Source organism: Hippichthys cyanospilos, chromosome 12, assembly GCF_059441005.1.
Source record: "Hippichthys cyanospilos isolate Australia breed blue-spotted pipefish chromosome 12, RoL_Hcya_1.0, whole genome shotgun sequence".
Lineage (NCBI taxonomy): Eukaryota > Metazoa > Chordata > Actinopteri > Syngnathiformes > Syngnathidae > Hippichthys > Hippichthys cyanospilos.
Window position 1 is genome coordinate 13561117 of NC_142380.1, and position 104397 is coordinate 13665513.

The 104397-nt window shown below is 39.0% G+C and overlaps 1 protein-coding gene and 1 long non-coding RNA gene across 4 annotated transcripts; both read right to left on the minus strand.

Annotated features, from left to right (window-relative positions):
• Positions 1–39633: 39633 nt before the first annotated feature.
• On the minus strand, positions 39634–52068 carry LOC148414974 (uncharacterized). Its single transcript, XR_015867489.1, has 2 exons — positions 51936–52068; positions 39634–39879 (listed from the first exon to the last, which is right to left on the minus strand). It is a non-coding gene; the product is annotated as an uncharacterized LOC148414974 (long non-coding RNA).
• A 7262-nt stretch (positions 52069–59330) lies between these two features.
• Positions 59331–103969, minus strand: tnk2b (tyrosine kinase, non-receptor, 2b). 3 transcript variants are annotated; one of them, XM_088429852.1, is made up of 19 exons: positions 103746–103969; positions 97967–98142; positions 78004–78181; positions 77689–77759; positions 76048–76308; positions 75822–75974; positions 75224–75387; positions 74245–74364; positions 73980–74106; positions 73688–73834; positions 73044–73138; positions 72434–72628; positions 71425–71516; positions 70165–70287; positions 69525–69952; positions 67215–68369; positions 66910–67005; positions 65363–65493; positions 59331–62671 (listed from the first exon to the last, which is right to left on the minus strand). In XM_088429852.1, the coding sequence occupies exons 3-19, from the start codon at positions 78164–78166 to the stop codon at positions 62665–62667; spliced, it is 3528 nt and encodes a 1175-aa protein (XP_088285978.1). In that variant the 5' UTR covers positions 78167–78181; positions 97967–98142; positions 103746–103969; the 3' UTR covers positions 59331–62664. The 3 variants fall into 3 exon arrangements, with proteins under 3 accessions (XP_088285978.1, XP_088285977.1, XP_088285979.1); XM_088429851.1 differs by lacking the exons at positions 97967–98142; positions 103746–103969 and adding an exon at positions 88177–88859 and having other exon boundaries at positions 70243–70287; XM_088429853.1 differs by lacking the exons at positions 70165–70287; positions 97967–98142; positions 103746–103969 and adding an exon at positions 88177–88859.
• Between the last annotated feature and the right edge of the window lie 428 nt (positions 103970–104397).

Here is a 104397-nt window from a genome sequence, read left to right on the forward strand (position 1 = left end):
CGATCAAAAGCTGGCATTTGGTGTTGAAGTGGCCTTCTAAATTATGCACAGCTTTGTCCTGTGCAACACATGTATATTCATGCCAAGGGAAAGTAAGAGTCAAATGGGAAAGATACTTTCCTCTCCAAGGTCTGTACTAATCCCTGCCCACCAAAAAGCACCCCTGATGCACTGGAACAAGGTAATTACCCGAGAAAAATGTTCCGCGACATTTACTCTGACAACATTTTCTCCATATTCTGTCCTAATTGGGTTGAATTAAGACACTCAGGTTCAGTGGCGATCAAACGTATTTAATCATCTCCGCGGGACTGGGCAGTTGGTGTTTTGTTACATTTCGAGGTCAACTAGGTGTTTACATCAAGGACGACATCTAGGTGCAGCAAAGGATAATGTCTTTTATGTCATGTAAAGTAGAGGAGTGGCGCAAGCGAAATGCTCAGTTAACTGACATCACTGTTAACATTTTATTTGTGCCTAAAAGGTCTACCAATGTTTTTTTTTTACCGTGAATTAACGTAATCACAGCAATAAAAAATTGAAAAAAAAAAACATTACAGGTAAACTCCTCTACAAAAAAAAACCTGTATGTGTAAAAATACCCGCAGTGTGAAAAAAAAATGAATGAACGTCTGTCTTCGGCAAGTGCCTCCGCATTTTCTGCATGTGTTTCATGATGTAATGCCTTGGAAAAATTACATGAATTGAGCACCACCAGAAGTGGGTTTACATCCGTCTATTGGGGTCAGTACAGATGGTCTTTCTTAGTCTTTGTAGTTTAACGAGGCCTCACATCATAAAGCAGTCACAGAAAACGAAAAAGTGGAATCTGTCAGTGACAGGTCGATATGGCAACTTAATGTCCACCCAGCACTGCCAGGGCAGTCCTTTCTAATGCCCGCCCCTAATATTGCTGGGTAAGTGATTCAAACAGAGACTGAGGCCAAACGGCCAGGAAGTCTAATTATGATACTAATTCAACCTTTTAGTCTCAACAGTTAATGGTGTGGGTAAAAATGTAAAAATTATATGGGAAGCATTTCTGATTGCATTATTTAAATGTGAAAAATATCTCCACATATAAAGGGTCAGAAGGTGTCATAGTCTGTCTTCCCTTTGCTTTTTTCACTAAAAATGTAGCATTTTCATGTAAATGTATGATTTTATTTCCAACTTAGGAATCTATCTAATAAACCTGAGCTGGTGTGTCGGTCTCACCTCTACACACAGTATAGGCTCTGGAGTTGCCAGCAGTGAGAGGCACAGAGCAGGTATCCGTATACTTATTGCCTGTCATCCGATCACTACCCGATGGTGTGTTGGCTCCAGAGGTGGGGGAGGATGCTGGTCGGACCTGGCAGACCCAAATGTTTTGTAAGGGTCTGGGAACAAATGCCAGAGTCCCCTCTGAAGGAGTTTCAACAGAATTTCTCCCACATCCCTGTGGAGGTGGGGCACGTTGAGTCCAAGTGGACCACGTTCCGTGCCTCAATTGTTGAGGCAGCTAATTGGGGTTGTGGCTGTATGATGATCGGTGACTTTCATGGAGGCAATCCGCGAACCCGCTGGTGAACACCAGGGATGAGGGATGCCTTCAGCTGAAGAAGGAGTTCTATTGGGCTTTTTTGGCCTGTGTGTGGGAGGAGTTCGGTGAGGCCATAGAAAAGGACGTTCGGACGGCTTCGAGGAAATTCTGGTCTGACGTGACACCTCAAGAAGGGGAAGCAATACATCATTAACACTGAGTAGAGTGTGGTGCGCTGCTGACCTCAATTTGGGACTTTTTGGGCCGGTGAGCAGAATAGTTTGAAGACCTCATTATTTCCACCAACACACCTTCTGTTGAGGACGCAAAGTCTGGAGACTCTGAGGTGGGCTCTCCTATCTCTGGGGCTGAGGTCTCCGCAATGGTCAAACAACTTCTTGGGGGCACAAGTGGAGTGGACAATAATTGGAGTTCCTAAAGGCTTTGGATGTTGTAGGGCTGTCCGGGTTCAAATATCTCTACAATATCACATGGACAATTGGGACAATGCCTTTGATTTGGCAGACTGCGGTGGTGGTCCCCCTTTCTTAAGAAGGAGGACCAGAAGGTGTGTTCCAACTAAAGAGGGATCACACTCCTCAGCCTTCCCGGTAAAGTTTATTTGGGGGTGCTGGAGAGGAGGGTTCATCAGGAAGTCAAACGTCCAATTCAGGAGGAGCAGTGTGGTTTTCATCCCGGCTGTGGAAAAGTGGACCAGCTCCCCACCTCGGTAGGATCCTCAAGGGTGCACGAGTGGTCATCCAACCAGTGTATATGTGAGTTGTGGACTTGGGGAAGGGATTTGAGGATTTCCTGTCCCTGTACGACCGATATCAGAGTTTGGTCAGCATTGCCAGCAGTAAGTCGAATTATTTTCCGGTGAGGGTTGGACCTCACCAAGGCTGTCTTTTGTCTCCTGTTTTGTTCATTACCTTTATTGACCGCTGCTCCAGTACATTGAGAGGAGCCAGTTGAGGTGGTTTGGGCATCTGGACGCCTCCCTAGCAAGGTATTCCGGGCATGACCCACGGGGAGGAGGCCCTGAGAACGACCCAGGACACACTGGAGGAACTATGTCTCTCAGCTGGCCTGGGAACATCTGGGGATCCTCCCAGAGGAGCTGGACAAAGTGGTCGAGAAGAGGGAAGTCTGGGCTTCCCTGCTCAAGCTTCTCCTCCGGTGACCCGACACAGGAATACAGTAGTAGAAAATGGATAAAACATTGCTGATATTTAATTTACTTTTGACTTTACACTCTTTGTCATGCCTGGCCTATATCCTCTGTTTTGTGCCTGTGCTCAGTGGTTTTCCTCCTCACTGATGCATTTTTAACCTGATTTTATGGAAAGTCTATTGTCCTCCTAAACATTTTTTTTAGTTCTTTGTAGTACTTTGTATTTCAGAATAGTGATTAACATTGTTAGCTGCCACTCCTTTGTCTTTGGTGGAGGCGCTACTTGTCAGTATAATAGATTATTTGTCACAACAGAGGAGAGGATCCACTTCACTTAACTTGTTTGCTCCTGCTGTGGTGTAAATTGAGTCTGTTCTGTGGCGCAGTAAGTTAGTTTAGCGCTGAGCATAGACATATGCCAAAGGTATGACTTCTGAGTTTGTAGGCAACAAAGTGACATAAACATGATGCATTTTTGTTTTCCTCCACCACCAGAGCTGTTTCATGTCCATTGTAGCGTGTTGCTGATAGGTGAGCTTGGGGGATAAAAGCCCTTTAAAAAACTTAGGCCATCCTGAAATCATGTCACGTGAGATTTTGGTCTCCAAATGATACATCGTTCTGGGACAATGACATGATCTTCAATGACATGTTTTTTTTTTTTTCATATGTCAGTTTCTCTGCAGTTCATGTTTTTATGTCATATAGGGTTGATGTCAAAATTATTCCAAAATAATTAGGCTCCAGGTGTTCAGTGGCGCGTTGTCAGAACCTGAAGTCAAGATCTTCATCTTCATCATATGGTATTCCTAGTTCTTTCCAAGTCAAGTTTCAAAGTCAGTTTTATGAGTCCAGTTTCTGAGTCTTAGTTCCATGTCTAATTGCAGTTTCTGGTATTTTTTTACAAGTCATATCTGAGTCTAGTATTCTAAATCTTGTTGTGGTTACATTGGACTTTCGTGCATAAAGACGTTCTACTTATACCTTTTCATGTATTCTCTGTTTCTGGGTTTAAATCCTCCCCTCACATGAAAATCATGTATTTACAGCACAGAGGGTAAAACAAAGTCAGAAAATACAATATTACCAAAGCATATTTTAATTCAAAGTACAATATTGTATATTGATCTGTAACCAAGTGATCTCTCAGCCCCAGCTATAATGGCTTATATTACATTTTCTCTCTTTATCGTGTTATTTTTTCATAAAATGCTCAAAAATCCAAATATGAAATTAAGATCAACATTTGAGATTAACTCATTCAATGCCAGATGTTTCTGGATATTATATCCCAGGTACTTAAGTATTGAATCAATGATTAAGTACAATAAGACATTAATTTCCAGATACTTAATTATTAATTTAAGTATTAATTTGATTCTTAAGTATCTGGGATTGACTGTCTGGACTTTTTAAAAAACATGAAACGACATCTCTGGCCACAGACTTCACTATTACTACGATTCAACAGTAATACTGAAGTCTGTGCTCTGGCATCGAATGAGTAAATTAACCCGAAAGTGCAGTTTTGTTTTGTTTTTTTCCAGTGGATTAGCAGGATTCTATTTATCTATCTCCCATTGTGATTATGCAGGAGGTTCAACTGTCAGTTACTAAGATTTACTAATGGTTTAAATCTAACAAGTCGGAATGCTTGGCAAGTTTTTAAAGGAATGGCCATGGTTGGGAAAGGAAATTGTCACTTGAAAGACACTGGCCCAAATTTGTGTCTTACCTTTCCTGACTGTGTTACTTTTTAGTGATGAATGACGTAAGATGTTGCAGTTGTTTAGTCTTTAATCTTTGAGCCACAAATCATGCATCACCTGACCTCTTTTTGCAAACTTCATCAACAGCATAATCTGTGAAATCAAATGTAATCATCCTCAAGTCTTCTTTGGGCGCACTAGCAAGTCAATGCAACGCGGCCTGGGTTTTGGCCTGGCAGGAATGAAACAGAACCCCCTAGTCTGATTTTTTTTTTTTTTCTTTTCCCTCTAAAGAGGCAAACTGTGTTAAAATATTTTTTCCAACCGGCCGACTTTTCAAGTCATGTTGTTCAAGTCTAAGTCAAGTCGTGTCAGTTCGGTACCGAGTCCTGAGTGGTAGCCAAAATATTTTCAGTGAGACGGTCAGGGGTGGTCAAGGGTGGTGCCCACTCCCCGGTAATGAAAATATGCCTATTTTACATATGGAGTGGCTTATATAATTTGGGGTTTCAGTACATACCAAAGACAGTTATGATTATGCCATTACTTTAGAGAAAGTTTACACTTGGTTTTGGTTTGTTTGTATTGCATTCATTAGATTTTTGTAATCTTTGCAAAATTAAGGTATTATTATTTTGAACACTTCCTGTCTCCCTGCATTTGTGTCTACACCCCCATGTGACAGTTCTAAATGATTTACTAATAATTAAGTGACAGGTATAAAACAAATTGTAAACTTGGGGACTGAACCAGTGACCATGAAAGGGGAACCATGTGTCATGCTCTGTTTGGATTTGGTGTTGTGGGCTATCGGGGTTTTCTGGTTTCTCTTTTTGTTCATGTTTCTTAGTTCATGTTTCTGATCTCCTTGACAGTCTCTCGTCGGTTTCGTTGTGTCCACCTGTCCTTGTCAATCTGACCCCTGTATGTTGACCAGCTCCCACGGCCAATTGTTTCCTGTTCCGCTGTTTTGTGTTGTCTCATTAGTTGTGTGTGTATTTAGTCTCCGGTTTCATTTCAGTTGGTGTCCGGTTATTGTCCTACAGCCAGTTAAAGTTTCGCTATTATCCGATAGTTTTGTTCTAGCTTTCTCCTGAGTCTGTTGATTCTAGCTTATTTTTGCAGTAGGCTATTTCTGGGTTTTTATTTGTTACCTTGTAAGCTGCTGCCCATCCTGTTTTCATTCTCCATATTAAAGTTTTTGTGAGTGCAAGCTGACTCCCTGCCTCCCTGCATCTGGGTCCACACCTTCCACCATCTCTACCACTATGTCGGATGGCGACACCTTGACTTGAAACAACAAGGAACCGAGACAAGAAACCAGGAAACTAAATACAAAGAAAAAAGTGACAAGACGAGGCGCTCTTCGACAAGACAAGTGGCTGGAGGAACCTAATTTGTGGACACACAGGGTTGATGAGAACCAGTGGAAAGAAAGACCTAACCCGTTGACAAGCCATGAGCAAGAGACCCTGGAAAACAAGACATACAGTAACGTAAAACAAAATCTAATCAAAACAATGCAATGGTCATTAAAAGTACATGACAAAATGTTCCCCACACATCAAGGAGTTTACTGATTTGTGCAAGCGATCAAAATTATTCCACCATATCCTGCTCCCCACATCTCACAAATCTCACCCTTCGACTTTATTCGTGCCCCTTCACTCAACCCAGCCTTCCCTTCAACTTGTGCTTTTCCTCCATCACCATTGCCCTCTTTCCTCTGGCAGTCACCTTGGGAGAGTGGCCACTGCAGCTCCGCAACTTAATATGCCCAAGGCATTAAGCAAGGCTCAGATGAAGTGTGACACCATGGATCATATAGATTTATTGTCCACAGGTCCGAAATGAAGGTCTGCCACATCCCCTACTTTATCTGGCCACGTGTGTCACTTGAGCTCCATGTTTTAAATGCTTGACTCACAGCCTGTCTTGGCATGATACACGAGCGGAAAATATATCAAGGAGGATGCTTGATGAGTGCTGCTGAGGAAGTGGCTGTGAGCACGTAGTGAGAAGCCTGCCGGTCCATTCATGATACAGCACAACACCTTGTTCCAGACTGACAGCTGCTCTAAAATACAGATCTACTTCATCTCATTATTATTAAGAATAAAACAATGAAGTCTGTCTTGAATTATTGTAAAAATTGGTAACTACCATATTTTTGGACTTCTAGAAAAGAAGGTGTACCACCACATAATATATTCTTTTGGTGGCATTTTCCTTCCATTGGATATTTTGTATGTTTGTAGAGAGTTATTGTCACATGTGTAGCACAAAACCACACAGTGAAATTCTTACTCTGTTCACCTCAGAAAACAGAAGACGGTAGCCTCGGTGGGCGCCATCATGCTGATTGAACGTTGTCATTTATGCATGCCATTTTAGCTTTAGCAGTTGTCACAAATGGAACATATATGACACTTTTTTCTAAAATCACCAAATTCTATGGGATCTATAGTTCCAACGGTATTTTCAAGTACAGTACATTAATAATATGCTACTATAGACCTAATATATGGAAGTGGAAATGTTTTAACTAATTTACCAAGTATCCTAGACTTATGAACAAGTAATATATATTGGCTCATTGTAGTTAGTTAGTTCGTTAGTTAGTTAGTTAGTTAGTTAGTTAGTTAGTTAATCTGCATATCTGCATACAGGAGCATGTCTTTCAGTTTCCTTCTCAAGAGAACAATGTCCCTTCTGACAATAGTCATTTGACAGCCATTACTCTTTGTCATGGACCATCTGAACGGAGAGGCCAAGTGAGGGAAAGAATAAACACGCTTGTGTGGGCTCCTTCGGTTTGTGCCAGCAGACATCAACATCAACAGCAGTTTTCAAAGTGACAAGCTGAGGAAGCAGAAATCATGTATCAATGCGCCATGCAGTTATTCATCATTTACCCTCAGGGAGTTTCTTTGTCACTCCATAAACATGACAGTTATTGGAGAGCGCGAAATAACAGAAGGGACTGCTCTGTTCCTTGGCAGGGAGAAATTGAAAGGATTTGTCAAGGGACGTGTGACTCTAACTGGGCACTGAATTTCGCAGTCCGATGATAAGACGAGACAGTAGAACCCAGCCATGTTGTTGTTGAAGGCCATAAACACAATCTGTCAAAGGGGGCGTTCTAATTAACCAACATTATGCACCTAGTCCCAAATCAAGGCTCAGTTTCTCCATTCACATACAAATCGCCACATGTTGTCATTCAAGACTTGACTGAAAAGCTATTCAATCTTTACAAAAGTCCATTTTTTTCCCAAAATGGCCTCACTACGCTTTATCTTTGTTTCAACTCCTTATGAAAGCTCAACATTTTTAAAGCCTTTCTGTGTATACAAAAAACTGCTTCAAACCACATGTGGTCATTTGAAAAAATATCTGATTGTACATGCTCTTTTTTTCTTTAAATGACTTTTTATGGCCGTCCTACACATGTTTTTTAAGAAAGCCACCATAGTGAGGTGTAATAAAAAGCATGCTATCAAAGCATGTATAGTAAGGCAATTTAAAACATTGACACGTAACTTGGTTTTTTTAAAAGAATGGATATTATATCCAACAAAAATACAAAAACAGAAAAAAAGACACTTCTGGAGGCAACAGGCTAGCTTGTACTATGAGAGATAACAATTTATTTCAAAACACTTTCAATGCTTAACAGGACGTTAGAATGATAATGAACTGACGATGCATGCTCGAGATCGGTACAGATTTTTGACAGTAGTCACATTTCCCTTGATGTAAAAAATATATTTTTCTTTCTCTTTGAGCTTGACTGTACAAAGGGCACAATTTATTCTTTCAAGATCTGACATTGAGTTATTATGCTATTGAGAGTTTAGAGTTATAATTTGAGTTATTATCGTTATTACTTTGAGTATTACTATATTGCGATTGAAAAAGTTTTAAAATACGTCATTAATTGGGGGTGCGCTTTATGATCCAGTGCATTTTATATATGGAAACGTTCTAAAATATGTCATTAATTGAGGGTGCGCCTTATAATCTGGTGCACCTTATAGTGCCAAAAATATGTGTGTGTGTGTGTATGTATATATATATATATATATATATATATATATATATATACCGTTTGATATATATATATATATATATATATATATATATATATATATATATATATATATATATATATATATATATATATATATATATATATATATATATATATAATTTTAATTGTAAATTCTTTTTTAAATTGATTCAAATGTATTACCAATATATTGATCAAACCTTGTGCAACTTACTGGTAGAGTCATAGAATTTATTCTACACTCTTTCCTTGTCTTAACACAAGAATTCATTTATCATCACTGGTCCCTAGCTACATTTTCTTCACCGTCTTCTGTCACCCTCCCATTTCTCTCCTGTTCTGTCTTTGCTCCGCCCATCAGCCCTCTTGCTTGCTCTTCACTCTCATCCATCTTTCTTTCCTCCTTATGTTCATCTCACCTATTGCATTGCTGAGACCCAGTCAGCTCTGCAGAGTAATTTGGTAGCTAGTGAGTCTTGGGCCAAATCTGTCACCATGGACATAGTAGCAAGGAACACAAGTGATTTCCCACAGGGAGAAAAGACACTTCTAATCACATCCTCGGGGACACGAGAAGACATAGATATGGTGAAGAATAACGGACATGTGGCGTAGTGGTAGAACAGAGGAGACCATTAGAGGACCAGGTAGGGAGGGACACAAGCCTTAATACATTTGGATGTTCCACGAACTGAATTAAGAATGGGGAAACTTGATTTTCGCTTTCAATTGAAAGTTGATCTGAGTTGATGTTTGATTGATCAAAATGCTTGCTTGCTCATTTTATTGAGACCAGGCAGAGCACAAGGGAGCACCTATTTTCCTACACAGGTGCCTGAGCTATCAGCATAAAAATGGGTGCAACGCTATTTCCTATGACAGAAACAAAGATGGCCATTTCATCAGACACGTTGGTACACCCCGGGCACACCTGACAATTTGGTGAAAGAAAGTAGAGTGCCCTCTATCTGTGCTAGTCACAGGATATAGGGTGTGGTGTCTCTATTTAACAAATCTGTAGCTAACTAGGGCAGTAGTCTCATTACTTTACCAAACCATTGTACAAGGTCCATGGGGGGTAGTTTGAGTTGCAGTGAGGGAATGCATGATGTTTGCATCCTGAATACATCAGAGGGAATAAAGATTTCTTGGTGAATTCCACTGGGACTTCTAAAACCATAGTCCCTATTTGATGGGTTGTTAGGGGGGAAAGAGTCGAGAGCTCCAGCTGCGCGATAGCTCATTCGGCATGTATTAAGAACTACATGAGCTCATCTTTAATTATATCGCTCAATCGGTGCTGCCATGACAGATGACTTGAATTAGAAGTTTCATTTCTGCTCTCTCCATTCATGCACATTACATAAATCTAGGCTCTTGTGGAGAAATGCAGGGGATTGAACGTGTTTTCTTTCAAGTGTATATGGTGAGTGTGTCATATTGCTTTTCTTGAAGGGAAATTCAACCTCCCCGCTCAAAAAGTAGTTTTCGGATAAGACGTCCAGTTTAAACCTGCGCAGAGTCCTATCTGACTCTGACCAATGGAAATATTATTAATTCAAGCAACCACTGTACCAGGCATTCTAATGTTGTAAATTCAAATTAGACAGGAAGACAAGTTAAGACTTTTTTCCCCAAGTACTTTATAAGGGAAAGTCTAATAATATTTGTGCATGCGCCAAAGGAGTACATGTTAATGATGCGCCAAGATTATTATCATCAGTCTACACCAATGCAGACACAGCGGGGCATAACAAGGTCAAAACGCAGGTGTGGACTATCAACCTTGTTCGTCTGCGTGGTAGTATTGCATTCTGATTGTATTGTGTTCTGAGTGAGCAAGCTGTCTGGAATCTAATCTCTATCATGTGTAAATTCATCAATGATTGTATATTCCAGATTTACATGACAATGCTGCCAGACTATGAAAAGACACAAGCTCTGGCAATCAATCCAGGTCATGAAATGGATCAAACAGATGCAGGGAGACAATAAATCCAAATATTGCTTGTCTCATTCAGATGATTACTTTGTATCAGAGACTTGGTGCTCATGCAGAAAAAATCATGCGCAAAGTAGAGTTTTGTTCGAGTGGGTTAGTTGTGTGCTTCTGCATAAGTGCTAGTACCCCAAAACAAAATTGCAGGTAGTGACAATTTTAAGTGGCTAGTAACTCTAGAATACCACCAGCCAGTAGCTAATGCACACATTAGTTATCAATCCCTTGGTTAATTGAAAAGTTTAAATTGTCAATAGGTATGAAAGACTTGACTATACTGAAGGAGACTTTTTTTAAGTATTTCTCAATTTTTATTAGGTAGTACTAGCTCATTAACAAAACAACCACATGGTGTGATAGTAAACGAAAAATTTAGGCACGTCTGTCAAAATATTTCAAAATTAAACCAGTCTGTGTTTTAAATAAAAGGTTGGAGATTACTTAATCTGGACAAGTTTTTTTTTTTTTTATTATGCTCCAAACACATATTCAATGACACAATGTATTATGTTTAAGAAAAAAAAAAACTTTTATTGGCTCTCTCGACTAAAAAATAATTTCAAAAAGTGCTCCCTCTCAAATAGTCAGCTGGCCTGAGCAATGACATACCAGCTACCCGAGTTACTTTCAAATTATGAGGGTTTTTTTTCTTTCACAAATTTATATTAGATTCACAAGTCTGAGCAACAATCTATGTCCCCATGATTTAAAGCCAGCCTCAGCTGTCAGCGAATCACACCTGTTTGGTGTTTCCACACTCATTTCTAGTTCACATAAGGTAGTGCTCATGTCAATGCATGGGTCCAGAGACCTGGGAGCTTGAGTGTTCTGCGCAGCATCTTAGCTGTTCCCAGTATTGCAGTCTTCTGCACGGAGACGTCAGATGTTGTTCCTGATATCTGCTGGAGCCTGAGGGTAACCGGCCCCAGCACCTCACTTCCCATACCACTGTCTTTTCCCTAAATCTTCCTTCAGCCGTTGGTATTCATCTAGCTTTTTGTGTTTCCTTTTCCGGATGTTGCTCTCACTCAAGATTGCTAGATCTGTCACAGGTACTGTCTTCAGATATTTCGCCACTACTACTAAATCAGTCTAGTTGGATCTCACCAGTTTGTCAGACTGGATCAGTAAGTCACACAGGATCTTGGCTTGGAAGTTCTCCACCATCTGTGGAGGTGTCTTCCTCCAGTCCTATTTGGTACAGATCTTCCAGTACACTATTCCTGCTACCTGGTTGTGCTGCTCCAGATGTGACTTGCTCACCCTATTGCTTACACCCTATTGTGCTGTCTCTGGGGCTTCTTTGTCCAGCCTACACCTGCTGCGCCTGCCACTTGGTCTCCCACTTGTGGTCATGTTCTCTCTTGTTGCAGAGTTCCTGCTTGTTACCTGGGAGGGTGGAGTCTCCTGCTGCACACCTGTAGACCGTCTCCAATTAGCTGAGTATTTAAGTGCAGAGGGAGCCGAACACAACAAGGATTATTCTTTGATGCCACTTTTGAGTTTGCGCCGCTGATAAAAGGTGTCTTGTCTTCCTATTTGTAGTTTATTCTGGAGTGAGTACTTCATTTTTAGAAAAATTGGTACTGGGTGTTTTAAAAATGTGTACCTGTTTTCTTTGTTATTTTGTGAAGTCCATCTAGCGTTGTTTCTCTTGTGACCCTGTCCTCCCTTCTTGTGGGTTCCTGCATTTTGTTTGTTGCTTTATATCCATGGACACTTTGCTATGGCGCTTCTTGTTGTACTTTGATCTCCTGTAGTGGTTCACCATCACTTTTTGTTTGTACTTTGTATTACCGTTTGATATTCCTTACACATTTTCATGCTTTTTTTTGTTATTGATACATTATTATTTACATCTGTGCATTCAGTCTGTTTTGGGACTCTTCATTTTATAGTCGCATTTATTCAAACAACTGAATAATCCAACCATATTATTATGAATTCAACACACAAAGAAAATTTACGCTCCACCCCTACAATCCAAGGACATCATGTAAGCCAAGATAACCAGTCCTTGTGTCACCTAATAGAAGCCATGGCTGCAGTGACCACTAATAATGAAGCCTTAACTGTTAGTGGGGACAAGGAACATGAGCAGATCCGAGAACTCAAACATCCGTGACTGCTGCTACAGGCCACGATTGCTCCTCGTTTCCTTTTCTTAATGTGTTAGGGGTGCATGAACCAGCAATACAACACCCATATACGGGAGAACTTTGACTATGCAGACAGTTTTTTCATCAATGCACTCTGAGGTTTGACAAAAAGCCAGACACTTATGCTACGACAGGTCCAGAGTTGCCTTCATCTTGAGCTTCACTGGTAAGGTTTTGGCTTGGACCATGCCAGTTAGCAGTGCTAATCCTGCTTTATACATACCCTGATTAAGGAACCACTCTTTCTTTCTCTTCTTTAGCTGCTGATTCCATGGAGATAGTCGTCTGACCTGAGCCGAGCGAGACAGATGGCTCAAACTGTGACTTTGCTTCTAATCTGCCCTCGCTGGTCACAGGGTTTCTGAGTGTCAGAAGTGTGAGAGAAATCTGAGCGTCAGCAAGAACTTTTCAAGGACTTCACGGCAGTCATCGAGCCGGACCTCTACGCCCAACGGTACTGGACTAGTGAAGGGTGGCATCCTATGTTCTAAATATCTGGTTGAATTGTCAGCACTCAGGCTCGGGGGCAGATGACCATTTTATTGACTCTTCTGTGGTTGAAAGGCTGAAATGTATGCTGAGTGAGATAACCACAAGAATGTCTGTGACTTGTGCAAGCCTTTGGTTTTTGCAGCATGGTGGGAATCAAAATTGAGGTTTTACTTCATTTGTGGGGACCATTTAGCAGAGTTAGGCAATCTGTTGTGGTGGTTAAGGTTAGAATTAGGGGCTAGGAAATGCATTACGTCAATGAGAAGTCTCCACTATGACTGAAAAACCCTTGCCTGTGTGATGTGTTGTTGGTTGTACGTGCACATCACAAGAATTACTGCAATGGGGAGGGATCAAAACATGACATTATTTATTTCATTAAAATGCAATATTAGAGTACATGATTACTCAAAAGGCATTTCAAGACTTCCACCTTTAAAAAAAAAAAAAAAAAAAAAAAAGTAGTAAAAAACAAAGTGAGCTTAATGGTGGGAGTGTCAATTCCTCCGCAGATGTGGAAAACTCAATCCTTTGTGAAAGGAGCTAACAGCCCGTGTTAAACATTTAACATGGGAAACATTTAACGATGTGAAACCATTTTGCATGCAAACCAGATGTTGTGTCATAAAATGAGATGACATAAACACAACATTTTGCTCATTAACTACAATATTTATCCATCCCGTCTAAAAATAGAAGCATATATATTTAAAAAATATCTTTATGAGTGCTCATTACCAATCGGTTTTAGGTGCATGTCCGTTTGCTCTCCCTGCAGAGCACTCCCCACAGCATGACAATTTTGATGCACCCCCCCATTTTTTTTTTTTTTTTCATGGCTACCGCAATTATCTACTTGCAGGGAATGTACAGAACATGTCAGAAGGCTGAATGAGAGAATCCACATAGAGGAATAGTGCATACATCCACGTACATTCAACAAGTTACCTTTAGATCTCTTCATTAGTTCTGTGTTTAATCAATAAGTCTTGAGTTAGTACAGAGTTGTGGACTGCATCTGTAATTTGGACTCGTTGAGTCCCCACAAGGTCAGACCGGTAACTAGCGAGACCTCATTACTGTGGTGCGGTGTACGATCCTGAAATTACCTCACATACAGAGTCTTTGAATGTGATGTCGAAACAAAGAATAAAAAATACAATCAATGACTTAGGGCTCACTTAATGAGTCCTTAAGTGTCCGCTTATAATACTGAGCTGCAAAGAAACGTCATTATAGGATATCAATTATTGAAATGAATGCATCCTAATGCATATGTTGCTGAAATTTGCATGCTGAAATTTCCTGCCTTTGACTTGCAGGATATTTTCAAGATTGCTTGAAGTTTCATATTTTCAAAGTGCTTATACTTAAGACAGGGTTTGAGTTGTGCTCTCTTTCTTTCTTGCTTTCTCTTTCTCTCACATGCATACCCGCACGCGCTCGCATTCACACATACACACGCACACACACACACCACTAACGTAATCCTGAGTCGACAGGTCTGCGCTGACCTGCCAGAGGTGCATGGCCTCTACCCAGCTCAGGAACACTAACTTGGTCTTGGATTATAGATGACTTGTCAAAGTGCGGCATTGTTGGGCATCTGCAGGGCACGGCAGACAGCAATTGTGAGAGCAGCTGCTAATCATCGATTCACCGCACTGAACGTGAGTAATTAGGTTGATTAGGAAAAACACTAAAGGCTGTTACCCTACTGTGAAGTCATTTCTTATTTCAACAGATACATTCAATTCGAATCATCATGTTGCTTTGCATATTTGGCGGCCTCGTATTATTTCACATGCCTGTGAAATTGAGTGTAATAGAGTAATTAAGGGTATTAACTGTAGTCACATGATCAGTCACATCGTGCATAATAAACACATAAATTCACATGAAACTACCTCGTTAGTGTTTTGTTTGATTTACTCTCCTCGTGTAGCTGACTTTGGTACACGTAAAATACACGCCACCAAATATAAGTGTTCATGAGTTGAACACTATAAGAAAAAGATGAAGTTTCCAAACGATAGCCCATGAGTGTGATCATGGTCATTGGTCTCAACATTGTGGGTTGCATTCATTTTTAAACAGGGTTATGTTAAATCGATTGCTTTCTTGTTCTTTTCCCTGTGTTTATCTATGTTGTTTGGTATCATTGATTGCTTGTTGATTGGGCTTTCTGGGTACTATACATTCAGTTCACCAAAGGCGAAATAACAATTTTACATACAAGTGAAAGTGGCTCAATGACGAAAGGAACGATGTGAATTTGACTCACGGGAGCGGTATCACAGTCATCCCTGAGTTTTGATTTTTTTTTTTTTTTTTTTCCAAGGCCATGTTGGTCCCTGAGCAACAACGCAGCACACAAAAGAAGAATAATTTCCCAGTTTCCCAGCTACTGTTTGACCTCGGGTTTTAATGAGCTGCCAGTGAGCCGTCAACAAGGAACAAAGTGGCGATGGGATCACATCAGCTTCAATGCCAGTCAACACGTTGACCCACGAATTGTTATTATTCCTGTACAGGGTCATAGATTATTTGATACCTTCTGCCTTTAGCTGCAGATTTTAAGACTCACTGCATTCATTATTTACTTACAATGCTGCCAATGTGTATTCAGATATTTGGCGTACATTTGGAATGATACAGAGTCTTATCAAAATCCTACAGGGAACAAATTAGGTAAGCGATAGGAAACGTAATTAGATGACAGTGCGGTATTCATTTGCTTTTGGCAGTTTGCAAGTTCTTTTACTTATGTGAAAAAGTATCGCACAAATGTGAGTATCAGTGTGAAAAATGAAAATGTACCGGTAACTCAATGTTAGTGTAATCTTTATCAGTATTTTGAATAGCAAATGATGTTCTAAAAGCAAAACCAATGCCATTTATATTTTTGCAAAATAATAATCCAAATTGTTGGAGCGGGACGCTGCCTTCAACCAGGCCTGGCCTGGACTGAAAAATAGGTCTATTTTAGGAATTCTAACTTTATCTGGGACATCATTCATTTTGCCGTTTCTTTTCTACCACCCAATTCTTTGTTTGCCTTTATTAAGCATGACTGGCTGACCGATGAAGCATGAAGCAGCATGAAGGTAAGAAAAACTGCATTGAATGTAGCAAAATTGCATTGAATTCCATTGGTAAAATCCATCACCATTGGGTCAGCAATTGCTCTCCAGCATGAGACAGACCATTTAGGAAATAATCCAGCCGTTCAGAAAAATCCATACTTTTTCCCAAAATAGCCAATGGTCAAAATTACTTTTTTGTTTTGGGGCAATTAATGGTTCTGTGAAACGATGGTTTATTCACCTAATTTTTTGACAAAATGTTCATCAAAAAGCTTCGTTGGTCTGTCAAGCTTTTGTCATACATGACTGCTTTGTATAGTTGTATGTTCATATGTATTTGTGTTGCTGGCCTCGTCTTCCCTTTTCTACCAGTTTAGCATCATGAAATATGAAATATGAAATGTTTATGTCACACCCCTGTGTGTATCTCCTGATGGCATTCTAATTAAATTTGCGGCATGTGCCAAGCGTGCATAAATGTTTATTGGTGTGAATATTTAAACAGCTCAAATATATCGCACGTTGCAACAGAAAAAAATCACATCAGTGTTTAAAACATTTTACTTTTAATTGAATGAATTCGAGATTTCTGAAGCCTAGTCGATGTACAGTATTCATTATTAATGAATTACTGTGCCACAGCACAGTGGTTGAAAAACACTGCTGTGAATTCAATTTCAATGCTGATTTCAAAATCAAAAAAAAAAAAATTGAAAACCTGGACAGTGCGAGGATAACTCGAACAACAGTTTTGGCTAACTGGCCGCATGTTAATCAGGTAAAGGATATTTTTGCCACTTTCACAATGGCACTAGCAAACGCAGATGGAGTTTGTCTATAAATGTATTAACAGCAGGTGAGTACGATGTGTGTAATTTAAAACTGTATATTCTTATGACGCTTTTAGATCAAACGATTGTGAACAGTTATTCTGTTGTGCTTTGGAGTTAAGCATTATAATGGAGTCAAAAAGAGTGTAGTGATTTTTTTTAGTGCACACACTGTGGGTTCAGCTCTCACACAAGTCAGTGATGTGAAAGTGAGTGGTAATCGGCCCATCTCAAAGTACCCGCCGCTGACTGACAAGCGCACAGTGTAGTCTGCCTTTTTTTTTTTTTTAACATAAAGAGTCAAGTACATTCACTGGGTGCAACGCTCATTGAAGGCATGGCCCAAAAGTCATAGCCCACCGCTTGTGCCTTAGAATGTAAAAAGTACAAATGATGATATCTTTCATCGTACGGCCAGCTTTGGAGTACAAACAATTGATTTAGAAAGGCACTAAACACTGTAACACTCAGGCCAAGTGTGCGGTGTGCAACAAAAATAAACAGCAAAAAGAAAAACTGATTCTTCACTTGAGAGATAAAAAAATAATGAAACAATAAATTAAAGCTACTGTATCACAGTAATAAAAACAGAGTTGTTGTGTAAGCAGATCTGAAGAAAAAAAAATCCACTTTAAATGTATTGAACCTATTTTAACCAGATCTTGTTTGCTGCATTTCTTTTAAACTTCACTTTTAACTCTTTTTGAAAGCCTGACTTGTTCACTCCGCATGCATTCACATAGTACATACATACTTAACATAATTAGTCGGTGCTCCAGTCAAATTTGTACATGGAATCGAACTGGCAAAGTGTGTGCTATTAGAACTTCATCCAAATTTAGTTAGTTGGTGTGTTTGCCTTTTTTGTTTGTTTGTTTCCAGAAATGCAGCAAAACTTTATTTGAATTTGACTTTTACATAACATGGTAGTGACAAATGCATCAGTTTGCAGTCAAGACATTAAATATGGGCAATGATTGTTTGAGAGTCATAACAGAGACTGTCCTATATCAAAGTGACAAGGCTGAAGTGGTGGCAGTAATTGTTGATTGTTTCTTTCGCCTTTTGTGGAAGAAATTTTAATTTTATTTCCTGACTAATATGTCATAAAGTCATAATTTTTTAGGCAGGGCTTCAAAACAAAATATTTGCGTCACTTTTTTCCTCATTAATTTCATGCCTGTTTAATGGACTTGTTTCATATCATACCTCCATATACTCTATACCATCGTTATGATTTCAAATGTGCCCACCAGATGAATCATTTGGTGAACTGGTGCAAAAGTAACATTCATTGCAAAGAAATAACAATATTTGCATTAACGACACCTCGAAGTTGGTGGTGGGATTCAGGACAAACAGTCATTAAATCTGAGCTCCAGGCTTTTTCTATGGATTTTGCCTGTCTCACCAGCCTGTTTGACCACATTCCATTCAATCACCCGCAAGTGCAACAAATTACCTGCGCAGTAAACCCGCCTCTTAGTTACAGTCCACAGCAAATGGTCTCGCTCCACATGCCAAGCCCTCTCACGTTCACGCCTATTCGCCTGCCTGTGTTCTGACCCTGCCTGCCTCTGACTCCCGTTACGTCTGCTGTCTCTGTAGAAGAAAGCGCTCTGTCTGCCTGACCACGTTTCTGCCTGCCCAAAATTGGCCAACCTGCCTTTGTCTACACTGTTGCTGTCTGACCAAGCTTCCCTTGTCATTAAATAAACCAGTTGTTCATCATTCTTACTTGTCTCCTGTGTGCACTCGGGTCCACCTCTTTGATTGTGATAGGCTATCCATGGATGGTGGGTGTTCTACCACTTACCACAAAATCACACTGTCTATACAGTATATTTAGTGACTTTTCTAGTTGTCTGCCATGACTAACCAACCATCATGTCAAGGACCGTACCCTTCATTTTAAAGGGAACAAAAAGAGTTGATCTGATGGTGAATCAAGTCAGCTGTGTTCACATCCGCACAGGCTCAAACCACCTGTGTCTAATTTTGGCAAGCTGGGTGGTTCTGCGAAAATACCAACACTTGTGTGTTACCCGCTCCTTTGCACATTTTGGCCAGGCTTTGAGCCAGAATTGCACTGAATATGAAGTTCGTTGAGTGCAAACAAACTATAGAAGTGTGTGTGGGGCAAATATTTGCTGCTGGTGACTTCTTGGCAACAAGTATTTTATTTACACTTTGTGAGTACTGTAGAGCTTGAAATTAATGATGTCTGAAATTACTGATATGTTTTTGATGAATATGGTCATTATCAATATTATTTTGTGGCCAATTTTCCCACAGCTAACTTTCTCTATGACCTGTATATCATTCTGTTTCCCTTGATACTCTTAATTCATTCTTTGTGTGTGAGTTAAGGCAAAATGAAATGAAATATCCAAGACAGCCATTATCAAATGCATTTTTGGGGATGTTACAAAAGGTTACATTTGTTTATCTGTCCTAGAAAGTAAACCCATGAACATATCTCTTTCACATCAGACAAAGGTGTGTATTTGTTCAGTAAATTTTGCTTGCAGTTTTATTATACGCTTTATGGTGCATTACAAAATCTAAGGGTCAGTACTGAATAAATGTTGCTTCATAAAACATTTAGCTAGGTGCAAACAAATCTTTTGTTAATGCTTGTAGAATTATACTCACTGTACTTAGACAACAATGACACGAGACGTTCTTTGAATAATCAAACCAGTTCTTTTGAAAAGTGATTCAAAGACACTGGGGCCCATCCCTTTCCAGGCAAGGTCAGGTTGTAGCAAGCAAATACATCTTTAATCAAGGATAACCATTCACCATGACAAGCATGTGGCCCAGACGACCCGCATTACAGAAAGGAGATTGATAGGGAAAGTAGGGACAAAAGTACAGACGATCACTTTCCTTTCACCTATATGCGTTACTGAGGGCAGAGCCAGGAGAACGGCTCGATTGTTAAAATATGAATACATGACATTCCTCAGACAGATTCACAGTGGCATCACTGTGTGCCAACAAGTGACACATTCACTAGATTGGATGATGATGACATTCAGCGTAGGGGAAGAAACTCTTCCTGTGCACACTTGCTGTCAGTTTGAATGAGAGGCTGGCTTCTTGTCACTTCAACTCTCTCTCTCTCTCTCTCTCTCTCTCTCTCCCTCTCTCTCTCCCTCTCTCTCTCCCTCTCTCTCCCTCTCTCAATCTCATGACAATGATACGCTGCCTCCCATCACCCCTGAAATGCAGCAACAAATAAAGCTTTTGACGTGCGTTGAGGTGTGTGTGCCAGTGCAGTAGACTGCATTTGAGTGTGTTTGATGCTGTGTAGAATTTGACAAGTGACATGACTGCTCTTGATGAAACACATTTGTATGGGGGCCTTTGATTGATTACATGAACGTGTACTTGATGCTTCCATCAAGTTTCAGATGTTTTAGGTTTTATGAATATTTAAATGCATTTTAAAGTGTGTTTTAGAATCTTGTGATCATTGCTGTAATTTGCATTTACTCCAATGAGTGTGTAATTTTCTGAAGAAAGTCAGATCACCAAAGTCTAATGATGATTGAACATCATCAAACTAATTCCTTCGCAGAGGTGTGAATAATCTTTCTTCATGACATTATTACCTCATTTAAAATTTACCTTGAGGGGGTCAGTATCGGTCAAAACAACCTCCATTTATTTAGAAATTAGTACCACTGAAATGTTTTATTTAGGACTGTTAGATCGTTTTGTTAACAGGCAGTGTAAAATAAAATACACTGATTGCGTTAAACTTGTCATCTTAATTGAATTTCATTGAGTATGCTTTTAGTCTCGTCCTGTTGTGAATTTTGACCAGAGTTTTATGGACTGCTCATTACAGCACACTACATTTTTTGAGTTTGCATTATTGTAATGGTGTTGATGAGGAAACTCGGTAGCATTATGAAAAATAAATGGCAGGTTATTAGCATTAGTATGTTTGAACATTGTGTATTTCCACGGAAGGAGGAGGAAGAGTGAGCAGAATGAGAAATAGGCGGGGCTGAGAAATAAAACATGGTGGGAGAGGAGGTCGAGGCGGAGGAGAAAAAAGGTAAAGGCAGAAGGAGAATACTTGTAAGAAGAAGAATTGGGGTACTTATTAGAGTATATATTTCTGTTATTTGACAAAAACCTATTACCTCAAACTGACATAACCTGCCTCATTGTGTAGTTAGTGGATTGTGTGCATCCAATTAAGACACTTTATTGTTTCATAAAAGAAATAAATACATTTTTACAATGATTCGAAGAGTTAAGGAGAAGTTTGATGTTTTACAATTTTGGCTAATGGTTTCCGTATATGTGTGAAAGGTTTTGTAACCATAACCAATAGTTACAAAAATCTGCTTAGGCAACCAGAAAAATATGTTAAGTCACACAAATGAAAACCTGAGTGAGTGATGCAGCAAGGGACCATTGTATATCTTTTGTGCCACCAGCCTTGAAAATTTTCTGACACACCTTGTAAATGTTAAGTCAGATACAAATTGGGCATTACATTGTCATAAATGTAAAATGTCATGAAAGGTTAATATCTCACCTATACATCTCATTGCAAGTAGTGCAGTACATGCGTTTTTAGTAGGATACATTTAATATCTTTGTATTGTATAAAACTAAATGTACTTTTAAACTACTGTAATTAAAAATGTAAATGAAAAAATGATGTTATGAAGCTGTTGACAAAGGTCAGTAGGCCAAATGGGCCCCTTGATGAATTCATACCCAGTGTTAAAGGAGTTAGACATTTTTAATGGCTACATTTAGAGACGCTGGTGTCTCTTTACAGCACGGCGCAGCTCGGCTCCCCCGCAACTCCTGACCTGCACATTGCGCGGGACGGAGAAGATTTCTGAGCTGACACGTCCTGGTCAAAGTCCCCTCACACACTGCATGCAGAGAGCTCCAACCCTAATGTAATGCATTTGCCACTCTCAAGTCCCAACCCACTCCCCAAACACACAGCATCAAACAGCGGAGCATTGGTCAACACGCTCATAAAACATCCTCTGCACTTGTTTGGCAGCTGGTCAACAACCCAAGACGCTGACTTTTCCTGTATGGGGCTTTAGATATCCTGCCATTCACACGTGTGCTCTGATCAGCACAAAGTCCTCCTCACAAAAACAGTGACAGTAAAGAGGGCTTCAGATATTCATGGAGGACCACAAAGTGTTCTCTCTTTTAAGCTGTGTCATAGTTTTGCCAGTGTTTGTTGTTTTCTGCCTGTTTGTTTATAATGGCTGTTGGCATCCAAACGGCCAAAGGTAACTTGGCATTGTGCAAAGCTGCTTATTTTTGTCATCTATAAATAGCTTCTTGTCCAAAAATTAGAATAATGCAAAATACCCTCTTGGTATATTAAATGGACTAAATTAACTTTATTTTTCATTTATACTCGATGGTACGATACGATACGATACGATACGATACGATACGGTACGATATTGCTGGGCATTCAATCATTGCCAATGGAAGGGCCATGACTGACAATGTCATTTGTTGGCGAATGATGGACCGATGAAATTCACAGACATTCACACCACTGCTGTTATTTTGTATCTTGTAAACAGTTCTTTACTGATGACCCTAAAACAGGTGTGATGCAATGTTATTTAGCAAAGATGAAAATGTGGTTAAAATAACAATGGTAGAGAGACAAACTGACGATTGACGAAATGGGCTGGATTGAAATAATGGCAGACTGACTGTTATTGAACAGCTTTCCAGGTCACTGGCAATTAAAGCTTCTATACCACTGAGGGGCGGACGTTGACGAGTGTAGCAGCTATTTTAATCTCGTCAGGCTTCGTTCAACATTGCAATAGTTCTTATGATGTTCTAAAGATATTCTGAAACTGTCTCAACCGTTCCGAATGTCTCAATTGTTTTTCATTTGAACACCTTCAAAATTGGGACACAAAAAACAAGACTGTATCAGAAAGTTTTAAGACCATCTTATGAACAATTGCCACTTTAAACGAACCTGTCATCACTCGCAAATGTTCGCCTTTCACTGGTATATGAGGCTAAACTAAAGACAGTGGTGAAATGCACTCACCTCTGGTAATTTCAATATAATTTCAATGAGCCATTTATGATTAAGAGCCTTGCATTACACACCTTCTGGACTAGAGTTGCTTTACCCACACCTGGCAGTCCAGTTTAGAAAATGTGCTTGTTTTGTAGTTTGCCTGAGCACTGATATTCCAGTACAAAAACATTTGCTGTGTATTTGATAATTCCCCTACTACCTGAATTAAGTAACTATGTTTTATTTTATTTTTTTTGTATATTGTAGATGCCTTAATTAGTCATCCATTTAACAATTGCCTGGTCATCTGTCGTCCCAAATGACCTCTGGGCTCACACTGGTCAACCCACTCAGAAGATTCCGGCCCTGCTCGTAGGTATATAGATCCCCCTATTTACCAAAATTTAGTTTTACTGCAAAATGAACTAGGCTCTGACCAGCAAATGATATGCAGAGGTGAGTGGAGCTCATTACTCACTGTCACAGGATGAATGACAGGAACACGAGCTGTGAAAACACACACTGAGGACTATTTATAAATAACATTTTAAGGAGCCATAGGTTGACATCCCATTTCATGTCTTTCCCACCTTGCCGTCCCAATACAAGTATGTGCCTTTCCTTAAACAGATGGCACAAATGCAGCAAAAAGATCCCGGGAGTGCACATACAAAAATATTACCTCTACCTAATGGCTTTCATGGATGAAAATAGAGCATATATTTATGGAAGTATTGTACCTGTCAGTAGGCTGGTGTACATGCTCCTCCCTAGAAGCTACACATTTCAGATTTCCTTTAATTGGTGGCAATTTTCCCCAGGGTGGGAGCTGTGTGGAACAGCAGACAGTAATGGTTTGCCTTGGGAGCTGTGCATTAAGCTCAACATGGTCACCCTACAACATCTCATAAAGTACTGTCCCTTATTGATACCCACTATAGAGGTGCCACCAAGGAATTACGTAACACCCTCAAACTGATGAATATAATTAACTGCATTGAGCTATTATTGATGTTCGAGAGAATTTCAACATCAACCGAGATAACATTTACTCTTGATAGTCGGAGGCTACAGTGATTGCTTGGTAACGAACTTGGTTCATTACCTCTATCTAATGTCAGAAAAATCAGTGGGGAAAAAAGTCAATATGAAAAGTGCTGCCCTTGACCATCATTCCACTCCCACAATCACATTCGCCACCAGAACCTTTGCTCCAAAAGCATGGCGCTGAGAAGAAATTTGATTGGCTCATGTAGTTATTTGGCATTGCCGTTGCTAACTGAGATGAAATGTTACGCACGGTGTAAAGATCATGTTTCTGTACGTCGATTTACAAAATAAGCAAATACAGTACAATGTTGATATCCATATGATTTTGTAGGGAACCACAAAGTGATTATTAGTGTCCATCGCCTTGAACATTTCAAATAATAAATAGCTTTTCGGTATAAGGAACTTTTTGTTAACTTTTAATTTTTTTTTTTTTTTTGTTAACTTAATTTAATATGCACACACATACAGTACATGCTGCCAAATGTGCTGAGAAGACTGTCCAACTTTAAAATAAACCTTACCATACCAAATAATGTACGGAAACAAATACCTTGCTAAATTTTTATTTTTTTAGTTGCTCCTGGAAGGATTTTTCCAACGACTGGCTGGACTTTCAACAATAGAAACTGCTGCTCCCCTAGTGAGTCATGACTTCTGATATAAATAACACAATCATATGAAATAATGTTCAATTGCCAATCTGAGGTGCTAAAACTGATTTAATTACACTGACATTTTACTGTTTCCAATGTTTAGCGCAGCATCTAGAATAAATTAGTGGCCAGCTAGTAGCACTCGAGAGCGCCATGCAGAGAGCAGTCAGATTACTTTTCAAAGGCGGTTTCATATGGCGTTATATTTGTGCCACAATTACGCACGCGCGGGAAAAAAAAATGAGCGGAGAAAATCAAACTGAGCGAGCGAAAACAGATTTTGAGAGCAAGAAAAAAACTATTGAGCGCGTAATGATAAGAGTTTGAGCGCGCGCCGATGGAGTTTGAACACAGAAAAAGAAATTGCTCGCTCAAAATTCCTTTTTGCTCGCTCGCAATAGCATTCTCGCTCTCAACATCTCGCTCTCGCTCGCGATACTCCTCCCTCCCTCGCTCAACATCGCGTTTGCTCAACATCGAGCTCTCGCTCGCTCGAGTCGTCCTCTGCGCTCGCTCAGTTCTGTTCACGCGTTACGTTTGTGCCACAAAACCAGCCAATCAGAGCTTGTTAAAGCACATTGATTGACAGCTTGGTATCCAATGAGATTGCTTATTGTGTTCACCCGGAACGAGCAAACGAGAGTGCGTCACATCGACGTTATTATTAAAGTACAAAAACTAACAAGGTATTTCTGTCAAATGATACAATACAGTAATAATAATAATATTAAAAGTAATTCTCCAGCCCAAGTCCGTGTTGACGCACTCTCGTTTGCCCTTTTTGGGTGAACACAGGGCAAACGAGAGTGTGTCAACGGATAGCGTACAAGCAATCTCATTGGATACTAAGCTGTGTCAATCAAAGTGCTTTTACAAGCTCTGATTGGCTGGTTTTGTGGCACAAACGTAACGCGTGAACAGAACTGAGCGAGCGCAGAGGACGAGTCGAGCGAGCGAGAGCTCAATGTTGAGCAAACGCGATGTTGAGCGAGGGAGAGAGGAGTATCGCGAGCGAGAGCGAGATGTTGAGCGAGAGAGGGCTATCCCGAGCGAGCAAAGAGGAATTTTGAGCGAGCAATTTCTTTTTCTGTGTTCAAACTCCATCGGCGCGCGCTCAAACTCTTATCATTACGCGCTCAATAGTTTTTTTCTTGCTCTCAAAATCTGTTTTCGCTCGCTCAGTTTGATTTTCTCCGCTCAATTTTTTTTTCCGCGCGTGCGTAATTGTGGCACAAATATAACGCCATAGTTTCATAGACGTAACTAATTGTGCACTTTGGTGTGGACAGCCTGACAATGTTGCATTTCCTATTGTCTACTTTTCAACAAACTAGGCTGACTTGTATGTGTGTTATACGGTTCTGAGCATTTCATAACATTGACCAAAAATTACGTGACGAGAGTTGTTTAAAATTACATTATAAAAAAGATATAAGTTGATCATTCATAAATAAGCAGAAATTAGTTATTTGGTCTTCTGTGCTTATATTTGTTTTTCACCAATCACCAAAATTTATCCGCTTTAGCTTTAGTGCTAAAAGACTGTTGAATGTTTTGATTGTTGTAAGTGGCCTGTGGAGATATATTGGTCTTCTTGTTGAAGATGGTAAAATATTGGGAGTTAAGACAAAGATGACAAATATTACTCAATACACTGCAACTAATACAAGTTGTATGAATGTTGTTAAACTATCCAGTAAGATCTCAGCTGCAGCTGAAAAATTTGCTTTTTTCCCCCCTTTTGACACAAATCGGGGTTTTAGCTGTGTTGGTTCAACGTAAACACATCATCGTTGCCATCACTGTCACGCGAATACTGTGCAGAGCAGTGAAATATTCTTCCAACTTTGACAGTGTCATGATTTGATCATAAAAATGTTTTTTTAAAGGTAGAATCAATCAGAGGGAATTTGTGTTTCTTGTTTGAACTGTGCAATTCAGGGACAATTCTGTTGTGAACTAACAACATCTAGTTTTTCTGCTTCAATTCATTCAGAGGTTTGACTTAATTAATTTACAACAAAAGTTAAACGAATCTATTTTATGTGCTTTAATTCTTTCAAAGGTTTGACTTAATTAATTTTGCAACAAAAGTCAAATGATAGGTAGAATGCACATACATCATTTGGTTGTGACAAGGTTATCACTAGGCTAAAAAAAAGTATGCGTCTTTAAGCAGGAGAAAATAAATCATGCTACACTCCTTGCTCGGTAAGATATGTAATTCCCTCCTTTTTGTTTATTTTTTTTAACCTTGAATAACCGTAACATTCCTTAAAAAACATATTTATAAGAATTATGAAAAATTCTTGCAGGCAACCCGGTGCTATGGTGGATAGCGCTTCTCCCTCACAGTTGTGGTTTTAGGTAAGTAATTCTGGGTGCCTGCCTTCTTTTGTGTCATTTGTGTTTTTTTTCCTCTGACTGTGTGGGTTTTTTCCAGGTACTCAGGCTTTCTGACACTTTGCAAAAATATGCATATTAATTGGAGCCTAAATTATCCTAAGGTGTGAATGAGCATGTAAACGGTTTCTCTACAGTACAGTATATGTGCCGTGATTGGCAGCCAGTCCAGTAAGCCTCTGAGTCAGATGAGATGAGTCCTGCCAAGGACCCTAATAAGGATAAGAGCTATAAAAAAAAATGATGGATGGAATGTCACTCATAAATACCAACGGAAACTATGAATTGTATTAGTTGCTCATACAATATCGCTTCCAGAATATGTCATTTTGTCTGGGTCATTATACTGTACATAATAAGAACAGACTTAATCATTATAGACCTGTCGAAGGGTGGAATTAGTTTTCAAAGGCACAGTATGGATTACAAACAAATATGTTAACATGTTTAAAATGTAAATCCAGCATCACTGACTTGGGTGATTAAAATAACCTCTGAAATTGGATTGTAGTTTGAGCATCGGTTCAGCAGTAAGCAATAATAACAGAGAAAAAGTAAGAGTGGAGGATGTTATGTTAATACGGATATAATATTCGGTGGCCAGAATAAAAGTCAATGAAATGTTGCATCTCATTGTTAAAGGACATCTATTCATACATCCGTACATTCATCAATTGATGTTCTTTTGTGTACAGACCTTAATGTTTTTGTCTTCCATTGAACTAAACTCCATATAGGAACGGTATTTCCAGCTTAATAATGCAAGCGTCTTTACGTCTTTAAATTATCACTAATACAGGCGACATAAATGTGCTGAAAGCATGGCTTTTCATGATCATCATCATGCTTCATGGTCGAAGATGGGAAAAAAAAAAGTTCCCTTTATTACGTTTGTGTTCCATAATGCACAGTTGCACCCTTTGGTAGTCAAAACGGTGCTTGTTAGGTCCTTAATCATTTTGTTTGATAAGAATTATTATATTATTGGCTAACCATGCATGTACCGACCAGGGGTGGAAAATTCCACACCTCTGAGTTGACAAAAAGCAACACATTAGGTCTTTAAATAGTAAATTTAAAGGAATTATGTTAATTATCGTAATTAGTTTGATTGCTGTTTACTTGAAATGCTGGCATTGTTCATATGTACTATGTTAGGCTAAACGTGTTTGCAAATTGCCAAAACAAGTGTTCCCACACACAATGGATCATTGCCATGTAAATTTATAGTACAGTATATGAAAGATAATGTGAAATGTTGTTTCTGGCATCAAAGCTACATTAGAATGTAATCGCTGTTTCCAAGTATCACATATAACCAGATCATGTAAAGTAGATATTCAAAAGCGCTTAACTTGCCTTTCTCATATTCCATTAACACAGAGCATGTCCCTGAATGTGAAGTACCTGGCAGAATCCATACCAAACCCTTTATTTTCCATCCTTTTATTTCCACTCATCCCATGTAGCATTGAAGACAAACAAGTAAATAAATGATAGCTCGGCTGCTCTTCAAACTGGCTTTAATTATCCTGAGGCAGCTTAATAGGAGAGAGGGATGTTTTTTTCTGAGGGGTGACAACCTCTGTGCTTTAAACCTTGCACACACATACACGCACGCACACCCACACGCACATCGACAAGCACAGCAAGAACACGGCCATTCATCATGGTGTCATTGAGGAGTTGGCTAAGAGGAGAAAATCAAATCCCCAGGTTAAGTGTTAGTGCTAGCAAGCGCATGTGTGTGTGTAGGTGTGTTTGTATGTGTGATGGAGAGTATATTCTTTGCGATGGTGTGCAACCTTTAGGATTCTGTTTTAAACCAGTGTTGAGTCAATGCTTAAACAATTAACCCAGTGCTTGTTGGTGAATAGCTTTCAGTGGCCAAGTATGCTCAAACACACAAAGAAACACACCAATTATGAATAAACCTTTACTGACATTTAATGGCGAGAAGAAATGGAAAGAAGTTTTGAGAATGTTTTCTGGATTTATTTTGCATTGTGCGAGGTTGGTATTGCTAATGAGATGATGATGGATGATCAGTACTTAAACAGATAAATATAATGGTTTGATCGTCTTCACCAGAGGGAAGGAGATGAAAGAGATGGTGTCTTGGGTGTCATGAATACAAGAGATTTTTTTTTCAGCATGCAAGTTCTCAAAAGTGGGTTACAAAGTGATTTTATCTTTCAATGAAGCAGCACCAAACCAGACTGTGATGGATGAACACAAAAATAATTGAATGACCGCTGAACAGGGACGTACTGGGACCGAAATTCGACTCGGAAATGTTCTGCAGGTGGCTATCAGAAACAGTTGAGAGGGGTGGAGTGTGTGTGTGTGTGTGTGTGTGTGTGTGTGTGTGTGTGTATGTGGTGTTAGTGGGGGGTTAACTGTGTGTGTCATGCGGCAAAAACTATTCATCGATGATTGGGGGTGCTGTGGTAATAGATGGGCCATTCTCGCAGTGAGTAGAACAGCTGACAGTTCATAAAAGTGTCTCCAAATTTGGGCTGCAGTTTTCGATGGGCAATAAGGCATCCATACAGACACCAAAATTCATAAACACATGGTCTTATTCCTTGGCCTTTTATTTTTTCTGAAAAGCTCTATGGCAGGGGTGTCAAACATGTAACCCAAGGGCTGAATCCAGCTTAATTTGACCTGCAAGGGGTCCCCATCTGGGCCATTATCAAACATTCAACCTTGGTCCCTGTTGTATTTATTTAACAATCAGTCTTGTATTTACTTTTAAATTTACTTTCAGTACCTAAGGTGTAAAAACGCTATATATGTCAGGTTAAGGCAACCCAAAACATTCAAAACAACACACAAGGAAAGAAGACAAGAGGATTTAGATTCTTTTTGCTCGCAAGGAGAACGGACAGAGACGTGTTTGAAGTCACAGATCTTCTACCGCTCTGATCACACCTCGTCAAGTTCTTTTATTGATTAGAGTAGTCCTCAATTACAAACGTTGTCGCCCTGAAGGTTTCGGGGAGTACATGGCAGTAACGTGACAACCATCACACGATAGTGGTGTGTTGGTGTGCGTGTGTTTGTGTATCAGTTCTCACTTCATACAAGTGCTGCTTTCTTCTTTTTCATAATGGCCATCCAAACACGGTATGTCCTGTAGTTAGGTCATGGTGCCTCCCATCATTGTGAAGCTCCATGAGTCATGTGCCTTCTCGTGATTTCTTCTTTCACAGACAACTCTTCTTTCATGATCCAAACAAATTTATTTTGCTGAAAAAATGCTTTGCAATACAACAAGAGTAATGGGATGATTTATGTATATTTATTCAAACAATATAAGTGTAAGTCCCTTTACCTTTTTTTTACCCCTCAGTTGTTAGCACATACCGCAAATGTTCTGTATTTTACATGATGTCATGACTTCCTCTTCATGAGTTTTTAATGTATATCATTAGGTAGGTCACACCCAGTGTCCAGAATGAGACACTACAGCACCATTTATTTTGTTCAAGTATTTGCAGTTCACTGCACCCCTTGCAAAGTTTTACACCCACAGATTTTGATCGGGTTCTTTTGCTTCCTCTGGATATATTTTTTTGTTTATTTATTATATACAAAATATGTTGGGTTTTTTTTTTTTTTCAAATGGAAAAAGATAACAGGAAAGTGTCATTTGTTTCATGAAACTTAAGAGAAAATGCTATATTGTCATACATAGGGGACCTGGAAGTAAGTTGTTGGTATTTTAAATGCATATTTTCTTTATTTATTTATTTTAAATGTAGAGTAATATTTACAGTTGACCACCACTCTTTTCAATTACGTCTTATATAATAAAATACAGAACAAAGCATGAACTATTTAAATGTTAGATACGGAAATGTGATCTCATCATTCTAGTTTCAAAGAGTTATTCTATCTTCATTGTCTCAGAAAACTAGGTCTGTTCCAGGTGTCGCTCACAAAGTGTTTTATAAAGTCATCTGAAAAATATGGATAACGATCCATAATTTAGATTTTACCTGCAGTACTGAATCAGTTCTATCATTAATGTCATGGATATGTGAGTTGCTAACTTTTCTTCTTTCTTTTTGCAGAGAGAAGCTTTCTCCCAACTGCTAATTTACTTTCATACAGTTGTTGCTGTTCTATCATTTTTACAATACACTTGTTTTATAGCCTATAAACTCGCATACAGTAGTTTCAGCATCTTAGAATCTACTGGAGAATGTTAGGAGGAGAAGGCCTTCTGGTGACATTTTTTTTAACCACATGAGAGTACATCATCGAGAAAAATTAAAGTAAGTAAATATATGTTTTTATTCAGATCATTGGAGCATGAGTTTGTGCATCTGCTTCACAATTTTGTGGTTAGAGGCTTTGAATTTGGCTTCATCCGTCTTGTGGGGAGTTTGCATTTTATTCCAGAGCTTGTAGGGTATTGGAGGATACTTATTATTGTCCAACACCCATACTATGACTTTATCTCTTCTTCCAAATCTTAGAATCGTTGAATACTTTAAATCAGGGGTAGGGCTGCCTGTTTGTGATCCCAAACTGTTTAGGCCCCTGCCAATATCATATGTGGTCACGCATTCTCATTGTAGTATGGCCACAAGTGTAGTGTGCAGTCTACCAGCCCATTCGCTATGCATGTGAGACTTTCAGATATGAGGTAATCACCAGTCGTGGGGAAAGCGCAATTTCTCACTTTTTTGGAAGTAACATTTCTAGCCAAAAAGTTGCTAATGGCTCTCATTGGTCAATGTCACTGCGGAAGCCTATCACGTGTCTTGTAGAAGTGCCCATGAGCTGATTGATTGATTGTCTTGCCAGTCTTGTCCAAGCTGTTGTCATACCTCAAGCAGCAGAGTGAAACTCACCGTGAGTGAGGATGTGTAGCGTGAGCTATACAGTGAGGACAAAAAATAGAGCTGTTGTAATAAATTGGAATTTCAAGTGTAAACGTTGCTTCTTTGTTAACATGTTAGGTCAACTACGCACTCCACTATAGTTGACATCAGAGGAAAGTCTGTTGCATATGCTAGAGGCCCCCAACCGCTGGTCCGTGGCCCGATACTGGTCCGTGGATCAACTAATACTGTGCCACACGGACCGCAAGCGCAATAACAAACTTTTTCCGTTTAATGTATTATCCGAGTCTAAAAGCTATTTTATTTTGAAAGGTCGGATTCTCTTGGATTTGTTTTGTCCCTTGAGAGCCAAATTTTCACACACATTAAATGAGATTAAATGAGAAACTGAAGCCTTTGGTTAAGGGGAAAAGTCCAGTCAAGAGACAGGTGAAGGGCCTCCAAATTTGAAAACAAAGAAAGATTTTAACAGGCAATACCAGGAGTCATATTTGAAACAATTACTTCTCACGGTAATGAATTCAAGTGCTACTTTGTCCAAAAAAGAATCACAAACTGACAAGGATTGGATTCTCTACTTTTTTGTTACTGGGCCAGTTGAGATTGCAAATGGCAGCAGCCTCAAAAGTATTTTCGAGGCTCCTGATGTCCCATCTGTGTGAAGAGAGAAACAATCTGAGGGCGCCTGTTATTTTGGCGTAAATGGTGAGTTCATGTTTTCATGTTCACTTTATATTTGTCCTTCGACCACCGTCCATGATAAAAAGCGTTGATCTTGCCTGATGCGCAAATTCTTAGCCTCACAGGCATGTGTGGTGGACATCACTGCATTTCATTTATACACGTAACAACAGTGAGCATCAAATCCTTTGATTGATCGTAGAAATAAATACAGTATTACGCAATGTATTGCAATCAGATTGTTTTTTCTAAATTACTCTGCCCCACTGATCAAAGATCCCCTCCAAAGCCTTATTCACAAAAGGCTGTCAATTAGGTCATAAATTATAACTCACAGCAGTGCATCAATCCTGTTCTGTCATTGTATCATTGATGTCATCATTCAATCTTTGAATGCTGTCTGAATTCCAGTTGAACACAGGATCACTTTGCCCAGTTAAAAAGTAGAACTAAAGCTAATGTTAAACTCTCACTGCTCAAGAGAATACATCCACCAGGAGAAGATATTTGTCTTCCACTTCATCTGTCCCCTTTTTTCTTTCACTACGTGGTTGCTTTTTATATTTTTCTGTCTTCCCCACAGACCCGATTGCTTCAGCATAATCCCACCTCTCTGTCACAAGGACAAATGCACTGGAGCTCCCTGTGTGGTTCAGCACATGCACAGCTTCATACGGGCACACCATCTCAAACAAGCTCTCCATGCAGGTGCACAAATAGAAAGAGCATCAGTGTATGCAAATGTGCATTCTTTTTAAAAAATTCTCCAGCGTTATCAAATTCTACATTTGTGCATAATTGAACGTGACTTTTATCAGTTGAAAAAACAGTACATTTTGATTACTAGAGTTACTACTGATATGGAAGTGTGAAGTGAATACATAGAAAATATGGACCAGTTCAGGGTGTTTGTAACCTATAAACTTGAGCTTGTCTTGACAGCCAAAGGTCAGTTTTTTCTGAAAGAACCATTGCTATGGTGACATTTCACAGTTTCCCGTTGGAGCGATCCACGTTTAAAAAGGCCAGCGCAGGGAAGTCAATAATTTAAAGGCTGTACAGTTGTAAAAATTGTTTTTATCTGGGTCAGATAATTAGAGGACAACATCATGCATTTTGGAGGGCTGTGAAAGTACATTGGAACATCACAAGCCACAACGGGGGAAGCAAACCAAGCAATTGTTGAGGGTTCCTCTTGAATCAGTAGATATTGACCCATATCAACACCAAAACTATGCCACTTTGTTATGGCGTTGCAAACAAAGCTTTTCATGAATCCCATGCATAGGAGAGTTGCTGAATGCTGGCAAGTATGGGGCCCCTTGGAGAATGCTGATAATGGACTATATCAGTTTACTGAGTCCCAGTAGCTGTTTTTTTCAGTTTGTCGGCATGAATGTATTATACGGCCTATATAACCCTAACAGGCGTAGCAGAATGCACAACCAAAAACAAAGGAGGACATTCAAACCCCTCATTGACTCATTGAAAGCAGCCTTGTCGCAATTTTTCAAACTCATGTGACATACGATCACCACAAATGTACAGTAAATTCAACGTTTCACTCCGCTGCTAACGAATGGAGTTTGACCATCATGGATCTAGTCATTTTGTAAGCATTAAAACGTTTTCTTATCATGGATCCCAATCATGTGAAGCCGTTATAAATATTTCTCCCGCCATCCTACGAAACAGATATTCAACAGCAGTAGTAGCGCTCGGTCATGTAATCATTCTTCCTATTTCTCCCCTCACAGGTAAATATCTTCGCTCTCTTTCGCACAAACATGAATTACATGAGCTAAATACGAACAAATATTCAAAGAGAGCAAAAAACAAATGGTCCGTAATCAAAACCACTAAAATGAAGCATGTCCTCAAAACAAAAGAAAACAAGGTGATCTACAAAACAATGTATGCAAACTCCAAATTAATTCTCAAAGACATATTACTCACATACATGTAAATGACTAAAAAATACTGTACTAAAAATATTTAAGAATGAATAGGACCTAACTGAAACCCAGAGTTGAAATGCACGGCCTGCCACTGGGAGCACCCATATATTAAACATTTCAACTCGAAGAAAAATGTATAAAACGATGAGTTGATTTTCTTTTTCTAAATCACATTAATAGACAGACAACCAAACGTTGTTGACAGCGATTTAAAAAGTTAATAACTCCGGCACAGACTTTGACAAGGCACCACCTGGTGCTGTAGATGTGTAAATACACTTCACATGGAAAAGACTGTTCCCTGGGGTCAGCGGCCCGCCCCAGTATTTGGAAGGATTGCTTTAGTGCAAACAGAGTTCAGTTTGCTCCTGCGCGTCAACTCATTACTTCATAGATTGTTGTCAAAGGTGCTTCCTACACTCCCCTTTGATGGGAAAGGTTAGCTGCCTGCACTGCATATTGAGTCGTCTATGAAAAATAAGTAAGCTATTTCTATCAAATAGCTGATCTTTCATGGGTGAAATGAAAGTCTTTCATGTGGCAAGGATGCAAAAGGTCCAACAAGGACCGTAGACCTGTCAGACTTCATTCCCAGACAAGCTTTTTTTTAATGAGTTCCCTTTTCCATCTCTTTATCCTAGCTTAAAAGTCAGTGAGACATAAAAATGACATTTGCATTTGAATCAGTATCAGTTAAAAAATGCAAAGGTGCAAAAGTTGTACTGGGTGGTCCACACATCAAACACCGCTTATTAACATATGCACATGTGCACACACTGAGGTGTTAATAATACGCTCTATGATCTCTCTGACTCAAAAGGAATTGGACGCTTCTGCAGCAAAATCAATATGCAAGAGGAGCACATCATAATCATAAAGGCTGTGCAATTATGAGGTGGCCAACACCAAGTAACTAGACCAATGGAATGTCTACAAAGATATATTAGTGAATAAAAATGGTCACATATGCATGTTTGCGATCTAATGTCCAAACTGAGGGTGGAAAACTTGGCCTCCCCCAGGAAAACGAGTCGAGCGCGGACCGCAGTTTGCACTCCTTTAAGAAATCACGACCTACCCCCCTAGAGAGGGAAACAGAAACCAACATTGCCCACTGCAATGCAGTTAGTTTAAGGTGAAGTGACCATCAGGCCCTAAATCTTTATCACAATATGGTAGAGGTTTATAAACACTTAGCCTGATTCAGCAGATGGTATTTACTAGCACAGGCAAACACACCTGTTCAAGCATGATTACAAAATATCTTTACCAGACGGAATATTAGGTACGCCCACCCATGAGATTCCATGTAAAAGCGGTGTCAAATGTGCCCATCATACAGAGATAATCTTCACTTTTACAAGAAGAATAGTTATGTCACATCATGAATTACAATACTTATTTTTGCCTATGTATGTCCGTCACTCAATTAATATTATTCACCTTCTACTATTTGATCTCTCTGGATTATGCATGTTTACTGGAAAAAAAACCCCATCTAATAATTCATGACAGTCGTGTATGTAAAATTAAAAAGCAACCATTTAATGAAACAATGTCATCAAATGATATTGTAAAATGTCTCAATGCATGCGACGTGTGTGTGAGCACAATTTGAAGAGTTGCAATCGCCACAAGCAGCTGTTTGAATCACACCAATCGGATAGGATTTCAGTCATCTGTGTTGACTGATCCGGTCTATAAGCTCTTTTGGCCTAGCTCTATTAAACATCATGTCCACAAGACTTTGGGCAAATAAAGCCCGTTGATATGAGTTCGTCAAGTGATGTGTCTATACCAGAATTGGTCAATTTTACTGGAGCCAGCGAATTGATTACATCTTTTTGGTTTTGGAAAACTTACTTGTTTCCTTCTACATTATATTTTTTTTTAATTTCTCTTAATATACGGTTTTAAACAACCAATTCACACACCACACATGCAAGAGGAGGTGACATGCATACTTAATGGTAATGTGTCCCTGGTTGGGTTGGTGCCCTGCTCAAGGGCAATTAATGTAATAAAGAGTGTGTTGTATTTTTATGCAAATCTCTAATTTAGTGTGAAAGAGAAAAGTAGTTCTCACATTGCACATTCTACTTTTGCTTTTGGGTTTCATCTTCTTATGAGTCAGTAAAGAGTCAAGAGTTTGTGTCTAAGAACCTAACTTTGGGTCAAATTGGATCGTGAGCACTGCTAAGGTATTCTTGAGATAGGAATGAAAACCAAAACCTTCTCAGGGGTGCAATGATGTTGCATGATGTTGCAATGATATATGAATAACCCTGTATTTTACTCAATTTGACTTTTACTTTTCTTAGTAAAGTACAGTACTTGAATATTTTTACAAGAAATAAAGAAAATGTTTCCAAAAAACTTAGGCAAAAGAAAGGAATGTGTCTCAGGTTTTGGAAAGATGACTCCAGCTTTCTGCTCATTTCTTACACATGCATGTAACTATCCTTTCTCTTTTATGGTTGTTCTCTCTCTGTCGCTTTAACACAGGACGGCAACACAGTTTTATCATGATGTACCTTATGTTAAGTCTCTAAGTGAGATGTATATAATACATAAAAGGAATAGTTGAAAAGAAAAACAGAATAGATGAAAAGAAACAAGCAAAAAAAGGGATTTTCTCCAATGCACATCTGTGAAGGTCAGCAAAAAAGTCATCCTACAATAACTCACATAATAAATTTTATCCTCCTATGCAGTTGGCTAGATTACAACCAAAAAAACAACATGGCGTTGTGCTGCTGCATAATAGAACTTCCCATCACAAATCAACAAATCAGGGCAGGCTTTTTAACTGTGACATCAACAGCGAGGGGCAACGCACTAAATCAAAGGGATCACTCAGTCTTATGTGTTTCCGATATGCGCGCAATGCGAGGCAGCGTTTGTGGGGGGCCGGGGAACGGGTGTGGTTACAATAACCTATCACAGCTAAGTTTGCGCGAGAGGTGGAGTACTTTCTGGTCTGTTTCTCAGTCCATCACACATGGCCAAACAATAATACAACATGCATATTTTGGGAATTTTGAATGACACAGGTGTATCTAAAGAAAAGCCATGCAAGAACAGAGAAAAAATGCTAACCCCATACAGCACGATCAGGTGATGCAGATGTATTCTCCAAACAATCATTTTTCTTTTTCTCAGATGGGTAATTGTAGGACTGCATGATAGGTAATGATCAAAATGACTCAGCAAGATGCCTTTGATTTTTCCTCATGAATGGATGAAAATCACAATTAGAGTGCAAGTGTTATGACAGGAACAATTGCAGTAAATTACTGCCCAATGAGATGCAGTTTTTCTGTTTTTCTTTACAAATCGTACCAATTTTACCCATGCATCCATTTTCCAATGTGCTTACCATAACAAAATCTACTTTAAGTTCACTATGAGTATACCTTTTCATATTCTAAAACAGAAGCGGTATATTTTGAGATTGTTTAAATTGAAATACTACGATACAATTTCATATGAGCCTACTTTAGTATATAAATCTGTCTGACTGTGCTCCTCGATCAAATCTACCAAAATTTCCAACTCTACAGGCCATCACAATTTTTTTTAAGAATTGGGCAGTCCGTTCCTTGTTACCAAAATGTCAAATGCGTTGCGGAGCGGCCTCACTGTGTGCCGGGACATCCAGAAATGTCCAGTTCAGTTCCAAATACGGAAAGCTAGATTTGTGCCAACACAAAAATGAAGTTACGACGGGTTTTTACACAGAGCACACATGTGCCAGCCTATCGACTTAGAGCCCAATACACTCCAATACAGTAAAAGTGTATTGCAATGTGTATTGTGATATATTTGGCAATGTTTGGAAAGAAATAAAATAAAATCTTTATTGGCATATTTAAAATTCAAGATTTAGGAGTTTTATTGTCGTATGCATAGTTACACTACAATTAAATTCTTGTTCTGATCGCTTCCCTGAGAACACTTACGTTCAACAAAATAGAGTGAATAATAAAGTAGGCAATAAAAGACAGTGATAGGGCAATAAGGGCAGTGATAATGAAGCACTGATGACTGAAATAACAGAAAACATTTTACTTGAGTAGATACATTCTATTTGTTATTGTTTTCAAGAGCAGCACATCATTGACTTCTATGAGCATACATACATTGAACATCATTTTTTTTAAAAAAAAACAAAAACGCACATCATTACAGCATGAAATGTGAATGTAAATAATAATAGAAATTAAGGAATGGAGTTTTGTTTACCTTGTTGATCAGCTCCTGGTTTTTGCTCCTGGACTTGCTATCATACTTCATGGAATGATTTGAAAATGAGTTTATTATGGATGGTTGACTTCTGCCATCTTGAATAGCACTTCTTTCATTTCCATATTAAAGTCTTCTTTCATTTCCATATTAAAGTCTGTCTTGCTGGACATGCTTGAGGCTGGATGATGATGTCATACGGAGGTTTGTCAAATTCGTCACTCCACCGCTTGAACACGTTTGTGGGCAATGAAAACATCCACTATATTGTTGTCAGACCTTCTTCTTTTCAAGCTAAAATATTTCCAAATGGACATTTTTTACCTCTTATTACGAATAATTTCATACTCGACTTCGTTTTGGTCAGCCATTTTGCTGGTAAAGCATATTGAAACATCCCAGATCTGTGATGCCACTTGCATTGATGAGATTGAGAAGGGCAACGAAAACCAAAAAGAAATGTACAGTTGTAACTTATAGTTGTTGTAATAAATATTATATATATTACAATATAAGGTGTCTCAAAAATGATATGCAATATGTTGAAACCTGAATGTCATATTGTGTGCCTTCATTTCGCAATACATAGATTTATCGATCTTATCGCCCAGCCCTAGTCAACGGTCAACCAGAGTGGACTAAATCAATTGAAAGAATGAATTGTACAAGAGAATCTAAAATCACATGCAAGTTTCCAGATCCCCCGTGAACATTTATTCTCTTGACGCAGCAGGCTTTTGTTTGTCGTGATTCATTTGCTTGAAACGCCAAAGATTACCACAAAAAGAAGATTTGGCTTGACTCCTTTTATGCTTCTCATCATTCTGCTAAATTTCTGGTCCTGCTCCCCACAACCTTTCTGCTGTCGGCTGGTGTTCAGCATTTTGCCCAGCAGCCCCTGGCATTGCTGACAGCTGTTCGCGAGACTAATGGGGCAGAGAGAGAGAGAGAGAGAGAGAGAGCGAGAGAGAGCTGCATTAAAAGAAAAGACATGAGGTGTGAAGGTATCATGTTTGGAATTCAGGCACTGATCAATAGCAGACCCCCATGGGCATGCTGAGGACAGAGCAGGCGGTATGTGTTAGAACTTCTTCCTGAGAGTATTTCAAGCTCTTTGATTGACCTGCTAGTTCTAGTAGCATTCAGCATGACCACATTGGAACATTTAATTTCACGCATTGATCTGATCGAAGACAGTTGGAAGAAGCTTCATGGCTGAGGCATGGTGGTGGAGCTTTTCGCTTATCTCAAGACTGGCACTTTAATCCCTGCCATTGCCCTATACACTATGTCAAAGTTTACTTCTGCCTGACAGTGGAGTCCGGAGTGACTCTCAGTGAGCCTTTGGTTTGACTCAGAATAAAAGGCAAATTTCCATCTTAGTCCTGTTAAGATAGATAAGATACTGAGATGGATAGAGTGGACCCGAGTAATATGAAATTAATTCCTTCAGGGGTTGAGATCGTAAGGCGAAATCGTCGTATGGCAGGCAATAGAAACCTATGGTAATTAGCTAATGCGTATAAAACCCTTGATAAAAACATAAAAAATTATAATTACATATTAAATATTGGTAACAAAATGGTAAAGTAAGTGCTACGTATCTATAATATACATGTATGCAATTAAATAACATCGTAAGAGGACAAAAAACATTGCAGTCTACGTTGAAAAGTGAAAAAACGTAAAGCAGGGACGTCGTAAATAAGGGTCCACTGTAGTACATTTTCGTTGAATGTTTATTTCATAATGTAGTGTGGGTTAAGAGGGTTGTTTTTTCTCTCTCCAATCTGCTTGATGATGGGTTAGGCTGTTAAACTTGATGTAATTTATGTTGACAGATCCATTGGGATATGAAATGAAATGAGAACCAATTAGAGAAACCACCAGAAGCGTGTGGTGTTTCTGAACATGCAGTATAAATAAACACATTTTATTAGTGTATTCACCACAATAAAATAACAAGAAGAGTTTGAAACTGCTGTTTAGTTACCTGATAATTTGGCCTAGCTATTTATTCAACTACAGTGTTCCCTCACCACTTTGGTCCAAGTTTTTTTTTGTTTTTTTTTCCCCAAAGGACCATCACTTCACAGCAGCGCACGATGCATTGCAGCACTCATGCGCTCAGTCCCAAAGTGGAGTTTGAAGCTGTCTATCAGCTGTAATACACTGTCTTGTTCAATTGAAGCCACTTTTGCTTAGAACTAAACCACTGCTCTTTTTCATCTGGCACTATGTAAAGGAATTTTGGCAAGAACTTAATATGACTCTCAGGCTGTACGCTTATGACTGTGACGAACCGTGTGGAGATTTAAGCGAGAGAAATGGAGGTGTGGGGGCAGATTGAACAGAGTGACAACCCAGACTGAGGCTGGCCCTTTAAGAACAGTTGCAACGCAATGTGACAATGGGCGGGAGAAGGGGTAGCAGTAGCGCTAAATAACGCGGCCGGAGTTCAGCATTAGTGAGTCACTCACTGATGCACTCTGCTACGTGCTGAAAAAGAAAATGTGTGCCCAAAGAAAGACTACTTCCATAGTACGGTTAGATAACTTAGCATGGGAACGAATGGTAAGGAGGATTTTTACTAAACGCATTTTATAAACTTTATTTCTGTGCGTACAATGTCCAAGGGGTGGGGTGGGGGGGGTCAATGCTACTTTGCAGAATTCATTTTTTAAAGGGTTTTTCCGTTCCCCATTAACCGTGAAAAACATACTTACAAAATATATTTACAAGCATATCTAAGAAATGTTTAAACGTACCTGCAAACATTTGAACTTACTTGTGGGTTAATTGGTCAAAACTGCATTTCTTCCCAAATTCTATCCATCCATCTTTTTTCTGTACTGCTGTTCTGCTTACTTCGGGCGGTAGGTGGGGGGACACCCTTAAGTGGTTGCCAGTCAAATGCAGGACCGAAATGAACAACCATTCACGCACCCAATCACAACTAAGGACAATTTAGTATGTCCAATACACCCGCCGTGCATGTTTTTGGAGTGTGGAAGGAAGCCATAATGCCTGGAAAGAACCCACGCAGGCTCGGGGAGAACATGCAAACTCCACACAGGAAGGCCGGAGCCAGCTGTATACAAACTCAGGTACCTGAACTGTGAGGCGGATGTGCTAATCACTGCACCATCAAGCTACATTGCTGTAGACCACAGGTGTCAAACTCAAGGCCCGGGGGCCAGAACCGGCCCGCCACATCATATTATGTGGCCCGCCAAATGCTGATTTGATCTGAAGTTTCTAGCTAAACTTGCAGATTGTCTTCAAAAATAACCATTTTCTGTTCCCGATCTATCTTATCAACAGTTTTTATCGGCCTGTTGTCAAAACTAGGTAAAGATGTAAACCAGCAATAAATGGCATTGATTAGACACGTTTTTCAACTTTTAAGTCCTAAATTTTCAGGATTTTAGAGAAATTAAAGGGGTACGTTCAAATTGAAGCTTTTTTAGACTATTTTTAGATTCATTCCGGCCCTCGAACAGACACTACAAGTACAATGTGGCCCACGATAAAAATCAGTTTGACACTCTTGCTGTAGACTATAAATTTATGAATGTGCATAGACTTGAACCATAGATGGCGCCACCGTTTTACCATTTAGCCTATAAATATGTTCAAATGTGTTTCTAAGTACACTTACGTTTGTAATATTTACACAAATTTGCACCTATCTTTATACATGTTTGAAATACGTTTGAAGGTTTACTTGTTTACAAGTACTTTTAGACCTATTTTTAAGTATGCATAAGTGTTGGCAAAAGTTTGGCTATGTAAATGTTGGCTATTCCCTGGTTTTGTAAATTTACAATATTACAATATTACAGTATGCATTTTGGCCTCTTACTTGATGCTAAGATGATTTCAATTGCTGTTAAAACTCACAATGTGCCATCATAGTGTGTACTTATCCATGATGTATTTTTGTCCGTCCTGCCCAAAATACCAAATTAGTCTCAGCTTGCTGCAATAAAAGTTCACAGGAAATGCAACAAACTGTGTTGCTATATAGAACAAACAGCATTTCCAAGCTGTTCACATAAAGGAAATACTTGAGGGGGCACTACAAAGTATTAGGCAAAGGTCACGTGATTCCGGAACGTCTGAAATTATTCAGTGGAATGGAGCCATTGAGAGCTGTGGGCCAAACAAATTATCAACATTCTCTCCCTGCGTAGTGCACTTTGGCAGACATAAGGACAGAGGCTGGCCAAAACAGATCATTAAACTTCTATGAATGTACTTGGTTGACATTTGTGCTCATTCGACATGTTTTTTCCTCCCTCTTTTATCAATTTTGACTCACATTGCATTGTCACGAAGACAGTTTTGAATGCCGTTCACTTACTATATCAGCCACAGAGCAAAGGAAAATTGCACTGTTGTCACTACAGCCTATTCAGTTTTAATTCAATAAAAAGCAATGACAACAATGCCTTGTGATTATCTACCTTTCTCCTTGTGATTACAGATGGAACAACAGATTATTTGACTCGAAGACATGAAATATCTTTATTTGGCTTTGGACTCTTGTTAGGATTTTCAAATGCTGAATTCCAATATCTTCTCAGTGCCCCCTCAAAATAAATAAAAAATAAATAAATAATTGGTAAGGGCAAGACGGTGGCAGACTGTTTAATGTAAAAGAGTTTACCAGTCAAAAATGTTTACTCCACAATGGCAGCGCCACACTTATAATAACTAATAACTTACATAAGTGAAACTTATGTTTTGTTTTGGACAACAGATTTTAAGAATGACTTGAGGTCAAACTGTAAGTCAATAACAGGTTTTATTGAAACAGTCTTTAAAGAGCAAATAGGAAATGTGCTGCACTGAAACAGATTATAGCATTTGAAGAGTTTGTAATTTCATTTTACTGACGTGACGGTAAAGCTTGTAGCAACAGACCTCAGAGTAAATGAAGCCATTTTAGCATTTAATGCCGTTTAACACAGCAGCTCAAGCTGTTGTTCGCAGGTTGCAATTTCATTAGTGCAGGATCAGGTTTAATTACAGGACATAGTTTGAGGGCTCTTAAACCCCCCCGAAGCCAATGAAATGCAACGTGTAGGTAGGAAATAAACAGCTTCCTCTATCATGTCAATAAAGCATGCAAATTTAAAGTAAGTTTTGGTAATTACGAAGCATAATTAAGAAGCTGCCACTGAGCAATCAGTTTGTTAGTTTAGCAGCACAGAGGCTGGAAATTGGGCGGCGGGAGGGAGAGAAAGGGCTTGGCTGTGGTTGCAAAATCCAGCTATCAGCAACGGTCCAGAACTCCTGGAAGTCACAGCTGCCATCCAAGACTGCTGCACAGAACTTTCCTTTAAACCTCAAAATGGATTAAAAAAAAAAGACTCGATATCCAAAGGGAGGAATGATGGTGACAGTAGTACATCCTGTGTGTGTGTGTGTGTGTGTTACTATAAAAGACACACAGTTGTGTTTTTGTAACAGATACAGACACTGAGGATCAAGGACATACAGTATCTACTATAATATTTACAGTATCTAAAATGAACTTGGTTATGATGAGTTGACTTCTGTTATATTGATTTCCAATAATCTGTCTGAGTGGTAGTCACTGCTTTTGTGCTTCTCAATTTTATTTTGCCAGGCCCCCTCAACGAAGGAGACCCCCCCCCCCCCCCCCCCCCCCCCCAGACACGCTGACTAAAAAATAAGATTATCTATAAAAATTGTATAAGTACACATAAACCTGCAACCTTTTTAACATTAACAAAAGCAATACAGATCAACTTTCATCAATTATTTTTTACAGCAATTATACGGGTTACAGCTTAGTCTAAAACTGAAAAAAATAAGTGCACCGATGTGTGAAACTGAAAAAAAACTCTGAGAAGCACTGCTTTAACATAACTGAAATATTGTTTATGGGTACCATATAATACTTAACAATAGTGCAAATCCTGAAGAAATTGCGTGTGAGGCGTTGGACTACATTCGTTTTTGTTGAAAAATCCTTTGAATGGTGGAATGATGTGGAATGTTTGAATGGCTTGAATCTGTGAAGTATTCTGAATATTCCAAGGTTGGAACAGAATTGTGGGAAAATCTGTAAATATTTGTCATGAGAAAAATGGAAGCAGGCATCGCATGATTATTTGGAATACAGTCAGCCCCCGGCTTACGAGCACCCTGATTTGCGAACAATTCGCCTTACGAGCGTGGATCAGGGAGATTTTTGTCCTCCGCTTACGAGCAAACCTCTCGTCTTGCGAGCATTCCGACAAACCAGCCATTGAGTATGTAGAAATGTTCTCACCTAACTACGTCAACATATTCAGCAGTTGCGTCATCTACAATCATTAACAGATACTTATGGCGGTAACGTGAACGCTATTGGTCTTACAATCTCACACTGACTGTCTCACTCACGGTGTCTAAATATATTACCATTTAAGTGTAGTGTTTGTACAGCTAAAGGGAAAAACAGCTGACATGAAATTAAATGTGCCGATTGCAGGACAAAGAATTGTCATTGGTTTAAATGTGTGTTTTTTTTTAATTAATTGTCAATACATTCCAACCGTTTAAAAAAAAGTGCGAGTAATTATCAGTCAGTCAAGGAGACGCCAATATGCTATTGGTCGATTAAGGTCACCCGGTCTCACTCACGGAGATGCTATTGGCCGGCGTCACACGTCAATCACAGAAATGCCGATATGCTATTGGCCGAACGCCTTTATCTAGCTTGATGGGACAGGATGGAAGGAAGTAGACAAAATGAGTGAAAAACGGAATGTTTTGAAGACTTTGCAAACTTTATCTGTTAGACATAGCTTCTAAAATTACTAGCAGCGGTAAAGGAAGAAATAAGAGGATGATGTTTTAGTATCTCCGTGATTTGCACCATGACTGAAAGAGTTACTGTAACACTGTAAGACCAATAGCCTATATGCGTTGCTGTATTAACTCAAGAGGTTAATCTCTGCACCCTATTACGGGTGATGATACAGCGCCATATAATGGTTGCTAGACAAGATTGCATGTCAGGTTAGTCGGCGATCTCCCGATATGCATTGGGACAGCGTCATTGTTGCAATTTTGCGAGTTGTAACCAAAGGTGAACTGACGCTCGAACAAGCCATAAGTGTGCTGCCTAGTAAATGCAACACACACAACCACCTCTCCGCTTCCACCGTGCTCAATTCACGTCGGGAAAAACAGCTGACATGAAATTAAGTGTGCCGATTGCAGGACAAAAAATCGTCACAGGTTTAAATGTGTTTTAATCAATAAGATGTCAATACATTCCAACCGTTTAAAAAAAAAGTGCGAATAATTATCAGTCAGTCAAGGAGACGCCAATATGCTATTGGTCGATTAAGGTCACCCGGTCTCACTCACGGAGATGCTATTGGCCGGCGTCACACGTCAATCACAGAAGTGCCGATATGCTATTGGCCGAACGCCTTTATCTAGCTTGATGGCACAGCTGGTTGGGATGGAAGGAAGTAGAGAAAACCCTGACTGAAAAAGTTACTGTGACACTGTAAGACCAATAGCATATCTGATTTACCGTGTTGACTTCGAGCATTTATCTCTGCTCATCTCAGCACAAGTCACGTCTTTCCAAAGGTAAAAGTCATTTTTCCTTTGTATTTGTTATTTAATGCAACTGTACAGTAGATTATGTCACTTAATATTGATATATGTATACAGCGTGATGATTTTACCTAAGGCTTCTGCGCGCGTTGCACGCATTCACGAATTAACATGGGTTTGGATTGCCCGCTATACGAGCAATCCGAGATACGAGCGTAGCCGCTGAACGGATTAAGTTCGTTACCCGGGGGCCCACTGTAATATGAAATTGGAACAGTGTGAATCGGATGAACTGGGAATGAGTTGAAGTGCGTCAAAAAACAGGCGGAATAAAAAAAGACGAACAATATAAGCCTTCACACAATGATAATTTTTAAATTTGTTTTCACTTTTATAAATTACCTAAAAACCAATTATTTTCATCGTTTTCAGGGAGAACAGATTGTTACATGCATCTTACATTTACAAGGATAGGTCATTTTAATGTTGGTTAATATTCGAGGACAGACGAGTCTTTTTAAGGACATTCTAGCTGTACGTTTATTGGACGCAGAGGACATAAAGACCACAGAAGGGTCTTATAAGGCAGATAATTCGTTCCATGTGGCTCAGCCTGAACTAAAGAAAGATGGAAGGGAATGATAACTATTTGGACAAAGGTATAACATACTGGGCCGAGGGAAAAGGATTTCTTTTGGTCTCATCAGCTTAGCTGGGAGAGTAGTACCAGGGTAGAGGCATAGGAGACAAATTCGTGTACATGTGCTAAACGCTGGATACCAAGAAAACTAAATTGGTACTTCTTATGCGAGCTTTATATTGGTAATCCTTTCAGCAAAAAAGTACACGCTTCTTGGATAAGTGCAAAATTGCTTATTCATTTGGGCTTAGTCCCTGGTAACAGGGTGACAAAATGCACAATTTCTAACACTCCACAAGGAAAAACACAAAAGAGGCAGTCTTTGGAGTGCACTCACAGTGCTTTTCGCAGTTTTGTTTTTTTTAGACTCCACGTACAAGTTGCAGCTCAGCTCATGGCAATGGCTTTGTTGGGATATAGATTATATATTATATATATATATATATATATATATATATATATATATATATATATAAAGTAAACTATAGGCACAGATTACTGAGGATTTACTGTGGACACTAGAGATGGAACAGGACACAAATCCCACGAGGTGTCTCATGTGTTTGACTGCACAAGAAAAAGACATGACAAGATTTCAGCAAAATTTGTAATATACAAAAGAAGGGAGCCTGACACATGTTTCAGTTTTCAAAATGGTTTCTTTTTACTGAGCACACTGCAACAAAATGGATGATCTAGTCTAGTGCGTCAATGCGAACATAAAAGAAGAGCTAGCTCATTTTTCAGCTATAGCTGAGATCTTTCCTAATACAGTAGAGTACTACTTTTTTGGGCAGGAGTTTTTTATCCATCCTTTTCTTCCACTGGCGAACCAAAATATTGCCACAGGTGATTTGAAAGTTATTGGAGTATCCTGATTTTTTTCCTTAGGCCTGCAGATATTGAGAGTAGGTATTCATGTTTTTTTAATTATTATTTTGGCTGTGAAAAGCAATTATAAAAGCAGAAGACCAGATAACACATTTCCACTCAATTATGTATGACCAACAATACTTTTTTTTCCCCATAATCAACATTTTTGTTAGTTAAATATATACTGAATCAGACTGGTTTGTTCAAACTTTGTCTAGGTGTACAAACAGCAACTCAAAGTGTGTCTGCATCAGTGTGTGCAGAGTCATCCGATTCCTTTCGCTAACTGATATAGAGTGTTGTTAGCTAGTGGCTAATTTATGTTAGAAGCTGCTTTCAATGCAAGGAACTCATCTCATGACCCTCCCGCCGGAAATGTTTGTGTGCTAAGTCAGCTGTTGTTGTGACATACTTTCCAGTATCAACTTCAACACAAAGCCTTCATGTCAAAATAAAACATTGGCTTTGGTAACCTTTATTTTAAAGTTTCGTGTCAGAGCAGTAACAAGCAGCTGATTTACTTGCGTAGAAGAAAAGGGATCATGTGCTGTGCAGGGCCAAGAAATCTCTTGGCGTGCTAATCTCGCGAGATCTTGTCCCACAAAATCCCATCCCATCCCTAGTCAATACTGATAATTAAAATGTGAGTATGAGTACATAACAGGGTTTACAAATCAGTAAGTATTTTGTTCCTCATACCCTGGAACCAGAGGAGCTCCGGACAAACAGCACCAAACAAAAAAACTTAAATAAAATAAATATGCTTTGTTACAGACCAAACAGGCCTCTGGTGTGCATACACCTTAAGACACTAGGAAACAGTTTATTTATTTATTTACAAGTGAGATTTGTATTGAAAATGCAGATTTTAGGTTTGTAAAAAAAAAAAAAAAAAAAAATCACACACATACACAATTTGGTTTGGAGTCTTAATATTCAAAGTCACAAAATATAGTCGTACTCACACACACAAAAAAATCGTACTCAAACAATTTAGACTTGTACACATAAGCTATAGCAGCTCCAAATGGTTAAGCTATGGATATGAATGGTTAAACACACTTTCCGACAGCATTCTTACTCCATAAGGTTCCGCGATAAACTACAAAATGTGCGATAGCGGAGAGGCCAGTGTTACTAACATTGACAAAGCAGTTGACAGTGAACAAAAGTGGTATTTTAATAAAGGTGATATACAAAAAAACAAAACTACCAAACAAAGAATATAGATCAGGTGTGTCCTGGAAGCTGGGTACAACCAATTAAACACACAAGTGGCTCTAAAATGCCACAGCCCAAAAGGCCAATAAATGCGCAGAGTATTGGGAACAAGGGCACAGCACAACAATACTTCCAACTTCAACGAATCCCAGCAGTCTGCACCTGCTACACTAAGACAATTCAAATACGAATCAGCAGTTCAATACAAAAGACAGAGGTACATAAGGACTGACTGCTCAAATGAAATCACAGCCAGCCTGCTCTCCTTTTAATCACTGCACCTCTTGGCATTGCTCGGCATCCACTTGGTGATCAGGGCACTTTTCTTAGCACCAATTAGAACAAGTCAGTAATGAGAGTATCTGGATTGTGACTACACCTAACACCGTTGCAATACAGGCCAGGAACTACCACAAGTCCTACTCGTCAACTTGAGGCTGACATGATCTCACCCCTCCAAACGCATCGTTCCTCTTCCCAGAATGCACAGCGGCTATACAAGTACAGACTGAAGAGAACAAATGGAAAAGATGGGGACGGATGTCACACCAGCTTGTGTGTGTCTGACAGGAGCTTCGTAATGAATTCACAGTTGGGATTGTCTTCCTTCCGCTGCCATTCCATCTATTTTTGCGGTTAGGCTCTAAAATTAAATTGAAGACCACACCTGTTGAATTCCATGAAAATCTGTCCTGTCAAAAATTTCTCATATTGTTTGGAGGGGTTGAAATGGAAGCTGGAAGTTTGGGACATTCTCTGCCTCTTTTTTTTTTTTTTTTTTGCTTCTTTATAATGCTGCTCGTACTGTCAAATGTATTTTAGTGAGTGAAAATATATTTGCAAATTATGTCTAGCTTGGTCAAAAGTACTTAGGGTTCTACCCAAGGAATGACCGGGATGATAGGATCTTTGGCGTGTTCACCCCATGGTGTCAATGGTCTTATGGGTCCCTAGATTAAACTTTGCAATCAAATAAATTCCATTTGGAAGCATTTAGGAATGGAGACCTGGCCATGTTTTGAACCTCTACCTGCTTTGTCAACCAATATGGTTTTTTATTGTCCTAGTGTTTTTTTTTAAATACCTTGTATTAGCTTTAACAAGATCAGTGGCCCAAATCAGGTCAAAATTAGACCTAGAGGGGTTAAACAAGGCTTCGTTAACCCACCATTCGCTAAAAAGAGCTGTTGAAAAGACTGGCTCGTTTATGTTGTTTTAGTTTGTTTTGAAATTATAAATCTTTTACTCTTACAATAAACACTGGGAGAAAAAAAATCATGTTATATTTTAAGTTCACAAGTGATGGGACATTTATTACAGTTTTTCTCTAAAATATTATAAGTGGAAAGTGCATTTAAGCATGTTGGGAATTCTGCCAAACACGGCTTCGTTTAGACATATCAAAAAGTCTGAAAAAATTAATGACATCTTATTCTCTTTACATGCAGAACACGTGACATGCATTGGCAAATATGCATGTGTAAAATGCATCTGAATGTTTTGACAAAAGCCATAAACCTAATCTAGTCAGTAGCCACTACAGTCGATATCTCTCCACACGGTCCCTGTGTGGTTGTTTTGTTTGCTTGCTCCAGAGCTAAAAAAAAAACCCACAACAACTGCATGGTGCTAATATGCTAAGAAGGCAGGACAATGAACGTTTGGTTCAGTCAGTCGATATTTACTGACAAATACGGTAACATTCGCTTGCCAATTACAGAACCTCTCGGGAGATACATTTCAGAACCACTATTGATAAAGACCATAAAGTCAGTCTTGCCTGTACTGCATACTGTAGGGTGGCAAACTAATTTTTATCATGGGCCACATTGTAGTTAGAGTTCTGTCAGAGGGCCAAAATGATCGTGAAATCAAATTAATTTGAAGTGTGTTCTTCATACACTTATCTAAGTTTGAGAACAGACACCAGTAAAAACTGTTAAAAAAAATAGATTGGGAACAAAAAATGGTTATGTTTTCTTCCAAACTTTTAAAAGTTTAAGACAACAACAGAAACGTGAATTCAAATAATTATTTCACATAAAGCAATGTGGCGGGCCAGATCTGGCCCCCGAGCCTTGAGTTTGACACTGTGCTGAAAAGTGTTAAACACATTAAAAATGACTACTTAAACGTTAAAAGGGATAAAGGCCTAAATACACCTATCGACGTGGACCAAATCTTACCAACGCCAACTCCCCTGTGGCATTGCCTAGACCTTATGCATGTCAGGTCTTGTTAACGTTACTAGTATCACAATCACACAATGTAATTAAATCCCCACTTCAAGCCTAAAAGGGTTAGTGCAAATAAACCACAGTACATCTAAATTTAAAATTCAGACTTTTCAGCTAATTAACAAGCTAACTACCGTGTTCTCGTTAGCTACGTTTCATTTAATTAAGATAAACAGAGCATGAAACAGCTAGCTGGCTAAGTCTCCAGTTTCATACCTCTAGAATCATTGGAGAAAAACGTATATAAATAGCGACCCAAATTAATTAAATGTAGACCTTAATATTGAGCAGTTGTTGGAAGCTAGACGCCATGAAATGTAACGTTAACGTTTGTGGCGCTCTGTTTGTAGCAACAACAAAACTCCTATCTACAAAAGTTATTTTAAACAGTGACTCATTAGGACACCACCGTAAAACTTACTTTACAACGAGGGTTTCGCTGCCCATGCAGGGTATTCTTTGATGATCTCCAGTCTCCAGCAACGATAAGACAAAGAATTCAAAACAACGTTATCATCTATAACAGATTCAAATCTTCCTCTGCTGTAGTGGCGATTCTTCTTCTCATAATGAAGGTGGTTGCAACGCTTTCTGGTACACAGCGGCACCTACTGTACAGGAGGGAATTAGCAGTCAATAGGCTTCAATGATTTAAAAATGCAACTGGCTCCTTCCGACAAGACGTACGGTGTCGTCATATGTCAATCATCTGGGGTGGCCTCCCCTCTAGCGCTTGGTTGACGTCACGCAAAAAAAGATGAAAATACACAGCAACAATGTTGATTAATTAAGTACGCCTGCATGAGAAGTAATACCCCTTCATGCAATCATGTGGCGCTAGTCACTTATCCTAATTGTTATTAACTCTTTCGGGAGGGCAAAATATAAAAACGTTAACAATGGCATGAAACTATCTTTTCGGTTCACAATGAACTCCAACGCGAAGCATAGGTGACGCTCCTCTCGCGTTTTTCGTGCAATGCTGACTACCTCCCAGCCAATCACTATAATCAAATAGTACAACGACACATCACCCACTGAACATGCTGAATCCGTTTAAAACGTCTCCAAAGTAACACCTGTTTTGACTTCCCCTAACAATGGCACTGTTTAAAGAAAAGGTTGACTTCCAAGTTGTTTTAGTTTCAAAAAATTTCTCGAGTTCGTCAGAAAACCATCTACCTAAAATAAGATTGGTAATGGTCACAATGAAACGTTGACCATTGAAGAACAATAATCTGGTAAAATAAAAAAATGATAAAATAAATACTGTTGACAGTAGGAATTGAAACAGCTGCTTAAAATCTGCATAAATTACTATTATTTCCTGCATTCATCATGATGATACAGCTACACTAAAAGAAGTGTCTGTTGTATGCATATGAATTAGATATAATGTTTATATCACGCCATCTGAACATTTTATCAATTTCTCATAGCACAGCTGTAAATGAGATGGATTAATATTGTATGCTTAATTACTACTGCTTCATTCTTTGAGTCATGGTTTGTTTTGTACTTTTTAGATTAATTTATATCCTAAAAAATTACCTCCTATTTGTTTCTTGGTCAGATTTGTACTGTGCTCATGATGTAGCTCTGAACTTTGCGATTATAAATATTTGTGATGGATTAGCAGGCTGACATCTGGCAGCAGGAGGTGAGGCTCCAGCTTCTGAAAATGTTCATTCTCACTGCAGGTTGTAATTGTTTACAAAGGAAAGAGAAATCAAATATACTTATATGTCTCCGTTTTCATTTGTTTACACTAATTGCACTAGTCTGATCTGATCTGATCCAGTCGGTAAACTGTCATAGCTTGGTAACTGTCAAGGTCAAAAACAATCTGCAAGCAACATTTGGAAGGCTTAAAAGTTGGTGGTGGCCCTGAGATAGCTTGTCATCACAGTAGGGGAACTGAGGCCATCACAGTTAATTGGGAAAAAAAAGCCTTCTAATTCCTCAGTAAAAAGACAATTTAATCCTGTGCTGTATCAGCACTTGAATGTTACCGGGATGAGCCAGTGTCAGCGGCCGGTTAGCCAGTTAGCTGGGGCCAAAGTCTTGCTGTCTGTAGTAAAAACTTTAGTGTCCCTAAAGGTCTGAAAGCGACGAGCAAACACCACCAAAATCCACTGCACATTTCTCTTTTTGTCCACTTCGATCTGTAAAAATATAAAAATGATCTTCAAATGCAGCCGAGAAGCATTACAATAGTTGCCTACTACCTCAAGGGAAATTGTTTTGGAATCTAGTCCCAGAAAATTTCCACGTTGATTTGAAAGTATGCGTCCCCTGGAAAAAGGTTCGCGTCACGGCCGCAGGCAAACGGGAGCACTGCAGACCTATTATAAAAGTGCCAATGTTCGATTCAATCAAGTGTCCCATTAAAGAGGAAGTTCATTACAATGTAGACTAATCGTGTTTTTTTTTTTTTTTTGAATAATAAGTTTTCTATTGCTTTATTACTTTTGAGTAACTTGTATGTGCACTTCTAATGATGATTTACTACATAAATCACAAAAAATGTGTGTTCCTGCTTTAAATATTCACAATAGCGGTGTGAAATAAATGTATTTTTCTAAAGGTTTTCAATTTGGTTTATCTTTCTACTGAAATGTCAGATTCACTGATGGAAAGTTCCTTTATGTCGTAATTGAAGTCGTCTAAAATGTCTGACACCATCAAGTGTTTCATTTACTTTTTTTCCTCACATTTCATTCTTCCAGCTGGCCCATCCAAATGGAACTCAGTACGTGTAATCATATATAACACAATGTCGTGGGGGAGCTATTTTGACAGTGGCAGAATTTGTGAAGAAATGGGAGCAACATGAATACCAAAATGTGACTCTGCACGCTTACATTCAAAGTCTGCACAATTAGAGGAAAATACTTGCACCCTCGAGAGAACTTGCCAATGAGGAAAAGTTTGTGCCTCATTTACACGATGCACACATGAACCTGCCCCATGCAACAAGGTCTGCAATGCGCGGTGAATGCAGAGTTGGGAGGGTGGTCTCACAAGATAAATAAGAGCGTACATTTGGAGATTTAGTTATGTAACGCAAGAGCGCAATGATTAATTGATCTTTTCAGCTCGGAGGGTTAATTTGTATTTAAGCCCTCTTAATGACAAAATTCACACAGTCTCACTCAGCATCATTGATCTGGAGATGTCTCCCGCCCACGCCATCTAAAGCACTACAATGTAATGGGCTGAAGTGTTTGAAAGTTTCCAGTGTTGGAAAGAAAGCTCATGAGGAAAAAGTCATACATAAGAATGAGTACAAATGTAATTTGCTTTACAATTTATTCTGATTAAGTTCACGGGGTCCCATTCCAACTTTCCAGGCAAGTAAATCACATCGAGAGAAGGATTCACAGTAACGAGGGCCGAGTCAATGGGTACCCGAGGTGAAAATGTGCAAGTCTTCACTATGACCGAGAGAGAAGGAAGCCTCCTCAGCATTTGCAGGTGTCTGTACAAGCTGATACAATATGGTTTAAATTAGGTCCAATTATAGTCGTTGAAATAGTCAATAGTCATTAACAATCCTGTTGCGTTGAGCCTGTCCATTGAAAATCAATTACTGTTATTGCCTATCCAACACGGTCCAATTGATCAAAAAATTGTCATTTAAAACTTGGTGTAGTTAACCTGTCGAATGAGGTCAAACGTTTGCTCAAAATTACTTATTGAAATTTGTTTGGTTTAGTTGGGCCAAGGCGGTCCAAATTTGGCGTAAAAATGGTTTGAAAATTAATTGTATTTAGCTCATCCGGACATTCAAATTTACCTCTTAAATTGTTTATGATGTATCTGGTTTAGAAGCGAGTCAGTGTTTCTCATTTCTATCAGAAACAATTGCAGGACTCTTGAAACCAAAATTAATAAGTGCATTCTGGTGCTCGAGTGCACTTGTGCTCATGTGTGAGAGAGGCTTCTAAGCCACTGGTACCCAACTACTGGTCCAGAACTGGTCCGTGGATCAACTGGTACCAGGCCGCATGAGGAGCACCCAAACTGATGTTTTGGAACTGATTTAGATTATCCTTTAACAGTTCCTTCATCCGTGATTTGTTAAAATTGATTTTTGTTTTTTTGGCGCCGCCTCTGGCAGCTGTTGACATTACATTTTGAAGTGAGGAAGGATGGTGTTGCTTCAATTGAGAGCAGTCACTCAGTGACACACAAAGTGTTCTGTTTCTCTGTGAAATCTGGCCCACGAGTGTCTGTAAATTGTACTTTCGTTGTAAGAATGTTGTCATTTAGGATAATATGCCCCAAATTAGTTTATTGATCCAACAACTTGTAAACTGTAAATATTTGAAAATATAACCTACATGTGTTTATATTAATGTAAAGTTGGAGAGTAGATTCCAAGAAGGCAAAATTAAATACACGTATCACCTAGTTGCCTACTGACCTTTTCTCTTTCCATTCAGTCACAACAATAATAATCAAGGTGCTCTTTAATGTCCCTGATGATACACCACTGCTCTAAAATTCAAAATACGAGCAGCAACAGACATTAGCAACTTGCCGAGGGACTGTCTAACGAATGATACTGTACACGTACACACACATTCACGCATGGATCTTAAAGATGAATTGAGATCTTCCCACATGTCTATTTATTAAGGAGTTATGCCTGAGTGTTGGGCTGTGGTGTTTCCTCATCTTGAAAATATTCTTGAATCATTGGAAATAAAATTGCGAAGCTCCAGAGATGCTCTAAATCAAGAATTTAAGCATGTTTACTAATAAATTCAGTTGGCATTTACAAAGGGGCCTATGCCACGTTATTATAAATTGTCTGAGCATGTAATGCAATTGCACAGTTTGAAGGTCAATTAATAATGAGTTGTGTGAACCAATCTAAATATAACATATGGAATGTATGCAAGGTCCATGGGAGTCTTCCAGCGGCATCATCTTACTGCATGTGGCGGAAAGGAGACATTGATTGCCAACACAAATACGAATTGATTTACTTTGACATGTTACTGCAGCATTATACACACACGCACACACACGCACACACACACACACACGCACACACACATCAGCATCATTCAAAAGGGTTCCATAGGTACTAGCAGCCAAGATGTTATTCATTGTGATTACCAGTTATGATAGTAGAATGTGGCCTACCCCTGTGACAACTGCAACTGTGTGGATGGATGATTTGGCAGAATCGATTTGGAACCAATTAAGGTTACTCCAGCATAAGTGTTTATAAGTGTTCATTGTTTCTGTGTATTTACACACAGAAATGTTCTCTTTTACAGCATGGTTGTTTTACAACCCCCATTCTCTTTGCAGTTATGACTCTTTCCCCGCTTAGTTTTCCAAAACATTTATAGTCTGGCGCATGTTTCACCCTCTGAGGCAGCTTGATTTGTGAAAATAGTTATGTAGCTTCACTAATCCCTTTCGCTTGAAATATATTACATGTCAATTATGGAGTGTGTCCAAAAAGGTTGGCAGCTACTAGCCTGGAATGGGGAGCATACAACAGACCCCTAATATAAATGCACTAATGAAATAAATAAATAAACGTATACACACACAAACTTTTTGAATCAAGAAACTACTTAAATGGAATCTGTTGGACAAAGTGAAGTAGGCGACACATTCCAAGAACAACTATATCCAGTCCAAAGAAATTCCTGAAAAAAATGAGAATAAAATTAAATCTATCATTCTGAAAAAGGTTGCATCACCATTTCCAAGGATGTGGAGCCCCAGCAAACCACCGTCAGAAGCATTATTAACAAATGGAGAAAACTGGGAACAGTGGCAAACCTTCCTAGAAGAGGTCAACCAACAAATATTCTTAAAAAAAAAGTGACAGTGACTGATCCATGAGGTCACATAAGAACCGAGAAAAACTTCCAAACAACGGGAGACCTCAGGTAGGGTCAGTGTTCACCACTCCACTACTAGAAAGACACTGACAAAAACGGCATCCATGTGAGGGTTCACGGGTGAAAAACCCTGCTATTTTAAATAAACACAAAGACTTCTGGATAAGTACAGGGCCACTTAACTTCCCCAGTGTGTGAACAACAGAAAAAAAATGACAATTCTGAAGGAGAATGTCAGGCAACTGATAAGGTAAGGTAGGGTAAGATAAGATAAGCAGGGACAAGATAAGACAAGACCAACTCAATGTCCTAAAGGGACATTTAAGTAGAAAGAGCATTTATTCCATAGCAGTGTTTAAAACAGGCAAATAAAAACACATCAGCATAGCAGCATTTTACAGTCAGTGCAGGGAAGGAAAACAACCCCAGCATGTTGGTGGCTATCACTATGACAAAAGGACATCTAAGACTAACATTATCAACAATAAACAGAAAAGAAGAAATAAAATATACAGGAGCTCGAAGGAGCCTGTTTTTTTAACTTAATCCCACGAGAGCTATATCCTATTGTCTATTGTTCCATAGCACAATAGAAGTGGGTAGAAAAGATCATTTCAAACGGTTTGCTCTGATACGTGTGTATTTTTCACCCCTTGGCAAATAAAACCATCAATTAGGAACTATATAACCTCGAGTTGTCTAAGTGTGATTAATATGGTTTGATGATTAGTTTTATTTATTTATATCAGAAATCATGTAAGGAAACACACACACACACACACACACACACACACACACATTATATATATATATATATATATATATATATATATATATATATATATATATATATATATATATATATATACTGTATATTTATACATACATATATATATATATATATATATATATATATATATATATATATATATACATATACATGGGGAGTGCCCCCCCCCAAGTTGCTACTTGCGCTAATGGGCTTGCATTGCGAAATACCACCCAAGATTCGCCGTACATTGAGACATTGCATGTTTTTTTTAATATGTGTGAGAGACATGATGCTTATTTTGAATTTTAATGATAAGTTTTAAATTTATTTATTTAGGTAGTGAGTGAGCAAAAAAGACAAAATGCTAAATGTTGGCGGTGAAGATTGATTTGGGTCTTATGGAGTGGCGTGAAGCTTGTGTACATCAAGCGCATTGGGGAAGTAATAAGACTTTGTCCAATCTCTTTGAACAAAAACACGACCAACTTTATCATTGTGGGATAATTACACACCTCAATGCTTTTTTGATCCCTCCATCCATTTCTCAAGTTTGAATTTTGAGTTCAAAACGCAGCAATATCACTGTTTTTTGTTGTTGTCATCTCCCTACCATGCACCTGAGTAGGATGTAGTGTTGACATTTTTTCTTCTAAGCGTCAACAACTGGCATTCTCACGTTAAAATTAGAATTGTTATCGAGGATTCACTCAAACAGGCACTACGCGAGTATAAATGTGCTGGTTATGTCATACCAGATGTCTTTAACCCTCTTCACATAAAATAACTTTTTTAGCTTTGTTAGCTTTGTTACCTCAAGAATTTACAGTAGCGATTAAGTAAATACATTGAAAATGTGTCAGGTAAATACAAAGAAATAATGTTTATATTTTTAGATTTGTGGAAAATGCTCACATATAAGTTCCAAGCTGCTCTAATTCTGGTTATTTTAGTTGCAGCTTCATTTAACACCATTCGGGATCCTCAGCTGTGCTGTTGTCTAATTTTAACAATTATCTTCATGAGTGATGGAGTGAAACGTAAGATTTATTAAAATAAAAATAATAATCTAGGCAGCATGTTTTCCCAATTAGTAGTAAATTCATGTTCCACGCAGATCCAAGATGTCTCATAGCAAAGAAATGAGGAAAAAAAGAGATTCACAAACTGGAGAGAAGATGTGGAAAATAATTCATTCTTTAGTAAAAAATACATATAAATTCGGCAGCATTAACTTCCCATGAACATTTCCATCAGCCCTTAAGGAGGAATAAACAAAACCATCTGTTCAGATGGCATAGAAAAAAAAAGTTAAAAATAAAGTGGGGAGCAAATGGGTACAGTTGAGGCAGAAAGGGAAGAGAAACAAATTGGCAAGAAAATAAAAGACATGAAAAATATGCATAACATTTACATGAGAGTTGACTTGAGGTTGTCCATCACTCAAAGGATCATCTCAGTCCTACAGCAGCTCTCTTTCAAGACAAAAAAAAAATCACCAATGGACAGTGGAGACCACCAAAAATCAGGCAGGTGAGAAATTTGTGTGCAAAAAGGACAACAACTTTATGAACAAAAGGAATCCTTCACATGCTTGACACTGAAAACTTACAGGTTTTTCCTTCCTGAAAGAGCTACATAATGATGCATGTTCCCCTCAGTGCGACACTAAGGGAGCATCAATTTCCGGGAGCATCCTTATTGCACCAGTCTGCTGATCCAAAATAAGCACATTCTATTTAATATCCTCTGAAAAAAAATCTTGAAGCCTAGTTGCCATTGCAAGCTTTTGGTGGCTCCAGTCACATATTGTTTGTGGACATGTGGGAGACACGCAGAAGCAAAGACAGCCAAAATACGGAACTGTATAGGCGAATCATCTAAAATGATTATTCCGAAAGATGACGGCAACCCATTGAGGTATCTGGGAAAAGAGGACACGGGCATATTGTCTGTGGTTTGTTGACCACATGAAAGTGAATTTTAGAAGCCCAAAGTACTCTAGGATGTTTTTCATTTCCTTTTCACTTTGAACAAAAGGCCCAAATACCGTATTTACCATGTGGATTGACATTCATCGCTTATATATTGATAACCCATTGTTGAGGGATTTGATTGAAAAATAAATCAGACGTTTCATCATACATATTTATGATGGCCAAAAAACAAATGGACAGAATACAGAGCGTATGTAAAAAGTCTACGCATCCCAATTCAAATGCCCCGAGGCCAAGATAAATCCTTTCAAAACTTTTTCCACCAGTAAATTGCCCTATGACCTATACAACTCATTTGGAAACTTTTCGAAGTTAAAAATAAACAATGTAAATATTGCACATGTGTGTGCACCCTCTTATAACAAGAGATGTTGCTGTGCTTGTAATCCACCACAAAGTTCTGCGGATCCTTCAATATTGCTGTCTGTATCTTTGAATCATTTTCTACCACTTGTCGTCTTATCTTTTCTTTATCATATTTTGACAGACATCCAGTCCATTGTAATGTCACTGATGACTGATGATATTTTTTCCACTAGATGACGGCTTTTTTCACTGTGCTCCATCATATACTGTATTTCATGCTTAGAAAATGCTTATTTTTTTATAAGTTCTTCCTACTGATAACTTTTAACAACGAGAGCCCTCTGGTATTGTGGAAGCTCTCAACAAACCATGGGCTTGTGCTGTAAGATGTTGATGAGACTGCAACAAAAAAAATGAAAAAAAGCTCGTACTAATTTCACGTTTATGGTGACCGGTGTGTGCTGTCTCACATTTAACATGACTCGGAAAGTGATTGGTTAATTTGGAAAGTGATTGGTTAATTATGAACACTGCCATGCACCAGGCGGACACACTTTTGCAACCACTGTCTACATAGTTTATTTTTACTTAACCAAAAAATAAGTTTTAAAATTATTATATATATATATATATATATATATATATATATATATATATATATATATATATATATATATATATATATATATATATATATATATATATATATACACACACACATATATACTAGAGGAAGTAAAGAGGAGGTAATGAGAGGGCATAACACAATCCTACCATTAATATATCCTATTATTGGATGTGCAAAGTTTCGAGTGGACTTTGTGGATAAAAAAAATACAAAAAACTTCAGAATCAACATTTGGGAGCTCATTATAGCAAGTGAATTATTTGACCACTAGTCATAACTTGGAATCAAGCCAATGCCTTATACTAAAGTGCCTTGGCTGGAGTTAAGCTTTTTATTTGTGGTGTGGTACATATTGGTTATAACTTATTATTTGTGCAACTTGCTTGTAAGTAGCAATGCATATCCAGGGGAGGAGCTTGGTATTTAACCTATGCAGGCAGTTAATTTAAACCTTTTGAGTTCAACTAAACCAATTGCAAAATGTTATGACCTTCCGGCAAAAAGGTGAGGTGTGAGGAAAGTTCTTCTGCATATGTGAGCGGTCCATTTCATTATCACATTTCACATTCCCTTCCAACCTGACTTTTTAACTACTTGAAGAAAAGACCAGGGTATGTCTCTATGGTAATTGCAGCATTAATATCCGAGTCTGTCCATAGTTTCACACATAAATCGAACAGTGTCAGACAAATACAATTCTTGTCATGTCTGCTTTCATTCAAATACTTAGCAATATAACAGACCGTTCTCAAGAGGAGCAGACATTTTGTGCCGCAAACTCTAATTACACTTAGATTGCAACACTGTTTTAACTGTAAATAAAAACAGAATACAAATGATTTGCTAATACTTTTCAGCTTATATTTAACTGAAAACACTAAAAAAAACAAAAATTAAGGCAACAACTGATGCAACGTTTTTGCAAATATTCTCTCATTTTGGATTTGTTGCCTTAAAAAAATAATAACAAATAAATACAATAAATAGGACATGAACGGGGGCACCTGCAAGGCTCTGTTGTTCACAAGCAATCACAGTCAACAAATGTATGAGCAAGTAGCCCAACAAGTTCAGAACATTTACCGACAGGCAATTGCAAGGAATTTAGCAATGTTATCAAAATATTCAGTGGCAAGATTTTAAAAATTGAAACGTTACCATGAGAAGCGACACATGACACCCAAAACCATGACAGACAATGAGGTCTGATGAGTCCACATTTCAAATTGTTTTTGTGAATCATGGACACTAGGAGAAAAAAATAATCCAGATAGTTGTTGGCAAAAAAATTGAGAAGCAGCGTTTGTAATGATTGTGACATCCAATTAGCATTAATGAACATCTTGTCTTTGTATTTCACTCAATTGAATATAGGCTGAAAAGCATGAGCAAATCTTTTTATTCGGTTTAATTTACGTTGTACACTGTGTCCCAACTTATTATAATTGAGGTTTGTGTTTAATGAAGCTGTGCTTTCATACTCCAGCCACAGACCGACAGGTCACACAAGATGGTCCAGAAATACTTCATTGAAGAAGTTCCAAAGAGAGCTCTTCAGCCCGAGATGTTTCCATTTATTACAGCCTAAAAAAAAACAAGAAAGCTTTGCATTAGATTAAGGAAAAACATTAATAAACTGAAATAAAATCCACAATACAAAGCTCACTATAATGCACATCAAATCACCTTGACCAAAAAACATCAATCTTTTCACTCTTGATAAAGCGCAAATATGTTAAAACTGCAATGTGTAGAATTAAGAATTGCCATTTACTGGTTTTATGTGAATGCAGCACGCCACTACGGCGCCACAGAGAGACCATTCTTTGGAAGCATGCACCTAGCGAGCGAGAGAGCGGGTGAGTACAAATACAATTCTCCATTGTTTTCAGTGCGTAATAGCGCAGAATCTCTAATATATAATCTTCCATGGACATCAACAAAGAGGCCACAGCTGGAGGTGGGAAGTCCATCAGCATGACATGAGGACTGACACGCACCACACAGTACGGACTCCATGGCCAAAATCCAATACTTCCCCCGGTCGAATGCAGGACAGCGATCCAGGCACACGACGATTAACAACATGCAACAACACAGACCATGCTGCGAGAAATTTGCGATACAAGGAAGCCATTGGGTAAGGTCAATTTTTGTTGTCTCGCAATGTCTTTGTTGCCGTTTTCTTTTGTGTTTGGTGGGTGAACTCAAATGTGTAGAATAACTAGTCATCCTAACTCCCAAATCGATTGTTGTGCACCGTCGTTAAACTTGTGCTGTGTGGAGCATGGAGTCCATATGCGGAAAATTCAGTTGACTGGACATGATTTGGAAAGACACACACCTGTCTATATAAGGTCCCACAGTGGACCATGCATGTCAGCGCACAAACGGTAAGCGTGAAGTGAAAGGAGTTATATGTAGACCTGCAAGACTGGACTGTCTTGAGACACAAATCTGGGGAAGGATACAGAAAAATATCTACTGCTTTGCATGTCCCAGTGACCACAGGGGACCCATTATTTGTAAACGGAAGACTTTTGATACCACCAGGACGCTTCATATTGCTGGCCGGTAATCTCATCGGAGTGATTGGGGGAATAGGGCCTTAGTCAGGGAGGTGACCAAGAACCCGATGATCACTCTTGTCAGAACTCCAGTGCTCCTCTGTGGAGAGAGGAGAGCCTTCAAGTAGCTCAACCATCTCTGCAGTAGTCCACCAATTAGGTCAGTAAACAGACAAAGGCATCTCCTTAGTAAAAGGAACATGGTAGCCCGTTTGGAATTTGCCAAAAGGCAACGGAATGACTCTCAGAACATTTCTCTAGTCTGATGAGACAGAGATTGAACTTTTTGGAGTGAATGCCAGGCGTCATGTTTGGAGGAAACCGGGCAGCGCTCAATACCGGGGCAATACCATTCTCACAGTGAAGCATTGTGATGACAGCACCATGCTATGTAAATGTTTTTCAGCAGCAGGAACTGTCCGACTCGTCAGGATAGGAGGACAAATGAATGCAGGAATATACAGAGATATTCTGGATAAAAACCAGCTTCACAGCGTTGTTGACCCGAGACTGAGGTGAACATTTATTTACCCGCAGGTCAGCGACCTGACACACACAGCCAAGGTGGAGGATTGGCTTCACATCCATTTTCTGAATGTCCTGGAGTGGCCCAGCCAGAGATCAGACTTGAATCCGATTTAACATATCTGGAGAGACCGCAAAATGGCTGTGCACAGATGTCACCAATCCAATCTGATTGAGCCTGATAATTATGACAAGAATCAGAGCTGCCTAAAGATAGGTGTGCTAATCTTGTGGCATCACATTCAAAAAGAATAGAGGCTATAATTGATGCCAAAGGTGGATCAACAAAGTACAGTTATTCCCCAAATAAAAGACACAGGAAGTTTGCACAGCCACCTCAGTAGAAATCTTTAAATCCCGACTAAAAACACATTTAAACTTAAAAGCATCGAGTTAATGGGCCTGTCTGCAGCTTTCTTCTTTTTTTTTTTCTGCCCCCTTCTCCCGGCTTGGAGAGAGGGCTAGCTAGATGGTGAAGGTTGACTTGACCGCCCCCATTTGGCCCTGCGCTGATTGACCATCACGGGTTAAGAGATCGACCGTCTGCGGTCCACTTGGTTGGACTGTGGGAAGGTTCCTGCCCAATGGCTTTGCCTATCATATAGCACAATATGTTTTCGGTAATCTATATCATGTACCCGTATTTGTCTGTATTGTGTATCTATTTGTCTGTATTTGGTACATGCAGCATCCACTTCAACCTGTGGGCCTGGAAGGGGGCTCCTCCCACCTGTGGTCCCTTCTGAAGGTTTCTGATTTTCCCCAAATTGTTTTTTTTTTTTTAGTTTTTCCTTCCCCTTCTGGGAGCTTTGACAGGGGATGCTGTTGTGTACCTTACACAGAAAAGATGTCTCTGTATGACTTCTTTTTTCGAAAGAAATCTCGACATGACCTCTTTTCATCTGTGTGGCCCTTTGAGACTTCGGTGATTCAGGGCTATACAAATAAAATTTGATTGATTGATTGATTGATTGATTGATCTTCTGATGACGCAACTGCGGACTAGGTATCTTGCTCAAGGATACCTTGATATGGATCTAAACAACCTCTGGGTTGTGAGAGGACCACTCCACAGCTGATTCACACTGCCCCCAAAGGTGAATTTGTGACTTGCGAATCAGAAATATGCATGAAAATACCATAGTTATTGAAACACACATGCAATGAACAAAGCGAATGGTACCTCTGTTGTGATGAAGATCCATAATCATCCAACATCTGAGTGCCAGCCACCTCCAGGTTCCAGTCACACATTTCCAGCAGCTTTAGACACTCTGGCCTGCTCTTCAGACCCAAACAAAATAACTGCTCAACCTACGGGCAAACAAAGCACTGATTAAAACTCCCAAATGGAAATTGCGGGAGGAAGTGAGGATGTTTTTTATTGTGATAACAATAGAAGTATACTTTCGCTTGCAGCCCTCACTAGCACATTTAAAAACTGCTCAGTTCAAATACACAACCACTGTTTAGAAACAGAAACCTCTGGATGGCCTTTTTATTTATCTTCTTAACTTTTTGCTGGTTATTAGGAAACATTTAATTGCTCCCTTGAGTCCTGTACTATCCACAAGTCATCGCATGCCTTTCATTTACAGTAAGTAAGCTACATAGCTGTCACAGACACAACACAAGAGAGAAGGAGGAAGCAGCAGACATATTTACAACCTGTTCATCACAGCCGCAATGGCCCGATTTTCCCGGAAGGATCAACAAAGCCATTATAGCCACAGAGGAATTCGCATAGGAAAAATGGCCGACATCAACTTTCAATGACTACCAGTTTGCAGTTACAGTGTATGCTGTACATAAAAATGTTACTACTCAGTATGGCACATGGTTGACCTGAAATGCACCTTAAGATCTCTGTGGAGCAGCAAAACACTTTACCATGAAGGAGTCCACTTCCCTCACTGCACTACAAATATTACCTCTATTAAAAAGGGCCTTTATTTTGATGGATTATAATGATTCTACAATATACTTGGGGTTGTTAAAGAAAGTGTTAAGATTTTTAAGTTTCTGTTTTTTATGTAAGAACTTTTGACTCCCACACATTTGACCAATCATTTGTGTCTAAAATGTTAATGATGTTTCTCGTTTTCCGAAAAATCTAACATTCAATCATGTGAACTGATGAGAGAAACACATTGATTGAATGATGGCAGCCATGCTCTTGAAGAAAAAGGTATCAATAGGAGCATGAATCATTCAGTGCCAAAGACAAATTAGAACACACCCCTCACATTATGCCACAAAAGAATAAAGATGATTGGTAATGTTGCCTGGTGAGTATAGAAGACAGACGGTGATTGAAATGCAGGGAAATGATCGGCACCAAAAAATGGAAAAAGTCAAAAGTTTCTCTTTTTCTTTGTTTAGAGAAACATTTGTTTTATTATGGTGTAGGAAATCTGTTAGAATTTAGAGTACTAAGTCTGTGAATGTGTGTTTTTTTTTTTTAATTTTATGTATTTTAAATTTGTGTGATTAACTCATTTGCTACCATTGACAACTATAGACGTCAAAGATCCATTTTTACTGGACTGGCCATGAGCGTGTGAAATCATTCAGTGTCCTTGACAGGTATACAAGTCAAAAATCCATCTTAACTAGGCCGGCAGTAAAAAAGTTCATGTGGGGTCAGAAGAATTACGAATAACGAGCAAAGTCCTTATTTTTTCATCAAATGTAAATTGGGTACAGTATATTAATAATAAATGGTATTACTTTGAGGTAATGCACAGCTTTCTGAATATTCCAGTTGTGGTTCTGAAGGGCAGTTTGGCACTCTTCTATCGTCACACCGTGAACTGCCTCCTGCACCTGTGTGACAACAACAGTCAGATCAAGAGTGAGAATGTACAATTAATTACATCAACAAACTTTTTACTTAATAAGAGACAATTACAGTATCTGATTTCAACAAGTAGTGTGCTTTGTGATATTACATGGACACATCAATATACAGTATACTGTGGTGAGAGAAGTTTGACATTTTAGATGACAAGCAAATAAATCTTTAATAACATTACCACTTTGACTTTGTCAGCTGTGTTTTCCAGTCCTTCTGTCCCGGGACAGTAAGCGGTTCCTGCTGGCCCTGTCAAACCTTCCGCACAAATACCAGAGAGACTAACAGATGTCTTCATTCCTGTTCGTTGTCCAAGAGTGCTGTTATTGTTGGAGGAGAAATTAGTTTTCAGCTCCCCCAATGGGCCAATGGCCTGTCCCTGGGCCTGCCCCTGCAAAGTGCTGAGCACCATGGGTCGGACCTTGGCAGTGTTAGCTTGCCGTCCGTGCCTGTCCTCCGCAGCGCTGCCAGTCAGGCTCTCTGCCTCCCTGAAGTAGCGGTCGTATTTGTCGAGGTAGGGCGGCCTCTCTGGCAGGAGGTAATAGTGAGTGTTACTGACTTTTCTTCCGTCGCGGACTATGGGGAGGATGCAGGGGCCCTTGTTTACAAAGTCCTTTCCTTGTGCTTGGATCACTTTGGGTGCAGCATATTTGGGATCCGATGCAAAGCTGTGCGTAGTCGGCATGAATTTACCTGGAGAGGTGGAGAGGTAGGAGCTGTAGTTATGTGCAGAGGGGTAGGTGTTAATGGAAATGGGCATGGTGGTGGGACTGACAGAGTAGACCTTCTGCTGTGGGGAGCCCACTTCCAGGCCTTTGGGGCTGGGTGTCCTGGAGCCAGGCGGCGACAAAGGTTCCCTCGGCGGGATTTGCGGCGGCTGGTCCCGCCGGGAGCTTGCAATGTCTTCGGTGACATCGCCCGGGGTCGGGGACAGAGAGAGGTCCCTGGACCAGCGAGCAGAAGAGTAGTCGCCCTTTTTAATTGGTCGAGGGGGAATAGGGACGCGAGGAGGAATCTGGGGTTTGTCCTCAGCGGCGGAGAGAGGTGCCTGGAGACATGAGGCTGAATTCTGTGATGTTGGGACATGGAGTCTCCTCATGCACTCTTGCTGGAGTTCCTGGAATATTTCTGCCGACTGGGAGAATGAGGTAGTTGGGCCCTGGTTGTGCTTGCTGGGGAGAAAGAGGTTATCTTCAAGGCCTGGTTTGTCTGGAACTCTGGAGACACAGGTCACATCCTTAACTTCCTGTTCAGATGAGAGATACTCCTCTGAGATTCGGACATTCTTCTGCGTCTCACTGTGTTGTTGCTCCTCCACGCCGTTGATGGAACTCACCTAATATGAAAAAGGAAAATGTCTATATGTGTATATTATAGTTGTATTATTCCACTAGGGAAATTTCACATGACATTTGCACACTTCCTACATACCGTATATTACTGACAGACTCCAATAAACAATAAACACCCCTCCATCAAGAAATTGACTTTTGAAAATGACACAACAGTGAGCACTTGGGGAATTTATGCTTTCCATCTAGAGCACCTCAGAGTTCAGCAAGCATACTGGCGTCTTTCAACAACCGGCATAGGCACCACCAAGCCTCCAGTGAGCTTAGTCATTATGTGCTGAAGTACTGATGCCCAATTCTAAGTGCCAATAGGCCCCTTAACACTACCTTTAAATGTTCCATTCTATCCACCTTTTTGCAGTATAAACAGAACTGTCAAGAAATGAGGCGAGAAAGTTGGCACTTGTGTGAAAGGAGATGGCCGGGGAAACCATTCATTTTCTATATTGCTTGTTCTAAGCAGCAGCCTCTCCCAGCTTATTGCGGGCAAAAGGCAAAGTGCATCCTGTACTTAACACCTACACCTCCCCTAATGTTAGGGCTACTGGGCTTTCAGGTGAGATATCAGGATAAATATATAATGCACTCTAAATCTTAAAAGTTTAACTTAACTTTCTCTCCAGTGCTAAACTGAGCCAACAGACCTGCTAAACATTTTGCTAATTTAGCAGAATAATTCACTAACAAAAATGTCAAAAGGTGTTTGATCCATAAATCCAACAATAAATGTCCAAGGACACCCACATTTATGGCTCCGTGACTCTTCTAGTCTCTCTTTATCTGCGCTGCAATTATAGTGGCTGATGACACTGTGTGTCACTTTAAGGTCACTCCCTTCTGCAATCTGTTTGAAACCTCGCAATTACCAATAGCTGACCATGTTGATCAATAGTTAGCTGTTATATTGCTCACCAAATGTGAACAGCATGTTGAAGAGCACTCTTTAAATGCCATTTCTAACTGAACCAGCAAATGTATTGGTTGAGTCATGTACTGTATCAAAAATCTGCTGCGAATGTTTCCCATTCAGTAAAGAAGTGTGACACAGGGATTGTGGAGTAAATATTTTTGACTGGAAAGTCATCAAGTTAAATGTAAAAAAACACTTAAATGGATTGTGGTAACATGTCCTACCGCACCTCCATATCATCTTCATCTTGGGCTACATCATCATACGCCGGTGGTGGAGGTAAGGGCCGTGCATCCCAGTCCACTACTGGCGTGGGGTGAAGAGGGCGGGGCAACGACTTGGATGGACTCTGAGGAGGTGTCCGGTCCAAGAGGTTCTCTGCTTCCAAAGCCAGCTTTGCGAGACAGGGGATTGGGATTTCAACCACAGGTGACGGGGAGGGTGTGGGTGAGGCAAAGTCTTCCCCAAAGTCAATGAGGGACACTTCTCTCCATGGGTAGTGGCAAGAGTCCTTGTCAGTCCCCTGTTTGAAGGAAGAGACCCAGGCAGTCGGTCTAAGTTTGAGGCCTTTGACAGAGCTTGATTTCCGAAGTGAAAGTCTCTTCAGTCCTGCAGATGTCAAGTCCTCATCCTCATATACTGCATCATAACAAGGCTCTATGGAGAAACGTGCAAAATAATGCATTACTTTTGTGAAATCGGAGCATGTATTAACGCCACAAAAATGCATAGTGCACAGTAAGGGCACCTGATAGAGAGGTTCAGTGTTGAGAAAATAGAGAAACAATGATGTTATGGAATGGACAATAAAAGTAATGGGAGAGCCACTGCACAACAAGCAAACAAGCAAAAAAATACATGAGGTATACCTTTGAAGAGTGGCGCTAGAAGGGAACAGAGAGGGCAGGAGCAATGGGTGAGGAGCTGCTGAGAGAAAACAGACTTACTCTTGATTACCACTGCTGGTTGAGGAGGGCGAGGAGGAGGCTCTTCTGGAAATAAAATAGAGCCACCGCAGTGCAAAAAAATGAGAAGGGAAAAAAAAAAAGGACAGCAAGCAATTCAAGGGGAAAAAAATATTTTGCAAGGGGCATTTCAAAGTCAAGCAAAAGGATATATGTGTGAAAATTTGACAGGATTCCTGGACATGAATATCAATTTAGGAACCGTCGATGGAGATTATGACACAGTCACGAGATAAAGAAGTATTCTGTAGCAATATAACAGAATACTGCCAAAAGTGTAGACAGCCAGTAGTAATAAACATGTTCATTGTAAATAATCTAGCGGTTAAAACTTTCCTTTCCAAGATGATCACTTTTCCTTAAAGTTAAGCAGTTTTTACAGGTTATATGGCTCTTCACAGACAACACCTATGAAACTGAAGACTGAACATGACCTTAAAAGGATACGGTCCTTAGTAAGCCAGTTCCAGCATTGAAAAGTTCATATAGCAGACATTAATTTGATAACTAATTATTTTATGTACTACAAAGACCCTTAAAAACACATTTTACACTTGTTGTTGCCTGAATGACGTCACATTTGCATGAAAAAATAATGAAGTTATCAAATTAACTATAGGCAAAGTATTCCTCTTTCTGCTAAAATAGCTAAAAAACAAAATTACCCATTGAAATCATTAATAATTGTTGTACCAGCATCATTTATTAGACCTTTGTGCACGTCATATTGCTAAAGCATAACAAAGTATCCTTCAGCCATGTTCTATGTTCATTTTTATAAGGATTCCATTCACAAATGTATACAATTTAGAATTTTTAATTAACCTACCTTGCCTCTTTTTTGACATGTGGCAGGAAGTCAGATTACCCATAGAGAACCCACATAAACATTATATGTCTTAACAGTGAGGTGGACGTGATACTTATGACATCGCTGTGTTGCTGTATTATACATTTATATAATTTTTACAGACCCCAATATGCTGCTATATAGTATAGAGACAAAGTAAAATAGGATAGATAATAAAGTCACAAACTGATCTCCCTTTTAAATTGGCTTCAGATAACTAACTGGAAATAAAGAAATCCAACCAGAAAAAGGACAGAAATGATCATCTGAAAATAGGTGATACCTATGAATATGTAATGTAATCATTTACTCACTTTTAGCTCGCCCGGGTAGCTGAATGGGCTGAGCTGCACTTAGGTCCAAACCAAGAACATCAGGAGGATCCATTGGATTCCCGAGGTACAAACTACGGAGATGAGGGCATCATTCGAATAGTTAGTTGAGCAAGGAGTCGGGACCAACAACCTTCTATTGTAATGAGCTACTGCCCTCTACTGGTTAGAGTGTGACAAAAAAAACTATATTTCTTGATATAAACTAACTGTATGTATGTAACTGATTGTTCTGCAAATTACCCCTCACCTGCACAAAGCTTTTTGGGATGGGGAAAAACATGAAGACAAAAAAAAAAGGAGAAAAACAAAGTGTTGTGCCATTCATGTCTGCTTTAATACAATTTGGAACTATGTATCGATTTATTTGCAAATTTTATTCAGCAGCTACAGAAGACAGATTGTGCACCTTTGAATGTTTTGTTTCTGGCTCGTCTGGCAAAATTTGTTGTCATTAATGACAATGCGTATGCATATTAAACTTGGGAAAAAAAAGGGGGGGGGTACTGTGGGGGTACTAACAAAATTCAGCCAATCATTGCTTCTTGTTCCATTTAGTTTGTTCTTAAAGTTGGGGTGGAGGGAGACTATACTGGCTATGGGTGACCAGGCCTTTAACTTAAAAGCCCCGTGTGTCTTAAGGAATCCTCAGCCTCAGAACTCTTTTAAAAAGACCCTATTTTTTTTCTCTCTCTCTCTCACTGTTTTCTTAACAGCTCTTAATACAGCTTTAGGATGCTTTTAGTGTCTTGAGATTTTGGCTAAATGAAAACTGTTTTATGAATGTAATGTATTATTGATATATATTATTCCTGTCACGTCATTAAAAAGTCATTAAATTACATTTGCTGATACCTGCAAAAACCTTGTTAAAATCTTACATAACCCCAGGGGTACTCAAACCCCATTTGAGAACCACTGTTGTGTGCAATAAAAGTTATGTAAATAACTTGTTAACCAAACTGCAATAAAGCAATTAAGAGGTGTTTACTCATCAATCCTGTCAGGAAAGCCCCAGCAGCGATGCGGGTTAGCATCTCCATGGCCGGTGTGGATGAAGCTGTTCTTGAGTGGTCGGCTGATGTCATGAGCTGACAAACCTGCAATTGATGTCACCACGTGCCTGGGAAACTGTCCCATTTTGAAGGTGCGTTTATTTTGACCTCGCCACCAATAGTTCTCAGCTCTGATATACAAAAAAAAAAAAAAAAAACATAGTGAAAGAAATTATATTTCCCCCCGAAATTTACATTGTCGATTTTTACATCTTTATATAGTAAATCTTCATTATTGCTGCTCGTAATGAAGAAAAAGACAAATGGTAAACGGACTTTCACTTATATAGCACTTTTCTACCTTGGGTACTCAAAGCGCTTTACCTACTGAAGACGCAACATCAGGAGCAATTAGGGATTCAGTGTCTTGCTCAAGGACACTTGGACATGGTCATGATGGTCGGGGGATTGAACCCACAACCTCTCGGCAGGGAGACAACCACTCTACCACCGAGCCATGACATTTCTGATTAAATTTGCACATACAAACTGGCCAATAGTGTATTTGCGTGCATTCAACGCCTGCAACAAGAAAATGGCTCTTACCTGCCCTCAATGATTGTGATGACATCATCAATCCGTATCAAGAGCTTATCCGGCTCATCAAAGTCTTGCAGCGCGCACATGTCCGTTGGCATGGTCTGAAACACATACATGCCTTTCAGACACAAATGCATCAAGCTGTAGTAGAGTATAAATAAAGCTGTAGTAGAGTATAAAATAATGGTAACAACATGTTATTATATCATTAAACCGGTGAAATTTAGGCGGAAAAAATGTTTTACGGAGGTTGTATTCAGAATGTACAATCGGTATTTAAATCTTATCCCTATCAACTAATTCAGATTTGAATAGATGACATAACATGTACATTTTAGAGCCTTTTTTCTTTCTTTTGTTTTCAAATTATGTTAACCTGGTGTTGAGTCTTTCTACTTTTTGGTTGCACCCCTATGAAGTCTTCACAATTTTCTTTCCTGAGAGAAGGTTGTTGTCAGGGGTCCGCACTCAGCTCTTTCTGCAAATGTTTTAATAGCATCCTCAGTAAATGTCCACTAGGTGTCGTTAAAGCTAAGTTTATGTAACGAGAGTCATCAAGCTTGACATTGACATAACTTTCCCCTGGTCTTGTTGAGTGTATATATCCCCTAAGAATATAAACCGGATGCTAAAAGCAATTGCCACTTTACCTCAAGTAGAAACTCCCGCAGGGCTACAAAAGTAGGTCTGTCATCTGATTTCTGTGCCCAGCACTGCAACATGACATTGTAAATATCCTGTGGACAGTCGTCTGGTTTAGGGAGGCGTTCACTTTCTTTATCAATTTTATGTAGGATCTGGAGGGGAGGAAAAAGAATGCAAACCTTTAGGTCCTGAATACTTATGATCTAATTCTATTGATTGTAAAGTCTTAGATATATAATTTACATACTTATATACATTTACTGCTGACGTAAAATGTTCCTAAATGCTTGTATCTACCTGGCTTCCATTGAGGCCTAACCAAGGCTCCTGGCCATGTGTGAACATCTCCCATAGAGTCACGCCAAACATCCATGTATCAGTCGCATGAGAAAAGGTTCTGGTCTTCAGACTTTCAGGGGCGCACCTGTAGTACAAAAAAATAACGATTTATTTCCAAATGCATATTTGTTTTGACAATTTTTTTATACTAATAAATGAGATTACTGTCAATCTCAGAGATCATGAGCTCAGATTTGCTTTTTTCTGATGTCAGTTCACTCACCACGCAAAGGGAACCTTCCGGTGTTCCTGCATGACATAATGCTCATGATTGTTTGGTAGTGCCCTCATCAGGCCAAAATCGCCAATCTTCACTCTTTGAGCTGATGCTAGCAAGATGTTCCTGGAAAGACATATCAGTTTAACCCCATAAACAACACTACGAGCTCTAATTTCTAATGAAACTAAGAGTAAATTAATTGAAACATGAAGCAATTTATTGCTAAATTGTATTATAATGACTGTGACAAATTGTCAAATTTTGTATGGATGTGCATTGTCCCTTGTGGCACAATCTTCTGGCAGACGAGCCAGCCAAAAACAGATATACAACAGATGATGTTACACAATCTATCTTCTGGAGTTGCTGGATAAAATAAGAGGAGAAATACCACAACAAATGTACGTAGTTCCAATGTTTACCTAATCCTTAATGGATGGCACAGCTCTAAATTTAAATGTTTTTAATCCACAATTGCTTTGAGCTGGTTAAGGGCGTACTCGTCTGAGAGAAAAATTACACAGTGGGTACATCATTCAGAAAAAAAAAAAAACCTGATGTTTGGACTGCTTTGCACATGCACAAGAAGAAATTTAAGTTTTACCCATTGCATGCAAGTCTTCAATGACACAAACAATTATCTCTGACCTAATACAAAACTGTGAAAAAGTATCATCTGAATATATAAAGCTGTGAGAAAATTAGTGATGCCAATGAAGGTTTTATAATTGACTACATTTGACCAAGACCACGCAATATACCAGCGAGGAAGTGACTCATTTAGCCTGTGGGCCAAGTCAGCCTGTAATAGTCTACAAATGTCTGGGTGGAGAAGTGAGAAGCAAACTCCATTTCCATAAAATCACGTCAGACGCCATTTAAAACGGGAAGACGAGCAATTAAAGAGCATTTGAAAAATATTTTCAGTCACACATCCCGCCAGTTAAAACTCCATATTGAATCTTGCTGGTGTCTAATGTACCTGGCCGCCAAATCCCTGTGGATAAATCGCCTCTGCTCCAGATAGGCCATGCCACAGGCAACTTGCACAGCATACTGGCACAGGGTGTGGATCAACACGGGGCCCTGTGGATGGACGCACCGCAAGCGCTCCAGCAGAGAGCCTAGTGGTGCCAACTCAGTCACCTATAGCACATGGAGAGAGAAAGAAGGATGAATGGCTGAATAAGGAGGAGAGTCAATTTTAGAAAAACAAGTAAAGCACATCGGAAAATCAGAGTTAAGAGCATGGGAGCTTATGTTGACAAAGTAACGTGACAAAAACAGGAAGGCTAAAAGTAATGACATAGCTCACAAACTATTTGGCACTCAAAGGTAGCACTGTGTTGAAAAGGCACAAATGCCAGCGGCTATTTTCGCCCCCGAGTACACTTGCTCTCCTCCCTTCCTGCTTCTCCCCGCTTTCCTCCATCCACTTCCACAAAGGCCTTCAGATGCCAAAGCAGATTATAATGAACTATAAGGTCATGTTAGGGGAGCAAGTCTGATCTGCACAAGCAAATGTGTCTGTACGTTTGCATTGTCCTCCCTCAAAGGGTGCCGTTCTGTGTGTGCACTACCATCTTCATTGGGTGTGTGAGCACCACACCGTAGAGGCGAATGAGGTTCTGGTGATCCAGCGAGTGCATGGCGTTGACCTCACAGATGAAATCCTCCAAGGCGTCGGGCTGGCTGAGCACGTCTGTCTTCAAACACTTCACAGCTACGTCAACCTGCAAAACAGGCCGAAAATGTCACACCAGTACAGCTTTCCCAAACAAAAATGTTGGTTAAAAAGCTCCTCACCAGCTTTCCAGTAGGTGTTAGCCACTCTCCTCTCTTCACCACGCCAAAAGATCCATCCCCTAGCTTTTCATGTAGAGTCAAGTCCTTCTCTGGGATGAGGCAGGTTAGAGCATGCTGTTGGTCATCGGGAACATCTCCAGCGGGATGTGTAGCCAGGACCCCCTCCACCATGGGAGGTGTGGGAGACAGCTTACGGAAGGATGAGGTGGGCTGGCCCTGTGGGGGAAAGTCTGCAACATCTGGACGCTTACCACTGAACACCTAGAAAGAAACAAAGAAGAAAACTTTAACAAGATGGAGGATAATCGGCAATTTTTCAGCAGAAAAAAAAATGAGTGCAACGCTCAAATGCTGTTTTGCACTAGCTGAAAATTTTTTTTTTAATTAAAATAACCCATTTTTTGGGTTGTTCTGTGGATAATGCATTTGACCTAACAGTTTTGAATAAAATAAACAATAAAATTATAGGCTAATTGATTGTTAATTTTCTCCCTAATAATTTTGGTAGTTTAGTTAGCCATCCTTAATTCATCGGGTTGAGTTGCAAAAATATTACAGGTGGATGCAGTTCAAGGAACAAAAACTGTAAGTGAATATAAACTTCGGTGACAAACCTCAAAAATATCTTAAGTTTAGAGAGCAAAACAAAGCAAAAACTACCGCAACTGCTACACATGTATTGCTTTAGATCGAACACACTATGCTAAAATATTTAAGAAATTAAGGATAAAATTAAGAGGTCATAACTACTCACAAAGAGCAACTTTAGAAAATAAATTATATATATATATATATATATATATATATATATATATATATATATATATATATATATATATAAGAAAAAGAAAGAAAAGTGTGCACATTATACAAGCGCATGTGATGAATAATAAAGCGACAACTAATCTGTTTTTTTATTGCACCTGTTTTTTGACTAAGTAGCTGTCTTTGCTGTCAGTGAGCAACTATCGAAATGCAGCTGACGTACACCTATGACATAGAAGTCAACAGGAAATGACTTTGCTGCAAGGAAATGCTGATGAGGCCAAGCACAACAAGTCTGAAGACTGTATCATACAATGCGAGTTTACTCGAGTAGCGTTTTCTTACTTTCCTTATTCAGCGAGTGGATATGAATGATTTTTCTTTTTGTTTTTCTTTTTTTAATGGAAGTGTCTTTGGGTTGGTAGCTCTATGGTGTGATGTCAATTAAATGCGAGATGCACACAATCTCTCAGCAACAAAGCCAACTTACAAATAAAAGCCTTCTACGGCTATTGCATTGTCATAAATGTATTATTTAGTGTATTTCTTGAAGGTGGCTTTTGCAACACACCGTTGGCGTGTGATGTGTGTCTTCCATGGTAGGTTTTTTGGGTGTTCTCCTGTAGTCCCAGGAAACAAATGGGAACTAGGTAGTGCTCTCTTTTTCGTACCTGCTGAAATCCCGCTTGCTGGCAATGCTCTTTTGCATCATCACAACATCTATTTTCTGGGTATATAGTTTTGTTCTTAAGTGTCATTCAGTTGAAAAACACTTTTTTTAGGCACATTTTTGGCTGGAAATTTTTGGTGGCCAAAAATTCTGTGTGCATGCGTGTGTGCGTGTGTGTGTGTGTGTGTGTGTGTGTGTGGCTGCACCTTGCTCATCCAGGACTTGCGCTTGCACACTGCTTTCCTCCTCTTGACTGCCTCCCACAGTCGTCTCTGCCCTTTTTAATCAACAGAATCATATTCACAAATGCAGAAAGAAAACAGTAAAATGTGTGAGACCATCCTGCTATAGCTTAAGACCACACATAATTGAGAGCAAATGAAAATATGGTATCGCAATAGCATTTATTAAACTTAATTAGTTACCAAGAAGTAATACTGACACACAAATGCACAAAAAAATTAATAAAAAGATTAAAAAAAAATGTAGACATGCACAAGAAACAGTAGGTTGGTTCTCACCAGGTCGACCCATGCCAATCTTCTCCAGATCTTCATTTTTGACATAGTCGAAATGGGAGAGCCGTGTGACATTTAGGTCATCTCTGATCCGCAGAAAGTACTGCTGCAACTGCACTTCTATTAGCAGCTCCAGCAACCATTCTGTGCCTTCCTCACACTGCATATTATTGCCCAGTTTCTGCAAGAAGACAAACAAATCACAGGAAACTACTCATTCAATGTTTTGTTTTGTTTTACATTGTTAGAGGACATTAGTTAAATCAAATGTACAAAAATGCAAACGAGCAAACTGATACTGTAGTGTGAAGGGAGAAGAAATTGGAGTCCCTGGGTCATTAGGGTCATTCAACTACAAGGCAATTTAGACAATGTGAATGAGGAACTTTCTGTGCAGGGTTTCGAGGTTGACAGGACCGTCTTAAAGGGGTCATGGCTTCCCCTTTGTCATATAAGCATATTAACAGGCATGCCATCGCAGAACCTCTATGTGACCCAAAACCATAAAATTCAGCTAAGTCCACATCTTAAAGACAAGTGGCTATTGTTCCTTTCAAACAAGATCAACGTTAAAATATTTTACTATTTCCTCTAGATTGACCTCAGTTGAGGCTAATCTAATGGTAGGGCTCATTATAAAATGATGGCCGTCCATCGCACAAAACTGTCCCAGTGCACATTGAAGCAGGTTAAGCAGATGCTACTCTGACAAGCCGTCCAGCGGCTATGCACATTTAAGTAAGGCAAATGAAAATGAATGCTTACTTTATATTAAATGCTTTGAAGCACAGTCCCCAGAAAGATACAAACAACATGTTGAGCAGTCTGTCATTAAGGTTTTATCGACTGAGGTTTCCCTGGAACCACTTTGTATTTTTACCTCTGCTATGCAGCATTTAGTACATTTTCAATAGACAAGTTTGTTGATTTTTTTCTTTTCAAATTTGAGATATTTTTGCAAAATGTGCAAAGTGAAACAATGTGGCCCTAAAGATGAAGAACTCAGTCACAATAAGATGCCAGGCAGAGCTACAGTGGTAGTGCATATTTTGTAATGGTGACCACACTATTTAAACTACCTTGCAGATGTAAACAAAACAGGAATCTCTGCCCCAAAGCTGGCTGGTCTGAGATCCAACCCCAACGCCAGGATTAATAAACATTTGAAGGAATGTTTGGGTTGGTGAATTTTCCGCATACTTTCCTACTTTGAAAAGAGATCAAGGCTTTATCAGTTCAATATGCATAGACTGTTAAAAGAATAAGCTGAAGGGCTAAAAAAAAAAAAAATGCACACTCACACACACACACACCATAACCTGTTGTAACATTGGAATGATAAACTCCAAACAATATTTTAAAGACTTTTTACATAGTTACAATAGAGTATGCTGGATCATGTGCCTGTTAAAAAATAAACGAAGGTAAGTCATCCAGGGGAGTCCTCCATAACTTGTGTTATAATGTGGACAAACCGCTACTGCCATCTATTTCACTTTTAAACAATCCTCATCTTTTATTATGGTTGGAAAAAAACAAGCCTTTTTTTTAATCTGAGGTTAATTGTATAGTTTCAAACTAAATTTCTGCAGCACAGTAGCAAATCATGCAAAACTGCTTGGACTGGTCATCAAATCTTATCAGACCAGATAATAAATTGTCTTCATTTTCTGTTCGTTCATTCAATAAAGTATTTCAGGCTGCTGATACTGCACAAAAAGTACATGCATAATATATTATGCTGAAAAGCAATCAGAATGAGTTACTGCCCTTTACACTGACAAGGCAAGTCTGATCATTCTACGCAGACAACACGTATGTGTTAGTTTATCACACAGTGCAGAAGATGTAACAGTTTCCTGTCTGGCCTCTTTGCACTGCAGTGCCAAGGGGTTGGACTAAAATAAATGCCTGCTCTGTGTCATAATATGTATACAACCAAGGCTGAAATGAACACTTAACTTATAATTGATTTAACTCCTATTTTCAAAAGCAGGACATTAATTAAAATGGACACTTCAGAAAATATGCAAACAAATTGACCATGATTCAGTTCTGGGTTTGTTCCATAACATGTCACAAAATAGACATAAATGTGAATCTGTGTTTTTGAAATTAAAAGAAGATGTTTGTAAATGTTATTTGAAAAACAGGACTAAAAGCTAATCAGTTTGTTTTCAGGGGGAACTAAAGAAATCTGAGAATATGGCTGAGACTTCTGAGAATTTGGAAAATTTTAAGTCTCCAAACAATCATTTATCAAAATATTTTTTGATTATTTGGATAATTACTCAGGACAGGCTTAATGGAGACAATTGATTCACTGTAGCGACCCCTGTAGGGAAAAGTCAAAAGGAGAAGAGTTGGATCATCGATTGTTGTCAATTAAATGCTTGCATTTCTAGAAACGGCTTTGTGGTCGCTTAAGGGAAGCGAAAGATGGAATAATTTAGACAACAGGAAGAAAATGAAGAGAAAAAAAATATGCACCGGTAATTGCTTACTTAAGATATCTGGATGAATTTCTCATAAAATGGGCTGTTATTTGTATCTTGGTCGCAGCAATAGACTCATATATGTTTCTTAAACTTACTCAAAGTGCAGGATGGAAAAACTACTACGCGAACCCCAAAACTAAACTTGACCAATCTATAGTCTAATGAACGGGATGAGATTGAAGGTGGGTGTTTCTTAAAGATGCCTGCATCAATAAGAAACAAAACACGTGCACATGCCTCTACATAAACAAGGATGGATGATGTTGAACACCACCGAGGATGCTACTGCAATCCCCCCTAAAAAACATTATTACAGGTTTAAAGTACTTACAATTACAGAAAGATGAAATCTGTCAAAAGTTTTTTTTTGTTTGTTTGTTTTTATAGGAACACTTCACTTGGGTCATGTGTGTTCAAAAAAAGGCCCAGTACATAATCAAAACCTCATTCAAATTGTGTACGGCAGAGGAGAGTGCATTACAATTTGAGACTGCTTTGCTTGATCAGGACCTGGACAAATAGTGGTTATAACCAACCCAATATTTACAGTATTTATTTTATTTTTTTGTAATTATTGCTCAAGCCTTGTCCTTGAATGATAAACAAGAAATGAGATATTTTTTCAAAGTAACTTACATATTTTAATCATACTTAAGATCCCACAGCAGAGGTCTATATGGAGGTACTGTAGCTCAGCTTCCCATTCTAGGTGCCATGTTTCACAAATAACATGAGACTACAACAAAAGCAAATCTGCTGATTCCAAGTAGTGCCTGCCGGCCGGCCGGCCCTCCCTCCATCCATTCATTCAACCATCCATCCACAATTTATACCGCTTAGTCTGTTTAGGATCGTGGGGATCTTGCGTCTTTCCTTGCTGACTTTCAGCAAAAGGTGGCCTACGCACCAGCAGTCGCAGGGCAAATTTGCAGGTAGTCATGGAAAACTCACATTCACACCATCTGAGAGAGAGCTGGAGGTGGAAATGTGTACACACACCCCACACACACAAAGTAAAGTATCAAAGCCAAAGTCATGACCCATATCAAGCCTTTTCTGCTTTTACATCCTGCTGCAATAACAACCCTCCCAGAGGACAGTCTTGGCCTAGCTGCACCCACACACATTATTCTTTCTGACAACAGAAGTCAAATAAACTTACTCGATATACATGAAAGTGAGCCAGGAAAGGGAATGACTTTCTCAGCTTGTCAAAGCGTCGCATTCTGAATTCCTCAGGCCGTATGAGTAGAGGAGCCAAAAAAAAGATATCGGCTTATCCTCCAAGCCATTAGAAGAACCACTGACTTTCCATTCTGAAGTTCCAAGCGTTTGAAAGAATGGGTAGAGTCTCTGGAGCTTTGTAGGAAGGACGTGGGCAAACTGCGTCTCACAAAACTGTGCGTAAATCTACAGCATTCCATGACAGGCCAATCCCTCGAAAAGTCCGTTCTTCAGCTTTGACTCACTCGCACAGGCAGCGAGTGAGCACTTCACTAAGCACAGAGTCCGTGAAGCTAAACAGCCAGTCCTACCATGTGTTCTCCACTCATCGTAATGAGACAGTGATCCAAACTTTACAAATGACTTTCTCTCTCTCCTCCCTCTCCCCTCCCACTCTCTCACTCCCTCTCTTCGCCCTCCTGCTCGCAGTCCCGCTCCTGTTTGCTTTTTCATCCATCCATCCAGCATGGGGCTAAAAATAGGCGTTTCTTCTCCCTCAGTCGATCACCCTTCAGTATGCCAGACAGACTGGAGAAATGCAGCCAGTCAGTCTCTAGTTTCATCTTTGTGCAACTAGATAAGTCCAGGGAGAGCACTCCCTCCTTCCTGTGATGCAACGTCTCCTCTTATTTGGTCCTTCTCATGTGGCTCTGTATAAACGTCACCAATATACCTCCACAGGTCCTATTCTGCTACTTCCTCCTTAGCTTAAAATAGAACACCGAGCATATACTTATATATATACTTATATATATATATATATATATATATATATATATTTTTTTTTTTTTTTTTTGGTGGTCAAGCCTGCTGGCTTTAATTGTATGGTACTTTTGGATGGGAGTCCCACAATTAAATAGTCTAAATTACTCTGAATCATAAGTTTTGACTGAAGAACGATCATTTTACAAGTTTTACACTTGTAGTTTGCACCTCCATTAAACTGCATGCATGACATTTTTTTCTATTATCCTGCCCTTCTTATGGAATCATCATGTGGAGTCTCCTTACACTACTTGTTTAAGCTTTCAGCCACCTCTGCAAAACCTCTCTCAGAGCTTTTCATCCAGATCCTCTTCCCACCCTCCTCCTCTGCTATCAGGCCGTCAGTGTAGTGCAGAGCAGTGCAGAAGACAGAGACTTCATGGTATTCAGCCCCGGAGGAGCATTTGATTCAGGGCCAAAGGGTCACATTCAACTGCAGGAAAGAGAGCTAGTTTCCTGTGATGCAATCACCCATCCCAACCAACTTTACACACATACCCCTGTGCCCCCCCCCCCCCCCCCCCCCCAAAAAAAGCACGCATAAACATGCACACACAGCACCCACATCCACTCAATGTACTTTACAACATCCCAATGATTTGATTGTGCGAAAATAAATAAATAAACACACTCGGAATTTGCTTATTAGAAAAGTACCTAAGTATGTAATTGGATATCCTACAGAAAATTTGGTTAAAATGCCCAATTTTCAGATTAAAAAAAAGAAAAAAAAAGTTTTTTTGGGTTTTTTTTTTTGCTTGGTGGAAAAAAATTATAAACACAGATGATCAAATAACACATTTATGAATGACAAACGTTTATACATTTTTGATGGTCAACCTTTTTTTTTTCATTTTGTTTTTCTTCCTCCAAATCTCTCGCCATACATTTTGGTATATGAAACAAATATGCCTATGGAAAAAGCACATTTGAGTCTGCATGGTTAAAATGTGATTGGTAGGAATGGCAACCGTCAGGCTGTTAGCATCAAAGTGAGCCAAGTCATTTCCATCCATCCAATTAGCCTATAAGGGGAACTTGAGCGCTGCTTGCTATCGGCTAACTTATGCTAGACGGCGCTATAACGGATAAACATAAATAAACACCTGACAACAAAGGGTAATACAGTTGTTTGTTAGGATACTGAATTGGCAATTAAACGTGATTTGATGACGTTGCATTGTTTGTTTTGCGAGTAGGGACCGACAGTTGCGGTAGAAAAGAATAGAGTTCAATATTTTGGACATCATAAAAGTCAGGGCTCGGGAATTCCAGTTTCCCAAGAACCAAATCCTGCCTGTTGTTGGTGTTGTTGAAATGCTCAAAATCTGAGCATTCGGGAGTTTCCTCCAAACTATAACAATTTTAGAATCTGAACCATTATTGTACCGTATGGCACATCAGCATCTGTCAGGGCACTCCAGTTGAATTTCACAATTTTCATGTGATAAAAACAAAGTAGCTTTAAAAGTCAGGTTGACTGCCTCAGCCATTTGGCTAACTGTAAAAGCGGCAATGTTGCAAAGTGTTATTGCAGAAATGCGACATGGGTCTTAAGAATACAAACTCACCCGTTGCTAATTTCACCATCATTACAACTCGACACAGTACAAAAAGGCATAAAGCAATGTTCATTTCAGCCACACACCATATATGGAACATAAACGCATCCCTCACCATTACGCTCTTATGCTAGGAGTTAGTCTTATGCTAGTAATAGTGCATTCATTTTGAATAGTGCAGTAAGCTAAGCGCACAAAAATTTTCCAATTATTGGCGATATCGGAAGTACCCGCGTTGACCTGATGATACACATTTAATAAAGATTTGTTATTGTTTTAATTAAAATGATATTGATGGGCAATTTATGCCTTTGGAGGACAATTTTTTTTAATGTTTGACACATGTTTGACTCATATCATACTACTATACAAACTACTCTCACTTTTCTACAGTATAATGTTTGGCTACTCTACGTACCTCTGTCCACTTTCTCAACCTACTCCCAAACTCCGGGACTGACCCATGGCATTCGCTTCTTTATTTGGCGCTGCCTTTTATTTCCTGCCACTAATCCTTCGAAAATGTTATCTCTCTCCAACTTGGCTGACAAAGAACAAACCATTCCTTCATAGCAGCAAAGCTTCTTTCAATCCATTTCTCGAAAGACACTACTGCGGTATGGATTTCAAATTTCACGGCCTATTCTCTCTGCTGATTACTACAGCATTTTCCTGGGTTTTCCATCAGTTTTTCAGCTTCACACTTCTTTTAATCCTCTCATTCCCATTCATCTCTGTGAATCTAGAGAAAGAATGGGAGGTGATACCATGGAAGGAACAAAAAATAGGTTCAAAACTGTCATCATTAGGAGTCCGATTTTAACTTTCTTACCACACTATATACAGGTATATTTCTGACGCAAAAGCCAAGTTACCTTTACTGGCTTAATGTACGTTTGTGTGTTAAATTTAATAAATAGACATCTGGCTCTCAATCGGCTGCTCATTTAGGTAAGTAGAACTTCCAATTAAACAGGATGTGACAGGACAACAACGAAATAGGCAATTTCCTCCTGTGGGTAATTTCGTTAAATTGCCTCATTAAGATGACGTGTGTGCGGGTAGGTGTTTGTGTGCGTGTCCCATTACAGTATTATCAAAGAAGTGGACTCTTGGGTGTCATGGTCAGAGTTTGCATATATACAAAAACAAACCATTTTTAATCTAGAGTATCTTGAGAATACTTTTGCCATTACAATACAGTTTGCAAACAGAAATGGCATCCTATTAAACGACCTGTAAAAAGAAACCTATGGTTGGCCGTTGTATCACCAGATTTTTAGATCAGCGAATATAATACAAAAAAGAACCTCTAAGCTGTAGTGATGTGCACAGAATGTGTATTTGATAAAAGTTGCCCTGACAACAGAACAGCCCACACATTTGGCAATGACGAAGCAATGCTGAGTGGTACTAATAAGTATATATGTGTGGATCATGACTGAAATACATTCACGGGTTACAGCTTAGAAATCAGTGCAAAGAATGCATCACAATGGTGCCAGCTGCCTCATCACTAAGGAGATTGGACCAATAGGATTACTGGACTGTAATGGTCAGTATGTCAACCTGCTGCTGCAAAGCAATGGCACTAGGTGGCACTACATCTAACGTCACTAGGGGTGAAAACCTTGCATTATTTTCTTGTAATTGTATTTTAACTGAGCTCGACTAGCATATCACTTATTTTGATCGTTGAAATGAAGCTTTGTAACTAAGCAACTAGAAGCTATGTTGTTGGTGATTCCTTGGGTCGATTGAATATTCTATATGAGAACTATGAACTCAACAATGTAATTATAACTTTTGTTAACTTTAATGAAATCGCAACGCTGCATGCAGTACTGTACATGTTGTGTCCTGTACAGTGAGAGGCGTGGCTTGTATAAGCTTGAAAACCACAAATTGTATCTTTACACCTTTACATACAAGAGCGCAGGTGCAAGCCCCCCGACACGTTTTTTTTTTTTTTAAATATTTTATCTATTGCTGTCAAGAAAGATTAAAAAAAATATATAAATCAAACCGAGATATTTATGAGAAAACCCTCAACCTGAGGTTTTTTTTTTTTTAAGTTACATTGAGTGACTGCGACAAATCAAAAGTTCGATATACAGCAACAAAACTGGATTCAGTCATTTATTTTAATAAAAGTCTCTAATAGATGCAGTTGTAACCATTTATTTTCTGCTGTATTTTAGACTAGTCCTTAGTGCTGGCTGCAACCCTTGGTTTCAACTACGATTGACCGTTTTTACCAAAAAATAAAATCTCAGATTTTTTTCCCAAAACTTTGATTTCCACTTTTCACAAAACTATTCAAAGCCATTCTTGATTTTATTTTAGCTAGCATTTAACATACATAATTCCCTCTTAGAACTAATCTACAAACCGCCTGCCTTGTGTAAAACAGAACAGTCGCAGCTTGCAAACTTAAGACTTCTTTTAAAAGTTGTATCACTTAGGAAAAAAACAAAACTATTAGGATGAGCTGCTGCCAATTCTGTTGGATACTCTCTATACAATGATAATAGGGACATTCAATTCTGTTCTATTCTATGCATAATCTGAAGTGTGTTTTTTGCCCCTCTTTGTTTTTAATACATTTTTGGCAAGAAAGTGCAGCCTGTCCACTGCCTCTGTCTTGAGGCATGCCCGCTGCATATGACAATTCCGCCGCAGTATTTTCTACTGTATATACGTATGGGCGCTTGATCTTGATCTATGTGCAATGCGGCCACTTCAACACAGTAAGCATTTTTTTTCAAGCAGGAGTTTGTTGCTTGACCCGGTCTTGTTCCCCTTGCAAAGCTCAACATTTTACACCCCAGTGGCTGCCTGTTTTAGTTGCCGAAATAAATGTGTTCTGTTTTGTTGCAACGAACTTCAAACAAACAATACAAATTCCAGCCTTTTATAAAGAAAAGGTTCACTTTCTTTAGCCCCAGCCCTGTTGCGCTAGCCTTCGGCATGAGCGTGAAGGAAATAAGAGGAATGCGGAAGCGACAGAAGCTCATGGCGAAACGCACTACAACATTCAGGTAGAAAAACACAAATTTTATTGTTTCTAAAATCGTTTTTAAGAAAAAAAAATTGAATTGAAAATATTGATATTGCCCGGGCCTAATTTACACCATCAGCAGGAATGGTGTCTCTCATCAATGATGAAACAATTTGAAAAAGACAAAAAGACAAAATAAAACATCCTGTCTGTCGTAGACTTGATCAAAGGCAAAGTGTTCTCATTAGGCAAAGAGCTTTGCTACATGTTGCTATTATTAGCTGTGGCTGCAATCGCAGGTGGGTGCTTTGCATTTTACATATGTGGTAGGCTAAACGTGAGATGCTTCTGTGCTAAGCAAATACCTTCTTAAAAAGCATGCATATAACGCCACCTTTATCAAAGGGGCCTTCACGCCGCCTTTTTTTTTCCAATAACTTAAATTAACCAATGATCAGACCAACAACTTTCACATGTTTTTTTTTTTTTTCCCCATTTTCACATCTTGGTGGGTGTATCGAAGGGCTGGCATTTCTGATTACTGGAATCAAGCACAGATGGACTGCACGAGTATTTGATTAAATGTTCAAACACTTGATTAAATCCAATTTGTCCTTTCAAAGTTACCTCATTCACTGCCAAACCATCCATTAAAATGGATTTTTGACTGACGCTGTCAGTCATTGAATTGAGTAACTAATTCTCTGTCAGCCTAGTACAATTTCTGTGTCTTTCACCGTCAATACAAGTGTATGGATTAACATATAAACTGGCATGAATTAGTTTATGGGCAAATATGATTATGCAGAATCATAAGATCTTGCAATCTAGCAAAATGGGAAATAACATACTGCCTCTGAGGATGCATTACGCTACTAGCTCTCACAGTTCTTAAACTCAGAGCCAAAGTCTGGCTTTCACGTTCTATCTGAATCTCCTTTAACTGACTCTAACCTTCAGATTTGCCCTCTGCTCTCTCATCTTTGATGATGATGAAGTGGATATGGGGTAGACTGAAGAAAGCTTTCATAACGTACAATACACACCTCACAAAGTCAAGCAAATGCAGACCTGTTTGTCAATGAAATAACTTAGGATGAATATAAATACATAAATACAAATCTACCTCTTCATCGTCACTGGATACGGAGTTATAGTCAGATTCTGAAGTCTCCCGCAGCCTCTGGTATTCTGCTGTTTCCCCCATGGCAGCACTTCCACATCTGATTAATGTTTTTCTTCCGAGTCCAGCTCAAATGAAGTAATCAGTCAAAGGCTCAGTCGGCTTGCTTCAAGGTTTACGTTTTCCTTAGAACGATGGTTTGAGGTTTTGATTTGTAATCCACTGCCCAACACTCGGTTTTTGCATAGCTTTGAGTTCATTTATATGCCATGCTGCAATACTCCCACCTTCATTGTAGTCCTCATTTTGGTTGAGTCAGCTTAGACAAAGGGTTCACGGATGAATGATAACGGTTGCGCTCACTGCCCAGGTGCTGGTCTTTGCAATAACTGATTTGATGGCACATTCTGGTCAGCTCTGGAAAAAAATGTTATCCTCTACAAATAAACAATTGAGCCACAAATTTGAATATTTGAAGAAAAACAAAAAGTAAGATCTCAGTGGTGTTGCTCGTTGGTGATATAAACTTCCTTGGTGGTTCAAAGCTGACACATTCATCTGGTGGTCAGTCAGTCAAGACATTGAAATCACTCACTTAGGTCCTCAGTGGAGGTGCTGAAGCTGGGACGGAGAGCTGAAGCACTGAAGGTTAGGGGTCCTGTGGGGTTCTTGTTCCATCATTCCTTCAGGCCACTTCCAAAATTGCTTCCTCTTCTCTGTCTCTGCCTCTCCAATCCTCTTTGCACCGTTCTAGTGCTGGTGCATGCCCTTTATTCATACCCAGCGATGCTCCGCACTCGGGTTCTAGCTCTGTGGTCCAGTCCTTAGTAATGCCGGTTAATCTCCGCTCACTAAAAATCATTGAGACAAATGGTCATGCAGGAGCATGCATTTTGTTTTTACCTTTTTTCATCGTTCTTTCCATTTGGGAACAGATGTCCGATCCTCCAAAAAGATGTCAATACTGTCTTGGGGATATTTAATGTTGCTTTGACTTCAACAGTCGTCCTGATTGCGCAGTTGATGCCTATAGTAATCCCATGTTGTTGTTGTTATTGTCAGCCCCTCCTTTCCTACACTAAATGTGAACCCCTTCAACCTGCTTTCCACACCCCCCACTTGATCCCAGCACCAAATTTGGTGAGCGATCATCTCTATTACCACCCCTCTTCTTCCTCACTGTACTGTGTCCCAAATTCAGCATGGATGCAGTTTATGGTGGTCCTGATAGAGGCAGCCAATGGCGACAAGGAAAATCGAGCGTGAGGGAGAAGTAGGAGGGACAAGAATAACAGGAGGGGGAGCCCTTATGAAGAGTTAATCTTCCATCTGAGAGGGATTAAAAAAAAAAAAAAAAAAAAAACCTACCATGATGCTTTGTGTGTGCATGCGCGTGTGAAAAGCACCTCTCCCACTAGCGGGAAGGTATCCAGACCATCTGGGTCAACACTGAATGGACATCTGGATGTAGAAGAAAATAGAATAAAAAAATGTGTGCAAGTGCATGTGTTTGGACATGTGTCTCTTGGGTTTTTCCATGTTGTATTTGAAATGACAGAATGACAAACTGCTTTGCATTAAAAAAGCTTGACATTCTGACCAGGAACACACCAAATCTAAATAACCTTAAATTCCCGTCCGAAAAAAAAAAAAAAAAAAAAAAAATCATTTGTGGCCAAAGGACAATTAAAACCAAACCAGTGTGTCTGGAAACAGATGTTGTGATGATGCAAAAACCAGCAAACACCTGTCTGAATTTCTCACAAGTACACTAGTAGCCATTGTAAAGCATCACAGAGGGTCAAGTATAGTATCCACTTCTTTTCTTGAACTATGAGTGAGTCTAAAAAGGCATACCAAGGAAGATGGACAACATCATGTCATACTCTAAATGGCCCGTTACAAAGGCCAATCATTTAAGCCCCTAACTCATTGAGGAGTGAAGGTAGTTGCTGTTTTGATTTCCTCCAGGGTTTGTTCAAGGTCGTCAGAGATCACTACACGTTCCAAACTTCCTTCCGACAAGAGCAACGTCTGGCGGTGACCTCTAACAAACTTTGGAGGAGATCAAAAGAGCCAAAACTTTAAACACCCTGTAGTATTCGCCCCTCAGTGGGATATTAGCTGGGCCTGAGCAGAACTTTGCTTGTGAAATTACAGTTTGTTAGTGAAGTCAATTTGCCGAGGGGGTTGGGGGGTTACCACATCTTTTTTTCTTGATTTCCTTTAGTGTTTCTTAAAGCCAGAAAGTTACCATTTGGTTTTGTGTCATGGCCGTGATTTTTGTATGAACATCCTCCAAGAGTGGGAACGCCATAATTCTTGTGACCACATTTACAGCATATCAAATATCACAATATGAGAAAATGCAACGATCATGCCTTGTAAATCATGCCTTGTTTCTTTCCCAGTTTTGTTGATGTCCTCAGGCCCGCAGAAAATTTTCAGGTTGACTTCCCCTGTAAAACTCTGCGAAAATTGACTGCTATTCATTGCCTGGCCTTGCCTGGTTATTTGCAGCTTGCTGAGCAGCATTAGATTTTTGTTTTCATTTCCTCTAGTGTCTCTGCCTCTCCATGTGGGTAATGTTATTGGATGTATATAAAATTAAAATATATAAAATGAAACTAGGATTTGCAAAAAAAGAATATTAACAGAACCAAGTGAATGTACAGAAACTCATAGGTTTTGTCATACCCTTTGCATAGAACATATTTTTACTGCATTTTACACAAAAGCAACGCCAATACACTGAGGCCCAGAAGGTCCAAAACATCTTTGTTTTCTGGGCGTTCACTGAATGCCACGGAAAACCTACATGGGTGATTCTTATTGGTTAACCTTGCAAATCTGGAGCAACCAATCAAATTTGGTGTCAAAGGCTTACAACCTTGCTCAGCTGGCATCAGCTACTAAATCAACAACTCTGATCCTCCAACTCTATCATTGCATACTTTTGTATAATAAAATCTCATCTTATATCGACAACATATAGGACTATTTTCTAATTTATTTTGTTATATAATGAATCTATATTTTGCTGGTGAATGCAGGTTATTGAAAAAAAAAATGGCAACTAACCACAGCAAGAAATATTGTCAAATGGACAGCAGCATAATTTAGTAAACATTTAACATTTGACCTAGGCATCCACTAAACCAGGGCCGGCAACCTTTAACACTCAGAGCATTTTTGACCCACTTTCCCCAACACTTTTTTTCATCTGAAATGAGTGTGAGCGTGCAAGGGATCGTAGAGGACGAAATTACTGCTAGAAGATGGTCTAAACTTACCAACTTCTAGCAGTGAAAAATATTATATTTAATTGACTTAAAGTGTAACTCTGAGACGGATATCAGAAAGTTATTTGTATTCGTATGTTTGTATTTTTTATCCTGCAGCAAGGATAAAGCAGCAAAGAATGAAAGCGGTAAATGAAGTCCTAGCTAGCAAGGCAACATAAGTCTGTCTTAATTTCATGCTAAAGTTAGCTAAAGTTAACGAATTTAGCACCCCTGCTTTGGATGGTGCAGTGGTTCTCCATTGATCTACCTTCAGGATGAAAAACATTTTTCCCTGTCATCAAGTTGTGGGCCAAATTGTTAAACCATTCAAATTGATTTCACAGAAAAATTGCGCCGTGAACTTGTTTGTCATTACAAAAATGGACTGTTATATCAGTGGTTGCGATATGAAGAAGATGATGACGAACGCTCTATGTACGTTCATTTGTTAGTATCTGTTGTTGGTTTTTACTGAAGTCTTGTAGACTGAATTTGTCCTTTTTATTGCACAATTTTTTGGACTCGAACATTTCTGTTGGGACCCATAGATTTTTAGTATTGCGAGTCCTGGGGAACCAACAGTTTTCAGAAGTAAAATGAGCATCGCATGCATACATACATACATATATACTGATATATATTGATAGAACACATTTATTTACACCATATTGAAATTCATGTTGGGTTTTTAGAATGAATAAATGTGTAAATATTACAGATTGTCTCTTTAAGTTCAACTCTCAATCCAAACTTGAAGGACTGTCATTGCAAAAGATGGAAAAACTGTTGAACAAAAAAAATGCCGGGGCCTTAACCAATGACCCCGGCAGCTTTATTTGTCAGGCAACTTGAGTCGGTGGAAAGTACAGCTGAGCCTGTTAAAACATGTAAACGCCTTCTCTTTCCACATGATGGAGTGTCCGGAAAGGTAAATCAGACAAGCTGTGGGTGTAAAGGTATAGGACTCCCAGACTAAACACTACCTTGAGGGACCGCAGGGAGATGACGGACCATGACTCCACAGCCCTGCTGCCTCTTTACGATTGCTGGGGGGTGGGGGTTGAGGGGGACCACAGCCTTTGGGGAGAGCAATAAACTGTTGAACAGGAGTGGGATGAAATCCCCGATGTCTACTATGAGTGAGGTGTTTTAAGGGTGAAAATATCACAGTTGAATTTTAATCATTAACAAAAAGTGGCAGAAGCTATGATACCAATGTGTTGAATTTTTGGGGGATTTTTTTGGGACAAAATATATGTACATTGACAATGACAACAGTGTTTTCTCTCAAAGTACTAAGTCGGCATGTGTTCCAAATTACGCAGTGATTTACATTTAAAAAAATAAATAAATCTTGGTTCCAAAGATCCATGAGCATGTCCTAAAAAGTTAACTGATGACATAAACAAGTACAGTTGGCCCCTGGTTTACAAGATCAATCCGTTCCGCGGATGAGATTGTAACACAAATTCGCCATATGGCGGGCAATCCAAACCTTTCTTAATTAGCTAATGACTGTAAAACCCCAGGTAAAAATATCAAAATTGTATAAACATATTAAAAATTGGTCACAAAATACTATAGTAAGTGCTACTTATTTATAAGATGCATGCATACAATTAAACATAAATTAAAAAATATATAAAGGATTTATTTACCTTTGAGTGCTTGCTATGGCCATATTCCCTAGTGAGGGTAGCTTAGCCTAGCCAGGCTATCTTAGCCTTCTTCGTATTCGTTTCCATATAAATGATCTTCTTACTTCTCTCTTCAACATCACTAGCACTCTTGTGACCCATGGCTAACCCATTCAAGTTTGAATTATGCGGTAAAATGCACAATAAATACGTTATTTTATGCACTTGGATGCGATCCAGTAAGTAGCATGCCACCATTTTGACGTGACGCCGACCAATAGCAGACCAGTATCTTAGGGAATCGTGACACAGACCAATAGCGGACCAGCATCTGAGTGACGCATTGCAGCGCAGGTAGTTTAAAGGGACCAGAAAGTAAGCGCAATTACCTAGAAACGCCTGAAGATGGAGACAAAACAACACAAATACAGGCAACTCCTCCAGTCATGATAGTTGCTTTTGGCGTGAAGCAGGAAAAATAGTGTAAAAAGGGGATGAAAAAAACGGTACAAATCACGTCGTAGACCAGTGGTCCACTGTATATGGTAAATCAAGTATCAAATTCCATGTTCCAATTTGATATGCTCAAATGTACCATGTTTGAAGTTAACACTTTTAAACTGGTTTACAATGGTCGATTTAATTCTTACAAAAAAAAAAAAAATCAACGTAGATATTCATCAAAATGTGAAATATTGTTGTGGATAATCCGCTCGGACAATAATTAGTCTATCGGTAGTGAATATGCCTTTGGATGAATTTGAGCAGTCATGAACAAGTGTTTCAATAGTCAATTAATCAGCGATTATTTTTACGACTGTGATTATTTTTATTTATTGCTTGAGATTAGCTAAAGCTCCAAGGCAAAGTCCCATCAGTTATTGGTAGCAATTGAGATTTTTCATAACATGCATCACGACTAATAATTTGAAGATTGGTGCTCCTATTTGGAAACTACTAGCTATGCTGGGGTTTGCTTGTTCATGAGGCATCATGTTCTGACAGTTGCATGGCAGCTGTTACAGTTTGAAAATGACGATCCACAACTTCTAAAGCCATGCATCCACAGGTGTCAAGCTAATGGAAAATGAATTGTTGAACGATAGCTTGTCCTCCACCCAGGACGCTCAATTTAAATCAGGTTTAGGTTGGTTCAGCATTCCAATGCATCCTTGTACAATGCAGAATACAATATGAGTTGCTGAGAGAAATACTATCCTTAACATTTCAGCTTTTATCACCCCTTTCCCAAGAAAGATTTCCATGTCGGCTCAATTTGCGTGTATGATGCATGCTGCATTATTCTCAGCTCTCACACTGTCTTTCTAGGAAAACTTGAAGGCACGTATGAGTGCGGGAGGTGTTGGCTTTCCCGTGTCCCTTCAGGCTAAACAGGTGGGTTTTAAGAGGAGAGCTAAAGAGCACCGAGCAGTGCAGGACAGCGGAGGGCAGGATTAGAAAGACACAAGTATGACAGGAGGCCCCAAAGCTCCAACTATGTGTGTTTATGACAAGGTCGCAGGTGATGAGCTTTGCAAGTCATCAACAGATGAAGCTCTCTGCGTTTCGCTGCCATCTGGGTGCCTGGTCAGCCATGTCATGCATGGGACTTAAAAGTCTCTGCGTGTTATCACTATTATTGCTTTCAGCCTTCAAATCACAAGTGCAAAATGTGTTTCATTGTATTAACATAATGTGTGCCCTATATATATATATATATATATATATATATATATATATATATATATATATATATATATATATATATATATACATATATATATACATTATATATATACACATATATATATACACATTATATATATATACATATATATATACATTATATATATACATTATATATATATATATATATATATATATATATATATATATACACATATATATACACACACACGTGCGCACAAAACACAAATACAGCCAACACCTAGGGTCTTGGCAGTGGTTTTTGTCATAAAGCGGGAAAAATACAGTAAAGGGGGGATGAAAAAATGTCGTAAGCTGAAAAAAAAAATGTAAGGCAGGGATGTCGTACCCCAGGGTTCCACATTACTGTACTGTACGGTATAGCACTGAGTTTGTTCTTTTTGGCCACAAGAGGGCAGAATCAAGTAACATCAAGTGACACACGTGTAGTAATGAAACAGCCATTTACACTCAAAAAAGAAAAAAAGTGGCTGAGATAATGGTAAAGAATGTAATAAAAAAAAGGGCACTGAACTTGGCTACTCTGATAATTATTAAATACATAATGTTTGTTGTGAAAAGATGTGGCAGTAATCTCGGATAAGAAAAAATAACACTACTACTACTACTACAAATATTATAATTAACAATACCAATCATCTCTGTAAAATTAAAAAGTTGCTTCCTGGTTCATTCACTTCCTCTTTTTGTGCTAAGCACAATGGGTGTGAGTATGGGCATGTGTGCAGTGATATGATTCCATTCACAGCCACTACAGAATTGCATCATCACTCTGTGTACGTGTACAAGCGTGTGGTCAATATGGAATCTGCACTTCCGTGCCCAGTTACCCAGAAGTGAGTGACTGAGCATTGATAAGAAAGACAACAACACATTGTGCTGTGGCCTTGTAAGTGCACTTTTCAATGAGCATACAGGGGTGTGAACAAAACAGAGCAACAATGGAAACTTGTAATTTGGTTTAAAAAAAAAAGTAAATAAATAAAATGGAGCATACATTTAGTACAGAAAGAGATGATGAGCGCAGAAGTGGGTGGTATGGTGTGACAGCCGGATCTATGTTCAGGGTTAAAATAACACTGTCCTGACTCTTACATGCCCCCACACACAAACACACACGTACACACACGCACACACACACTTGGACTCAGGGAGGCTCCCTTTCCTCCTCTGTCTACTCTGTCAGTCTGAGCCCCCAAGGCCCTCCAAGCATTCAGAGACACTCTCCACAAAAAGCTCACTCAATGGTACTGCTATTTTAGGAGGTTTCATGATGTCCACATCCTTCCATATTTCTTTTTTCTCCATTAGGATACAGCTTTTGTTTCTGCCCACCCATTTGGGGGTTGAGTAATGACTGAAGAGGCACAAGTTAGTGTTCAAGGTTATTTTTCACAATTGAGTTTGTTGGCCTTAACCTATTTCCATTATACATTTTAAAAGGCCGAACATAGTTCCTTATGGGACGCTCAGATCAGATTGTATTTTTTTTTTTTTTTAATTACCGGTAACTGTGCAAGCACTTAAGGGCTATAAACGTGTAAAAAGAAGTTAACCACTAATATTGTTGTGATATCAGATGATATATGGTCATTATGTTATTTATCACTTTTGTCATATAATGTCCTGTATTTACTATTGTGACTGGTTTAGTCCTTGATGTAGCTGTTGCCATGCAGTTGCGTTCTCTAGAGTGACAAGAAAAAGAATTTCGATTGATATCTGAGGAGTATTTAAAGTGTACCCGCGCATGGGATGTAACACCGCCTCCTTTCCGTGTGCAGTTGATCTTCCACTACAGTACGTGCAACGAGACATAGGAACAACTTATTGTGATACTTCTGTCATAAGAGCTTAACACTTGAGTTGAGAGTTTGTTTCAAATGTAAAATCACATTTTTCATCAGGAAAAATGACATCCAATCATATTTTGGTGAAACTGGTTTTATTAAAGCAAGCTTATAATAGCTCAAGGAAACTTTCTTTTGGAAACGTCATGGAGACCGGTATTTGCGCCTTTTTGGCTCCTGGGAGCGAATCCGTCACAATGTCCTTGATAGGCAAGTCTCGATCTGCATTTGATGACACAGGCGACATTTGCCTGCACAGGATTCTATTTTATGTTTGCGAAGGGCCATTTTCTTAAACTGTAGGGTGATTTCGAGAACTGTTTTGGCAAATACAGGACAAGACAAAAATTGGAGCAACAGACATTTATCAAAATTTACAATATTGCTCCCTTTTGCCCATCAAGAACTCAATTTGGGACTTCCGGACGTAAACTATGTTCTGAATGACACAATGACAGAACTAGTTAATCTCCCTTCGTAATTTCTACTTTCCAAGTTTGGTGTCAGAGTCTGAAACAAGCTGCTTTCCAGGACTTTAGTTTCCTAGTTGTGGTTATGTTGGGTTTTTTGTGTATAAAAACTCTCCATTCTTTCATTTATGTGTCCTGTCGGCAAACATTTCCACATGTAATAAAAATATTGATAATACATATGACAATTATTAGGGATATAAATGTTAGAAAATGACTAATACATTATGATTAAAAAAAAAAGCTATTTGATTGAATGAATGTTAAATGGTGTCCATGCCTCAAACTGTTAAGTTTAGGACACCAGAGACGCATCAGACAAGAGCCCACACTTGCTTGTCCTCACACTAATTCATTGCTTGGAAATATTTTGAAAGAAGGATAATTATGGCAGTAGCAGGATTTGAAAACATACATGTGCGGTAGCCATTTATAAGTCATTTAACAAAAGCAAATCGTATCACACAATTACACAAAGGCATATTGGCACAATTGCACAAATCCTGCACAATACACCAAGATTGTTGTCACCCCCCCAGAGACCCTCTCAACCTTCCTGTTTGAATTAAGTGGAGCAGACACCTGCCTCGGACTGTGCGGCTAGCCAGCATCCTGTGTGTGTGTGTGTGTTGATGTGTGCAAGCCACCATGACTCATACGTCCGTCCACAATGATTGTGCGGTATGACCATGACCCACAAACACAGTGGGAACAATCAAAAGGCCCTTTCATACACAATAAACACATCCGATCACACAGGACATAGTGAACCACACAAATGTGCAGTTCTGATTGCGGCGATACATTAATTAAATTATTCTTACCTGTGATGTTAAGGCACAAGAAATGCAGCCGTCTACCACAGATGTTGTTCTCAAGTTGATGACAAAAGGTCAGACAACCTCAGACAAGGCCCCCAGTCCATTTGTAAAGCTATAAGACCAAAACATGGTGATTTCATCTTCTCTCATTGGTTAAAACTAGTCCAGGTGAGCATTTCCTGAAAATAAAAATAACATACAAATTTAGAGACAGGTCAATAATATAGCTAGACCACAAATATTACAATCATTGTTTCCTCTAGCAGGAGCATTTTTCCAAAGCAGGAGCAGGCGTTCTGGGGAACGTGGCGATGTTAACAAATGACACTTAAATGTGATTTAGTGCTCAACAACATTAAAAAAAAAAAAAAGATATTCGAAGATATTTTACATAAAAAAAATAAAATAGCAGTTTTTCTGACAAAAATCACAATTTTGATATGATTCACCTTTTGTAACCAAATTTAGCTCCGGTGCATTAATCACAAAGTATATTCAAAACATTTAAAAATGACAGATAATGGCATCAAACAATCAAATATTAATAACTATTACTCTAATACTGCGAGGACAGAGGTTTTGTGAGTGAGTAAAAAAAAAAAATATCAAAGATTCTATTTTTAGCCAAAAATCCCCTAGCCCTACTATACGCACATGTAGATGTCAAACTAATGAGAACACTAGTCATTTGCTCAGCATGACCACAACATAGTTGACCAAAAAAAAAGACGTGAGAGTAATTTCCACTGCTGGATATGAATTGAGTAGAAATCATTCCAAGCCAAGTCCATGGGCTGGGGCAGAAATGCCACAGAGTTGGTGAATGAACTGAATCCATCCCATTCACACATACAGACTGGGACACATTCAACCACTCGATGACTAAAGAATCCCACAAGCAGTTAAAATACCACGCTTTACTTCTTCACTATGTTTGCTCCATAAATGCTGTCTCTGTGTACAGGAAAACACATGGCGAATTGTGTGCATGCTGACACAGTGTATAAGTCTACACACGCCGTACTTCATGAACAAATACAGAAATTCAATCCGGTGTTCATGAAGTGAAAATGAAAATCAACCTTACATGAACACACCCAGTGAGTGTGTCAAAAACCAGTCAGCTGCTATAATGTCACATAAAAGAGCTCTGTTATGCTACTATGTCAGTGGGCTGGACAGGAAGAAGGTAGTTTATGGTTTTAGTCCCTACCCTGTCACATAAACACACACAAATGCAGAGTTTTACAACCAAAAGACGAAAAATAAGTGAACACAAACATAACAAACACACAAATCACACATGCACCAGAGGATTTACTGTGTTTACTTGAGTTCTCGTGAAACAATTGACAAAATGTCTGAAAAGTAGTACCCAAAACAGCAGTTCACAGTGCTGTTACACAATACCGCAACTTACGGTATCAGCAAACCCCTCCAAAACACTAGTATCCTGCTAGAAAAATTACAACTGTATCAATTAAGGCACAGGTGTCAAACTCAAGGCCCAGGGGCTAGATTCAGCCTGCTACAACATTTTACGTGGCCCACAAAGACAAATCATGCTTGTCAACTTCACGTTTCTTGCTAAAATCAAAATGTCTTCAGTTTTAACAATGTTATTATATCACAAGCATTTTGTTGCAAGTACACGCTGCTTGTTACTGCTCTGCATGGCAGTAAAACATGCCGCCAAACGTTCCAAGTAGGCCAGCCAACTTCAAAATGTATCTTACCATATTAAATAATATATAGGCACAAACACATTGGTATGCTTTTTATTTTGAAGCAGTATCCAGTAGAGGGTTGCAACAAAGGCTAACTTGACGCTTGAGTTTCTATTGCACGACTGGTGCAACAGGAGTTAGTCTTGACTGACACCAGATATAAAAAACACAAAATGGCTTTGGAATCAGCATCAATCACAAATTTGGGGCACGAGAAAACAACTTAAATTTGCTAATTTTATTAAATGCCGCATGTCAACACTGTATAGCGCAGGGTCTAAACTTGAATTAGCCGATGGCTAGCAGCACGAGATTGATCCATATCTCAACCCCGACGAGTTCAAAAGAGTCGCTACATTCGCCGACGCTCGCTAACGTTCACTCCTCAGTGATTTTTAGTTGCATCATTTATTAGTATAAAACTGTAGAATTTTTGCAATTCAAATTCATTCAAACTGATAGAAGCAAAGAATGTGCCCTGTAAAGCAGCTCTCAGTCAATTTGAATGAGCTCATCAACATAAGAATGATGTTCCTACCTCTCCTGCTCTATTTTATTATTGCAATCACCAATTTTCTCCTTTATATTAAAAAAAAAGCTTATTTTATTCCTGCTCCCACCAATTATTGAAATAACTATGACTGGCCCTTCTTAGCACTTGATTGGAGTTTAAAAAAATCTGACAATCTAGCAATATTTAAAGCTCAGGCCAACGATATACTGAATAATCTAAAGAGGAAGGAAAAACTGGCGTTGGTAGCTCATTTCGTACATAAAAGAAAAGACTATTAGCCAAAGCTAAAGATGATACACCGTGGGAGAGGTGAATGTGATCCTCTTTCTGAAAGCCACGACTGCAGGGAGTCGTGTAGTCTCTATTACTGTTATCTACACCAAGGAAGGCAAGCATGTTATCATATGCTGAAGCATGTTTACTAGAGTGCATGAGAATCAAATATCCTCATGAGAATTATCCTTTTTTTAAGTTATAAATGCAGTAACTATGAAAACTAATACGACAAGTATGATCACATAACCTCTACAGCATTTCTCAGAAAAAAATGTTGCATCCTCGGCTTAGCATTTCTGTGCCATATCAACGGCCTGTCAGATATATTTGTGGCACAGGTGCTTTATTTTAGTTACGCTACGAAAATGCAACGAACCAAACACTATCCAGTGTGAACTAGAGCAAAATGTTTGTTTGATGCAGGAAGGAAATGCAACTTCTGTGGTTTGAAAAATGTCTGTTTCACAAAATTTGAAATGCTTTAGCTGTGCGGTAACACAGTTAAAGCATTTCAATTTTTAGATGCATCTTACATCCACAACAGAAGCACGTAGGGCAAATGTGTTACTCCGTACAATATTTTTTCCAGAAATTTAAATATGGTATTCAGTGATGCTGCCTAAAATAACATCTGTGTATGGTACAATGTAACAAAAGACTTAATAGAAGTTGAATGCAACTCAATCAGTGACTCCTTTAGCAGAACCTTTCGTACATTTGAAGCAAGACACGTGCAGTTACAAAACCCATCCTGTGACACCCGATTTAATGCTGACATAGTCCATCTCTAATTAAATCAACTCCTCAGTGAGGAAATTGAAAAAAAATGAGTGACTTTGTGCCAGTAATTGTCTTTAACTACATTTATGTCCCATGATGGTCAGTCTCCCTTCCTGTCACATGGAATGTCCTCCAAATGATAAGAATTGGAACAAGAAGAAGCCAAAAAGAAGCTACGCCAGTAGCTAAATGCACTAAATGTCCATTTCTTTTTCTATTTATTTAATGGCCTATATGTGATTCAGCTGTGCCGACAGTTAATTACAACCATTACTGACGTGATGTCATCAGTAGTAGACCTGACCATGAAATGAGGAGCTCAAATACTGTGCCTTCTGAGACAAAAACAATTACACAGGGATTTTCTCATTTATTTTTTAACCCCTGTGCAGTATTTGATCATTTTGGAGTTTTTTGGCCAAAGAATGGCACACTCCTGGGAGTGTGATAAAGAAGAGGTTGGGCCGTTTTGAATTTTGACATGTCACCATCTGAGTGAAATTTCAGCTCACTAGTGCATTCTTTCAATAACTTGCTTTTGATGTGAAATGCCTTTGACGTAAAGGTCAAAGGATTGGACAAAATACTCCACAAGGGTTTAAGTGGGGGATCTGCAACCATGTCTCTGGATCGGTGACCATGTCTCTGGGTCGGACTAAAACAAAAGTCCAAAACCATTTCAGATATCTTCATAATGGATTAATCAACATAGCACATTTCAACTATAGTAACTAAGTTTTAGTGCTTTAATCATTGAAAATATATATAGAGTGTCACCATGCAATTGTCCACCGCAGCACACACGTCATAAATGCACTATCTGTATAAATAATTTAAAAAAATGTACTCTAAATCTTAATAAAAGCATAAATGCCGCTGGTTAATAGTATATTGTCTATAACCTGTCACATATGTTCTATTGCAGTTAGCTTTTAGCCCCGTTTGGGTCTTTATTTTTTTTTTTATTTACCGGTAATTAATTTATTTATTTTTGAGGGGGGGGGGGGGGGGGGGGGTGTCACACAATGTCACGCGATCCACCAATGGTACAGTATGTTCCTTTGCGATCGGCTGGTGGACTGTGATGGACTAATTAAGTACTTTTGGTCAGAGGGATCTTTACAAAATTTGTATGTATTAATACACATTTAAGTCCTTTATCGATCTTAAGTTATTAATTGGCTAATTTAATTTTGAAAAAACAGCAATGCCAAAATCCTTTGTGATTGGACAAATATTTCCCGCAGAATTTGCTGTTCACAAATACATTGAATCTAAATATAAAAGCATTAGTTCACTGCAATACCTTGTTGATTTGTCATTAATAGACTGGGTATCAGGAGTTTTTATTAATTACACATGGGTGTTTTTCTTGTTTGCTACATATTAATTGTCTGCATATATTTGAGAATGTTCAAATCAGAATTCATTTTCATTCATTTTGACAACCATTTTAGAATAAAATGTTTAAGTCAGTAACCAACAGTACAATGTCCAAATCTAGTTGGAAATTTAAACACACACACACACACACACACACACGAGTGCCTCTGCTGGGTACAGCGAAGTAGTGCAGACCACTTTCTCTGAATACTCACACAACTTAGCCAAAAATCAATTACACTAAATCGACAGAACTCTTAACAATCAATTAGCCAATATTTGTGTTTGTCACAGTTAACTAGGCTGAGGGATGTCATCCATTTGTTTTCAACAACATAGAATATGAAAGTCAAAGGGATCTTGCCATGTCAAGAGAGAATCAGACATTAAAGTCAATGAAGAAGAAAGTGAGTCACATTACAGCATGTAGCAGGGTGCGCGCTTCCAGTTGTCCAGTGATGAATTAAAATGGGGAGAAGTGTGGTAAATATGTCCTATTTTCACCACTCCGCCAAAGTGAAAATTGACCCAATGGTCTCCCTTTTCAAAAGCACTGGCTACAAATACTCACACAACCAGGTTCATAAAGGTAAAGAGTTCTGCTATATTATTAGCCACTATTATTATATTAGTATAGAGATTATTCATTAACAATAACGAATAAAAACAATAAGTAATGTCCATCAAATTTACCGATATTTCAGAAAATGATGGATGGATCACTTTATAATAGAAAGCTATACAAAGCTGTTCAAAACAAATAAGCACCACAAGAAGATTGGCTCCTTTATACTGGGATAAACACTTTCATTTTCGACTCTTGAATGAGTGTACTTACAGCTTAGTTAAAAAAAAAAGTTATTTATACATAGTCAAGTTAAAAGTCTGAGTGATTGCAGATGTATGGCAATGGGTTGCAGAGTTTAACAATACTGCCATCCGCAACACGCACTTTAGTTTGGCCGTTCTCACTTTAAAGTATCTACCCCAGATTCTTGCAACGACTTGCACACGAGCTTCAATGTATTGCACGACTCATTAATTTCATATGTTAATGTGAACACGTTTAATGGCCGTTAATGTTTTCAGCGCATGCAAGTACCTGTCAACCTCTGCTGGCGTCACTTGTTGTCACCCCGTGTTCCGGTGTGCCTGACAGCCCAGCACGCTTGCTCCGAACTGACGACGAATGACGCATTTGACGGTTTCAGCGGCTGGACAATGCCTGTATATATTCGGTGCTCAATATGTGGAATTGTTCTGCAGTGCGTGAGAGTCGTGTGTCCCAAAAGACAAGTTAAAGCCAGAAGCGGCGGTTCTGTGGCGTCTTTGTACCGTTCAAAGATCGTCGTTAAATGACAAGACATATCACATGTGACAGTTTCGTGAACCTGCATTTAGAGCACGTTGTGACGTTTCAAGTTTTTCTTTAGCAAAAGTACCACTTCAAAGATACCATAGTTACTCGAAACTGCAGAGAATTTGATTATTAATCTGGAGTTATTATCATATACCTGGAGTTGATGGTTGGAATCAAGATCAAGTGGGACATCTTTTTATGTGTCGTTCATCTTCGATCTGCATTCACGCTTTCGTCCCACTCTTAAAGGAACACGCCAGTTTTTCTGACTGCAGGGGATTGATAGATTTAGTGTAAAACACTTTAAACGTTGATATTTATTAGTCTTCGCGTGATTTAAAACGCACACGGAGTGAAATGGGAATATATCTCAATTTGACAGCAAAAAATAGTG

What these genes read in the sequence shown, in the direction of transcription:
- tnk2b (XM_088429851.1), bottom strand. Translation starts at nt 88,257, where the DNA reads ATGGGGGAAACAGCAGAATACCAGAGGCTGCGGGAGACTTCAGAATCT. An exon ending in TCACACACCCAATGAAGATG is followed by an intron (nt 75,388 to 75,821) that starts GTAGTGCACACA and finishes CATGTGCTATAG; the next exon opens with GTGACTGAGTTGGCACCACT. An exon ending in GCTACCCGGGCGAGCTAAAA is followed by an intron (nt 70,288 to 71,424) that starts GTGAGTAAATGA and finishes TTTTATTTCCAG; the next exon opens with AAGAGCCTCCTCCTCGCCCT.